This window comes from Platichthys flesus, chromosome 5 (genome assembly GCF_949316205.1).
Source record: "Platichthys flesus chromosome 5, fPlaFle2.1, whole genome shotgun sequence".
In the NCBI taxonomy this organism is placed as follows: Eukaryota; Metazoa; Chordata; class Actinopteri; order Pleuronectiformes; family Pleuronectidae; genus Platichthys; species Platichthys flesus.
In genome coordinates this window covers 20,285,986-20,411,075 of record NC_084949.1, presented here as the reverse complement: position 1 = coordinate 20,411,075, position 125,090 = coordinate 20,285,986, and the positions used below count along the sequence as shown (strand labels likewise).

General features: G+C 41.2%; 6 protein-coding genes across 9 annotated transcripts in view; 5 read left to right on the top strand and 1 right to left on the bottom strand.

Moving 5' to 3' along the window:
- The first annotated feature begins 4,528 nt into the window (after positions 1-4,528).
- gprin3b (GPRIN family member 3b) lies at positions 4,529-7,409 on the top strand. Its single transcript, XM_062387289.1, has one exon. The coding sequence runs from the start codon at positions 4,603-4,605 to the stop codon at positions 6,766-6,768; it is 2,166 nt and encodes a 721-aa protein (XP_062243273.1). The 5' UTR covers positions 4,529-4,602; the 3' UTR covers positions 6,769-7,409.
- A 7,085-nt stretch (positions 7,410-14,494) lies between these two features.
- zgc:154142 (uncharacterized protein LOC555481 homolog) lies at positions 14,495-32,215 on the top strand. Its single transcript, XM_062387288.1, has 25 exons — positions 14,495-14,652; positions 16,140-16,270; positions 17,303-17,396; positions 18,245-18,385; positions 18,625-18,722; positions 19,394-19,520; positions 20,378-20,614; positions 21,289-21,489; positions 22,074-22,214; positions 23,029-23,274; positions 23,428-23,613; positions 24,571-24,680; positions 24,835-24,935; positions 25,209-25,486; positions 25,731-25,894; positions 26,001-26,184; positions 26,296-26,514; positions 27,304-27,438; positions 27,530-27,751; positions 27,853-28,035; positions 28,731-28,843; positions 28,932-29,026; positions 29,463-29,752; positions 30,242-30,402; positions 31,572-32,215. Exons 1-25 carry the CDS (start codon positions 14,502-14,504, stop codon positions 31,761-31,763), a joined length of 4,200 nt encoding a protein of 1,399 aa, XP_062243272.1. The 5' UTR covers positions 14,495-14,501; the 3' UTR covers positions 31,764-32,215.
- Positions 32,216-32,751: 536 nt separating this feature from the next.
- Positions 32,752-80,719, top strand: fam13a (family with sequence similarity 13 member A). 4 transcript variants are annotated; one of them, XM_062388143.1, is made up of 26 exons: positions 32,752-32,813; positions 36,652-36,847; positions 39,994-40,203; positions 42,056-42,233; positions 44,815-44,962; positions 46,747-46,830; positions 47,398-47,487; positions 51,351-51,598; positions 57,414-57,455; positions 62,730-62,771; positions 62,905-63,087; positions 64,149-64,359; positions 66,588-66,646; positions 66,987-67,029; positions 70,987-71,140; positions 73,211-73,276; positions 74,713-74,929; positions 75,011-75,152; positions 75,471-75,552; positions 75,642-75,847; positions 76,248-76,331; positions 76,772-76,867; positions 77,726-77,809; positions 78,343-78,539; positions 79,196-79,297; positions 79,418-80,719. In XM_062388143.1, the coding sequence occupies exons 1-26, from the start codon at positions 32,787-32,789 to the stop codon at positions 79,539-79,541; spliced, it is 3,315 nt and encodes a 1,104-aa protein (XP_062244127.1). In that variant the 5' UTR covers positions 32,752-32,786; the 3' UTR covers positions 79,542-80,719. The 4 variants fall into 4 exon arrangements, with proteins under 4 accessions (XP_062244127.1, XP_062244128.1, XP_062244129.1 ...); XM_062388144.1 differs by lacking the exon at positions 73,211-73,276 and having other exon boundaries at positions 32,772-32,813; XM_062388145.1 differs by lacking the exon at positions 77,726-77,809 and having other exon boundaries at positions 32,772-32,813.
- A 2,118-nt stretch (positions 80,720-82,837) lies between these two features.
- herc3 (HECT and RLD domain containing E3 ubiquitin protein ligase 3) lies at positions 82,838-102,871 on the bottom strand. Its single transcript, XM_062388148.1, has 25 exons — positions 102,805-102,871; positions 101,009-101,359; positions 99,378-99,537; positions 98,938-99,014; positions 97,843-98,064; positions 97,373-97,464; positions 96,973-97,103; positions 96,588-96,739; positions 96,384-96,457; positions 95,554-95,678; positions 95,360-95,419; positions 93,048-93,159; positions 91,806-91,995; positions 90,767-90,930; positions 90,481-90,594; positions 90,250-90,273; positions 90,029-90,127; positions 89,722-89,892; positions 89,490-89,633; positions 88,870-89,036; positions 87,489-87,555; positions 86,885-86,967; positions 85,813-85,996; positions 85,270-85,372; positions 82,838-84,788 (listed from the first exon to the last, which is right to left on the bottom strand). Exons 2-25 carry the CDS (start codon positions 101,229-101,231, stop codon positions 84,580-84,582), a joined length of 3,147 nt encoding a protein of 1,048 aa, XP_062244132.1. The 5' UTR covers positions 101,232-101,359; positions 102,805-102,871; the 3' UTR covers positions 82,838-84,579.
- Positions 102,872-103,698: 827 nt separating this feature from the next.
- ppm1kb (protein phosphatase, Mg2+/Mn2+ dependent 1Kb) lies at positions 103,699-111,136 on the top strand. Its single transcript, XM_062387371.1, has 7 exons — positions 103,699-103,841; positions 104,967-105,466; positions 105,570-105,670; positions 107,602-107,767; positions 108,076-108,220; positions 108,642-108,776; positions 109,100-111,136. Exons 2-7 carry the CDS (start codon positions 104,997-104,999, stop codon positions 109,229-109,231), a joined length of 1,149 nt encoding a protein of 382 aa, XP_062243355.1. The 5' UTR covers positions 103,699-103,841; positions 104,967-104,996; the 3' UTR covers positions 109,232-111,136.
- Positions 111,137-113,334: 2,198 nt separating this feature from the next.
- Positions 113,335-125,090, top strand: part of abcg2d (ATP binding cassette subfamily G member 2 (JR blood group)) — a 14,127-nt gene continuing 2,371 nt past the window's right edge. Inside the window, exons 1-12 of the mRNA XM_062387027.1 lie at positions 113,335-113,445; positions 116,533-116,772; positions 117,924-117,983; positions 118,064-118,178; positions 118,395-118,547; positions 118,692-118,849; positions 119,423-119,574; positions 119,734-119,832; positions 120,281-120,537; positions 122,802-122,884; positions 124,553-124,642; positions 124,864-124,985. Coding sequence (XP_062243011.1) covers positions 116,564-116,772; positions 117,924-117,983; positions 118,064-118,178; positions 118,395-118,547; positions 118,692-118,849; positions 119,423-119,574; positions 119,734-119,832; positions 120,281-120,537; positions 122,802-122,884; positions 124,553-124,642; positions 124,864-124,985 — 1,498 coding nt within the window. The 5' untranslated portion in view covers positions 113,335-113,445; positions 116,533-116,563. The remainder of the gene's footprint in view (positions 113,446-116,532; positions 116,773-117,923; positions 117,984-118,063; positions 118,179-118,394; positions 118,548-118,691; positions 118,850-119,422; positions 119,575-119,733; positions 119,833-120,280; positions 120,538-122,801; positions 122,885-124,552; positions 124,643-124,863; positions 124,986-125,090) is intronic.

Below are 125,090 nucleotides of genomic sequence, written 5' to 3'. Positions count from 1 at the left end.
GAAGCTCTGCTCTGGGATATCAGCGATGCATGAGACTCGTGCTGGAGTCACTCTCCACCGGTGCACTCCTCTGTAATTAAGACGCGGTCTGCCTTCTCCACTAATCAGTCCCTCTGGGCTTTTAGAGGCAGGAGGTCTACCCCATACAATCCCTGCATTCCTCAGACACACTCTCTATTTTAAAACTCCCTGAAGTAACCCCTTAGATTATCATAAGCGTCGGAGAGATCATCTCAGGATGAGAAGGGGGTTGGCTACAGCGGTGCTATTAAATTAGATGAGAACAGCACTGACACAAAATCTATTTTATAGCACTGCAGCAAAGTCATAAAACCTGATCACTGGGTTTTCATACAGATACTGGACGTTGTGTTGTTGTCACTTTTCCAGCTTTTCAACCTACAGGGGCTTGTCCATGGGGTGGCCATGAGTTGGTAAGGCCAGATAGGACCAATGAAGCCAACATATAATACAATATTTATATATATTTTTGACCAAATAATCAAAACCAAATACAATACAAATATCTCAGGATGAAAAAGAGCTTCCATACATGTAGAAGACGACGATAACAGAGCCAAGGTTTTTCAATAGAGGGCCATCGGATGTATACATCATGTCCCGCCTCCTGCTGCTCCAACCAGACTCCACACTCACCTGAATCTTCTGGACAAGTTGCTGTTGTTGTGAACACGTCTGACCTGGACTTTCTCCTCCTGTGTTCCTCATATGTGAAAGTAAAAAGTATTTCATCAAACTTATTTTCACCTCATACGAAGGCGATTCATGCTTTTTCTAATCAACCACACTTGTTAGCTGCATATCACCATGGAAGGAAGTTATCCGTCCAAAATATCTATTGTTTTATAAGTTATAAATACTGTTGACTGAGGTTAGACTACACAAATCTGTTAAGGTTAAGATCATGCGTCAGAAAACTATGGTGACTGTTGATAGGAACCAAGATACACATCACGGACGCACACTGGGTTGACCATATCATTCTCCACCTTCGGCCTGGGAGGTTTCAACTTCTACGTAAAACCAAGAATACTCTGTCCTACTTATTATATTTCGTGGTATGATGAGATACTGTTATTACATCCTTCCTTGAGTTTATGCTGGTTTGGCTCCTGACTCCAGAACAGCTTATGTCACCAGATCCAAACATTTTTGGGTTTATGACTTCAGCAGAATATATTCAAAGATGTTAGATTTTCCTCTGCAGTATTTCAGAGGGCTGTTGAGGTAATTATCAATATTTCACGAGTAAAAACAAGGATAAGAGGTAAATTATATATTTCTACTCCACTCACATCCTATTAACTTTATTCCTTTTTATGGCAACTTCTCTGGGATCCTAAAAGAAAAACATGTTGGTGAGTCTTCGGTGCATCAGTCAGGTATCAAGTGAAAGTCAGCTGGAACCTCTGGGAGACCTGGGTCCTTCTAATGACACCAAATGTGCTGCTGCTAATGTCCGGATCATAAAGGGAATTTGTCCACTGCACACATTTTAGACTCATATAATAAAGAAACCTGATATAATGATATATAATATATAATATAAGTCATCTGAAAAAAACACACATCACAGAACAAATTGAGTGATTTAAAAACAATGCATCTTTCTTCATGGATTATTCCAGTAAAGACAGTGGGATAAAGAGTCTGTGGTGTGACCCTCCTCTCCCTCCTCTCTCTTCCTGCGTTCACTCATCTTCTCCTTCACTCTGCTGCACCACCACCACGCTGCTTCCTGCCTGGACCAAGGTCCATTTTGTGAAAGGTGCACTTTTTGATTCTAACCATGACGCATCGCTGACAGAGCCCCAGCAGCAGCACCAGCAGCAGCAGCGGCAGCAGCGGCAGCATGCTGAGATGAGTCATTGCGCACGGTCAGTCCGTCGCTGCGCTTCCTTTTTACGCGCTGTGCTGTGCAGGGATCGATACCCCTGATATTGTGGCACAAGGCGTGGCTTCTTGGTGTCACCCGCACAGGGCTCATTCTCCCTTATTCATTCCCAGGGTCCAGCCTCGTCTCTCGCTGACACGGACGCGCACACCCGTGCAACTCGCGGTTTACACCGGACATCAGAACGCCTCTGAAGGTAAGACCCCCCCCCCCCCCTTCCTCTTCTCTTTGCACCCCTGCTCTCCATCCCTCCTTCGTGTCAGATCGGTTCGCAAGGTCAAATCAAACCAGCAAACACCAGTGGCGTCTCACGGGGTGTCGGGTTGGGACAGGAGCTGCAAGTAGAAGCTGCAATCCACGACAAAGACCTCATAACAGGTCGCGTGTGCACCACTCGGGTTTATGCATTCACTCTGCATCCACTGCTCCGTGTTATTTACCTCAAAGTGCTGCAGGCACACAAGCCCAGGCAGCAGCATCCGAACTGTAGAATATCTCATCATGGCCAGGACCTGCTTCCCATGAATATTTGCACTTTGCCAACAGACAGGCAGATGCACAGAGCACACGCAAATAGCCTACACCTGTTCAAGAACCTAACCAGGAGCCTGCTGTTGTGTTTTCCTCCTGTCACATTAGAAAGATATCTGTATTTTTCTCATTTTCTTCATCGTTATCCACATGTAAATATGGCCTTATTCATATACAATCTATATTGTGCTTGTTGTTTCTCTCCCCAAAAACATGCAGTATGTATGTTTGTGTTGTTGTATGAAAAGGATTTAACTCACAACACAAGGCTGGATCGTTTTTCCCAGCCAGGATCATTATGCAGAATGGATAATCATCAATTGACATGCTGTTGGCCATTTCTTTCTCTCAGTGTGCATCGCCGTCTCTGCCTCCTCTCCGTTTGAGTATCAGCTGCTGTGTGTGATCAGAGTCACTGAGCAATTCATTTGTCTGACGCTATCAGATATTTCAGACATTGGCTGAGTGCCGGCACATTAGACTGGCAGAATTGGCCTTGTGCAGGTGACACATTACAAAGAACAGAAAGTTCAACTTTAATGATTTATGGATGTTTTTAGGGTTCACTTTCATTTCATCTTCTTTTAATACCTGTGTCTTGGATTAGCTTTTTTTAGCCATTCAATCAAAATTAAGGGATTTTCTGATTAACTTGGGACACATGAAGCTCTAACGGCAACACTCATTATTCTTTATTTAAGAAAACTTCCGCAGAGATTTGGAAGATAACGAAGGATAAAATAGGATAAGGTAAGGTAAGTTAAGATAAGATAAGATAAGTTAAGATAACATAGGATAAAGGGAAAAAAGATAAGATAAGATGAAATATAGTTTATTGATCTCACGCTGAGGAAATTCCCTTCATACAACAGCAGATAGTCAGTTAAAGAGAACACACAAAAGTAAATTACAAATAAAAAAGATAATTACAATAGTTGAGTTAAATAGAAAATGTAAAAAATAAAAACAGTGAATTTATCAAATAAACATGATGATATACTGTTAAGCCAACATACATTAAGCAGGAGTGTTTCAAGGGACCTTGGGGGCCCCAGGCAAAAGGGGCCGAGTAGCACAGATGATTCCAAACCACATCATAACAATCTTCAAACATTGTTTTAATACACAGACCTGAATAATAGTAAAGTACAGTTGGAGTGCAAACCTCCACCTCCGTCCCAGGCACATTATACACACACATTTAGACATTCTAGTCTTCAACATATATATCCAATCATGGAGGTTCTCACAGAATTCTGATTGCTGTACACAAACATAATTATAATAATAATAAAGTTATTTTGGGGGGCGGCAATCCATCACCTCGGAGCCCCAGGCAATTTCCGGAGTCACCTGCTCTGTTGCAACGCCCCTGGCATTAGCTGTTCCGGCACCATTAGACAGGTCTGATGAAATGCTGGTTAATAGGGAACACCTGTGGCTTTTAATCAAAAATGACCAATATCTGTAACCACTTTCAACCTTCATATGTCAAAGTCTTAATTCTGGGCTTGTGTGTAAAAGCAGATTATGCTTGTTAGAATATTTTGTAAGTCTCCAATGTTTCTAAAGAATATCGAACGACTTCACAACATTTAAAATCCTGTGCTGACTCTAGGTTTATTTATTTCTGTGGATTTGTATCACAAGTACCTTTCATAGAGCTCTATATAGACAACACATTAAAAGGAAACATGGCTTATTGAAAAGACGCTGTTCCATACACTCCACTTTATTTTGATTTTGACATACTGCATCGTTATTAAGATCATATGTTATGATTAAAAGGTTAATTAGACGTGGAATCTCATATATTATCCTCAAAGCATAGATCAGATTAGGCCAATACAAATCATTGTTGTTCTGGTGCTTGGCCCTTTATTCCAACAATGATTATTCACATGCATGTTGGAAACTATGTGAGATACATTATACATAATGATCATCTAGTCCTTTGGTAACCTACCTAGTCTTGTCTGATTGTTTTAAGCTAAATTAAGATGTAAATGTAATGAAAAGTGAAGCTCAATCCTTTAAAACCAACTAATCTATTTCTATTCTCCTCTTCTAGGAACTCACGCAAAGCGACTGGTTGCACAGTTGGTTTTCCAGTTTGGATTAAGACAATATTTAAAGACTTTGACAGTGATTCCATCATGGGAACTAATCCAAAAAGGACGGCGGAGGTCCAGATGGTGCCTCCGCTGGCTGTGGTGGACACGCTGGGCAACCAGGAGGCAAATGCCAACTGGACAAAAGAGACCAACCTGAACTTCTCTCAGGTTTTTCCAAAGCCCATCGTCACGTCTCCCGCCCACAAACAGGATAACTCATCTGTGACTGCGGCTCCCGCGAACGCCATCCCACATCCCCAGAAAACAGCTGTCACAGAACAAGTCCGCAGCAAACCAGCTCCTCCAGCCAATGGAAACCAGACAGAATGTGATCATGTGACGGGCGCGGACCAACAGATGCCGGACCTGTCTCTACCTGGCCGAGGTGTGGGTGAGGCAAGAGGCGGCCGGAGGGACTCTAACGCTAATATGAAAACGTTAAGCCCGGGTGATGAAAAGGATATCTGTGAGGCCGCTGTGCCATCTGCTGCTACAGCGTCAACGCTCGACACACAGGCCGCTGACTGCAGAATAAAAGGGACGAGTGCAGCAAAGGAGGAGCACATGAAACCGACATCCACAGCACAAGAGGAAAGTAATAAACATGTTTCTACAAATAATACAAATCTTAACAATGCCTGTAAGTTAGGGCAAACGGCATCTGTGCGCCAACGGGATAATAAAAGTATTTCAGCTCCACAGAGCAAGGACACTGCTGCAGCACAGACATCTAACGATCATATACAGAGTTTCTCACAAAGCTCTGTCCGTCTGCAGGAGACCCCCGGATCTATGAGAAGCATGGAAACCACAACTACACTCTGCTGTGCGACACCTTTGTGTCAGAGCAGAGAGGCAGAGGCCGGGTCTGCAAGAATGGATTTAAACTCAACACCTCCAGAGAGGGATTTGCAACCAGAGAAGAAACCGCAAGTCTCCTCAGATAAACATCAGCCAGCGTCCTCTCAGGCGGCCGCCTCCACTCTGCCCCAGGCAACACAAAACACAGTGGCATACGGGCTGGTGACAGAGGAAGCCAGCCAGGCTAACACAGCTGTCTTTGAAGGGCACCAGCAGCCGCCCTGCAAACTCTACAGGGAGGCTTCAACTATGACCTCATCCCTGTCGTCCACTCCAGTCAAGCAGTGTCGTGATATGGAGGTTCAGGCGGTGGCAAACACGTGCAGCAAGGCTGTGGCCACAAGTCCGAGCCTGCTGCCTTTCGCTGCGACTCGCCGGCAGAGCGGTGGTGCAGTCCCCAGGGAGGAGGCGCAGAGCCTGGCTGTGGCCTATCAGGGGGATGGGTGTGTGGGTCTCCATCACATGAACATGACCCCTCTATCCGCCTCCACTGATCCAAGGTCAGAGAAGCTGACGGTAGAGGCGGAGATGTGCCACAACCACAATGGAGGCATGTTTAACTCCTCGTCCCAGCAGGCAGAGGGAGGGCCGGGGGCGAAGCCTAAGGAACCGGCTTCATGCAACATCCAGCCAGTTTATCAAATCAACATCGAGCACAGCAGGCACAAGGAGCAGGGAGAGCCGGGAAACTCCCAGTGTAAACCTGCAGCTCAGACACCTGCAGCGAAAACAACCAGCGCTGAGGCTCCCCCTCTTAGATCAGGAACATCCCCGGAGAGAGCCGGCGCTTCCAAGTCTGGATCTGCTGACAGTAACAAAACTGCAGCGTCTCCGGCTGCTGTCACAACCAAGCCTGACCAAGCCCCGCCCACAGCAAAAACAGCAGCAAAAATCACATCCAAGGCAGAGCCGGCTAAAAACAAAGCTGAGAGCTCCAAAGAAAAGAGCAAAGGCGTTGGAGGCAAAGTTATGACAACGTTCGGCAAAAAGAAGACAGAACAGGCGAAGAAGAAAGAAGATGATGCCGAGTCAGCAAAGCAGAAGGACAAGGGCGTCCATGATGTGGTGTGGGACGAGCAGGGGATGACCTGGGAGGTTTACGGGGCCTCGGTGGACCCCGAGTCGCTCGGTTTTGCCATCCAGAGCCACTTGCAGTGCAAAATCAAGGAGCAAGAGAAGAAACTGGTAACCCAGACCTCCATCCGAAAGTCTTTCTCGGGCGCCGCCTCGCCGGTGCACGCCAGGAAGAACAAACGGAGGCAGAAGAACATTTTCAGGTCAATGCTGCAAAATGTCAGGCGGCCCAATTGCTGCGCGCGTCCCCCTCCCTCCGCCGTCCTCGAGTAGCACGCCACGGAGACCGGCCAATGTCAGACTCCGCCTCCCTTTTTCAAGAGGTCAAAATGTGTGTCCTCCCCCCCCCCACCCCACCAGCCCACCCTCCCCCGTCATCATGACTGCGATGCCAAGTGAAACATTAAAGGGGTGACGATCCCTGTGCGTAAGTAAGTGAGTATACTGGAACGTTGTAGCATAAAAAAAGAGTCAAACTGTCTGTGATGCTTGTGATCAAAGAAAGTAGGAAAATAGAAATTTAAATGAACAACTCAAGACTTATTTTCTAGGGATAGATATTGTAAAAAACAAAAAGAAAAGAGCGAGAACTTCGAACCATTTTTAAATAACAAAGGCAATAATAGTGAAACGCATGTATATTAGTGACAATGGCAGTTGTACGACCTAAAATGAAGTGCACACCTTACATAGCACTGATCATGGAATTTACCTTATTACTTACTATCAGAATATCTGTGCAGATATATGAAACCGACATCTCATCACATTTGGTGCATTTGGTATATGTTTTTGAGGTGTTTTAGGGCCCTATATTTATAAGATTGCTGTATTTTCTTTTCATGCAAATTTATTTTTTAGTATGTGATTACGCTGTACAAAATAAAATGAAAGAAGAAGGGGCCGAATGCATACATGCGCTGTTTAATCTCTGTTCTTTGGTTTTCTATTAAAATAACAAATAACTAAGTGGACATGCTTCATTTCTGACGTCTCGGCAGACACTTGAAACAAGAACAGAATCATGAGTTATTTGAAAAAAGGTTTGATTGCGTTGGGATTATACCGAAATTAAATGTCATGAAATTAAATTAAAGATGTTTATTTAGAGAGACAGATTAAACAGAAGTGTAGCTGAGGGAGAGATTGTGGATGTGTTTAAGCCAAGTGTACTAGTCGGGGGATGAGAGAGCATCAGCAGAAATCAGAGAGTGAACGTTCAGCAGACTGAGCTGAGAAATTAGAGCTTAGCTTAATGCAACGTTTTGTGATGTCTAACAAGACTTTTCTTCCAACTGTCCTTTGAACGTTTCTGGGCCTCGTCAGTGATGCATTGATGAATCCAGACCTTTTTTCAGACATGAACTCTGGAAAACCTCATGAACACTCTAAAGGAATCTCTTCAAATTTGGTACAAATATTTATTTGGACTTGGAGATATTTGCATTCCTCCAATTTCGCTTCCATTGCAAGTTGGAAACAATTGCTGCCAATTTTCCCTTCAACCTTCCAGGTTTTCTGGACATTTTATAGAAACTCAGAAGAATGTCTGACCTTCAGTCCATGTCTGAAAGCAGCTTAACAGTCAGAATGGATTCCCTGAATGTAAGATCTCCAGGATTGTGTTGAGCAGAGACAGAACAATCAATACATTCTCTTGTGAAATAGTTGTAGAGGTCAGTGAGGGGCAGGAAAGACCTGATGTGGGGGATATTTCCAAGAAACAAGATGTACAGTATCGGGGAATTGCTCTGCTTTAGTGTGGCGCTGAATTAAAGACATGATCTTGAACAGATCATTTGCAGGAAGTGCAGAGTCACTGGAGATAAGCTTAGAGCTTGAAACAGAGGAAACTCTTTATCCTGTATTGTAGTGTCTGATCCGTTTCAGCTACACACAATGGTGAGGTGTCATTGCCAGGATTTATTATTATATGAAAGTGTGCACCATGTGGATAAGAGACCAGGATAAGAGAGGGACAGGAGAAAAGGAAAGTCTCTAAACCTGAGGATGGCAAAAGATCTATAAAATTGTTATGGGTATGGGTCTGATGTCGTGTAGGCCAAATGATTCATTTGATAGATAATAACCATTAGATCAAGATCTATAGGCACATAACTGTATGTCATATGCAGGTATTTCAGTAAAACATCTGCATAAGATCATCTGCTCAGCTAATTCAACTGAAGTTTTGAGGTAACATTGTATCAGTGTAATCGTCCAGTGTAATAACGCGATCATAACTCATGTTTAAAATGTTTCACATTGACTAAACACCACACACCCGTATAAATCCTACTGCATGATGGTGAGTGCATCCTTTCAGTGTGAATTCACTGTCCTGGCTGGTGTAACTCTGATTCCACACGACTGCTGTTATTGTCTTAACAAGCTTGTCACTTTCTGTGAATGTCAGGAGGTGGGGGGGGGGGGGGGGGAGCAACATGTCCTCTGCACTCGTATGCTCTGTGCTGTGAAATGTCACAACCTGTAGAGAACAACACAGACTGGAAGGACTAATCTTTGAAACCTTATTGGATCCTCTGGGACCAGCACACACAGGTACTTCTTACTCACGTCTGATCCATAATACGCAGATTTGTGTCCGAACTAAGAGGCTGTGAATGTAGCTGGAGGTAGTCGAAGGTGCCCCCCCCCCCCCCCCCCACAAACACACACTGCCTCTTCTCATGACATTCTGCCTCAGGTACTGATGATTGACTCTGTTCATTTCTGGATGAGCCCCAGTCACAAACCTTGATTGTTACTCTTTCACCCTAATTAGCTGCATTTGATTTTTTAATAACCCCCCTACTCACTGGGCTGTTATGGCTGGTTCCCATTTGGTGGAGCTACATTTTATTTGACCACAGGCGGTGGTTCGCACAAAGGGAGATTTATTCCAACGACGAGAAACTCAGAGATGGAACTCCACGCCTTCCATGGGCAGTTTAATGAAGCCTCACTTTGTATTCTTAAGTTGAAAAAAAAATCTATCTCTTCTGACCCAGTGGTCTGAGACTCAGTGTATGAGAAGAGACAAACTGAGGAATTCTGGGATTGAATATAGCCTGGGACCTCAACAGTGTATCTCTGAAGTCAACTGACACAAAATTCAATATAAGGTTGGTGATATTCTATATTTCTCTGATTAGAAATATGAAATAATGCCATTGTCTCACAATACTTTCTGGCTTCCGTTTTCCTGTATGTGGCACTCACAATCAAATTAAACATGTATATCCTGTATAAGTATAATGCAACAAAAAACGTATTGCCACACCGAATCATGGTCTCTATTAACACAATGAGGAAACAATGATAATCTAATTTGAATCTGCATATTGAACGTGTGACCTAAACATTCACTGATTATTCATATATTTTTAGACACTCTGCACTATTTGAATAGTGCAAGAAAAAATATTGTGGTTTTGATTTAAAATTAAAAGTGTAAAAACTTCTTGAAGCTCGAGTCAAGCAGTTTTTATAGACTGACACTGAACTGCAGTTGCAATCATTACTTTAGTGCTGAACCAGTTCCTCAACTGCAGCAATTACATTTCCCTCACAACACATTCGACCAAACAAACCAGTAGCATATGCAATAAATATAATTTCTAGAAATATATATAGTTAAGTTCTATGTGACGCCTCAAAGCAGCTGTAACTGTAGTTTTTGAACAAACTTAATTAAGACAGTTGTAAATATTGCATTCAGTGGGAACTATGTTGCATAAATACACTTTTGCTTCACTCGTGAGTATCACAGCAGCAGGATGGTGGATGTTGTAGTGACTCAATAAACAGCAGTGCCCGTATTTATCATGTGCATCACTGAGACTCCCTGCTGTGTTTTCAATAGTTGTTGAGCATCAATGGTGCTTTGCTCCACTGAGGAAACAGGTAAAACCGGCTTGTAGGTGGAAGTGGATCAGTTCTACGTTAGGTTTGTTCTCAAATAGAGTTATCTCAAATAGAAAAACACAGAATCGCAAAACGTTTTATCTCTACACTCAATAAACCAAAACACAAACAAAATATACTTTTACTTTGCTAAGAATTCAATCCCATTTCTTTTAACCTCTATGATCCTGAAAGAAGTAATTATGCAAAGTTACCCTGTGTAATGTCACTTCACTGTTAATGATCGGTTGTGCAATTGTTATTGACGCTGTAAAGAATAATTGCATATTATTTGTCACTGCTTAAAACTAAGGGGAAGAGTTGAGATATAGAGTGTTTTGAAGAACAAAACGTATACCTTATGACACTGTGCTGTTTAAGAACACTGGTGATTAAACATCTCTGAAACAAAGTGGTGACAGCACAGCGCTGACACCTGGCTGGAGACCAAGATAATCATCCCGATTGTTACCACTAAACAAGGAAACTCCCAGACTGTGTTGGCAGCTAAAATTAAAGAGCATTGCCCCCCCCCTGCAGCCCGGGGGGCCGTCCCCCTGACTCACGCTGAGAGGCTGAAACTAATGGTGCTGCTACTCCAGTGAAATGTGTCAGGCTGTAGTAGATGTTGATAAAACATGGATTATAGTGCGGTGCGGAGTAGTTCCTGGATTTTGTTTTCTATAAGAAAGAGACATCAGGCATTCATGTTGCTTCTTTAGTCTGTGGACCTGTAGATCCAACTTTGAGTTTATGACAGGATATATACCTACATAGGTAATAATACAAATCTAAAATAACAACAACAAAACTTGAACACATGCTCCTTATGGGACCACATTCAAATTCACCAGATCCAGATACAGTAGGCTACACCAAGCGCCAAATTTCGCACATTAATAAATATCATTTTCCCTTAAAATGACGGTTTCTTTCAGCAAAATCCACAAATTGTTCTCAGGGAAATAAACACAAATTTTGAAACCCGATCTCAGAATCTCTCAATGTCAAAGAAAGGAGGAAAAAAATCCACAAAATGTCATTGTAATCAGTTGAGCAGTTTTGGGGTTAACCTGTGAACAAAGGAATAAAGAAACAGAAGAAAACAGAAGAATCTGAATGTTAGAAGATATTTTGAAATAACTAATTACGTGTTCTTGAGTGGAAAATATTAGTCATTCATTAGAGCGCATATGTTATTTCAAACCACTCTTATAATCTTCATCATATTTGGGGATTTGGGGCAGCAGCAGCAGCAGCAGCATTTCTGTTGCTCTCCTGGTATTGGGATTGGAGATGTGCTCGCAGTGACCCAGTTAGCGTCATGAACACGTTATGGCTGCTTCAGCTCGTACAGAAAACCCTTATAGAAAAGCCCATCAGGATCGATCCACTCACAGATCTTTTGTGCCAAGTCGGACCCACTTTCATCATGGGGCTGAGTGTTAATTACTATGTACTGATCATATTTTCAGATTGTGGAGTGGGGTAATTAGAGGCGGCCAGCGATCATAGCATTGCCGTTTCACTCCAACGTAAAGCAGCCTCTGAAGCATGCTCTGGAGGTTTGATATTTCTATACTCGAACCGTTTCTGGGCCGTTCTGTCACAATCGTCTGTTCTTCTATTGTGTCTGTGCCTCCTCCCTCAACCCCAGCTCCCCGTTTCCCCTCCAATAAGCCTCCGTTACTCTCTCTGTCCCGGTCGTTCCTTTTCTCTGCTCAATGATGATATCCTAATGAGGCATAAGCCAGCAGCAGTGAGGCTATTAGAGTCTTGTGCTGGCCTCAACCCTGCAGATATATTTCCCATGTACTTGTACGCAGCAGCACTTATCCTCGCATTGTATTAGCCCGATAGCTGGAAGTGAAGCTCGTCCTCTCGATGGTCGCCCCGCTCCCTGTGGATTATGTGGCCTACATTTGTTTGTGGTGCAGCGTGGGGCTGTGTGAGCGTGTTCCTTTGTATCAAACACTTCCAGGTTACTGCAACACAACGCTTTGGTTTCTTCTGATAATTATTACTTTGTGGCTAAGCACTTTTTAGTCTATGACCAACATTGATTGCTTAGATTTTAGCGCAGATGCATATGTCAGCTTTGTAAAAGTAAATATATGTGAACGGTGCACATTGGGGAAAAAGCACACACACACACACACACACACACACACACACACACACACACAGAGGTCACCTTCCCTGCCTTCATTAGAGACTGCTTTATTATGGCTGACAGATGAGCCTATAAATCATAGGTCCCCTGGTGGAGCGAGAAGATCCAAAACAAACTGAGCACCGATAAAGCCGAAGCACAGAGAAAGCAGGAAGAGGAGAGGGAGTGATAGAAAGACATACATCAATAAACTGTATTTATTAACAGTGTCTAACAATGGGATTCTTCCATCATACTGCATGAAGAATGATGTTTTTCCCTGTGGACAAGATGAGCAGCTTTTGTTAAATCTCAGCCTCTCCGCATCGTGACAGAAAAATGAAATGTTAAAGGAGACAGTGGGACAGATTAGAGCTTCAGATTTCTATTATGTCCAAAGTGTGTAGGAGTGGATTCTGAGAGAAAAACACAGCAATTCAGCCCCGGACGAAGAACCACCTTGTGAAACTCATTACCACTGACCTAAGAGGTTTAGTTACAACACAGTCTGTGTCAAGAAAAGGTCTCTTCTCACGTCTCGTGCATTTTACAGAGCAGAGATGTAAACCTCAGGAGTTGGAAGAAAACACAAACTTCAAATTAATGCAAAATGTTGCTCCATTAATGTTGGATTATCTCACCATAACAAATTGAAAAATGACGATATGTCTATATTACTCCTATAAAATGTTTTATTTCTCACCTGCGTTAGTCATGCATTGTTGTTTTTCTTTTTACATTCACACTGTCTGATTGTCAACCTGCCACTTATCTGTAATGAACTTTGAATCTTACTAAGAGGTCGTACCAATAAACCTTGATTTATTAATCGATTGATAAATAGTGTTTCTACACTGGCAGATTGTTCCACGCTGAAGGTTGTTTTGAAACTGTTTTTATATTTAATCATCTTATCCACTTTAAATCTAAACATCTAATTGAAAAATACTGCAATAATCTTTTGAAAAACCCACTCAGGGAAATGTAAACTCACTGTTGATGAAATCCACTAGTTCATGACATCCCCTCATTGTTCTCAATATTAGCTCAGAAACTGATATTCTCTGGTCATGGCCTCAAGCTGATTAAAGCCATTATCAGTGAATTTCATGCTGAGCATCGTTTATGACTCAGCTGTAAAAAGACACGTTGTGCTTACAGATGAGGAAACACTGCCTGTGCTCAGATGAGCAGCTCACAGATTCAGCACTTGATTTCCAATCTGCTCAAAGAGGAAAACAACCTACAGAAGAAAAACGAATTAAACCCTAACCCCACTTATAATATAGTGTATTGCACAATGTACTGTCCACCTTGACTATCCAAGATGGCTCCTGATAGACTATGGGTTACTTGCACATGTGGGTGTGTTTTACAATGGGCAGATTGGGACACTGGTCACTTGTAGGCAAAGCTAATGATGTTCTCTCAGTTGCAAAAAAGTGGTTTCCCTACATTTCAGTGGGGAATTAATGTCTCACATTTGTATGAGTTGTTTGCTTCTTAATAATTTACCCTCTGTTTTATTTCCTACACCGTCTCTTTGTAATAGAGTCAACCCCATAAATTATATTGGGTTATATTTTTGACGACGATATGAAACCTTTAATGCGGCGGTTGATAAGTAAAACAACCTGATCTGTATATGCCGGGTCCAGAGTTTTTTCCTTCCATATCAATCAGTTCCTCTAAACGATAATCCTTATGTCCCTTTTACTGTGACACCAGCGATATCGACACTCATTAACTTGATGATACTGTGTGATTTATGGCTCAGTCCCATCCATCTCCCTCAGGCTCGGTGTGCTGCTCTTCCACGATCAGAGCGAGCTCAAGGTTCACGTGTGGTTTTAAAGTTCAGATGGGACTGGCCCTCCATGTGTCAGTGATAAGCTGCTGAGTTGTTGGACGAGCCGCAGTCTGGAGCGTCTCCTCCACAGCGACAGACATGGATCTGGAGAAGGGCCGTGGTCGGTCCAAGGGTTTGAGCACCTTGGAAAAATGTTTGATATTTCTCTTTGTGGCCATGACCGGCGCCTGCATCGGCCTGGTGGTCGTCTACTTCACGGACAAAGCCGATTCTTCCACTGATATAGAAGGTGAGAGTGTGTACTCAACAATCAACAATACTGTCAATATTGTTGATTTGATATCTGTTCTGTTAAATTGTTCACTTTAACTGCATAATCCAACTCAGATCAGATCTTGAAATAATACATTAAACTCACTGAACAATAATCTTTAATATCCAAATTTAAAAAGACAATTCTTATACATGTACACAGTAAACAGTACAGACTATTGTAATTGTAAACAGTAGTTGTGGGAAAATACAACAAAACAAGACAGTGAGAAATGTTGATATAAAATCTGTTGAGCAACATTGAAATATTTGTTGTAACATTCAGTGTTACTATGAAAATGTCAGATGTCTGGAATACAGAAGGTGATTGGTTATAACTTTACTGTCAAATGATTACTGGTATATATTTACATATATATATATACAATAAATCTGACCTTGTAGGATTCTGCATCTGATTTGATGGGACTGACTACAGTCATGTTTTTCTCAGATTCAATTGTTGACCTTCCCACTTTCCCTCTAGCGCCTTCATCAGTTTATTGCCCAGTACTTCAAATAGGTGCAGAACTAATGATATTCCCAATCAGCCTCAGTTGTTATTTGTGCTTAGCGCTATGCTAGACTGCCTTAGCATTTAGCTCAAAGTACCGATTGGCAGTATAGTCTCACAGAGCCTCTAGCTGTTGACTCTTACTTTAGATTTTGGGGAACGGGAATACATTCACATATAATTGATTAACAAAAAAATGGAATCAAACTAAAATTGTGTGTTAACCTGGCAGGTCTACCTGTTACTGCCATCCGACCTTTGCAGCTCATCCAGAATGCAGCAGCTTGACTAAACCTAAATTCACTCACACTACTCCTCTCCTCCGCTCCCTTCACTGGTTACCAGTGGCTGCTCGCATCTGGTTCAAAACACTAGTACATGCGTACCATGCTGTGAACGGATCCGGTCCAGTCTACATCCAGGACATGGTCAAACGTTACACGCCACCCCGTTCACTCCGCTCTGCTTCGGCTAATCGGCTCGTTGCTCCTTCACTGCAAGCTAAACACTCATAAAAAACACGTCTGTTTGACGTCCTGGCTCCTAAATGGTGGAATGAGCTCCCCATTGACATCCGGACATCAGAAAGTTTACACATCTTCCGCCGAAAACTAAAAACATACCTCTTTCGACTTTACCTTGAATAATTTAAAATAAAATAATAACTTTTGAAACTAACACTGTAGTAGCACTTAAATGGCACTTACTTATAGCACTTTGTAGTTTTGCTTTATTTTGAAGAAATTGTACTTTCTTGATTCTTGTCGTCCTTGGTATGTACCCTCGGGTTTGAATGCACTTATTGTAAGCCGCTTTGGATAAAAGCGTCAGCTAAATGAATGTAATGTAATGTAATGTAATGTCCCGAGTACAAGCTGCTGTTAAAACAAGGTTTATGTCTCAATGATTCCTATAAAGTAATAATGTCGTCCATCGTCCTGCATTTCCAGAGCTGAAATCGGGTTGTGGAGGTTCCCAGGAGCTGTCCGGAGAGTCGGGCACCTTCACCAGCTGGAACTACCCCAACAGCTACGACAATGGCAAGAGCTGCACCTGGCAGATCACAGTGGACCCAGACAAGGTGACATGGACTAGCATTACGCTTCCTTTAAACCAGTGACCTCTTGCAATCGAACGTTACGAAACTGCTCAGAGGCTTTATTGTAAGAGCAGAAAGAATATTTATTGAGTGTAGAGTAGATGTTTCCGTGATTCAAGGAGTGGTAGCATATTTGGTTGATGACCACTAATAACATTTACTCACTGTATTCCGTGGACGAGCCCAAATATGCACTTCAATAGTGTATTTGTTCATCCAAGGTAATGAAACAAGGCCTGAGCATAATCCTATTTGTGAATAGGCGAACAAAAAACGTTCCACTTTCACCTGATTTACAGTTTTTGCCAAATAAAAAGAAAACAGGCAATCGATACACTTGAAGGCTTATTTGGGTTAAATCATTAATGGTAAAATAACAAATAACAACAGAAATTCTACATCTAACATAAACAATACCATGATCAAATTTAACACTTGTGTTTGCATCGTCCAAATAACTGTATTCTTCAAAGATGACCATCAATATATATATAACTAAATGGTAGAAGGGTATAAATATCAGAACGTAAAAACAGATTTAGTTATTTTTGAATATTAACAGTGTATTACAAAAGAAGAAAGTGACTGTCAAATTTATTTAATATTGATCTTGGGTAAATTTCTCATTAAAACCACATTGAAACACAGAGGTCTGCACAGATGAAAGAGTTCAGTCATGACTTTGTCTCAGACCTGATCCTTCACATTAGAGTTTACCAAGCCACAGTTGAGGACAGAGTCTGAGGCCAAAGCAGTGGAGGACAGCTGAATGCAGCAGCAGGGTTTGCAGACAGATGGCCACCTTGTCTCCTCCATTTTCCTCAGCTCTTCTCCCCGCACCGACAGGAGTCAAACAAAACCCTCTAAACCCTCAAACCCTTTTTTTTTGCACGATGGCCTTTCTGCTCCTCTCCCTCTGTCTCTGCAGGGGTCTGTCCATCCTTTGCCTTTCTCTGTCTGCAATGTATCTGTCTCAAATCTAAGAGAGAGAAATGAAACATGTATATGTTGCAGGTGATCCAATTGTGGTTTGAGGAGTTTGCTTTGGAGGAGACGATGCTCTGCACGGCCGACTTCGTCACACTGAGAGACTCTCTTGGAATCATTGGTAAAAATCTCACCTTCACTGAAGCCTTCAAACGGAGGAAAAGACATAGATTTAGATAGAAAGATAGATAGATAGATAGATAGATAGATAGAGTAGAAGCAAGTATAACATGCACATACCAGCTCCCTCCGCTAAGGGGATTGAACTTAGTTGTCATGCCCAAATCAGTCCATCCATCCACGGGCAGACTCCCGCTGGTCCACTGCACACTGCTCCACTTAACACACACCCCAACCAGACTGCAGGGCTTCCAGCAGTGTGCTCGCTTCACAAACATGCTGCTTTTCAACTTGTTTGGAGGATTTTTTAATAACGTGTCCAACATCTTGGGTTCTCTACTGCTGATTCTGAAAAGACTCGGACTAAAAGAAATGTAAAATGATTCTAAGTGACGCAGCCACATACATATTTTGCATCTCTTTCTAGTCTTCTTTGTGTCCCTTTGTGTTAATTTGATTGAGTTGACAACAAGAAATATTCTCATTCTACAACCAACTCACTTTCACCTTCTGGCTCCGGCTCAGGAGGTAGAGGGTCGGCCAATTACGGAAAGGTCGGTCGTTCGCTCTCTGGCAAAGTAGAAAAGTTTTCATTCCAAAGTGTCCTTGGGCAAGATACCGAGCCCCCAAGTGTGCCGTATAGCAGTGCTGTGTGAACGTGTGTGTGAGTGGATTAATGCGACTTCTACTGCACAGCGTTTGGAGTGGTCGATATAAACATAGCCCATCAGATCATGGCTCCACCTCTGTAATGAACGGCCTCTGTGTTTTCTCTAATTTTCAGTTTTAACAATTTCACTTCTTTTAATTTGCACCTCTCTTTGTGTACCATTCCTGTGGCCCTTGTAGGTAAATACTGTGGCTACACCAAACCGCAGCCGTCGGTGTCTCTGACAAACCGCCTCTCGGTCTACTTCGACACCAATGACAGAAAGACAGACCAAGGATTCAAGGCTCATTACAAAGCCGTGGCTCCAGGCGTCGCATCGGGTAAGATGATAACAGCAAATCTATTTGGGCAAGAAAATTGTGGTGGACTCCGACATAATGCCGGTGGTCTGTCTCAGAGTACATGATTGACCTAGAAAGGGAGAGCTGTGTGGGGACGGGTGCTGGATGAAGAGAGGGCTACAATAGGAGAAATGAAAATAGGGTGGGTGTGAGTGGAGGGTGAGGGGATATATTGCAGGTATCCTTGTGGAGCTGAAGTGTTTTTCCATCTCTGCCAGAAATAGCCGGAGCCGGTGGCTTTCTCCAAGGTGACCAAGGGGATCTGATGACCCCTCACTTCCCTGAGAAGAACTACCTGAACGGAGCTTTATACCAGGTACTGCATTACACATGAGCTGCTCACGTGTGGTTGCGACATCAAATGAAGCTTCACTGACCTTTATCTAAGGATGTTCGGTTGATCTACGCCATCTTTTACCATTATTTCCGTTAGAGCTGCTGAAATGTGTGCATTCATATCCCAGCAGATCACATGTATATATCTAGAAGGAGGAACCCAATGATATTTGTCACCTGACTTGAAAGTTCCCCTCAAATTTAATGAAGCATTTTTCTTTCTAGTCAGCTCTTTTCATCTGTTGTATCACCATGTTTTCTTTCTTGTTTTGTTAATTTTGTGCTAATAACGTTGATAAAAATATACGTTACCTGCCCAGCACCTAAAAACAGACAGACAGAACCCGTTTGCAATCAGCTTTTGCAGCTTAATAGACGCAGAGCTACAATAAAAAAGTACTGCCATTTTATTGTTTCGTTTTATTGTCATTATTAGCATAATTTCCAGACGCAGCAGAAAGCTCTTTTCATTGGTTTCATCGATGAGGTTCAGTAGTTTGATATTCCTCTCAGGATAATGTGTTCACAGTGGGTGTGGTCATTTGCCGTCTTTAACTGGGATTTAATGGGAATATTCTATGTGAAAATCGGTCGGGGCTGGTAGAATTCATTGGGATGAGTGTGTTTGTGCTGTGCTTGTGTGTTTATCAGTGGAAAATCACAGTGCCTGAGGGCGAAAAGGTCCGACTGACATTTACCACCTTCGACCTGGTCCCTGAGGCCTGTGCAGACTTCGTTCAGGTCTATGATGGCGACAAGGCTGGTTCCTCTTCAATGGGTAAGCAAGACAACTGCATCAGAGGAAGAGGGAAAATAAACTACTTCCAAATAGTCTTCATCCACTGTGCGTGATGAGGAAGAGTGTGTTTGAAACACTCCACCATATTTTTTGATCATCATTACAGTTTATTTTAAAACTGGATGTGTAATTATACAGCAAAGGAAAATGTGAGGATTCAGAGCAGACTGTGGGCTTTGTTCCACATTAACAATGTCAACTATGTGGGGCCATGAATAAAAGATGAGCTCAATTAAAAGTTTGAGGAGTTACTTAATAGACCGAGCTTCTGGAGTCTATTTTAAACTTAATTAATCTAGATCTGTCGGCAAAGACTGAATCTTTAAAGTGCCATGGGTGATCTATTGTGTTACTGTCAATTATCTAAACAAGGTTTTGTTTCATAAAAAAACTGATGATCACAGGACGTGCAAAAAATACCTAATACATTATATTATATCTCAAATACCGTCTTTATGACAAAGACCACACGTGTACATACCTGTGCTGCCTTATTTTTAAATAATATTCATTTAGCAAGAGTCATGTGTACAGCACATTTCATGTGTAATTCAAAGATTTATAGCTAATTGATAAGCTGTTTATAATTCAATAATAAACCCAACAATCATAACAGAAGAGTAAATGAAAGACTAAGTCATTGAACATAGATAATATGAGGTTGCAATACAGGAAATAGGAGCGTGATTCAGAAAGAGAGAGGGACATGTGTTGTCACTCCACCTTGAAATTACACCCCACTGTTTAAAAGTGAAATTACAGGATGAAGTTGTCATTGTGCAAACCCTCTGTGAATGCTTGTCACCGTTTAGCAAGAACTTTATCCTCCATTAAAGGTAAATTCTGTGGAGGAGAGATGCCGAAGCCGGTGTTGTCCAGCAGCAACACGATGGTGGTCCGCTTCAAATCCGACAACAGTTTGACTTCAAAAGGATTCAAAGCTACTTACACAAAGTCCAGTCTTCCACATGTTCCCACCACAACGAAACCCCCACCCACAGCCACACCCAAACCCACCACAGCACGACCCACCACCCTGAGACCCACCACACCACAACCTTCTACGTCCTCAGGTAAGTTTTCTCCACAAACCGACATTTCTCTTTCATCTTCCATTTAAAGGTTCAGTGTGTAGAATTTAGTGGTGAAGTTTCATGTTGCAGCTGAATACCCCTCAACTCACCCTTCAGTTGTTGTAAAAACTCAAAAGGTTTAGTTTGTCCCGTTTGGGCTACTGTAAAAATCTTGGCTGCCTCCATAGAGATGACCTGCTCCAGATGTAAATATTAAATATTAAAATATAAAGGGTTTATTTTTTATAAAGGGCATTCTAGGGGAAAAAACAACAAATTCAATTTAGATTACTAGCATTATTTGATATTCACTTTCTTCCAATAGATCCCATTCACCTAAATCTTAGACACTGAACCTTTAAGATTTTGTCTCAAAATTGACCATTTCATTATCAGTGTTCACACATTATCTTTGAGGTTTGTTACCTCAGCTTGTTTTTACACCTCACATCACAGTTCTGCCTCCAGCTGCAGGTCTCTGTGCAGAGACAGCTCTAATCAGGTGACAGCTATTGAGTATTAGCTACAGACTGGTTCTCTCCAGTGGTCAGTGAAGGTACAAACTACTGGACCTGTGCATGGGGCCGTTTTGTATAAAAGCAAACTGGTCCAAAATTAATATGATAAAAGAAGGACAGAATATATCTTGTTTTTTTTTTATTGTTATTGGGCAGGAGTAACCTCTGGGCGCAGGGGAGTGATCCAGTCCCCAGGTTTCCCAAATACATACCCTGCTCATCAGAACAGCTCGTGGAAGATATCCGTGTCCAAAGGATTGCTGGTCAAACTGCAGATCACTGAACTGGCCATCACAGGAGAGACTGGACAATGCAAAGAGGACAAACTGGTCATCTCAGACGAGTACAGTGTTCTGGGTGAGCCACAACCTAAACTTTCACTCTTGTACACTACTGTTTATTTTTGTTTGTTGTTATATACATTTAATTCAGATTTGTTCCAGTCTGATATTTTGACTGCACCTGTAACTTGCTGTGTGACTCCTGCACCGATTTTGAGATAATCTCAGAATAACATCCCTGTCTCTGCTCCATCAGTCAGGTCACATACAGTTCAGCTCAGAATCCACAGCCTGCTGTAAAACTGTAGGGCAGCTGATACAGATTTATCTATTGCTGAGTTCTCAAGGACCAGGCACTGAAGGGCTGAGATGCAGGTGCACGCTCACGGAGAAACAAATCAGACTGACATCCTTTTACAAATAAAAACTTTAATTCATGAGCAACTAGAAAAGCAAGGCCCAACCGTCCCATTATGAAACCCCATTTAAATTCAGTAGATCCAGATTTGTATTTGGATCTACACCAATGCACATTCATTAATATCAGTCCCCATCACCATGATCCATAAATTAATTTAGTTTTAGTGTTCAAATGCATCTTTGAATCTTCATCCCTCGCTCAACCCTCCTCATCCCTCCTCCCCCTATCCTCATTTCCAGGCACACACTGCGGCAACATCCTCCCCCCAGTGGTGGTCAGTGCCAGCGAAACACTGTCTGTCACCTTCCAGTCCGACAGTCGCCTCACAGACCGAGGATTCTCCGCCAAGTGGGAGGCTGTGTATCCTGAGGATATCACAGGTACAGAGGACTGACACACACACACACAAACACACACACACACACACACACACACACACACACACACACACACACCTGAGACACACGTTGCATGAAGCAGTTCAGCACCGTGTTCAGATAACCATAAAACATCTTGCTCCTGGTACATATAATTTCTAATAGCAGAAACATTGTTGCATAAGAAGTGTGAACTGTGCCTGAGCACAGATCAGAGTACAGTGTGAAGCATTAAGATAAAACTACCGTTATCTGTTTCTTTATCATCACTATCAGGCCAGAGGGGGACTTGAGCCAACATGTGAGAATAGCACTAGAACAAAGGAGAAATACTCTCTTACAAGTACAAGTCCTGCTTTGTACTTAGATTGAGATAATCAGCAAAAATCTAAAGACGAAAACAGAATAAAAAAGGAAAACTCAGCCCCCTCAAAAAAAGAGACACAGCACAGAATATATAGAAACACAATAGCCACAGTCCCAATCAACTAATTCTGTTCTAAATAGCCTTTCTTAAAAAAAAAACAAAGGTTCATAATGCATATTACAGAATTTTTTTTCACAAAAAAAGGAGAATGATAAACGTATAGCATTGGACTTAATAGATTTATGTTTATCCAGAAATAATTTTACTTTGCTACAGGGTCCTCCATCTTGTCAAACACACCTCATCTTATATTACAATTTTTATCATGGTGAGATTGTACATTTTACTCCTGAAGACTATCTCTTATCCAGTTCTGTAGCTTGTCCAAGCTTATCTGTTCCGACCGTGCATCTTGTGCAGCGTCTCGATCACTCCCTCTTCCTGTTCCAGAAATCCAGGGCTGTGGCGTCTCGTCCAAAGAGGAAACCGGTGTCATCAAGTCCCAGAACTGGCCTATGAACTACAAGGCCAACTCTGAGTGCATGTGGAACATCGCTCTGCCTCAGAGGAAAAACATCACTCTGAAGTTCACTGACTTTGACCTAGAAGCCAAAGATTTCATTTCGTCCAAATGCTTCGACAACATCGTGGTGTACGACCTGGATGGTTCCACCAATGAGCTGATTCAGAAGCACGGTGAGTTGGTTTGTGGGAATTAAATAATCAGTGGCAGATTTTGTCATGATGGTCAGTTCCCTCAAAATAAAAATGAAAAATCAAATAGATAAATTAAAGTTTATCGTTTCCGGTGTAACAGAGAAGTATAGATCCTCTGTATCTGTGTTCCAGGTCCTTTCTGTGGGACCAGAGTGCCTCAAACCATTCAGACAAGGGGCGGCAGGCTGGTGGTTCGATTCAACTCAGACCTGTTCACTGAGTCCAAAGGCTTCAGGGCGTACTGGAGTACAAACCCCAGTCTCCCTGCTCCCACTGAGCCACCTGCTCAGCCCAACCCCTGGGACACGATCACCATAGGTAAAGTATCAATCAATCAACTGGTTAGTTGAAAGACACAAAGTAGTTTTAGTAGAGAGAGTAGAGAAGATAAAAACAGGCTCACTGGCTGGTTTCAACTTCCTAAAACTTTTTACTCGACCTAAATATGACCATATTTCATTTATTCGCAATTTTCGATAGTACAGCTGACTATTCATGTTTTCCGCCTTGCAGTTTATGGGCCATAAGAGATATAAATATCAATAAGAGATATAAGCGATATATATTTTTATCACATGTTTGATGCAGCTTTTCATTTGGTATTTTGGATTCCCTGATTTACACATCGCTTCAGCTCATGTTAGCAGTGCAGTGTTGTCCTGTCACCCAACCAACAGTAGCTTTTCTCTTTGCAATTGATGCATCCTCTCTTCCTCACTCTTTCTTCACACTCACCTCCCCGATATCGTCCTTGCTCCTCCTCCCAGATATGCAGTTACACAAAGTGATTTGGTGTGCAGGGAATATAATGTATTCTCCCGGCTGTCACAGGATTCCCATTCTTCACCTCAGCGATGAGCCCCTGGTGGCTCAGGCCTCTGTCGAGCCAATTGCTGAAATAGAAATTTGCAGTGTCTGTTTTTTTTTCCTCACCCAGGCCAGAGGTGGAGAAGACATCATATAAGATAGTGTAGGATGCAGTTGTCTTATGTTGGATGACAGATAGAAATATATATATCTTTATTAATGTGATATCAAGTAGTTTGAGTCCAATTCAGGACCTATTGTGTGTGACAACCAAAAATCTGGCGTGATTAGAAAATGATGCTTAGAAAATATTGATGAGAGCAGAAGAGGCTACGAGATCTTTTTATCTGTTAGCTGCAGATTCATGTTGTATATTCAGGCTTTGTTTAATCAAACACTAACCGCCAACAAGTTTACACGTGATCCGACAACCAGCTGTTTGACAGTGGTCTCCATCTCATTTCCCAGACTGGCCCACGACATGTGGCAAACCGGCCATCCCTCCCACTGTTATGTCTCGCATCGTGAACGGAGAGCCAGCCAAAGCTCACTCGTGGCCCTGGCAGGTGTCCATGCAGGTGAGACTCTTCCCTCATAAAGACAATGAACAGTCACGTGAAGATAGAAGCCATTACATCCAAGGACTGAGGGGCAGGGGCAGCCTCAGTAGAGATCTGATTGGTGTGTCGCTCTCTCTCTGTGTGTGTGTGTGTGTGTGTGTCGGTGTTTCAGGTGTGGCCTGCCAGTCGTCCAGAACCTACTTTCTTCCACACCTGTGGTGGAACGCTCATCCATAAGAACTGGGTTCTCACAGCGGCCCACTGCTTCATAAAGTAAATGCTCCTTTTCACCATCTTCACATCGATGCATGTAGAGCTAAAGCTCGTACCTCTAGGACAGAGTTTCCTTATCAAACCACATTTCAATCCACTAGATCCAGATTTGTATCAGAATCTCCACTAAATTGTACACACTCATAAATATCAGTCCCCTAAATATTCCAGATTATTTTCCTATAAATGATAGAAAATCCCTGATTAATTATTATGCAGTTACTGTAAAGTGTGAGGCACTGAGACTGATTCCTCTGCTGATTCCCTGTCCAGCTACGCCGATGAGCTGCAGCGTTGGCGGATGTGCCTCGGCAAACACAACCTGACCTACACAGAGCCGAGCGAGCGCTGCTTCAACGTGTCGGGCATCTATCGCCACGAGGGCTTCAAGTATCCCACGGTGCCCACGGTGGAGTTTGACATCGCCCTGGTCCGGCTGGACGGGGAGGCGGTGGCCAGCAGTGAGATCTCGTTCGCTTGCCTTCCCTCCGAGGAAGAAGTCCTGACCAAGGACAAGATGTGCTACGCCACCGGCTGGGGAGATGAGACCGGTGAGGTTTGAGGTTTACATTTGTATGGTTACATTTCTAAATAAACAAAACTATCTTTTTTATTATTACTTTAATTATAACTTTAACCGTTTATATTTTATTCCTTGAGAATAAATACCCATCCCAGGAGACACCTGCCATGAAATAGTTTTACAGTTTGCACACCCTCTACGGGACTTACTGAAATGACCTCCAGTGGTTATGCTCTTCTGGAAATCAAACTTAAGTTCTTTCTCTTTTTCAGGCGATTCACTTAATGCTAAAGTTGCAGAGGCCCTTAACCAGGTGGCCTTGCCCGTCGTGCCGTACGACACCTGCAAGCGGATGGATTACTGGTGGTTCCAGGTCAAGACCTCCATGATCTGCTGCGGTTACACCCTGCCTGATGAGCTCAAGTCTGTCTGCCAGGTAACATAAGACAACACATAGATAACACTTGTTGTACAGCATTCAGATTTCACCTTGAAAAATGCTGATGGGGTTTTTGATGCCGTTTCTTGACTATGGCCTCCAGGGAGATTCCGGTGGTCCTCTCGTGTGCCAGGATAACGCTGGTGGCCCATGGGAAGTTCACGGTATCACCAGTTTCGGCCCAATTGGATGCATTATGGATAAGAAGCCCTCTGTGTTCACTCGCTCCTCCGCCTACCTCCCCTGGATCCAAAATGTCATCCGCAAAGACATGTACAATAAACACAGTACGAATCCAGCTGCTCTGAAGTGACCCACTTTGCTCAGAAACTAAATATGGCACAAGTCAGATGTTTTTTTTATCTCACTGGTTTTCACCCTCTGTCCTCTTTGTGTAGCATCTGGCTGTGGAGGGGCAAAGGACTTGACTGGGACAGGTGGCTCTATTTCCTCTATGGGTTACCCTGGCAGCTACAGCAACAAAGCCCAATGCCAGTGGAACATCCGGGCGCCTGTCGGCAAACTGGTCCACCTCCATTTCCACAATTTCTCCCTGGAGGAGAGTCAGCTGTGCTTGAATGACAAAGTCAGCCTCTCGGACCGATTAGGAACTCTCGGTATGTGACTGTTTTCTTTTTCTCCAGCTGATACAGATTTTTCTTATTTGATAAGATTTCTACTTTGTGTAAGTGTCATCTCACAATAAAGTGTCAGACTCCTAGCTCCAATGAGAGATGACAGGAGATGACTGTCACCAGACCTGACAGCCGTTTATAACAGATAGAGGTCAAGACAATTATCTCCAGAGGCAGGTCCAGAAAAACACGTCCACATATCAAGACACCAACAAGCATTAACTAGAAAAATATAAGATATGAGTAAGATAAGATAAGATAAAACGTCCTTTATTAGTCCCACAATGGGGAAATCTCCAGCGTTACAGCAGCAATAGTCAAAAGGATCAGCAAGTAATAAGTAACATGGAATACTTAAGGTCAGGGAATATAAGAAATATATAGAGAACAAAAACAGACAAAACAGATTAAGAAAGAATGAAAAAGGACAAAGGTAGAGAGAAAAGGGAGTGAGCGAAAGCTGCTACAACAGGCGGCCACTAGGGAGGCGCCATTTTACTTTCATAATTATAACTCTGCTAAGGATCCACAAAATACAAATGCTTATCTTCACATTTAATCACATCAACTCAATATTTAGGGTCAAATAATTAATTAAAAATGTATTTTTCATGATCTCTCTATTATGAATATGAAAACATGTATTACAAAATAATAATCGGCAAACATCTTAATAATACAAATATCTGTCAAGGTTATATGACGACCACAATGTGAAGATTCATTAAATATTAGTCAGACCAGGACTTGTTGATGTTCACCTCTCCTCAGGCACCTTCTGCAGCAATGTACCCCCCAAAGACCTGGTGAGCGATGGAGAAAGCCTTCACATCTCCTTCTCCTCCAACGACAAGGTGGTGGACACTGGCTTCATGGCCAGCTGGAAAGCAGTGGACCCAGCACTGGGTAAGACAGGGGGAAACAGTGCAGGACACTGAGGGAATAGGTTATTCCCTCAGGCAAAAAAAATGAACCTTTTGTTGTCTCCTACACACAGCTCCTTGTGGAGGAAGCTTCAGCAGTGCTCAGGGTGAAATCACCTCTCCTAACTGGCCCAGTCACTACCAGGCCCAGTCTGTGTGCACGTGGCGTATCACCATCCCTTCAGCGAAGAGCGTCCATGTAGCCTTCACTCACTTTGAGCTGCAGCCCGTAAACGCTTTAGGAAACTGTGTGGACTATGTGGAGGTCTTCAGTGGAGAGAGCATGGCATCATCAGGTTTGTGCTTAAACTTCTATTGTGTCCATTATGTTCTGTACAGGTCCGTGTAACAATTGTCTGAGATGTTGTTTTCAGTTTGAGTTTTCTCTGTTCTGAAGGACGGTTCTGTGGCTCCAGCCCTCCACCCGCCATGACCATCCCCGGCAACGTGGTGGCCATTCGCTTCCTCAGTAACGGAGCTAATCAGCAGAAGGGTTTCCGTGCTTACTGGACCACAGACCCCAGTGTTATCCCAACGTTACCTCCTCCACCTCCCAACCCATGGGACAACATCATTATCAGTAAGTGTTGGACTGGTCCATCGTACAGCAGCCCTGTGTCTCTGATGTGCGTTGTGTGTTGTCATGTGGAGGTTCACTGTTTCTAAACGTTCTTGTTTCAGATCACTTCATATAAAATAAACAGCTGCAGGATCTAGATCCACCAGGAACTATAACTGTATCTGTTATAGGACAACTGTTTTTATTTGACACTTCTGCTTTTATTATCCCCTATTCAAGAGCCCATCAGCCCCTTGCCCTCTTAAAACCCACTGGGCAGCATGAGATCATCAGGCAAACATTAAATCTTTCAGAAAGTGTTACCTTTATATTGATGCCAAGATATAAAAAATATTCTATTCCATTTGGTCATGTCATTTTTGAAGCTAGGGCCTAGCTGGTCAAATGAATGGTTTTAAGGAGTTAAGCCGCATCAAATTGCACAGACTAATAGATATCAGTTCCTTAATTGCTCAGATTTTTTTCATCAAGATCTATGAATTATTCACTGTGAAAAATGGTTAAAAATTTCAAAGAAGCCTCCATAACTTGCATTATTAAAGAACCCTTACCCATACCACATCCTTATACCAATTTTCCAGGTAATCCATCCAGGATTTCTTGCATAAACCTCTCGCACTGCACAAATAAAGTAACCATTATTTTATTTTATGTATTATGTATAGATAACTGAATGCTACATTTTCTCTTGCCAGGCTGGCCGAAAGACTGTGGAAACCCAGCGGTGAAACCCAGCACAGCGACAACCAGGGTGGTCAATGGGGTAGAGGCTGTCCCACACTCATGGCCCTGGCAAGTGTCCATGCAGGTACTGTTGACTCCTTTACCTCTGGGTGCCTGAAGAGCGATAAAGAAGATATTATATTTAATAAAAATGTATTTCTCTCTTTCCGTAGGCTACAATAGTGCCTCCCATACCTTACATGCACGGCTGTGGAGGCTCTCTGATCCACGAGGAGTGGGTCCTGACGGCTGCTCACTGTTTCATGCTGTACGATACAAACAGTACATTCCATTTTTAAAAAGCTACTGTTCTTTGAAGCAACTATAATCAATATTTTTTATGTAATAATGAATCAGGACAAAGCTTTGTTAAAAGTTGCAGCTCATTATTTAGCCTTCTGGTCGGTCTTTGCGCAGATATTTCCCTCAGCAGGAGGTAGAGACCAAAAACTGAGCAAAATAATGAACTTGCATTTTTCCGGTGATCAGATGTCTAAATAAGCATATTCTTACTAACAATTTAACATCAACATAAATGGGGATGTGTTAGGACTGGTTTCTGCTGCCCCCAACTGACAAAAACTGGTAATGAAGGTTTAAAAGCTGCAGCCCGGTGAAACACTTATTTTCATTCATTTTTGTACAGTAGCCAAATGTGAAAAAAGTCAAACAAGTTCAGATTTTCTCCTTCACCTTCGCTCCAGGCCACTGAATAAACCCGCCCAATGGCGCATGTGTCTCGGGAAGCACCACATGAACAACTCCATGGATGTTCCCTCAGCGCAGAAGTGCTACATGGTGGACAGCATCATCAAGCACGAGGGCTTTGTCTACGAGCAGGATAAAAGCGACATCACCAATGACATCGCCCTGGTGCATTTGGCTGAGCCTGTCAATATGACTAAGGAGATCAGCCCCGTCTGTCTGCCCGAACCTGGGGTTGTGATGCCCGCCGGAAGGTCCTGCATTGTCACCGGATGGGGAGACGAGAAAGGTAGACGCGATCGCACACATCTCCTTTTCTTGTAAAGGAGCTGTAGTTATAATGCAACTACAGTAATTAAAAATAATGGTAGAAGTAGTTGTTAAAGCAGCACTATTTAAGTTTTACTGAGCTACAGCGCCCTCTGCAGCCAAAGATGGTGATTACATTTGTTGGGCTCAGTGCACTGGTGGTTTTAATGTAGAGAAAAAACTTAATGTATCAATGTGTTGTCCAGAGCTCTGACCTCGTAGTCCCACTCCCTGAACTGAAACTGAAAAGTGAATATTACCCATGATCCCCCTGCTTCCTGAACCAGAAGAGCTGCCACTTCAACATGTACACCAAAGTCTATTTAGAATTTCCTTGTTTGAGTCTTTGTAACTTTTCTACACTTAAGCTTGGCTGTTTAATTAGCTGGGCCTGATTTGTTGTTGACAGGACGCAAATTGGATTGAGCTGTAAATGTCTGTTTTTTGGGGTTCTTCTCTTCTTTCTCAGGTTCACTGATTCCCCAAGTGGCTCAGAAGCTGAATCAAGCCCCACTTCCTATCGTTGACTTTGAAACCTGCAGTAAACCTGAGTACTGGTCGGACACCCTCAGACCTTCCATGATCTGTGCTGGGTACGAGTCTCCAGATGAGCTGAAGTCAGCCTGTCAGGTGAGAGGACACATTCAGAACAAAACTGCAGCACAAAAGACTTGTTTGCTGAAATTCCCATCAAGTTTTTCATTATATAAACGAGCTGGCCTCTAATGAGTATGTGGTCCGTTGTATAACTATACTGTTTTGTTTGTGACCAGTCAGCCTTGATTGCAAATGGCTCCCCAGCATTCAGACATAATTGGACAAGAGAACACAGGGACATTATTTGTTTGACATCATGAGCAGTCATGCAAGCAAGGACAAGGACACGAGGAGGATTAGGAATTTACAAAAACACGTCAGAAGAAGCACTGATGGAGTTTTCTGTAGAGCTTTAAGAAACACAACATTGACATTTGCCTTAGAATAAGTTGCCCTTCTGCAAATAATTACACAGACGATATGACAAATCAAATCTCTGTACTTTATGAAACCTAAGCATGGTCGTTCTCTGAAAGGACTTTCAGGTGACAACGTCATTTGAAAACGTATCAACTCTGCTACGGATTTTTCTGGAGGCCCCACTACTCTGGAGCTGTAGAGCCATTAAAACAGAGACGCTTTTCCAAACTTCTGACTCGTTTTAGTTGGAAAACTCTGGGGCTGCCTTTTCGTCTAGATGTGCACTAATGCAGAAGTTTGCAAAATATGAAACAGACACAACCAGTGTAGAACACGACATGGAGGATCAATTACAAGCATTGCTGACCCTGTTGTCTTTGTTAACAGCTGGTGTGCTATTTTTGCCGACACATGTGTAGGAACCCAGCAATAGCCCATAGCACACATACTGTATGTCCTTCCATTACACCTATTTGCACATGCCCAGTGTTGGCGAGGGCACGTGACATGCATTTTGAGGCATGACGTGGAATAAAACAAATCCAAAGCAATTGCCTGGACAGAGATCGTTTGAGTTTTGAAACGTTGTTTGGTGATTCATCAATACTTCTTCAGTCCATTGACTTTCATCAAACCACCCTCTCAGCATAAAATACAGGAAATCACGTAGGTATCACATCAATAAGTTAATTACTTAAATAATCTTCCATGCCCTCTAGAAATATCTGCCTTGATATTTTACCTCTACAAATCGCAAGGCAAGCGATGACTCCAGTGTTGGTCAGTTTCAAATGTCCTCCATCTTCTTACCTGTGCACTAAATCTTTGCTGTTTGCCTCCAGGGCGACTCTGGGGGTCCTTTCGTCTGCACGGCCGCTGGAGCCGACACCACGTGGGAGGTTCACGGCATCGTCAGCTTCGGACCACTGGGCTGTATCCAAGACAAGAAACCGTCTGTATTCACCCGCGTGTCTGCCTTCAGTGACTGGATCACCGACAACATCAAGAAGTTTATATATGACAGCAAAGTATAATATTATTGTTTAATAAAGATATAAACCTCTTTTACTTTTGTATGCTTCTAAAGACCATGCACCTCTTTCATTAGGTTCCACCTTTAAGTATTACTCTTTGCTGCACACTGTGAAGTATCAACTAATTAAGGTATCAAGGGGTTCAGTATAACTCGTTCTCTGAGGGGATGGTATCAGAAAAACTCAGGTTGAATATTATATCGGATATTTCTCATATTTTTTAAGTTTACAGGTAAAAGAAAGAAATAAATCATGAGAAATTCTACTTTTAGGCAAATATCGCATGTGGGTTTTGTGTGTAACCAACTGAAACTATACATTTCCGATGCGCTTCTTTTGTTCTATTCCTGTAATTTATAATGTTTATATGTTAATTGTTATGATGGTTATATGAGTTCAACTTATGAAGAATATGTGGGTAATTACATTGTAATAACCATTAAAATAACAACTAATAAAGTGAGAATCATTTTTCAGAAATTGTAATAATTCATGAGTTTGTGTTGCTTCAAGCCAACCTTCCAGCTCTCTGAGCCACACGCTCCCTCCTCCTCTCTTCCCTCATTTGCAGGCAGAGGAATCCTGCAGGCACAGTTTTTAAGTTTGGGGTTTTAACCACATGACCGGGCACCTCAGCCAATGGGAGAACAGGGATCAGATTTCAGCCCAGGAGGAGAGAGGGGGAACAGAGAGAGGGAGAAAGAGAAAGAGACTGGCAGGCTCTTTCAGTCTGTGCTCATGGGCTGGACAGTCTACTCTCAGCCGGTGGTGACATGACAGCGCTTCTTCTCCACAGGCTATCCTGTTGTGGATTATCTGTGTTGTGTTTTTTGGATTGTTTGGATGGCAAATTGTGAGGGGAAAAGGATTTCCACCTCTGGGGTAATTCCACAACTGTGTCCTGCCACAGAGTGAGGAGAGGAAGAGGAGGAGGAGGAGGAGGAGTAAGAAGAAGAGGGAAGACATCAGCAGCTTTTTCCCCTCATCTTTGCCTTTCGCAGGCGTTTTACTTTATATGGGAGGATGGGGGCTGGAGCTCTGACCATCTGTGTGAGTACAAGCTACAAAGCCTGAGTTGGCTGAGAGAGAACTTCCTATTCAAACCTGTGATTAAGGGCCAAAGAATGCATTACAGAACTGTTCAGTGTCAGTCGACTACACACTCTGTCTGGTTTGCGTGTTGTATGATCTTTAAAGACTCTGAAAAGCTTTTTAAACATGTCTTCTCTTCTCCCTGTTGTAAAACTAGCTTGTCCTCTTTACATTAAAGTAACACTTCCAAACAAATACATGAATTCCGGGGAGAGAACTACACAGAAAACTTTCCTCCTCAGCCTGTGCCACGTCTTGGTACAACAGTTCTACAGTAAAAGAGGGACTACACAGAACAGAAACCTTCTGTAGGCTTCACGTTTCTTGTCTGTACCTGTAATTCTTTCCATAAACCACGTTCCGGCTCCAGAGCGATGGACAGGAAGTGTCTTTACAAGGATTAAAACCACTCTACGTTTTATACATGTTTTAAAAAGTCTGTGTCTCTGTGAGCAGGGTCTGTGCAGCTGTTGCTTCTGGTGCCTGTGGTGCTTTTGCTACCAGTTGCTTCAATTGCCACCCACAGAGGTAGAGAGAGAGAGAGAGACTGGGAGGTGAGGGGGGTGCAGAGGATTGGGAGTAGAGGGCACATGCTTGGACTTGCCGTCCCCTTCTCCGGCAAGATAAAGACACATGTTAAAAAACACTTTGTTTGGCCACTCACAGGAGAACAAGTTCAAGAAAAGCATCTCGGCCTCACACTTGAAAAGATGGATTATTATAAGACACTTCTTATTATAAGAACAGGCTGGAGCTGGAGCTGCCATCAATAGCCTCCAGAGTATCTCAGTAGACCCTTGACAATAGGTTTCTTTCTCACTGACAGAGGTTGAAGTGTGAGAATGTTTTAGAGAGGGGGGAGGGGAGAGGAGGAGATGGGATTAGGATTATTAGGCTAATCACAGCAGCAGACTGTCCTGGTAGACAATAGCAGCAAATGGATTCTGCAAGTATGTGTTTCCCTTCTTTCCTGTCTGCCTTGCTCCACACTCTACACTGCAAGCTGTGTCACGCAAGCACAGACCCAGGTTGCATGGATTGTGTGCAAATGAGTCCTCCCATTTAATTTCTCCTTGTTTGCTCAATTGCAACTCACGTACTTGCAGAGTTGCTGCATCAGGAGACCAAACAAGGAGAAATGAATCCTTGACTGTGGAGACAGTCCCCGGCTGCACCATCTGCCACATCATGTCACAGCACCAGTCACTGAGGAAGCATCTACATACAAGTATAATATCATTGAGGGTTTAAGAGGAGATTCGTGGTTTGATTACTTCATCACATATAGGTAAGGTTTATCTTTGTTTGAGTTTTTTTTTTAATAATTTGTAGTGGATGTTCCCTAGATTGTTGACCCGTTTACCTTCATCTTTTCAACTAATATTTTGCTTTAAATTCTGCATTATTTCACGTTTTGTTTATTAAGGCTTATACAGTATATTAATGCAGTTTATGCATTTACCCCCTCACAGTTTCTCTGGTTGTTCTCAATGTGAAGCGTTGAGGCTGCTGGTCAAATTCCACTCCTGTTTCAATGATGTCGAGATAAATGTGGTTTGAACCCTTTTTAAATATCACATATCATTATACCGTATGTGTTTGTGTGTCTGTGTATGTGAATGTGTATGTGTGTGTGTGTGTGTGTGTGTGTGTGTGTGTGTGTGTGTGTGTGTGTGTGTGTATGTTTGTGTTTGTGTTTGTGTGTTCATGATAGTAAAGACAGATTTAAGGGACATCTGTTCATTAAGGCCCATCCCAGTGAAACAGACAAACCTAAAGTATAGCTCAGACCAGCTTAACTCTGTTATTGGAACAAGTTTACAGCCAAGAAAAGTGGACCCATCGCCTCTTAAACTGCGTGGTGACCTATTCATATTATTACTAAAAATGTTATGTTTGCACATATGCATGAAAAGCTGTATGATTTGGTAATTTAAAGGAAAATAAAACCTTTTTAACATCACAGAAGCTGTTTAGTAAGATCTGCTACATCATGAAAACATATCAGACTTCAAATTTTAGGACGATTTGTCTTCTATTATAAAAACAGCCCAAAATTCTAAACACCAAACCTTTTATTCATACTGACTGTTAATATCCTCTCAGGGGGATATAACCAGTCTACCCTATTAATATAATACATGTCAGTGCTGTTCAGCCCACTAAGTTGTGCTGCTCCTCAGGCAGCCATGGAAGCATGAAGCAGCCACAATCAAAACCCAAGTGTACATAATTATCTTCTTACTCTTTTGGGGGGGGTTCAACTGGCATATTTTTCATGCACCTGTCAGAGAGGAGTGGATTAGCGGGCACAATTAACACATATCTCACTGCCGGGGGAAAGCTCCTCCGATGCTCATATGAGGGAGGATGCACGCCGCATGAAAGCATCTGCCACGGCCCAGATCTTCTTAGCCATCTTAACGCCATCTGTGAGTTTTTTTTTTTTTTAATCAGCTGATCGGAGTGTGACACATGCTCTTTCCTATTCTGTCTTAACAATTGGCCACATAGGGAGCTCCGAGGCCCAATACTCCCTGGGAATTCAATCAAGCTGCACCAGATTTCACGCGCACGTCAGTTCCTTAAATGTGTTTGTTTTCCTCAAGGTTGTTCACTGGGGAATTGGTAAACATGTCAAATTATTCCCTTAAAGTAAGTGGAGAAAAATCCTGGATCTTTCTCTGATCCAAACCAAAATTCCTCCTATACTACATCCTCCTTTTGTTGGAATCTGCAAAGCTAAGTGACAAATAAACCCAGATGACAGCATAACCCCCTTGCCTTTGCGGCAGTAATAAACCTTGCTGCACTTCTTCTTCCCTACCACCCACTTCCTGACACAGTAAAACCAGTGCAGGCCGCTGATCATCATCAGGGCCTCTCATTCAGGCCAGTTCACTGAGTTGAAGTGGTGAACTCTGGAATGACAGGATGTCACATGGTGCATTTGTAGCCATGGTTACGGGAGTTAAACTTGCCCTGGGTCTGTGTTGGTTTAAAGAGCAGGAAGTTTATTTTTTCCTCTCTCTCCCCTCACGGTGTCCGAATGCTGCTTCTGGTTTGTGCGTCTTCTCTGCTTCTACTAGCACCAGACAAAAATACATTGTGCTGTAGGGAAACAAATCGGTAATTCATCTTTATCCGTCTAATATCGCCTCAGTGGATGTGGATGGTGTCTGTGTGGGCAGAGTGTGTGTACGCTCAGTGCTCACACCACGAGTGAGTGTGTTCTAGAGGTCGGGGCAACATGTGGCACTGTTTGCCTTACCAGTGGTTATCAGATCAGAAAACAGCCAGGTGAATTAACACCTTCATTTTGTGCTTGGACTTTGCTCTTGCCTGGCAAATAGAGCACATCCCAGGTGAAAGGACATTTACTCATCATTCAGTGATACATGTAATTTACTCCAGTATTTTTAATTTATTCTTCTGCGTCAGTGCTGATCGGGGACTGTGTGTTTGAGCAGGTGTCTGTGTCACTCTGGCGATACCTTGATCCAAAGGTGTTGCATGGTAACCTGATATTTGTCGTATCAACACATGCACGGCCAGCCCTCCTCTTGTTCTGCCTCCCAGCCTCTGTACCTCAAGTGGACTGGTAATGAGTAGAGACGCTTAACCCAGCATCCCCTCCATGCACACAAACCTTTCGTCCATGGAGCAGAGTGAGCCTCCCTCCTCCAGTGCAGGTGTCTCAGCAGGGTCTCCCCCAACCTGATGCCGGTTTCCATCACGGCCGCCTGTGGTCGGAGGGTCAGTGTCTGACGGCTGCTCTCTGCTCGTCTCTCTGCAGCACAACAAGACGGCGGTGCAGGTCAAAGAAGACATGAAGAAGATGGTGCAGATCCCCATGCTGAGACCCAGGATGCTGGCAGCGAAGCACAGCAAGCTGTTTGGAGCGTCCCTGTTTGAGCTGCGACAGAGGGGCCTGGTGGAGGACGGCGTGCCTCTGGTGGTGCAGAGGATGGTGGAGCACCTCAACAAACATGGTGAGGAGAAACTCATTTATAGTGTTCCAAGCTTTGTTTTTATGTGTTCATTTGAAAGTTCTAGACATTATATTATGCCGGTATAATATTACATTGTATTTGTAGACTAATTAAACTTGCCAGGTGTCCGTCAAAGTGAACGCCATATCTTCACTGTCAAAAATGACATTGGATTTTTTGTTGTGTAGTTATGATTTGCACTTTAACTACATCACCCCCCCAAAAACAATGTAGGATGAACAAAAAGTACACTTGTTTTTCAGTATGATCTAATACACAACCCCATACATTCTCAAGATTCGATTCATTGATTTTCATATTCTCCAGAAATCAGTAATTAAGTCAGTTGCTGACTAGACCCGTAGCTAAATATACGTAACAAATCTATACAAAACTACAGAGCATGCATTTCAGCACAATAATAATAATAATAAATGCAGATCAAATTGCTTTACAATAAAATCAAAGACATGAAATAAAATAGATAAATAAGAACACGTTAGCAATAACACAAAGACTAAAAACAGAAAACCACCAAAAGGCATAAAAAGATTAAAAATAAATACAATTAACTTTAATAAAATACAATCAACACCAATGTGAGGTATTGTTTGGAGAAAAAAAGCAAAAAATTGGAGACATGATATTATGACCTACTTTTTTTTACCCCTGTAGCTATTCGGTTTGACCACTAGATGTCAGCACATGAATGTAGAACTTGTTTTCCTCATGCTTACAGAAACTTCAGGCCCTTTATAATATAACACAATGGTATAGACATATTGGCTAAACATAGACACGTCCTCCATATTGGTGCGTGCACCACTGGCCCGTAAACCCATCCTAACAGGACATTTGGGTCTAAGATTAAAAGAGGTCAGAATTTCGGCCCTTTATTTCCTGTGAGTTAAATAGCTTAGGACACAGCACCTTAAGTATCAGACTATCCCCTGTTTAGTTGATCACAAGCAGAAGAAATTTAGATTTGGCTGCCATGGCTTGATGCTCTTCCAGTCTTTGAACACCTGGGTTCTGGAGGTTAAATGCTGCTCTATTAGTTGAAGACCTTGTGATTAACCAGACCAACCTTCCACTTATGAAGTCCTTTGTTTTGGGTCATTATTTTGCTGGATGATGTAACGACTCTAATAACATTTAGATGCATTTCTCAGAAGAATTGGCAGTCAAAAGCATTTCTGCAGCCATCATGAGTTACGTCAATATCAGTAAACATCAGAGATTTATTTGCTGCTGCACGACAACATGAGAAACACAGACAGGCCACCCTGATGTATGTGTATGGCCCAGTGCACGTGTCTATGGTATTTTTATTTTTCACGTCATCTGCCAGTGCTCTGTATTGCGTCCGGACTTATGTGGTAAATCGCTCTGGTGCCTCTAAAGCTCCAGGTTTACTCTGCTGTATTTCTGCCTGCATGATTCATCCTTGAAGATTTGCTATAGCTTTGCACCACAGAAGCTGAATATCAGTTTATGACCAGTCCTCCATCTGGTGAGCCTGGTCCTGAAAGTGTCTCTGTGTCCAAATGTCTTTTTAAGACCTAAATAGTTTTTACTTCATGTTGAACTTATTGGTTGTGATTTGTGTTATTGTGTCAATGTGTTAGTCAATGAGTTGAGTGGCATATTTAAATCACCTTGTTTTTTTTGACCGACAGAGAAAAATATTAGGCTGATAAAAAAAACGAAATTGAAAGACCAGACAGGTTGTTTTCTGGGATAATGATTCAGATCATGTACATTTTGTCCGGAGGCCTCTAGGAGGTTTTAAATGACATAGAATACACTAACTGACACATTCTACCATTGCTGACAAACATTGACACACCTCTCCATTATGTTACAGTTTATTCTGATCAATGTTGTAAATACTTTTATTTTGTTGATGTTGATGTTTTTGGTGGTAACACTTGTTGAGGGTTAAGCACAGAGGATGTTGCACCTTGTTAAGCCCTATGAGTGGGATTTGTGAATATTGGCTACACAAATAACATTTGGATTGATTGAAATGGTTTTAATTATTAAAACTATTTTAAAGATTAACAAATGCCTAGAGGCTTTGTGAAATAGCAGACATTAAAATAACTGATTTTATATTATATATAATATTATATATATGGGCAAAAAAAAACTAAATGTAAAAAAAATCTGAATGGGTTTATTTATTTACATTAAGACAAAAGCAAAGTGAGACGCTCCTCGTGAGAGTGAAGCGACCAATCACAAAGCACCGTCAGTCAAAACATGTCTCCCTGGCAGCCCCTAGTGGCCGCAGAGGGAACAACAGCCTCAGCTAACGTAGAAGGAAACCGTTATACTATTTTAACTTCGCATAGCTGAAGTCGAACGTCACAGCCTCTAAGCTAAAGGCTAACCGACGTCATCCAGGTCCTGGAGTCTGTGCCTCGTCTCTAGCTTCACTGACGCTGGTCGGTTTATTAGCAGCTCAAGGTAACATCATCCTCCATCCACCTGTTAGCTTAGCTGCTGCTTCAATTAGCAACTGTCGTGGTAGATTAGCATGTTCAGGCACGTTAGCCAAAAGGGTTGTTAGCCACATCATTAGCACCATCACCAGGCTAAGGCTAAGTGCCCTCTTCATACCTATGCTAATGAAACGGTTTCGTCATTGTTAGAAACTTTAGCTTTTGAACTGTTCAGGAAAAGACAATTTGAATCTAATCCAATGAGTTCTGAAAATACCATGTTGGACATTTCTTTTTTTAATATTTAATAAACTAAACTCGTCGTATTAAGTTGCAACATGATTAGACTTGACTTGTTATCTGGAGGAAAGGTCATGGGACAAAAGCAAAATCTTTACTTGTCAGATATAAATATCACATCAGATCAAATGGGCTGTGACCATAAAGTTTGTATTAATTGTGATTGAGATATTGCTCCAAATATGGACTGACATCACAGCCATAGACCTAGATTTTAAATAAGTATGAATACAGAATATAATACTTTTTAGCCTCAATCAAATCATAATTATAAAGCTACTTACTTAAGCTATCCTAAACTAGGATAGCTTAAGTCCTAGTGAATACTTGATAGCTCCTGATCCCAGAGGAGTGAACTGTAACTGAATAACGTTTTCTTTCTTTCTGACTCTCCTCCAGCCCTGCAGCAGGAAGGCCTGTTCCGGGTGAATGGGAACGTCCGGGCTGTGGAGAGCCTGAAGCAGCGGCTGGAGGGAGGCGAGGACGTGGACCTTCTCTCTGAATCCGACACGTGCACCGTGGCCAGTTTGCTGAAGCGGTATCTCAGGGAGCTGCCAGAGGCTCTGGTGGACTCAACAGTCCAGCAGGCTTTAATACAGCACTACCAAGGTAGGAGAACATTAGACTACATGATGTGCTACAGTAATTCCTTGCTTGTTCTCTTCTAGAGACAGCTGCCAGCTCGAATGGATCAGTTTCAGATTTTATATCCGTCATCTGATATTTATCATGAACGGCTTTCGAAATTCACTGTGAGATACTCAAACCCTCGGAAGTGTCGTGAATATCTGGGTCATGACTCTGATGGGACGATAAGCGATGCTATCTTTAGATGGGGAAGTTTTCTATTTGCTCTGCAGACTTCAGGCAGTTCACATAGAGGCACTGCTGCATCGTGTGTGTGTGTGTGTGTGTGTGTGTGTGTGTGTGTGTGTGTGTGTGTGTGTGTGTGTGTGTGTGTGTGTGTGTGTGTGTGTGTGTGTGTGTGTGTGTGTGTGTGTGTGTGTGTGTGTGTGTGTGTGTGTGTGTGTGTGTGTGTGTGTGTGTGTGTGTGTGTGTGTGAGTGAGATATTCAGGTATAGTCCATGTGATTATACCTGAGCGATGGAGCTCTTTTTTCCATCAATAATCTTGAAGGTTATAAAAGGTGGAGTGAATCTTTGGCAGGTGAAGCTGTGCACACTCCCGGCTCTCTTCCATCACAGGGTGATGTTTAATGGAAGAGAGGCGTGTACGTTTTGGCTGCTGTTATCGTGTTTTTCCTCATACTCCACATACTTTAAACATCAGCTGATTTATCAGGGCCTGTTGCCAAAGGCTGCATTAGAAAACCACTCATTGGTGCACGACCTGACCGCCATATTAAAAACATTATCTTTGTCTACTTTATGAATGACTTGGCGGCCCCAGGAAAAATAAGAACAATTTGACAAATGGGTGGATCTGCATCTTAACAAGCAGTCTGATGAGCACTATCCTCATTTACATACTAGTCTGACATCGCCAGACTAATTTAACTTTTAAGATTAGAAAAATACTAATTGATAAAGGAAATTTGTCAATATATATCTTATTCGCCAGGGAATTTTTTCTCCAATCTAAGTCCAAAACAAAAAAACAATATGTTTTTATGACAGGAGCCATTTTGACATAAAAGAGAAGTAAACACAGATGTTGATGATGAAATGAACAAAGGTCCTGCTCTATAACCACTGTGATTGGTAACACCTATATCTACATACCATGTACTCCACTTATTCAGGCAGATGTACACACACACACACCTGCGTACGTGCACACACTCCCACACGTTTGCGTCACTCTGTCATTCAGGATCAGCAGCCATATCCGTTTATACAACTCTGACCCAATTATGTATCCAGATTAATAGCATCAACATATTTTCCGGCTCTCTGCTCTAATGCTCACGTACTACTAGTCACCACAACTCAAGATTAGATATTACACAGAGCAGGTGGATGGAGAGATCACTGCCTGCTGGAGACTGGCTGGGAAACTACTTGCCAAACTAAGGATTTGAGTTCATTCATGCTTTGCGTAGTGTCTACTGTTCCCCAGGAAATCCGGTCAGTCGTGTCACTAATCACCGGTCATTTGATTTGAGTGTGAAGAGACTTGAGCGGAATGTGGGGCTTATGAAAAGGCTGCTTCAAGCACCAGAGCAGGTTTTAGCTCCTCTGCAAAAGTTTGACAGAAATTTCAGTGTTCCTGAACCAAAAGTGACTATGTTTTGCACAACAATACTGAGATATTAGACAGATTAATTCAATTCTCTGAACTAGAATAGAACTCAGTCCAGTATTTATAAGCAACTCATGTAAACATCATCATCAAAATATTGTCTTATTCAGAATAAGGTCAATAATTGGAATACTGCTATCCATGTAAACGTAGTCCGAACATTATACTCTCGTTCTGACATGTTGCTGTGTTTGTCTAGAGTGCGGTGAAGATGGCTCCTGGTCAGATATGAGAGACCTGCTCCAGCAGCTTCCAGATGTTCACCTCAGCCTCCTCCGCTACCTCTGCTACTTCCTTACACTTGTGGAGTGCAACCACAAGGACAACCGCATGACTGCCCTCAACCTCGCCACTGTGTTTGGACCCAGCGTCTTCCAGTAAGTTGACCTTTTTTTGTGTTTGTGGAGGACTCAAAAATGAATTCCAATGAAAACACCACTGCAGCTTTTCAAGAACAATTTTCAAGGGGGCATGACGTTGCAGGGGCAAAGGGCCACAACCACACAAACCTACTTGATTTTGGATCGCTTTGTCCTTGTTTCAGTCAATTCTATCCACTCTAAAACTAGCTACAAAAACGCTGGAATAATATTGAACTTTTAATCCAAACAAATAGGATAAGTTGGATAAACAGCGGCCAGTTGTTTCGTATATATATAAAGGTCAAGTTGCAGGGAAAGACCGGTCACTATAGCAGACCTCTTGCAAAATGAGTTTGAGAAAGTTATTGAGGAATCTAATACTTCAGAACCTCACAACAGTACATTTGTTTGTTCTTGAGCTTGCGTCCAACATTCACTCCCCTTTCATAGCTCTATTTTGGTCTGACCTAACTTTGATGGAACTGAGGGAAATATCTGGATCTTTAAGCAGCTAATCTCTTCACTAACGGCGGATTGCAGTGGCTGGGATTATGAGATGATCAGAGTCAATCAGAACAGCAAAGTTGCAGGTCAGAAACCGTAAAGAAGAGAATCTACTTGGACGTTTGATCTATTCCAAAAATATTCATTACTGCAGCTTTAAGGCTTATCTTTGGTGGATATGTTTATAGTAAAAAAACGGAGGAAATCTACTGTCATGGAACAAAGAGTAACAAAACAACTAATGGGGTCTTTCTTGGCCCATGTCCCATCCTTTCGAGAAGTTTCATTAATCCTTCTGACGAACAAACAGCAACCAACCAACAAATTGACATTGTCGAAAACAAAAACCTTTTAGTCGGAGGTCATCACTGGGTAAAGATAAAAACGAATGCCTCTGTCTGACATTGGTTTTAACGATTCACAGTCGATGGCATTGGAGGCGACCGGATTTTCTGTCTTATACGTAAACCTCCTTTATGTCCTTGAAGAACATAACTCACAGTCCTGAAGGTTTTGTGACTTGACCTTGAGAACAATGTTTTTCCAGTCTTAAGATAACTGTACCAGAGAGAGATAGCTTGGCTTCACCTGGAAAAAATAGGCTGGCCAGACAGTCTTGATAGCAGAGGCTGCGGGATTTAATCACGATCCAGATATTTCTGCCTAGTGAGTTAGATATTAAATATTGGTTTCAAATGCCAGATCACAATCATTTCTAGACGTAGAAAATGCAGAGAAAGATGCTAGCTTTGAAAGACAACAAGCTCAAAAGCTTTTGGTGATAAGGGCTGACGCCAGTGTTGATACTCTGTAAACAAAAATATATGATTTCCTTAGCGGAAATGATACATAATGTCCCGCCTCCTGCATGCTCTTCCCAGGCGCGGTCCCCCACCCAACATTTTTCTTTTGTTGTGAACGTATCTGACTCAGACAATCGCATCCTGCAAATTCCATAAAATGTCCGCACCCAATTTTCCAATAATTTTCCATAGTTCAGGTCTGAAAGCGGTTCAGAGGGTAGAATTTACAATTATTACTGAAAACAGAATATAAGTTGTGATCTTTGTTTCAAATGGAAACAGCTTTTTAATATCGAATTGCAGCCAAAACTGGTGAAACATCTAAGTTTGCTAAAAAAGAAAACAACAATTTAATAGAGAAATTTATCAGAAAAGTATAAAATGTCACCACATGGCTGATGTAATTTACATCAGCCCCCCCTTACTTTGTGTCTGGTAATATGTTTAGCCAGCAGATGGTGTTGTTGTTTATGTAGAAAAGCTTAAGTCATAATGTTTTACAGTGTACAATATCTTCAAGTGAAATGTCCCATTAATATGACTCTTTATACTTTGTCAGACGCCCTTGTTAAACTACTCTGACTGAGGTTTGTTTCTCCTGTTGTTCAAGGATTAAGGAAATATGTTGCTGCAGCTCTTGAACTGTAGTAATCTCTGAAGTCCGATGTGTAAATCCCATTAAGTGTAGTAAACTACTTTTTGAATTAAATATCAAATGACATCGAAAACTTCTGATGTTGTCAAATCTCTCCATTGTTTACATCTTCATACTCCTATCTTATGTGACCTACAGCTGCTCGGTTCTCCAGACGTTTGATTACCTCTCCAGTAATGTACATGGGTTTTCGAGCACTTCATAGAAAATAAATCAAGTCCCACTGGAGAAAGCCAAGAAGAAGACCCTGTACTAGATCCTGTATCATGTGTCCCCCTCATCACACTGTGTACTCTCTGGGTATTACATGTTATATAATTAGGCCTACAGTTTGGCCTGCAGCCGAGCGGTGTACATCTCACACAGCTGTTCAGAAACAACTCACACCTCATCAGAAGTTGCACTCACTTGGGCCCGCCGAGTTCTGCTGTGTTAATCAGGTCGACTGACGACCAACTTTCCATCTCAGTGTAACGACTGAATCAAAGTCTCTGAACGGTTTTTGTTCGATGCAGCACATTGTTTTAGAGTCAAATGTAGATCAGAAATCTGTTAACATGCCCTCTGCTTAGTTTCTACTCTGATGATATCTCATACATGAGATTTCTTTCTGTCCCTTCACTCTCTTTTCCAGTGTGGCTCCTGGGTTTGAAGCCATGAAGGACCAAAATATCTGTAACAAGCTCATGCTCAAGCTCATCCAGAACTACAACAGCATATTTGAGGGCGACAAAGAAAAAGACGGCTGCTCAGATGAACCATCGACCCTCATCATTGACAAGGTAGAGTATACTCATTGGAATATCGACCGCTCATTACCCCCGACAAGGAGTTTATGTTTCCATCTCTGTTTGCTTGTCTGTGTGTCTGTCAATTAATCAGTTAGCAGGATTATGAAAAAACTTCAGGAAGGATTACCATGAAAGTTTGTGGAAGGATGCGATTTGAATCAGGAAAGAATCGATTAAATTTTGGTGTGATTCCCGGTCGGGATTGTTTTTCCTCTTTCTTTATCATTGCGATTTGGGTTGTATTTGAAAATGTTGTGTGTCCCCAGAGAGAACTTCATGGATCTTAATGAAAAAATCGTACATGTTTAGGGGACTGATGTTTATGAGAGTGTGCAATTTGGTGCAGATCTAAATAAAAATTGCGATCTGTGGAATTTAGATGTGTTATCATAATGGGACTGTTGGGCCTTGGCGGAGGCATATGCTGTCTGAGTGCACTTCCAGTGTTAATATGGAATAGACCTGTGCTGGTGGTGAGTGAAGTAGATAAGAAAACCCACTGAGAGTCACATTTTGTGACCATGCACCTGAAAAAAATAAGAGTGCCTCCTCTCTGCCCTCAGTGCCCTATGATTGCACCATCTGCCTTTTCACTTGGAGGAGTGATGGTTTATAAATACCTGCTTAAATTGATTTGAGTATTGATCTTACATCACAGCCTTGCAGGAGCAACACCTCCACAGGTGGCTCTTTCGAGACTGCAGTTGTTGGTTTATATTTGCTGCTCGGATGGCTGATGTCTTTATTGATCGGCTGGTTTGTCTGGTCGGCTGGTTTCCTCTTTGCATCTTGTTGCTGCGTCTGTAGCTACCTGAGGAATTACACAACATCTATCTTTCAGATTTTTTCAGATTCTAGTAAAATTTCCAGAAAGTCCATGAAGAACATTAATATAATTCAATTTCAATACAATGTTAATTGTATAGTGCCTATTCATTATTGATACATTATCTCAAGGCATTTTACAATTTTGACAATGCATATCTCAGTCACAATCTAGATTTATATGAAAAATTCATATAAATCGTTTTACAGAATAATAAGTAAATTAGGATTAAACTATTTTTTGGGATAAGAAATAAAAAACAATAAGATAATAAAAATCAGTTTAATTAAATAAATTTACTGTGTGAAATAAATAATCTCCCCCCCAAAATTCCCAGTACAAAAATAAATTAAAAACATTGTAGGATAAAGTCACAACAAATCGAAATTTGTACTATTCGGTGAAATGGTAGGAATGTTTGTTTTATGTAGAAGTCAAATTAAATCTGTGAAGACACAGTCAAAGTCAAATTTTGTACTTATAACATTTCCAGTCACAAGTGTCTGTGATGTGTTGCGACGGCCTGTAAGGCACTGCCACATGAAACCCGCTGAGCTATGGGAAATCCCTCAGTCACATAAGATCATCTTGCACATAGGCATGCACACATGCACACATATATATGTGCACGCACGCAGCCTCTCGCCAGCTTCCTCTTGATGCCTTTGAATGCAGCACACATGATCACTGGTGTTGCCTTTAGGTTCATAAAAATTTCAACAGCAGGAGGTGAACATCAAAGTGTTTGTTTTGAGAATGCAAGTCACGATATTCAAATCTATTCTGAAGCCTGTTGTTGTGGCTCTCAGGAGAAAAGTGCACACACACCTGCAAACAAAGTTTGTTGTCGTTAAATATGATTTGTTCTCCTGTGTTATTCTACTTTTGGTAAAATATATATTACAAATACAAAGAATGACTTGTCGTCTTGTCCTCTTTCTGGTCCCAGGAGACTCACGTGACGGAGACAGACACAAAGAAGGCACCCAGCCACCTCAATGCAAAGACACCGACACCAGTTCCCAGGACAAAAGTGCGTTCTCTGCTTTTCTGTAGCATGCCTGCATGTGTGCGTCCTTGTTTATGCGTCCATGCTCTTCAGTGTAGCGGCTCTGGAAGCTTTTGTCCCAGTCTGTCTGCTGTGAAATGCACTGTTGTTGTTTATCCGTGACATTCCAAGGTCAAACTTGCATGAACCCTTCATATTCCCTTACATAGTCCTTTTTAACACTTACCATGTGATGAGTCGGACATGATTAACATAACATGGGCATGTTTTGGAAAACAGCTTTTCCAACACCAAAGCCAATTCCATGTAGGTTTCTGTGAGCTTTAAAGATGTTATCAGTGTCAGCTGACCTGTAGATACTGCCTGGAATGGTGTTGCACACACACACACACACACACACACACACACACACACAATGTATAACAGACACTGATACAGATTATTTCTTGCATATGCTGAAATTATCATAGAGGTTCGTCTTACCCCACTTTATGACAGATTTTGTTCATGCAGCAGTAAACATTAAAAACATTTACATAAATCTTTCTCCCATTTTTCTTACTCTCATTTTTATTCTATGAATTTTTCAAGGTTGGAAAAAAAGATGTACCAGAAAACGTACCGGGACCTTTGAGAAAATCCACCTCTAACACTTCAAAGCCAAGATCAAGGAGGAAGAAGGTACAGAAAACAGTCAGTGTGACTAATTGTTTTCCTTTTAAGAGGACTTATTTCATGGTTTACAACAGCCCAATTCTCACCCTTTCTAATAAATACTTAACTACTGCTTTCTTATCGGCTGTATTGCCTTGGTGCTGATTAGACTGAGGTCATCTCTCAGACGGCCGCTGATGCCTTTGGCCTAGCTGCCCAGCCACGTGATGTGATTTGATAAAGGCAATCTGCAGAAGGAAACAAACAACAACGCATATTTTGCAGTGAGAGTCAAACATTGCTCATGGTATGCTCCTCTGAATCTGTTGTGGTAGAATTACAGATGAATTCCATCACAATAACAACATTTGGCCTTAGATGTGAGTTGAATTAAAGCTCAGAGATTTCCTGTTTGTCTTCATGTTTTACAAACTGCTCTGGATTTGTTTACATCCTAGAGGCCAATAAGGGAGTTACATCTGATGAATTTGATTTTGTTGTTGTAAACTATGCCCGTTGGATCTCACATCAACTGTTAAATAAGATGCGCATTCCTTTGTTTGTGTTTGTGGTATAAATGAGAAGTAAAGTCTTTGAGGTTGGCTTTGAAAACAGTCTTTCTGTGGTTGCTTCCGAAGCAGTTTTTTTAAATCTGATGCCATAATGTGGTGAACATATCAAGACCAGTGTCACTGTGTAGATAAAAGAAATGCTGACCAACAGGAAGAGACTGTTATCTCAAGAGAGTAACAAAATATGTGGTGATGATGAGTATTTCCTTTCCTCCTTTTGTTTACAATCTTTCTGTGTGGAGTCTGTTCTCCCCACGTCTGCTTCCTCCCGCAGTCCAAAGACTTAGGTTGGTTGGCAACTCTAAATTCAATTCTCCTTTTCAAACCATTGGTTAGAATGAGTGTGTGAATGGTTGTTTGTCTCTATGTGACCTGTTCCTGGTGTAACTGGCTACCCTCCTTTGCTGGGATTGACTCCAGCCATCCCCTTAACCCCCGAAGGGATAAACGGTATAGCTAATGGATGGCAATGGAAAGGAGAGCTGGTACGAAGAGCTTAAGATTTTAAATGCCTGAAATTGTTTAACATTTTAAACCGGGAAGGTATATTGCAGCTATGCAGCGATCCACTCGAGGAACTCAACCAACAAGTGTGGAAGGCAGAGAATAATCCTTAAATGTTTTTTTGAGAATAGTTGTGAAACTGTGGTAACAAGTTATAGGTGTAGTAATTAATCTAACATCCACATGTAATTGAACAGATCAAATTACTTAAAATATCAAATTGTATGTTAGCTAGCTTGGACAGCAGTCGACTAATTATAGAAAATAGTTCACTATATTATCAATGCAAAATTGCCTATTCAGTAAATTGCAATAAATTTAATTATCATCATGGCCACTAGTTTTTATTCCTGTGTAATTTTTTATAGCACCAATAGTGCCGGAAGTTCTGATAAAATGGTAATACAGTAAATGTCTGGCATTGTATAATAAAGATAGGGAGATTCTGGACTTAACCTTAATTGTAATAAAAGCAGCAACTACAGTTCATGGTCAATAACAAACAGTTATGTAACAATACCAGTAAGGCATCAACTGCCGTAGAGCTGTGCCAGTAGGGGGTGCTAGAACAATACTGTTCAACTGAAACCATCAACATTAAACCAATATGAAGAGCCTTGTGTTAATGAGACTCTAAAGTTAATATTGAACAGCCAACTGCTGATTCTAATGACTCAAACTGAACTCAACAACCTCTTGAAGAACCCTCACTGCCAATGATTGTGAAACTGTAATTTACGGTAAATGGCTCAACATCATTTATGGTCTATGAAAGTGATTCATCATCACAGTGATTGTTATCTTATTGATTTCCCCAAACTTCTTCTGTAAAAACAGTGTCACCCTCGAGGCCTGATTCAACGCAGACTTGACCGTGATGCTGAGAGCATATGGTTGGTGCTGTGGCACTGGGACGTGTGTCATTAGTCTACATTTTATACAGTATCGATCTTCCTCTTGTTTGGTCTATTGGTGGTGAGAGAAACTCACAAACACACAAACACACTTCAGTGAGGGAGCCCTAAACATGTCAGTTTTATCTGTTTGATTTATTATGCACCTTTTATTAAGTAGGAGGACTTTCTGATCAAAGGGGAAGTTGTAAACACGTTTTGCATAGCTATTCATGTAAGAACACTTCATGCCCCAGGCTATCATTATCTTAACCACAATTTGAATCTTACCCGTAACCGTAACCAGGAGCTCAGAAAGGATATTTTTTTCCTCAATAGGACCCGGAGCTTTGTCCGTGTTTATGCTCCAAAAGTGATAACGACAATTATTGCACACAACACATGAGCGTAGGACTGTAAAAGGTAGACAGAAAATTATTGTTAGAATATTACTATATCCTTGTTCTTCAATTGATATTATTCATGACACAATTCTATTGCAATGTAAGGACCACAGAGAAAACAACCACAAAAACCGGCAAATGTCAGTTTTGCTAAATGTCTCTGTTTTAAAACCTCCAGTGAAAGGGTTTTTTGTGGTTGTGCCAGAGGAGAACAGGTATGGATCATATTGCAGACTCACTTCTGAAAAGCTCGACATCTCTCAGATGGGCTGTCACCAGTCTGAATAGGGATCAGTCAACAATGGTGCAGGTTGCTTTAAGGCCATTCAACACTGCCTTTTCAGTGCAGCAGATCACTGCAGAGAAAGAATATTAAGCACTGAATATTTTATTTAGTTTGCAGTCTTTTTTTGGTCACAAACCCTTAAATTATTAGTAAATCCATGTTTTGGAAACCAGGTCATATCATCATGTTTGTCTGCAGGGCTTCTGTACTATCTGACCTATTTAGTTCCAACATGTTGCTTTGTTTAAAATCTTTTTTATGGACATGCAGAAACTTAGAATCGGGAGAAGCAGCTAAATATCTGTATGAACATCACAATTATCTGTCAGATCTTTTTTTTTTAGAATCAAAATAAGACATAAGAGAAACAGACTTATATACCTGGATTGTAGAATTTGAGATTTGTCGGCGGTGTCTCCATTATATCTCCCTAGAGTTTGATGAAATGTGTCCACATTTTCCACCTCTGTGGATTTCCCTGAATGACAAATGTAGCTTAATCAATTACAAAGCCACAAGGGGCAAAATCCATACCTGTTCTAGCTAAAGAAGCTTGTAGAGCTAATTACGTTCCGAAAGATTTGCCCGTTAAGTGCTCCATTTAGACACATGTCTAAATGGAAGCCTATCCATGGATTTTAGAACAAGCCATTAGGTTAAACCCCAAATGGAAATGTTCCACCTATTATTGGTGTACAACAGCGAGGCTTTTAATTCAGCCAGCAGTTATTTATCTAAAGCCAAGCCTCCCTTTAGCATTGGTTGTTTCCTACAATTATCAATACTCTTTTTAGCACAGCCAGCCGGCTATTTGGCTTCATTGTGCACGGGCAAAGCTTCTTGACACATTCTCTAACATTTCTTTTAGGTTTCCTTGATTGAAACTCAGTAAAATGCAGAGGGGTGGTTTTCACAATGTGGCTGTAGTTAGGTTAAGGTTCTTCTCCTACACGACAGTTGGTGGTTCACGCCGATTATACCCACTCCGGGTCCGCACGGTAAGACGAGCATCAGTCTAACCTCATGGTTTTATAAGCTAATCTGTTGTCTCCCCTACTCTCTGATGTGGTTATTTTATTGCTCTCTGCCTCACGAAGATCCTCAAATGCATGTTTTATTGTACCCAAAGCAAAGGTTGAAAAGGTTTCTCTGTTTTGGTGGTGATACGAGTATGATTGTCACAAGACTTACCTGTTGTTAATCTCTCTTTCTCTTCCTCTCCATATCACAGGTGAAGAAAGGGAAGAGTGACAGCATGCCTGACGTTGTCCTTCAGCCCAGCCTATCTGCACGGTCGCCTCATGTGATACCTCGCTCCTTTCCAATAGTGTTGCCGCTAAGCTCTGAACTCAGAAGCCAGAGTCCAGAGGCGATGGACACAACTCTGATAACTCTGGCTCGCCGAGTCACCCCAGACCCTGCCTCGCGTCCCAGCCAGCTTGATGTCAGCCCCTCTGGTAGCATGGAGGCCCTCAGTAGGTCAGTGTATGATTAAAACACACGCACCTTTTTAAAAAAATATTTGAAATAGCAGCTACTGAACTTTAACCCGTTCTTGCACTTGGATATCTATTTTTGTAGAATTTATTTTATGACATAATTTATTTTAGAAATAGTTGCAAGAACATGTGGTTGTGATAAGTTGTGAGGTACAGTCCTGTCAATTTAAATTACAACATAATCTGAGATAAATATTCATGCATTATGTCTGTGGCATGATCATTCATGGCCGCACTAAAATTAAACCTAAGGCCGTATAATAAAAAACTTAATTGCTCCACAGCTAACATTAAATGTTGAAAAATTTCAGAGTTAACTTTCAGATGCTTTCTTTTGACGTTTACAGGGAACTCAGTGTGGGGACTCTCGCAGTCGTAAATAGGTTAGGACCACTGTTTGCTTAAGTGAGTTGCCCTCAGCTGAGGGTGGGTGAAGAGTCCGGAGTGTCTTACAGCGATCAGGGATCTTAAGCTGAGGCCCCGTGGCAATGTGCTTCTGGCATGCAAACAAGACTATTATAAGAAGTTGAAACTGGAACCACTTGGTGTCAAGTGTCCTCAGTCCTGGAATAGCCAGTCTACAGCTGTGTCTGTTGTTGGGGCTCTTGCTGCTTTAGCCCAGGAGTTGAGAGTAGCATTAACCTTGATGTTGATCACACCTGCACTGTTTAAAAATATCCATTGTTTATCTTCCCTAAAAATAGACTGTGAGAAGAACTTGTCTGATATAATCTGGGGCAAAGCAATAAATGTTGATTTCAATGCTGACGGGCCGAGGTGTGGAAGTGATGATGATGTTTTGGCCCCTGCTCCAACTTCTAGAGCACACCGTGACCTTAAGTGTGACATAAATCAAAGTTTTAAAACTCTGCACCAGATCCATTAACACGTTACATAGACGTTTAGTATGACACCACCGCAGTGGTTTGCACTGACAAACTTTAATACTGAATAATTACTCTCACTGCTGTAGCTCAACCATATAATCAAAAAAATAATATGAATGTAATATATTTTTATCACAAAACATACATTACTATATTTTTTATACTTTAAGTAGCTGTTACAATTATGTTAATAATCTTGAAAAATTCTGGTTTTATCCAGGGTAACATGTTTACGATAACTGCATCGAAAATCTAATATAATAAATATCAATTTATTTGTAAGCTCTGTGTTTATGAAAGTTGACCTCATCAGCGATAACGACCAGTATCTTTTGTGTCTGTTTAAATCAAGTGGCAAATGTAATACCTTCAAGGTGGCAGGAGTTTTCCTCACCATGTCAAGGTACCAGTAAATCTTCTTGCTAAATTTGATCCCCCCCGCATGCTAAAATTCTCCTCGTCAGGTCGTATTTTGTGACAGATGTACAGTCAGCATGACCGGGGATCCCAGCAATGTGCTTCATCAGTTCTGAACTCGGGCGTGTTTACGTATAAACACCTGAAAAAGAAAAAAAGAAAAAATTTGACCATCTTCAATATTAGATAGCTCTTTAGTAGTGTCTGAAAAATTACACTCTTACATCTTTTTGTTCAACGTTCAAAGACAAGACTTTTCTGTGGGGATTTCAAAAATCTGAGACGGTGTCTGTTTTATGAATTTGGTCTGGTGAAAAAAAAACGTTTCACTTTTAAGTAGCTGTGACTTTGACACATGAAGTCATAGCAAATATATGATAATTTTTCATCAGTGTAAATCTGTGTTTTCGAATGAGGACATATCTGCTCTCAAGAATCTTGTCAGCTTGCTCTCCCTTTCCATAGGTATGTGTCAGACCAATCTGTGTCGGTACAGTGAAGCACATACAGCGCCACTGCACAAAGAGAATAGGCCACAGCTGAGTTAAACGTATCCAGAATGACAGGAATCATGAAAACTGCTTCTGTGCAGCATTTTAATTAATATTATTTTTTTTATTTGATTTTTAAGCTTTGAATTAGGAAGTCAAGTCATTAAAGAATTTAGGCCACAGCTGAGTTAAACGTATCCAGAATGACAGGAATCATGAAAACTGCTTCTGTGCAGCATTTGAATTAATATTATTTTTTTGATTTGATTTTTAAGCTTTGAATTAGGAAGTCAAGTCATTAAAGAATTTAAATCAAGAATCTAATTAAAATAAAAGTCACATTTGTGCCAACGAAGAAGATTTTTTTTTATTTATGCTTTGACACGTGTATTGACACCTGCACCCTTCATTCCAGGAACTTCCCCTATCCCGAGTCACCCGGCTGACCCAGGTCATGTTAAGCACAAATTAAACATGCCTTCTCAGCATTTACTCCACTTGTAGACCTTCTCATGTGACCTCTGTGCTGTATTACAGATCCAGTCTTACATCTGAATGAAGTCAGTAATCGTGTACCCCACGGCGCTCTCACCTTTACCTGAAATATGACACCAACCTCATTCACTGCACACACCACATGAGCCAACATAGCAGCATCATGCGAACTATTTAGCTCTTAGCGTTGCGTAGTTGCACGTAGGGTATGCATGCTGGCTTTTGTGTGGAGTTGTCATGGTACACTGAATCTTGTGATGTAACTATTGGGTTTCTTAGAAGCCCATTTGAAATAGGTGGGAGTGAGGAACGTTGCAGTGTGGTGTGAGTGCAGGCTCCCTGTGGGTATAACAGTATTGTTGGCCGCCTGTCAGGAAGTCTCATCCGTTAGCCTCAAAGTCTGAAAGCATGTCAGCACATATTTACAGCGGGAACCGACTGGCTGGGGCAGACGGGATCTGCTGCACTTTTAATGTTACTGAAGAACCTCTTTTCCAGATCTCATACCAGTCTACGGCCCTTAACTTAACAAACATTTCAGTGAAGATGCTGATTCCAGTCATAGGATATCGACAAGTAGGAAGTTAAAGTCAACCAGATATCGTATTGCTAACGTATCCAAGAGGCTTCTTCAGTTTTCTTGAAGATTAAAGATTCGTTGGTTTCTGCTTCTCCACTGTGAGGAATTCTTGCTTCTATCTGAGCACATTCGTATTTTGAATTATTTATCAGATGATAAGTGAAGATAATTTGGAGTTTGGACCCAGATAAGAAGTTGCAATGGGCATTTTAGCCACCCAAATGAAGGCCAGTGTGCCACAACTCATAAGTGTATTTCATTTAATCTCTGTTGTCTTTGCCATGAATTAACCACACCAATAAAGGTTTTTAAACTTTTTCCACAGCAAGAGTGCCTTTGGTTAGGTCCTTTTTTGATTCATAAATAGATTAATTGGTATTGCCAAGAGAAGCTGTCCTAGTTTCAGTAAGTATGTTAAATTATTTCAGGCTCTTTTTTATGCAGCAATATTTAAGGACAGTTGACATCAGCTCTTGTATGAAGCGCACTGCTGTGTACTTTTACAGATGAGAGAATAGGTGTCTGAACTCTTCTCTTGTACCCAAAGCAATGGTCATGAAAATAAACTTGACACATTATAACAAGATGCATGTGTAACTTGCAATCATCTATAGGTTTCACTCATTTTAAAACTAAAATCATTAGGCTCTCTGTTGCTCTAACACCTTTGATGGTATGAGCATATACCAAGCTTAGCTTAGCCAGGCTTATCCAATACATACATTGGGTCTTGACCACCACACAGTTTTTGCTCTGAGGTATTCTAAGAATGTCCAGCCCCCTTTCAAAAGTCGATGATTTGGGTATCCTGAGAAAACTAGAGACTGAAATGACTCGTGCAAGGAAATTCTTTGCCTCTTGCAAAAACAACTCCACCTATGCGTTGATGAACTCTGGATCTTTCCTTGTTGGGGTCTTACTTAGCCAGACTGGTTTCTATTTAAGTCCTCTCACTGCTACTAGCCAAGCAGGAAGCATTTATGTTCCATGTGAAAAGGGATTTTGGAAAAGGTAAGGCAGAGTGGAGGTAGCCAGAAATTACTGAGGCCAACCTGTGGATTATTCAAGTGACTAGCATCTGCTAAACCAGACTACCCTTGTCTACACATTTTTATAAATGTTGAAAAAGTGAATCATGTCCAGATTAACAACTTTTCATTGGTAGTTTTCCATTCACCCTGGAGGGATCAGGCCTTTTCCGAGTATTTCTACAAAGCTTTTTGTTATCCCCTCAGTAAGGTAGTTGGTAAGCAGGATTTCCGCTTTTGCAATTCACAGCGGCTGTGACGGCACACATTATTTTAATACGCATGCCAGACTGTGTAACACCAGTTAAGAACGTGGGTGTTGGGGGGTAATAAAAAACACATTCCCCACTTGAAGAGAATTTGGAAGCGTTGCTCAGTAGACTACACCTGCACGTCAATCAAACCTGGAGGAAGGAAGAGCATTTCCTGTATATTGTGCCACTGGAAAAGACTTTTGAAGTTCAATGAACTTTGGCCCATTTTGGTTCCTGCCTGACTTGAAACCCAAATCCTTTGCTTTGAAGTTGTTGAGGTGCCGTGTGACCCCTCGATACGCCCGCCCCTTACAGTAAAATCCAAGGAGACGTGTCACGTACCAAAACACACAGTTCCAAAACATTCACTCCAAAACGACTGTTTGAGAACATATGAGACTCTACGTGTTTACAACCCACTATCCTGACTGACTGAGGGTTGAAAGTAATTTATTTATTGTTCCTCTTTTTAATATTGAACTAAATGAACAAGCCAGAATATTAGGTCCCTCCAATGAATGTCAGAGTTATTGTGTAGTTGCTCCCGAGCTGTGCACAAAGAAAAGGCAATATTACTTGTTAATCCTCACCCTTGCAGTGGAGACTGAAGTCACAAGTATAGCTGTGATCAGATCTTATTTCTTACTACTGTATAAGTTAAACAGCAAATCATTTTCTTGATAAATTATTGAATTAGTCAGTCAGCCGTTTATTCAATAAAACGTCCACTTTTCTTAAAGCCTACGAGGATGCCCTCAAATTGTTTTGTCTGACCAAAAAAAAAAGCCCAAAGATACTCAATTTACAATGATATGAAACAAAGAAATTTGAATTGATATTTGAATATTTTTATCCCAAACTTTTGTCCCAATCCTTTCTGCTGTCTATTTGAAAACTGAGAGACCTGTTTTGTTCCTGCTTGTCTATTTGACATCCATTAAAATTGAAAGCATTTAACAATGAATAATGCTTATGTATCAGGATTTTTATTACCTTCAGCAAGGAGGTTATGTTTTCACCAGAGGGCCGTTGGGCCTTGGCGGTAGTATGGACTTTACTGAATGTTACTCTAGTTGTGTCCGAAAACTTTGAAATAAAACTAACATTTACAAAGTCAGCTTTATTGAGCTCCTTCAACACTTATTTTTGGCTAACGTATAATGTTTCAATGATTTCCTTCTCACTTTGATTTTAGAGAAGATAATGCAGTGGTCAGCTCTGCTGAAGCAAACAACACTTGGTGATTATGACATTTTCAGCCTGTTGGTGCCAGGATATAAAATTGTTAAGCAATCTCAACATCAGGGCCAACTCTGAGTTCCCCTTATCGTTGTGTATTTCATCACATGTAGCTGGCAAACATTCTTGAGGAACAGCCAGCCTATACTCTCGAGCAGCAGCCAATTCTCTGTCGGTTCATAATAATTACCCGAGACAAGTTCCACAAAGGCACTGATGTGTAGCACTGCATGGCCATTATTCAACAGACAAAAGCCTGCCTTATGCTCCTATTCTCAGCCTCCTTAACATGTAGTGATGGTTGAGGGGGCTGGGGTGGAGGTGTTAATGTTTTTATACCAAAGCACTTAATATCCAGGTTGTGCAAGCTCATTAATAATCGGTTTTTGCTTTCATTTTTTCAGTTCCCAAGAAGAAGAGAGGCCAATATCTCCCTTCTACATGAGGTAGGCTTCCTGTCTCTCCACTGGCAAAATTGGGTGAGAGTATGTTGTTTTGGACAGGGGGTGTGGTCAAGTGGCTGCGTGCTGCCTCAGTGCATTATCATCGGAAACAATGGAACCACCAGTTAGAGAGAAAGCAGGGCAGTATGCACATGCAACAGTTCTGCTCACCACTGTTTGGGTTATTGTGGCAGAGGAAACCACATCACGTGTTTCAGACACTGCAGCAAAAGCATAAGACGCGTCTGGGTGAAGACGCTGTTTAAGAATGATGTCATAGTAAAGGTCATCGAACAGTTCAGGTATTATATGTGGAATGGAAATAATTAGTTTATTAATTAAGTAGTTGACAGAATAACAATCCAAAAAAAACATTTTAATAATCAAATGATTTTTTTTACCATGATGTTAAAAAAAATGCAGGTCATGGTTGTTGTTTTTCAGTTCCAGGATTTTCTGTTTTTCTCTGTATTATTTTGAACTACATATATTTTGGTTTGCATTGTTAGTCAAAATAACCTAGATGTCACCTCAGGCTTATTGAAGTTTTGATTCATAGCATTTTTTACATTTTATGTGCCAAGAGTTAAATAATCACACTCAAAAAGTTAACAGTCATTTAAATCAATAATGAAAGTACATGGTCGTTTCAGACCTAATAGTAACTGATGTAAAATCAATTTAACAAAATCTAATACATTTCCTTGTCGCTATGAAACATAGAATAAAACCCTCTGAATAACATTCCAATACAGGTGGAGAGAAGGACCTCAACAGCCTTTTTCGCACACGAGTAATAACATTTCATTTCTGCCTGGCCACACCTCATTGATAATCACCTGTTAATCATCAGTTACCCAACTGTCATCGTTTCTCAGATAGCACTCAGTCTACGTTGACTTTAAGCCTTCGATACACAGCAGCTCGTCCAGCCCGTGCTAATGGCTCGTTCTTCGTTCTTCAGTCATTTACAGTTGGCACAGTTTGAGTGTTATTTGATTATGTGACCTTAGACCTGATCGAGGGCGACTGTTTGTGTGAGTAAATGTTATTATTGCTCTCAGGGTGACTAGATTACAGCCGTTTATATTTTTTATACTTTTTATAGTCTGATTAAATCTAACTGTTGTACAATCCCAGGTAGCAACAGCGTCGTTGCACATACATATCTTCCATGATCAAAATGCTGTTTACATTTTTTGTATCAGCAGTAACCCTGGACACAATAAAAAACAAAAACTGATTGTAACGTAATAAAATACAAATCCTTATATGAATGATAGATGGTAAAAGGTCCAAATGCGTACACTGATCCATGGACTGGACATGTGGTCAGTCCCAGAGTCAGCTATGTACGGTATGCGTAGTATAATACATAATAACTCTGGTATAGAATACATAATCTCTTTGTGTGTATTGCATAATCTCTATACTCCGCTTGCTTAGTAAACTGGTGATAATTTTTTTCAAAATGAATTACAATGGGCAGTTTGTTAATTTTCTCAGACGTGTTAATTCATTGTGGTACTGGACTGCTTAGTACTATAATTTGCTTTTAATATCCCTGCCTCTTCAAATTATAGCCCTCAATATAATCTATATCATATGATCCAACACTACTGCAAACATTCCTCAATGATCTAATAGTCAGAGGAGAGATATTCGATTGGCCACATTGTCAATGTTGGACTAAATGTTATTCCTTTATCCTACCTCTTCCTCTGTCACCTCTCTTGCTCACGTTCATCATTGACTTATTCTGTAGCCAACTTGTACTTTGTCACAAACTGTATCCACACACACGCACACACACGCCATACAGATTGTCTACACATGAGTTTAACTTGGATTATAGATCAACTTAATTTTCCTCAGGTCCTGAAGGTGTAATAATGAATTACCCGAATGGAACACTGTGAGCATTGGATTTACTGTGACTGGTTTAAGCATATAATAATAAACCTTAATTGTATAGAACTTTTCAAAAACATGTGACGTACAAACATTTAATGCCTTTAAGACCACTTGACCTACAATACATACGCTTATGACAGACTCATTATTTTGTTCTTTCCTATATTTTCAAAGCAATTTTCTAGTTAGTGGGTCAGGTATAAAAGCAGTTATGCTAAGCTAACTATAAGCCCCTGTTAAACAAAGCTTTGCTTTTGCTTTTAATTTAAGTAATTATAAACCAGACTTAAAAGTCAGCAAATTTTACAGACATGAACAAAATAAAAACAGTTGGACTGCTGACTTGTCAGACGTCGGTCAGATAAATTCTAAAATTGTGTTTTCAGGCAAACCAGAACCATTCATTATATTTAAGTCCGCCAAGGAGGTTGTGTTTTCCCCTTCTGTTTGTTGGTTAGTTGGTTTTTAAATAAATAAGAGTGCACAAAAACAATAATTTCCATTAAACTTGGTTGAGTGAGGTGGTATGACTCAAGGAAGAGCCCATTGAATTTAGCCCCAGGATAATTTTTTGACTTTATTAACATTGCCAGATCCCCTCTCTCCGAATTAGTCTATTTCTCAAAATGTCAAACCATTTCATGAAAAACAGTACGACTGTCATTCGTCCCTGAATCAGCCTAAATCAAAGTTCACATTTGCTCTTTGGCAAATAACTGGAGCAGACCAGACAACTGTTACTCTTAAGCATTGTTCTTTTTTTTTTATTTCCTCTTCATCAATAACATTTTCACAGTAGCAAGTTGGTTTGAAGATCAAACATTCATGTCGTAGTTAAACAACTACAATAGACCGCAAGAAGTGCATCTTAGATTTATAGTTTTTACAGCAGTGGAATAAAATGACACAATCGTCTTGTTGCAACCAGCTGATCTGTTCCCGCTAAAGCACTGGATGGGAACTGGTGGCCTCATTTCATATTTTTAGAATATGTCTGTTTAAGAAGGGATTGGAGGCTAGACTCACTCGCATTCTTCCGGGGATAGTTCCGTTATGTTTCTGATACAGTGACTCATTCTTATTCCAGATCGTCCTTTTTGTCAGTAGTTCATGAGTCAGACACCATTGCACACCATCCAACTCTGTCTCATACCAGGGTGCTTTCACATGACTGCATCTTTAGTTACAACTAAATCAGCGGTACAAAGTTCCTTCTAGGCAGTGATATCATTGCGTTGGTTATTTACCAATCTGCCACACTTCTGCTGCACAGGGCCAACCCGAAGATTATTTGAGACGACGATTGCTGCCAGGAGATATTTTATTACCAAATATTTTACACTTGACACTTTCAGTCAGCCAGGCCCAGCTGTTTATATCATCGGCAGCCTAAATGTGGCATAGGCAGACATGAAATAAAGCTGATTAAACATTACGGGCCAAGATATGCACAAGTACAGTCTGTGTATTTCAGGAAGTCGTGGAAATGAACTTACACCATATAAGGAGTTTCTGTTCGAAAGTTATTTCATACAATTTTATTTGCTACATAACCGTTTATGAACAGTTTACAGACTTAGTCGTCAGTAGTGTCAGTAATGTTTACAAACTAACTAGACTGGACAAATGCATCCGCCAATGCCGAACAGTCTCCATAGATTCAACCAAGCTGCACCAAATTTAACACACTCATAGATGTCAGTCCCCTAAATGTGCCTGTTTTTATCAAATTCCATGAATTGTTCTCTGAGAAATCAATCAAAATGAAAAACTGACAATGTTTAAGAAACTAAAACACCTTTCCATTACAAGATAATTAAAGGCATAACTTAATGTTTTTCCTCATCAATAATTTCTTTTTTTTATGTCGGTAATTTCTGTCTTCTTCTAAATGAGACTGAATGCTAAAAATCACTTTTCAGCTCAACACAACAGGCCATAGTTTGGGATAAGGCATCACAAGTCCATAGACTTCAGTCATATTTCACACCTCATTGTGTCCACTTCACTAAACAAATACCTGACTGTGACATTTGCAAGCATCAAGGTCAAAGGTTAGGTCAGCATTAGTGAGCTGTTAAACTGTTAGCTGTTGCTTTAACCTCCTACTGTCAAAGCCAGGTCTAATTTTGGGTAGTGGGCTAGTGGATATATTATATATATATAAATATATATATATATTTGGTTAATTGTAGTCATGATAAATCAAAGCCCTGGACATTTACAGCTCCACATTTATTTTCTGATTTGTTTATAGTCATCAAAGTGACCTTCTAGTCATTACACAACAGGGCGTGTTCTCTTTGCATGTGATTCACTATCTTTACTTAGAGTTTTGATGGTGTCAAAACATGTCAGTGTCATTTTACACTGGTTCACCACAGTCACCTTCACAGTGTACCATCATTACGTCATAACTTGTCTCTTTATCAGACCTCTGCGGCTCTGCTATTACTGTCAACACCACTGAAGATTTCGCAGGTGACCCTTTCACTTGTTGACGTGGCTGTGCTCCAGGCGGTGAAGCTGTAGAGACTTTTTTTGAAGAGTAAAAAACGTTTTATTTTATAACCTAATCCTTTATTATTGTTTAAAATGTAAACAGTATTTTTCTTTGGCTTGCTTGTTGAATCATTTTCTTTTTCAGTAAAAGCAATAAGTTGAAGATTGTTGAAAATGAGCGTCAACATTTCTAATGAAATATATATATATTTAATTTCTGGTCATATATATCAGATGCATGTCGTCAATCTTCAAATTTGCGATGACATCACAGAACATTGAAATTATTAATCACTTGTCAAAATTGCTACGTCTCCATCACATGAAAACATTGAAATTATTTCACTTCTTGTCAACGGCTAATTGTCACATTTAAGAAATTGGAACCAAATTATGATTTTTGATTGAATAATGTCTAAAATAATACATTTTTGTAAGTGTTAATGATTTATTGACTAAATATAAATATTGAATAAATATTCAACAAGTACTCTTTCAATGAATTTCCTTGGAGGATGCGGTTGATAGAGTACTTACATAAACCCAACAGAACAGATTCAAGCTTTATAGTAAGTACAATGAAGTAATAGCCTCTGAAACAAAGTAAACTTGAGAAAGTAAACAACTACTGTACTACAGCAGGGTTTACTGGTTGTCATGGAAGCCGATCCCTTTGCTCTCAGAGGACGTTCTCATGCTCTAAACACAGCTGAAGTTAACACACACTCACACACACTAGATGCCTCGATCACCTAGGGCCAGAATCAGAGCCTGGGGGATTGTCAGCGTTGCTCAGTGACCTGTTGTGACCACCTGTTTCTGTAGCATTCACTCACCTTCCCCCTCGTGTTTTTCTTTCAGTAACCACCTCTCCCCTGTCCACTGCAGACCAGATGTGGTGAAGTAAGTGGACTCTCCTACCATCATTTCAAAACCAGCGCTCCTGTAATCAGTCACATTCTATTTCGAGAAAAGTCTGATATTGTATCTCATGTGATACTGTCATTTATGGTTATTGTTATGTTTTTATTTGTAGTTTTCTGGACAAGACCATACGATCAGCAGTAGAGCAGCACCTCTTTGACGTGGCCCCTGTGAGGGATCAAAGTTCAAAGGAGTGTGAATTAACATCTCCAAAGGTGACGCCAACTGCGCGACAGAGACGGCGACACCAGAGAGAGCAGCAGGAGGAAGGACTCAGACAACGAGAGAGGAACGGGTAGGATGATGGCAACGACACAAAGTTAGCAGTTGATAGTACCTGTCTTAAAAGTATACTGCCAAAAAAACATGTTCACATTGGTTTATTTTACATACCCGATTCTTTGGCCAAATGTCAGTAGATCAAGCATTGTGGGTTATATATCCATCAAGGTTTTGGCAAGGATTCAAAATGTGTGTAAAAGGGCTTGACTGCAATTCTACTCTTTTAAACGTGTGATGATGTTTACTGTCAAACTTTTATCTATGCGTGTAGCTGTACTATTATGTTTTAATTTGGAGGAGTCCAAGTGGCATTACTGCTTCCTGTGTTTTAGACAGCAGTTCAAAGGGCTTGTTACAAAGAAGAAGAAAAGCAAGAGATTAAAGAGGCAGATTTCTGTGTTATAAGAAAACTCGGCATAAGCAATAACAGCCTACAGAAGTTATCAGGGGATGTACAGTATTTATGCATTAGGTTATTTGAGGTAGGACATCAGAGCCAAGCCAAAAGATAGCTACTTAAAATTGTATTTTTTTTCCCACAATTTATTTGCTTATTATATAAAATTCGATTTTTAGGGTTGAGCAAAATTACATAAGATTAATTTATAACTTCTGACCTCAGTGCAATGGTTCAACTTCCAGTTGGCGTGTGGCTAAGAGTAAACATTTATAAGGCTTCATCCTGCATGGGAAGCTCGTCCACTGGGAGATAGTACACTCACAACAACTGGAGTCATTGCAATAAGAAGCTAATCCTTGTTGATGGAGAGATCTTGTGCAGTATGAGAGATCAGTGACTCGTGGATTAGAGGAGGACATCAGTCCAAAGACGGCAGAAAATGTCAACAGGAGCATGGACAGTAAATAGAATTAGCACAAAAACTAAACAGCACATGAGTCACTGGAAAAGGGGGATAAGTAAATTAGGTGCTGCATGACCTTGGCATTTAGTTCCCTGAAGCATTTCACCCGATGTCCAGCCAGTAAAGACAATACCAAAGTGTGCAGCAGAGAGAGGAAGGTGGAAGGCAGAGGTTTCATCTCCTTACCCTTTTCTGTCCTGACTGACCACAGAGCTGCGTCCATCAAGGCAGACACCAACAAAGAGAACATCCCGTCGAGCTGTAGTAGCAGCTCGGGCAGCGTGGGGAAGGACGCAGGCAGCGGCAGCAGCAGCGTGGACTCGCAGGGTGACCAGGCCGCTCGCACTGAGCGAACCCCCAAACCCAGGAAGTCACACAGTCCCACGCTGCTGCTGCTCAAAGACCATCGGGATGCACACACAGTGAGTCATGACACCTTCTCTCCTCATCTCCTTTTATTGTTACTGCTTTCTTCCTCCGTTGTTTTAGTCTGTAGCGTCACTCACCGTATTTGTAGCAAATTCTGAAATTGATTATAGATTTAGATTGTCAAAGGATTCAGCTCAAACCCCTACCGCCATTGTCTCTGGCTCCGTGCAAATAACAGTGTGTTGCAGTTAACAAGAATCACTAAATGGAGACAAGTTGGAAGATGGGAAGCCGTGCAGCAGCCTAATGGCTCCCTGCTCGCCTCATTGTACAGGGGGATGTAATATGCAGCCTGCCATACTGATTGTTAACCACTTTTTCCAGGAGCAGTGCAGATGTAGGGGCTTTCAATGAGTGAGCAACTAAATGCAGCTTTTATCCAGTTATTAAGATCCACAAGACAGCAACCTCTCAGCTCCTTGTGGCGATGGTACTCGAGACCACATGTTGCAAAGTGCTGGTTTTGTTAAGCAATCAGCATTTGTATCTTGTCAAGGATACAGTTAAATATTTCTTTCATGTAGAGTATTACTTAAATCGTTTATTTTACTTCTTTTCTGAATTCTTAGTTGTTTTATTTATGAAAACAGATCCTGCCAGGGTTGGGCCGCATGAGGATATATGTATTTATTTTAAATGAACACCACCTGCTAGACAACAGGTGGACATTTTTAGGTCCATTTCTTTTAAGGTACCTCTTAATTACCTTTGGCTGCAAGGTTTTCACGTTTTTGGTAATTCCAGGGTTTTTGTGTCAATCAAATATTTTGAAAATTGCCATATGTTCAAGTAACGTTTATCCACATTGTGATATGAAGATTTCAATTCCGACAGAAATTTATTCATAGCACCAAATAAGTGAAAAGCTAGAGCAATTCGAGAGGGTATCAGATACTCAGATTTGTACTTCTGTATTTGTCTGTTTACTTTTTGATCAGAACGTTTGAGACTGTTTGAGATTAACCATAAAAACGTCATGATATAATACTAGGTTTCGCATCACTTTCCCCACTTTGTACAAGCACACATAATAAAATCCCCGGTTTAAATGAGTCATAGCTACAGTGCTGTGGTACAGAGAGAGTTATTTACAAGGAGTGTGAGAGAACTGTGAAAGTCGCGACGAGGAAATGGTGTGAAGCCTGGAGCTGTAGTAACAGGATCCATCTCCACACTCTCCTCTTCCACTATAGCTGCGTGTTAGCAAGCTGGAATCTGATGTCTGTTAATGTGAAGATCAGCTGCGTGGCGAGCTGCTCTCCACCACCCCAATGATGGAAATAGACTTCCTCAGTTCACTCTCACACTCACAGAAGTGGATCTCAGAGCTCGCCGGTGTTTTTTTTGTGTTTGTGCTGCCTTTACCAACCCTGTTGTATAACAGTCCATATGACACCAATGCCTTGACACACATAGGGGGGTATACAGGGTATGCGATAGCTGGCACTGCATAGCAGACTGGCTGGTTGACCATTGTGCTGAGTGGCTGACAGCAGTGCTTTGACGGGAGTGAGCGTCTGTCGGTGTGAACAGCCGTCTCTGTAAATGGGAGCTTGTTATGTCAAGAGCCATCGAAGGTCATCAGGGGCTCTGAAAGCCTGTTTTTGTCGTGGTGCTTTTCATTGTAAACAAAGCAGTGAGTTTCCATATGAACATTATAAAAACAAGGTGGTTGATTCTGTGTGACCTTTTTGACCAACTTCAGCCATTAGACCCCATCCATGTGTGATACTGTTTCAGGGTTTCCCTTTAAGATCTGAAGTTTAGGCCTTAATAAATCTTATATATATTAAGGTAAGTCTTACTTATGTTAACCTTCATTTAGTTACATTTTTAGCATGGAAAAATGGGGCATGGATTGTTGGGATGCTGCATACAGTTATGGTGTCATCCCCTTCACATCTGATTTATTCTTTAAGTTAAACTTTATAAGATTTATTAAGCATTTTATGGGTCCATGCCATGTTAATTCTGCTATTTGTGTCTACTGATCATTTAAAAGGTGTAGCTGTTCCACACTTCATACTCATAACACTAACACAGAACAAATTTTTTTCCAAGCCAAAGAAATCCAGTCTGACAACTGCCCCCACACACTTGTGGCAACAGAGGCAGCTGCCAAATAGCGTGGCATCGAAGGCAGTTATTGGCATCACCTTCGTGCATCCCTACTAATGTGTGATATCTGTCTACAAACACCTCAGTATTTGTCTTTTTCCAGGTAAAGGAGCGCGTTGATGAGAGACCTGGACCAAAGCACATGGATACATCTCAGACTGGGTAACGTTCTTAACTTGATTTCTGAGTAATTAAAAAATAAATAATCATAACACGTAATGAATCTCTTCTTCTCACCACTTTGACCCTTTCATGTAAACACACAAACTGTAGCTACTGTTTACTAAAAGTTTGTATAACACTGGCTACTCTGTGTTGATGCCCAACTGATAAAGAAAGGCAGCAGAGATATACTGTTTATATAAGTACACAAATAAGCTGCGCATGGATTCCTGAAGCTTCTGGAAGATAAAACTCTAACATGAGTTTGGTTTGATAGAAGCTGGTGTGTTATCAGTTAAAGACTATTTACTGAACTGGTAAAACTCTCTGTCTTTTTCAGGTATGGCATTTCAAGAAAAGATGGTCTTCCTTCTTCTCCACAGGTAAGACCAAGTTTACAGTTTCTTACATAGAGTCTTTCTCCAACAATTTCCCTTCTCCTTCTTCTTATAAAGTGGATCTGCTTTGAAATTCATCTTCTACTAATACCCGCGCTCGGGCTCAGAGGATACGGTGTGTCGTCCGCTAACCTGGGAGGTCAGATGTTCGATCTCAGGCTCCTCCTGCTAACATGCAAGATAATGAAACCCAAATTGCCACTGACAGCTGTACCAGCAGTTTGTGATAGCAGAGCATGCAGTAGCGCTACATGACAGGATAGGAAACTAGAAGAGTTTTGGTCAGTACGATTATTTGTCAGGGTTTAGTGACCCTACTACGTAAACAGAACAGAGACTCCTCTTCCCACTATTAGTCACATACAGTTGTTTTTAAATCAGCTGCTCAAGACATTGTTGGAAGGATTTATTATTCATTTGGAATAAGAGTTACTATGGATGTAGACCCTAGTAAACAAGTCACCTTCTCCATCTGCTCGTCTCCACTTTGTATCTGGACAGACAGCTGAACAAAATCTGCTCCACTGAACAGAATCTGCTCCACTGAACAGAATCTCACAGAACAGAACTGACGTGGTGAATCTATGACGAAGCATTTGTTAAAGTCCAGATGGATTTAAGCAGCAGCTCAGGCGGCAGCTCTGCCACCACAACACTGTGCCACTGAGCGGCCATCTGGAGCCGCCATGGCGCCGTTCTGGGTGCAGCAGCTTCTCAATGGTCATTACTGCCCAGGGTGCAACATGAGCACCACGCAGACATGATCGTTACCATCAGGCCCTCTCTGTCTTCCTCTTCCTGATCAGCAGTTAGTTGGATTAATTAATAAACTGATCCTGTCGGTATCGTGACCTCATCCACTGCAGCAGACTTTTAGAATATTGATTTATTCAGTGTTAGCTGGTCTATATACCTGCTGCTAGTTTGGTGTATGTATTCATGGTATTTCAGTGATCTTTGACCTGTATGCACTGCTAATGTTCATGTATTTAAAAATGTATATTTTCTTCTCATTTGAATGTTTGGCTGCTTCTCTTGCTTTAGTGGTAGTGCATGTTGCATATACAAGTATTTGGGATTTGGTCAGACAAAATAGATCTTTTCTGAAACTTTGTTTGACCTGGGATTCACAAGATTTGTAAACACACAGCTTTAATGCTTAAGTCTTAGAGTGTTGGTGTAGTTTGTGTCACAATATATTTAAGATGACTGCAACCCTGGAAGGCAGTTATAGTGGAATTGGTTGTAGCACTTTCATTTCTCTTTTTGTTGTGACACTGACCATCTGAGAAAAAAAAACATTGTCGTTGTTTGTGGAATCTGGAAACGCAGTGACACGGCTTGTTGGTGTTAGTGGTGATGGTGTTCTTGTATCATTGAGTTTTCACATGCACTTTATATGTGCATGTGTTTTGAAAGAGATTTTGAGAGCCCTTCTGCATGTAAATATTGTGGAGAGCAATAATACACCAAGTTATAGGACAGGGAGCATTTGTTTGTACACTGTGTGTTAGCGGCCAAAACACAGCTTAATCATTGTCTAATGCATCCACACACACACACACGCAGAGCAACAGCTGGACATCTCATGATGATGTAATCGCGGCTCAAGTCAGTGAGTGAATACAATGGATGATGTACCAGGGAACAGTGGGTAGCATGCGTGTGTGTGTGTGTTTCAGTCAGTGGGTGCGTGTACCTACAGTGTTTGAATTATATTTGAACCCAGCAGGAAGCACGGTGAGCTTAACATCTGTCCTCCTGTTAATCCACCGTGCTTCTCCTCAGAGCATCTTGAACTCACGTCACATTGTGCTCTGACAAACTTAATGAGTTGACATGATGCTGCCAGTGAGCAGTTTGATTGATCTGCTAAAAGGTGTTTGATGACCTCATCGTGAACTCCAAGTGAGGAAGACATAACAACAGGCTCTAATTGATTCACAAGTGCAGCCTGATGAAGAAACATTTCCACATATTAACAGTCTATTACGTGATTAGATGTTGCTCTTCTCTCAACATCTCTTTCCTCTGAGACTCATTACATTGCACAACATTCACCCTGTAGACTGTTTCTTGTCAAAGCCCAGAGGATCCATTTTTTATAATTGTGTGATGAAAGATGACTGAAGTCTTAATCTGGGAATCTGCACACTTAATTTAAATGCATTACTCTTGATTAACTCTGAATGAGGTGCTAATTGTCATGATACCAACAACTAGTCACGCTATCTATCAAAACTATTAGTACTTAAGCTAAGTGTGAACGTTTGTACTTCACCCTAACTACTTCTTAAAATCCCTCTTTAGTACCTTTAGATGTGCTTGTGTAAATGATTAAATTAACAATGGCCGAATTCCATTTAGCTGCATCAGTGTCCTGTGATCGTGAATAATACTGACACATGAATATAACAGCGCCTCCATTAATGATGATGATGATTAAATGTCATATAAGCAATGCAGGAATTGAAAGGAAACCTATAGTGGAGAAATATTAAAGATAGACATTATGTGCATCTCATTAAGTTAATCATCCCATTGAATTGTGTGAATACAGAGTCTAATGTTCATATCTAGAGAACATGATCCAACCTTCACATTAGGGCTGCAGATTCTCTCCTGTTATCTGTGTGTGTGTGTGTGGGGGGGGTTCTTCTGGACTTGTTGAAAGGATTATGTATTTGTGCGTGTGTGTAGATCTGTGGTAAGGGGCTCTTGATTGTTTACCGAGTGAGCTGGTGCGGTATGTACGTGTTCGTGGGGGGGGGGGGTTCAGTGATGGTAAGTGCTACTTAGAGGAAATTTCTGTTATTAGTTGGCCACTGTTCGCACAATCTCTCTCTGGCCACTAATCCCACTTTGTATCCTCTGTTATTCACATCAGAGTTATTTCCCGAGAAACAGCTGAGGAGATGTGATAACTCCTTGTTTTTGTCCTTGTCCCCTACAAGAACCGACACAAACACACACACACACACACCTGAGACTCATTTACGTAAACCTGCCAACAACAACAACTTAGCGTCATGAACAAAAACAGCAGATTCGACTGCACGCCTTCCTGTAAGTCATCGGTGGCATTTACAAACTCACGTAACAGTGGGTCTTGATCTGTTTTCCCCTAAAAATAGCTTGGTCCCACGCCCAGACAGAGGAAACAGGACCCTATGGGCTTAGCGCTTAGTGATGCGTGGACATACAGGAAACGTGGAGTATTTGATTCCCCCAAATTATTTACATTAAACCATAATTCAACAGCTTAGCCCTGATCATGGATAATCAAAATGTATATGAGGGGAAGTTTGAGGTTGGAAGAAAGTGGTGGATGATTGGTAAACATTGGAGAAGTGATGTTGTGCTGGACGTGGAGGTTTGCATGTAGTGTTTCTGCTCTGAGCTGTAAGTCTGCAGAGAGAGGGAGAGACAGATAAGGGGAGAAACAAATCACTCAGTCAGCCTACGTGTGCTGGCTCACAATCTGTCTGCTATTTTTTTTGTCCTTGCTCACCCTCCCTCCTTTCTTAACCCCCCTCCACCCCTCCCCTCTGCTCTCTCCGCTGTGGAACAAACAAGTCAAGAGCAGCGCTCGGCTGGGGAATATATGCATGTCAGGCAAGGGCGAGGAGAAAGCCAGGCGGGCTACTGTAGGGAGAGGAGAAATAAAGAGAGGGAGGGAGGGAGGGAGGAGGGGGTGGGCTGAGGGACTCCAGTGGGCAAGAGAGAGGAGGCAGAACCAATCTCCTCCTGCTCTCTCACAAACAGCCAAAGACAGATGGGCGGATGTTTTGGCCAGCCGTGGCAGCCAATGGTGAGTGGGGACCAGCCCCCTCTGCTAGGGCAGGGCCAGTGTGAGGGAGTGTGGGGCTCAACTTAAAGAGTGTGTTCACAGGCTGGTCGTCGTTGTTGAGAGCTCTTCTCTTTTCTCTCATGGTTGTGCAGACGTTAAGGATGAAGATCCAGGAGACGCCTGTCTCTTGTGACACAGGGAGGGTCAGCAGCGGAGAGGTGCGGGACTCGGACTGCGAGAGGACGAGTCGCGAGGATGTCCCCCGGCTGGACCTGACAGCACTGACCGAGGACGACAACTGGGGAGGTAAGGGCTGTCTCACTGTTGTTTTGTTTTTCTAGCATTCACTGCCTCATTTAAAAATAGGTCTTAAAAATACCTGGAATCCACACCTATTTTATACAAACACAACCCACACACTCCTCCCTCCAGCTCTGCACATGGGTTTCTAGGAAGCAGCTGCACACATTCTGCTGCCTCCTCCTCCTCCTCCCCTCCTCCTGATGCAGCTCCTTCTGCGTCTTCTGCAGAATTTAATTGTAAAAGATCCTCTTAAGTTGTCTAGCCACCTATATCTGGAGGGGAAACACTCCGTGGCGATGTGCTTGTTTGCTCTGTGGGCGAGATAAGGCAGCGCTGCACACGGTTTGTTTTGTTGGCGACCACATGGGAACCGTGTGTCCTATAGACATCGAAGTTTATGGCTCCGCCTGTGGTTTTATTTAAGGAGTAAACAGTGGGTTTTTACCAGGATTTATCACCTACTTGGCAATGTGTGTGTCAGAACTGTTTACAGACTCGGCTGCTGCTGTAATTCCCAGTCAAAATCAATCATTAAAGGGGAGGTGGAGTGGTGATATCAGTGTAGCTGTAGAAACTTGGCTTTCACTGAGCCTGAGTTGAAATGTTCAGTCTTCTGCCCTTTTGAAAAAGTGGGGTTGCATTTTCTGAGCAGCTCGTGTTTTCTCCGTGACTCCAGGAATAGTGAAGGTGATTTCCCTACTCGTGCACTCGATAGCAGCTTTGCACAAGATCAAGTTTAAATGTAACTAATGAAGTATGCCCATTTAATTTATTGATGCAGCTTCATCAAGTGTCATTACTAATGCAGAGTTTGCAGAAAAAGCCACGAGCAATGCATTATTCATACCTTGCTCTGTTTTGCTGTTTGACCTCTTTTTGACTTTGTTATTAATGTTTGTTTATGCAGCGTTGGCATTTGTGCAGAAAGGAAACTGTGCGCAATCGAGACTCTGATTGTTTTGTTTGGACGTTGCGACACAGAGGAGGAACGTGGAGGTTTACAAAATGCTTGGCTTTCACCAGGCATTTTACAGAACTGCGCTGGAATGATAACCAACAGGTTTACGGCTACAGCCAGAGACAGTTTAAAGACATGTTGCAGCAAGCGTCGGTCCTCTCTCTCACCCCCGCCGCTGTTTCCTGTTTGATGTGGCCCACAGAGCAAAATAGTTCCATGCAATAAATCTCTCAACTTCCACAGCCTCGTGTTTGGAGCTTTTACAAGAGAATGAATGCTTTGTGGAGCTCTCTAGTGGCCAGATACGATACGTAAACACATGCAGAGTCTGTGATAGGGTTGTTAACTTTGTTGCTTTGCTGCATGTGAGACGTTGTCGGGCACTGAAATGTTGCATCTGGATTACAAAACTCCTTTAGTGTGCATAAAGGTGGGTGGTGGTGTTGTCGCTCCGACACTAGATTGTGTCTCTGTGTTTGTGTGCTCTTGTTATTAAAAGATCATTTGCTCTGAGGGAGGACAAGGAGGAGGTGACCTGTTTGTTCAGGAAACCTACAGCTCAGTCACCCGCTGATATGAAGACATTTGGCTTCTTGTTATTTTCAGGCCTTCCTGTACATTCTCTCCTGCATATATAGCATTACACCCAGCGAGGACGCCACAGGGAGCCTGCATCCCTGGCTGAGACGGAGCCGCTCAGACATTCAGCATCTCCTCATGAGGACAAACAGTCTCGCCATAGCACGAACTGCAGCTGTGATCATGCATCGTGCAAAGTTGAACTCTGAAGTTGATTCATCTGAAGGAAGTGGGTTTTCTGGTTAACAGTTAAGGGATGTGCGCCCACTGTACACACTGTGTAACTGGGCATCAGGCAGTGGTGTGAGACCTTTGTCCCAGTACACTCTGCGCCAATGTCTGTCATGGTGACCTGATATTGCTCTGACAGCGATGTTGGAAACACATTAATGGACATTTGAACGGGAAGAGTTATTCAGGGACATGCATGTTGTTTTGATGCATGCTGGTCCTTTGTTTTACTTCATTGTATTGTTCATTCCTTCATTCCTTCATCTTCTTTTCCTTTTCTTTCGCTTTTTGTTCTGTTCCTGCAGAGTCTTCATTCTTTAACGTCCCTTTCCTCGATTTCAAAAGCATTTTCCATCAAAGTTGTTGTGATGGTAAGTGTTGTGTTACATCGCCACTTTGCAAATAACATAAGAGCAAGAAAGCAAGAAAGGCTTTTGTGAATGACCTTTTCCTCTGCATGGCATCATGCTTCAATGATCTGGAACACTGGCTGAGCGTTACACACACACATACACACACACACACAGACACACACACACAACAACCCTTAGTGAGAAGACAAACTGGCATGTTTTCTGTTTCATTAGTCCAGTTAATCCGGAACCATCAGCGGGCAGTTGATTTAAAGGATTAATTTCAGATGCCATGGAGCCGGACTGTCCGACTACACTGGACTGAACTCTGAGCTCAGATAATAAACCAGAAAGAAGTTTCACCCGCCGCTGTGAGCGAGCTCTAACACGCCGGACAGCGACTACTTGATAAACTGCACGTACCTTGAGGTGCAGGAGGACCCCCGGGACTCCGAAGCTGGAATTTGATCTAAGTCGCTCCATCACACCACAGCTAAGACAAACATGCACTTGCTGTTTTAGACTGGGTGTGCATATTATCTAATACCGTAACTGTTTACACTGATGGTTGGTTTCCTTCAGAGCGTGTTTTCACGTCCTCCATCCTTTTCTACTCTGCGGTATATTTCTAGAGTCCACCAACACCTGATACTACACCTCTCTCGTTTTCCATGAGATCTACCTCTTTTCTCCTGCTGAGTTTCATGACTTGGCAGTTTCTTTGGAGTTTTCTCTTCTTATTATAACAGCGAACGCTCTCATGCACACGTGCTTGAACAGACACATCTTGGTGGGTTAACCTTGTCACCACGCTGAGTGGAAACTAAATCACAAACTCATTACTGTGCCTCTCAACATGGGTCGCGCCCTGACATTATCCCACAGAGAGCAAGACTTTATTAATAGCCCGAGGACTGTCAGGGGGATCTGCAGGACTACATTCATGAGACATAATTATTGCCAGAGTGGAGACTGTAACCAGGGCTGTACAGCGGGGAGGGGGGGGGGGGTCCAACCCACCCACAGCTTCAGCTCATCAGAAACTGTTGAGCCCAAGAAGAAGTTTTTAGGTTTTAGAGAAAGAGCCCAGTGACTTTCACACAGTCGGAGAGGATCCACGATGAGAATCGAGCATAATGTTAGATGTGGCTGAAATTCTGCTGCCCAGCTTTTGTGTATCTTACTCTGAACTTTTTCAAAACAAACCAACAATAGAGTAAACAGGAAAGTGAAGGGTCTGGTTTGGATTTGCTCCCAAAATAACCAAGTTTTGTAAATTAACCTATTTCAACCTATTCAGTAGATTTGTTCATTTGCAGAAAATATAGACGGAAAAAAAGGATGATTGACGAAGATAACACATTAATGAGTAATATGTAAAAAGTTGTCAGATGTGCCCATTTTAAATGAATCCATCAATGTTCTTCAGTTGCATGTATGTTTGTGTTTGTCAGAACCCGTCCCAGCGTACTCATCAATGCAAAGGGAGAGCATGGACCGTGAGGAAGCTCGATCCTCCCCTCACGCGGGGGGGCGACTGATCCGCCAGCTGCTGGAGGAAAACAGCGACCCCATGCTGTCCCCTCGCTTCTACACGTACGGACACAGCCAGCAGTACCTGGACGACACTGAGGTGCCTCCCTCACCGCCCAACGCACACTCGTTTGTCAGGTAGGACGCGTGTCTGGGTTTTGTATGTGGGGGAGGCAAATAGGAAAGGGTCAGTGACATTAACGTCATTTATCTCTTCAGTCGCAGACGGAGTTCATCGCTCGGCTCCTGTGACGACGAGAAAGAGGAGATGACAGTGGCTCAGCTCACAAAGAGGGTTCACATCCTGAAGAAGAAGATCCACAGATTTGAGGAGAAGTTTGAAGATGAGCGAAAGTACAGGGTGAGTAATCAAAAAACAAGCGGTTTGTCATCACCAGAAGAAACAACAAAGTGATGCTCACTGAGACGCAATGTGACTCAAATTAATTCCAGACCATAAACAAGGTTATCCACTGCCTGAGTAGAGAGTGATGACTCATTGGAATGAATTGAAAATAGAGAGTAGAGCTCTGAGCTTGTTTGTTTACAAGACCGATTTCTTGTGAAGGGGCTGATTATCCCACACACAGCTCAGATTTAACTCAGTTATGTTCATTGCTGTTTTATTTTGAAAGAAGAATCTGTTTTCATGTGTTTCGTTTCTTTTTTCCCCTTCCAGCCCTCCCACAGTGACAAAGCTGCAAACCCTGAAGTGCTGAGGTGGCAAACTGAACTGGCTAAAGTTCGCAGAGAGCTCAAAGGTAAGACACAAAAGTCTTCAAAGCTCTTATCTTTCACGAGACCATTGAAAAAAATGAACGAAGCTCATTTGCAGTTTGTTCCCCGACAGAGAGCAAGTTGATGAAGTCTGAGGAGGACCTGCCGCCCATGACCCGTCAACGCAGCAACACTTTGCCCAAAAGCTTCGGCTCTCAGCTGGAGAAGAAGCCGCAGCAGGAGAAAGTGCCGAAGCCGCCGGTGGAGAGCACGCTGGAGACGATTCTAAAGAAGCTGCAGGAGAAGAGGGAGGAGGTGAACCGCCCCGAGGACATCAAGGTAAAACCAAGTCCACGTCAGACACTCGCACGCATGAATGAAAAGCATGTCTCTAGGGCAGAAGGGGTTGGATTTATGATGGTGCTGAAATGTTAATGTGTGTGGGCGAGGACCAGTGAGTACTAGTTGGAGTTTTAGACGGCAGGAGTCAGGAGTAAGGTTAAGATGAGATGAGATGAGATACGATAGGTTATGATGCAACTTTGCCATTTAACTGCAGCAAAGGTGAAAGTGAAAATAGAAACATCAGTAAAAGTAATAAATAAGGAAATTTAAAACACAGATGTCATATATACGATATGAGATGTTAGGGAATGAATGTACAAGTACAAAGCAACTGAGAATGAACTCAAGTCATTTCTAAAAATGTGCTGACTCACCTCCTGCCCGCTGCCAACAGGATATGACCCGGGAGCAGATCGGTGCAGAGAAAGTCGCCCTGCAGAAAGCGCTCCTCCACTACGAGAGCATACATGGACGACCAGTAAGTCCACCTCCACCTCCACCTCCACCTCCACCTCCACCTGCAGCTCCACTCACAAACACACAGCACGCTCCATAATCCTGATCTCCTCCTGGCATCGGAGGCCAAAACAGAGAGAGAGAGAGAGAAAAAACGCACGATCGTGACCCAGAACTGAACCAGAGTGACACGCTCTTTGTTTGATGTCAGACCCGAGCCAATTGTAATAATTGTGTTGTCAAATCCCGACGAGCATTGTTGTATATCAGGAAGTGCAGCTGACCTTTCTGTCACCTCTGCCCCCCCTCACGCCCCGAGCCCCACTGGTTTGTATTCGATGACCTTCACGCTCTGAAGAACATTTGCAGCGTTGTGGTTGGCCGATTTGGGTTAGCTGTCATTTTGTCTCATGTTAGCGCCGCAGCTAGTTAGCTAACAAGTTGTGTTTGTTTCTGCCTCAGGTCACCAAAAGTGAGAGGCAAATCATGAAGCCGCTCTATGACAGATATCGCCTGGTCAAGCAGATCCTGTGCAGAGCCTCCACCATCCCTGTCATTGTAAGTATCCCATCTTCACCCCCCCCCCCCCCCCCCCCTCCCCCACAGCTGCCTGTTTGTCCTGCCGCTCTTCGACAAGCGAACAGCAAATCATTGCACCGCTGCCCACACACCGGCAGACACGTAATCCCAGCTCCCATCGGCTTTCAAAGGCAGCCGTGCCACACTCCGGTCTCTAAAATCCAGCTTTCGTTTTTTTCAGTGGATCATCCGTTGGTAAAGGAGCTCATAGGGGGCAGAGCCAGTTCACAGGAAGTGAACAGAACCATGCAGGAGAGGGTCAAAAAATTAAAAACTGGATCAGACTACATTCAGGATTATTCATGAGGCTTACAATATTTATTTCAAGTTACAATAAATAATTCTGCCAGTGAGAGAGGAGTGTAACTGCTTTCTTTTCACTGTTCATACGTAACGCTTTAATAACCATTTTTATTACGTAAGCTATGATCTGCGTTATGGACCAACAGTATTATATAAAGCACTGGCTCTAATCCTCATCGTGCAAATTGGGACCGAGGTCATAGATTATTCTGAAAAGGTTATGGTGCAGTGTTTTTATTATCAAGTCAGGTGCAGTCAGTCAAAGGCACAATCATCAATCTTTTTTCCTGCCTTTATTTTTACTATTTAATTAAATATTTGCTTTAAATTCTCTTTTTTTATGCTGCATTCGAAGTTGTAACGTCAGCCTCTACGTTGTCGCCAACCTTTAAAATCCTCTGTGGAAAAAAAGCTGAAGCATAGAAAGTAAATGAGGAAAACAGCGGTTTAGCCGCAGAGGTCGGTGGTGTGAGGCGTTTTCTGGTTGTGGGCGTCTCAGCGTGGTTAACTCCTCCTTCTTGACGCTCACCACAGGGCTCCCCCTCCAGCAAGCGCAGAGGGCTGCTGCTTCAGCCCATTATCGAGGGCGAAACCGCGCTCTTCTTCGATGACATCAAGGTGAAGGGCTGCCGTTGCTTCAATAATCAGTCGTCAGCAACCCCCTTCCTCGCCCCCACCCTCCCCACCTCCCCTCCTACCCTACTACCCTCCAACTCCACCTCCCCGTTGAAACCCCTCTAATGAACCTGATTGCTGCCTGTTGATTGGACGGTTGCCTGTTTCCTGCCACAGTAGAGAGGCATCTGTAGAAATGTGGAATCAGTAGCTGGACTGACATGATGTTTGAATCACGATGAAAACATAGAAATAGAAAATGCTAGAAAATCAGCTTGGGTCTTATTTTTAACATTTGTGTGGAAGGACCGTGTCTAATATATACAGAGGTATATCAATCAAGGGTTTAGTTTGAAAAGGACAAGCAGTCACTATCTGACTATCAGTTTTAGACAAATCATGACTTGACAGTTTGATGATTGATGACTAACAATGCACGCCCATCATGCACTGGGAGCGTTTGAGCCCGGGAGAGGTGCGGCCATCAGCTCGCGTTCCCAGCACCACGTCTAACCTGCGTGTGTCTGTCCCTGCAGGAGGAGGAGGACGGCTCCGAGGACGACGGGGACTCGAGGACTCAGTTCGCCGTGACCGTGCAGCCCGACGTCAGCACGCTGGGCTTCCTCGACCACATGGAGGAGGAGGCGGACGGCTTCATCTCTCCAGTGGACGAGCTCTCGCCGTCTCAGAACACAACGGACATGAGGCTGTCCAACCTTCACTCCGCCACCATGTGAGTCACTGAAGACAGAGAGGAGGCACAATGACAGAAACTTACACTTGTTTTATTTGCTTATTTTTCCATTTAATGCCACCTCATTCTTATACTTCTTCTATTTCAGCAGCAAATATAGTTGCAGAACAACATTTATTGGATGGTTGAAGATAATATTTAATTTTTAGATTAATATTTAACACATAAAACACATTTTAAGCTTAACATTTGATGGATTATTTAGGATTAAATCAGTAATCTACTAAAGTTTTGGTTTGGGACCATCTAAAAAAAGGCATATAAACTTTTTTATTATTTTTCTATTAAAGTAACTGTTGAACAGTCAATTTCTCTGATATTTCACCCAAAAATCTAAAATGATAGAAAAGGCTGTAAATATTAGATTCTTCTTTTCTCTTCCATTAATCATCTCACGACAAATTCAACTGGCTAATCAATATTTATACTCTGATGCATCTTTATTCATACTCTAATATTGTTTTGAACAATAACACATTTTAAAGGAAGTTTCTGCTCAAATAATATTTCTTATTTTTGACATTAAAAGTACATTTTTGCTTAAAATACTAGTACTGCAGTACTTGTTCTCTGGCAATGTCTGGCAACGTTTTAATTTGAGATATTTAACTATGTCCTCTCGCTCTGTCTCACAGGCCGGAGCTGGTGGAGCAGCTCCAGGAGACCAGAGAGGAGAAGAAGAGGATCCGCAAAAACCTGAAAGAGTTCGAGGACCAGTTCTTCAGACAGAACGGAAGGTGAGAGAGAGGAGAAGAAGAGTTTGTTCAGATTCGGTAACTTAAAGACTGCTGGCTTATCCACAGCAGAACCCGTTTTCTCAATGTTTGTTGTCTCCCGCCCACGACTTGTTCCCATAGAAATGTGCAGAAGGAGGACCGCTCCCCGTTGGCAGTGGAGTACAACGAATACAAGCACGTCAAAGCCAAACTGCGGCTGCTGGAAGTCCTCATCAGCAAAAGAGAGTCGTTCAAGCTCATCTGAGGAAAAAATAAAAAATAAAAAAAAATGACGGACCGTTGCTAAGTCTCACACACACACACACAGACACACACACACACACATCTCACCGCTGCAGGAGGTTTTCCTTCTCTGCCGCCATCTGCGCTGCTCGTGTCTCTGGACGCAGCCTGTTAGTCCGTTCTGTCGAGCACAGCTGGCTTCTTCCTCCTGACGCACGCAAACTGATCCAGAGCCGCCCAGACGTCGCCTGCTTCACCTGAGAACTTCTTTCACCTTCACCAGAGACTTCAGCAGCACATACACATACACACACACTCACACAGACACACGTCACCTGAGTCAGACCTGTACTGCTAATAATTTATTTCTATTCTTTTGAATATTTTTATCTGAACAGAAGTAATTTTCCGCGCGCTTTACTGTAGAAGTCTTAAGATAAATAACTTGTAAGTCAAATTAAATAGAAAATTCCTACTATTTTTAAAAGAAGGATTTTTGCGATCAAGAGTTGTGTATTATTTTTGTAAGGGAGACATTACTATATACTTGTATAAACTTCATTCGGCTGACCAGTTTGCTCTGAGCCGATCGCTTCCTTAATTTCCGTTCAGACTGTTATATGATGATGTCTGAAATAATCTACTGTTGCTTCTCTGGAAGTTAAATTGAGTCTTTGCTCACTAAAATACGTGGTTTCTAATTTCCCCACGACCCAAAGACACTCAGAGAACAAACTGAACCAAACTGGTTCATTATATTCGATAAAAATTGTATTTTTCTTGGTCATTGGTACAGAACTAAAGATTTGACTGTATATTTATCTATTGACAAGCTATTTCCGCCCATTTCCTTTGTGTCAAATAAGCTATTATGTCTTCTTGAATCACTAGTATGTTTGAGCTCCGAACTGAGGCTGTTCTGAGACGAGGACAGAGGTGGTCGCTCCTGCGTCTCCTCCTCGTCCTCTCCAGAGCTCCTTCTCTTCTTCTGTAAATACTGATCACTGTATATGTTTACATTTCTGTGAGCGAGTACTTATTTCTTTTCTTTCTCCAAAATGGATGATTATCGGTGTGAATTTGGTTTTTGCTGAATTCAAACACTGGCAAGGCTTAATGAGTTTTGAGTGTGTACATTTTAGTACATAAATTGTATTTGTATTTTGTACATATTATGAATGAAATCATATTTTTACTGAACTCTCGGCTGTGTGCATTTCTTTGTGTGAGTGTTGGTGGGAAAACTGGCTTTGGGGCTGAAGCTGTTCATCACTGATTGATTTAACAATTATTTTCTTAAATGACTGATATGAGTTTAGTAGAAAGCAGAAAGAGTTTAAGAGAAAACTGAGGGAAGCAGGAGGAAAAAACCCATGGGGGGGTTGATTACAAATTGTTTGTTCAGGAAAAGTCGTAAAAAGATAAAAACAAATCAAATGATATTAAAATAATGAGCATAAAACCAAACTAAGCATTAATCACAGTTTACAACCAAGTGTAGGAATGTAGGAAACATCCCAAAATTTTTCTTACACTTTTATTGTTTTATTGAAAAAAATTGGCTGAAACAGAAGAGCTTTGTGTGGATTGTGAACAAATGAAATTATCCATAGCATATGAGGAAGTGTTATATTCAACGGCTGCACAAACAGTTGCATAGGATTAAAAAATCATCAGGTTTAAATATACAAATATTCACTGAAGGTGAAGAACGTGCAGAAGATGTAGAACAGAGTCAAAGCAACCACATGAGCTGCTGAAGAGCTTCACAGGAAAGTACCCGAGTCACTACACGACCGGGCTGATTCAGGTTGTTATTGCTAAACGGATCCATCGTCACATCAAGTCATTTATGAAATATATATATTCAAAAATATATAGGCTATATGCAAGACCATTTCACACACAAATTTAGGTTTGAGATAAATACAGCATCAGGGCGTTTTTGAATAATTGTATATGTTCATTATATCTGATATATTTATTAGGTTACCTGCCCACACTGCTAACTACTGTAGGGGTCCTCCTAACACTAATGTCAAAAATTCCATTACCTTCAACTTGGAAACAGCTAATTACAATATAGTTCATTTTGATATATATTTAGTTTTTACGACGAGTATTGGGCAAAAAATTCGAGAATCAAGTCTCAATATTATGAGAATGAATTTGAACTTGAGAAGAAAGGCATATTATCACAAGTTGTAATATTACAAGAATAAAGATGAATCAATAGATGAAGCAAACAAGGACCAAACCAAAGATAAATATGAATATAATGAGAAAAATCCCAATTAATGATAATACAAAATATGTATGAAATAATAATATAATAGAACCTCCAATATTAAGATGAATGAAATAAGAAAATGTAAATAAACAAAGTAATAAAGAATAAAAAATCATAATATTTACAGCGAAATCTGAAGAAAGAAGGAAACTGTTTTGAACACAGATGTAAGCAATGAAATCCACACCATACACCCCCCCACACTAAACTGACATGTGACCTAAGATCACACAAAACATCATGAAGGTTTTTTCTTCATAATATTGACTTTTATTCTCGTAATATTTTGTCTCTACTCCTCTTTGTTTCCTTTAAATGGACCAAACACTAATTTTCTAAAGACATTTTTAGGAAATGCACTTTTTAACTTTCTGGTGGAGAGCGCTGAGATTGACAGGAAGTAGCCAGTTAGCTTAGCTTAGCAGAAACTCTGTCTCTGTCTAAAGTAACTAGATCCACGACCAGCACCTCTGAGCTCCTCTAACTAATATTTATGTCTCCTTTATTTTATTCCGACAAACAAACCAAGAGTAAAAAAATAACAATTTTGGTCTTTGAGCTCAGCGTTTGACAGGCTACCATCAGACACACCAGGAAGTACCGCACTGTTAAAGTAATCCATTACAAGTACTGCATACTCAAGGATAAGCAGGAAAATGTAGTGAAGGTATCAGAGGGAAAACAAGTTGATGATATTTTTTTCATTAGTTGACTGTAGAACATAAATGATCAAATATGATCAACATTACAAATCTTAAAATTGTGAAATAATGCCAAAACAAACTTGAGAAGCTGGAAGATTTTTTACTTAAAATAAAATACTATTATTAAAATATTTCCAATTAATCTTCAACTCAAATCAGGTCAATTCTATAGTTGTGAATCTGTTTGGCAGTTTAACAGACAACCAAGAAAGTATTTTAACAGTTTTTCATCTTTTGTTTCAAAAACTCTAAATTTGTAAATTAACAAGTTAACAAAAGCAGGCAAATAAATGTAGTAAATTAAAGTGAAAAGTTACTAAAATAACAAATTTAAAGTGAAATAACAATGTTTTTTATTGGCAGCACAGAAAGTCATTTCCTCACAGTCTCTTTAACATGTTTTATTTTATGATTAAGAAAACAAATGTTAATTTTTTAGCTTTAGCTCTACTGGTGTTGGTTTCCCCTTTTCCAGAGTTTGTGCTAAGCTAAGTGCTAATTATGCTCTCATGCTGCGTTCATGACTAATCGTTCAAAAAGCAGCTGAGCGGGAAAAAAATCTGCTTTCTACTTGTAATTCTAACACTGTCCATATAAAGCTCCACTTGTCAGAGGAACACACACGTAGGGTAAAGTATAATCTGATATTCACACCGACACAATCCATTCATCTCATTTAATAGAAGCTGAACTCAGTTTGAATCTAGTACAAATATTTAACACATGAACGTCATACGGTTCATGAACGCAGCGTTGGGTCTCTCCATGTTAATAAGCGTAATTCTCAATAACGACCAGATTTTCTTTTGTCTTTAGCTCAACATCATGCACACACACGACATCCAGTAAAAAATAACCTGTAGAAAGTCGACTCGTCTCACGTCCTTATAGACGGTTTGGATAGAGAAGGCAACTGTTGAATGCGAAGACAAAGTCAGCTGCTCTGTGATCCGCAGCTCAGAGGGAAGGAAATCATATTGTCCAGGTTTCATCCTGCAGCCGCTCGTCCAACCCAGAAACATGACACTTAACCTTTGAATCAGGCAGAGACCACGTTTAAAATAGAGCCGGAGCAATTCATCTGAGGGCCGGTGGAGATCCACCGATACAAGCATTTCAACATTTATCAGTGCTTATATTTTAATAAAAGGAAATTTGAAAAGTTAGATTTTCCAGAAAAATAATTTCTGTTTACATTTAACAAAAGAAAAAGTAGATTTTCTTAGTTCAAGGTCTATTTATTTTGTTGTATTTGTGGTTTTTATGTTTAAAGGGTTAAATATCAAGCTTTAATTTCATTTCTTTGTCAAGGGGGTTGAGAATAAAATTTTAATAATCATGTATTTGCCGAATATCAGTGTTGACATTGTTTACTTCCAATGTCGGCATCTGCCTCAAACAATCCTTATCGGCCAGGCTCTAATTTAAAAGATCAATTTGTTGAGAATTTCTACAAAAGTCAGGGGTAGATATTATATTCAAACTGCAATATACACACACACACACACACACACACACTTGTGTATATACACATACATATTTACTTTGTCAAAAAATAACCGTTCTATTTAATAAATTAACAGAAACAAAAAGGAAGATTAAAGCGTCTTGTCTGAAGTTAACAACGTTAACAAGGTGAAAAATAGATTTAATCAGTTGAATATAAAATACACAGCTTTGCAAAATCAAAAAGACAAAAAAATGAACAAAGTCACAGTTTCTCAACCTTCACTGGCCTTTGATTTAGGCTCCGAAACTTTTTATCATCCCACGTTCAATCCGTACTTTTACGTACCGAGATATTTTACAAACGATCCTGAGAGGTTGAGAATCTTTGTTCAAAGCAATAAAAACCAAAAAATATTTTGCATGTACATATATAGACCTTTCATATTTTGAAGATGCTCCACAATCTTATAAGCGCACGTTAAGAGAGTGACCTTCCTGTGTCCTGATGACCCCCCCCTCCCCCTCCCCCTCCTCTGACATGCGTGGCGTATATTGCTGTTAAAGTGCGTTCAAACTGCTGCACCCCCCCCCCCCACTCCTCCTCCTCCTCTTCCTCGTCAGACCAGGCTGAAGCCCTCGTACTGCTCCACGGCCTGAGTGAGACGGCGGCACAGGACCTCTTTGGTGTGGTAGCGGGGCATGTCCAGCAGGTTGTAGCAGGTGTGGGCCACCGGCAGGTAGTGCTCCTCGGCCATGGTGGACTGGATGATGATGCGCAGGCTCTCCATGCCGTGGATGGGGATGCGGTCGCTGCCGGTCAGGAACACTGCGGGCGACAGACGCAGCGGCGGGGGTGAGGGGGGGGGGGGGGGGGGGTGGAGTTAAGATCAGACATGTACGAGAACACTGTGAGAATGTTTCTGAGCTCCAGATAGAGCTGCTGCTTTTCTGTATAATCCTTCACCAAACTGCACAGATTTCCACAAAGCTTGGTTGGAGGATGTGGTTTGGGTAATTTTTTCAAGCTGGATCTGAATCAGGAATCTTTTCCCCACATTCTTTAAATTGTGGAATTTGACGGTTTTTCAACATGTTCGTGGTTTTCTCCAAACTGCATTCTTGGATCTTAATGAAAAACAAATCTGGCACAATTCTAGGAACTGATACTTACGTGTAAAAGTTGGTGCAGCTGGCAGAATTAAAGCCACTCTTCTGCCTCACCAGTGTTTTCTCCTGCAGGAGCAACCTGCTCACTATTACTGTGTCTGTGAGACGTCTGCAGATTTAGAGGGCCGTTTGACACTTACACAAGAACTGCTTCTTCTTCTCCAGAGGGAACTCGTGGAAAACCTCCCAGAACAATCTGACTGTGGGATGAGTGGCTGTGTATTCCCCTTTGTAAGCAGCATTCTGCGAAAACAGAGAGAAGGAAACCGGACCATTAAATGATTGTCCGCATTGTCACAGCGATCAGTGAAACTCAAAGACATGCAGCAGTTAAATAATAATCAGACTTTTCTCTCATGTGTCTCTCTCTCTTTCCTGGAAAAACTTATTGTCTGTGCTCTTCACACTCGTGTTGCAACACAAGAGCTGACATCAGCAGCAAAATATGTGAACCCAAGTGTCGACAAATCCCAACTCAGTTCAGATCCCCAGCTTCAAAATAAACAAAGAATCAGAGTCTCAACTAGTTGTTATGTCGGTTTTGTCATTTCAGCCTTTCTACATTCAGTGGTTAATTAATACATATTATATTGAGTGTGTTTTAAGTGTTGTTCAGACATTTCGTGAGCAGTTTGTAGAAATAAAGAAACACAACGTGCACAGGTCTTAAGTCCCGTACTGACCTTCTCCATTTCCTCCCAGTTGTAGTTGTTGTTGCCGACCACCATGGCCATCAGCTCCGACGGCTGGAACAGCGCCAGGATCTCGCCTCCACACACTTTCAGGAAACCCGAGGAGAAGGCGGAGTACTGCTCGCTCACCGAGTCCGAGAACACGTAGCGCAGGTAGGCCTCCACAAACTCCTTCCTGAAACACACACACAGCAAAACATTGGGATCATCTGCCTGCTCTGCAATCGCAACACAAATCCACACGTTTTCATGGAAATCTGAGGAGTCGTTTTTGCTTGAACCTGTTAACAAACAACCCAACAAAGTAACACTAATGAAAACATAACCTCCACCACGTCCTGCAGAATGAAACGCAAAGAAAGGATGACTGTGCGTTTTAGTTCCTGTGTTTTCATTTCCATCAAATTAAGGAAACCTGACGCTCGATATGAAAACAGTTTCATTGAGTTTAAACACGTGACCTGAGCAGCAGGGAACAGAGAAGACAAACCCGCCCTTCATCTAAAAACAAGTTCTGCCCCAAACCGCCCTATGAAGCTCACAAACACAGAAGCAAACCACATCTTTGTCAAACAACACGGATCACACCCGGAGTTCTCACAACCCTGCACACACAAACACGGCGTGCAGCCTTCATCCTGAATCAACGCCTCTCTGTGTGACACCAAGCTTTCTCTATTATTTCTGGTGGTACAGTTTTTGACACCGGCCGCCGCACACAACTCCTCCACACGGCGCGGTAATCAATGCCAAAGGCACAAGGACGAGCTTAAGACACAGGGCGGGGACCCTGGAGAATATAAAAACCCAAATGTGACGCTTCAGATACCAAAATCTGCCCGACACAAAACATGACCTTCAGCTGGAACAATGGGATGCGAGTGTTGTAATAATAATCTCAGTGTTGTTGGGGGGTGGGGGGGGATATGTTTTTATCTTTCAGAGAGAACACAGTGTGTGGGGCGTAGTAATATTCATAAAGTCAAATCAACACCGAGTGAGGGAGGGGTTGGTGAATTTATTCCTACACAAGCGGACATGTTGATCCGTGGAGCTGCCACACCTGTTGTTTTTGTCCACGCTGATGCTCTCTCCTCCGGGGATCAGCTCCTTCACCTCCGTCATGCCGTAGTTCTCCCTGGTGATCTGAGATTCAGAGTCTCACGTCAGATGTTTGCAGGTTTTGATGAGGAAGGAGTGAAGAGTGGATCTTACAATGCAGCATTATTCAGCTAGTGTTTGACCAATGCCTTTCAGTGCAAAAGTGCTTCAGGTCATTAAATTGGATTTTTCAGAACTTAAATTATACATTTATGACCTGTTTTTAAACATTTACATTTTCTAAACTGGCAGATTTGAGTCTGGTTTCGGTATTTTTCCTGGGCTCTGTTCAGGGTAAATAATAATAATATATAACATAATAATACATTTGATTTTTACAGCACCTTTCAAACATAAAAGGCCGCTCAAAATGCTTTACAATAAAATCCACAGAAACCTAGAATAAAAGCATAAAACTAGCAAAAGGTATAAAAAGAATTACAAAATAAAGTCAATGGTGTTGAGTTGTTTCTTAGAACTCTCAACAGAAGTAGCTTGTCTGATGTCTGGTGGGATTCTGTATCAAACCGTTTGAATCAGGGTAACAGGGGAAAAGTTATGCTCACGGCAAAGTTGAGAAGAAACGTCTCCTCCACGTCACCTCCCTCATAGTCTAGAAGTTGTTGTAGACTCCTGTGGAGAAGGAACAGAATAAATGAATGTCCAAAACCATCCATCACCTGTCCCGCTCCTCCTCTGAGGATCCCCAGGCTGCATTGGGGTTCTCTCTGCTCATCAGTCCATCGCAGGGAAGACAAACAGAGTCACACCTCTACATGACCACATTCACTTCTACCAGCGTCGAGAAAGACACACTAATGATTGTGACATTTGGGAAATATACGATGTGGTAATATTATAAGTGAGGGGTGAAAAAAGGAATACACGGTGAAGGTCAGATGGATATTTAGACGAGAAACAGTTCCTTCCCCGCTCACACATGCACAGAGAGGAACTATGTTGATAGCTGCAACAACACAATCGTCACTGCAGTAATACATGTGGAGTCATGTGACTGGTGTTTCCACCCTGTCAGACAGTTTACTGCGTTCACCTGCCACCACAGGTTTAAATCTGCCCCGTGTGACTTTTCAAATTAAAACCAAGGGATCAAATAGATGCAGAGCAGCAAGAGAGTCGATAAGATCGAGGTTTAATGGTCACGTATGAGCTATTAAAAGGGAAATGACTCACAGGGAGGGCTGTGTTGGTTTTCCTGCAGAGAGCCTGCTGGATGTTTTATTAAAACCCAGGAAACATGGAAAGAGGACAAACGTGCTGCCAAAGGAATCGCTAATTATACGAGGACAAAGTATTGTTGAACTAGAACTGAGCCACAGTTACCGGGCTGGTGTCACTTTGCAGGATTCGAAAATAAAGAAGAGACCATACAAATGAAATGAACCTCAAACAAACAAGCTCTCTGCAGTTTACACTTTAAACAACGTGCTATCTCTCTGTTGAAAGTGGGACTTGTCCTTAAGTCTGTTGGACTCGAACTGTTTGTACTTTTGAGACAGTCAAAATAAAAGTGCATACTGTATAAATGTTCTCTGAGATGATGTCATTAGAGGTTGTATTGTCTCTTGTAGCAACATAATACGACTAATCGCAAAATCAATGGTCAACTGGAGACAATGAGGCTCGGAGGAAACACTGACCCTTCCTGCTGCAAATTCAATTAAAGGGCATTTTCCAGGGGAAGCGAAATTCACTGCTGCTCCAACACCACTGGTTAAAGTAAGGGAGGGACTCATGTTGCACCCTGGTCCCAAACATAAAGAGCCATCTTTAATGATTGAGGTCTGTTGCATTACCGTTTCACACTTTCACACTTTGTTTAGGTTAGCACGAGAAACACTAATGCTTACAAATAATATAATCACGAGGCAAATAAAGCTCCTCTGTGTTTGGATCCTGTCTGTGAAGGTCTCACAGCCCAGTTACCTGGCCTCGGTCGGGGAGAGCTCCTTGAAGTCCTCCAGCAGCGGTGACACGTCCAGCAGCTTCTTGTAGAGAACCAGGGGGAAGTGCAGGTCCACCACAGTGGAGTTGTAGATGGCCAGACCGCAGATGATCCCGATCAGATGAAACCAGTTGTCTTCTACGAAACACTGGGAGGCACGGAAAGGAAACTCAATTATTCTAATGTCTGTGGTGCGTATCTGAGATCAAACATGTGGAGACGTCTCCTATTCCATAAGATTATACAAGAAATAAAGCACAACAGTACAAACAGTTCTTTTATTGTGTTATAATATGTCATTTATATTTATATTAGATTATTATTCTTAATTTTCATGTCATTATTGATGTATGAACGTTTTAGCATAGTTTTAACGCCGTAACTTGTCAAGACCGTAACTAATTGATATGTTAATCTACAAGAGTGTAATCTGCAGGTTACAATAGTAACTACAGTCGTCAGATAAATGTAGTGGAGTTCAAGTAGCTCAAAACTGCCTTTAAATATCACTGTTGAGTTCATGTACATTAGTTTTACTTTCTAAGACGGAAATACAAAAAGTTATTTCAATTTTCTTTTCCAGTTTTATACGGTTACTCACTTTGTCTGAGAACCACAGCAGGTTGGACTCTTTGTAGGAAGTGAACATCCCATAAACAGGATCCATCAGTTCCTTTAACAGCAGCAGGAAGAACTCCTTGGTTACTCCGCCTGCGTCCACGGCCTCCTCTCCATCGAAGATCACCTGCAGGACGGAGGAAGAAGATGAGAAGAGGTTTGACGTGAGCAGGAAGTTATCTTGTTCTCTGATCTTCTGATCTTCAGAGTCATACCTTAAGTGGCTTCTTCAGGTCCACGTCAGAGTACATGGTGAGCTCACGCAGGGTGTCGCTCACTAAATGGTTCCTGCGCACGTGTATCACCAGGTAAGGGTTCCGGGCGAGGTGGGGTTCCAGCGTGAGCAGCATGAAGACGTTGTGAAGGTTTGCACCGCTCACTGCCATCTTGGTGACAGAACGAGGAAAGAGACACACACAGTGAGAACAACTCAATAAACTCAACTCTCCAGTTTATACTAATGTCTTCAGGTTCATTTAATTCAAACAAAATCATTGCTACAATACTTGTGTATAAGCAGACCTGCATCTGGAGTTCAGCATCTGTTTGCAGCATGGTTGTCTTGGCTCGGGCGTTCAGTATGAACGGGTAGGCACATAGGTTCACTGAGGGACAGTCAGTCTGCAGATCAAATGAGACGTGGCAAAAAAAAAATATTTTTATTACAACACTAACGTCGCAAGAAACTAAATTAATCTTGTATTTAATTTTTGATGTTTATGGTAATTTTCAAATCCCAGTACCTGCGAAGGGGATGATCCCATTTTCTAGAAAACAAAATGAGAAAGACAAAGGTCAAGTGCAGCTCATGTATAAGATGGAAACTTGCTCAAATATCACAGTCATAGTCTCTTCTCTGAATTTAGACCCTCACTGGATAACAGGAACTGACAGGCAGATATTCACCCACAAGCAGTCCAGCTGTAAGTGCTATGAGCGTGTGTGCAGTAACAAGGACGTGTGAGAGTACTCACAATCTCAGCTTTACTCAGAAACCACTTGAGGTAGTCTTCCTGGATGTCCACCAGGCTGGTGATGTCAGGGATATAAAAGCGGTTGTACTCCACATGCTGGGCCTTTAGGTTCACCTGCAGAACACGAAAACAAAGACCTCAGCCTCGACTCCGGGAAAGATCACAGTGTGATGTGAGACACAGGTCAGCTCAGCAGGAGGAACGCACGTCCTCCTCAGGCTGTACTGAGGAACAATGCGGAGCTGGTGACTTGTTTACAGGAGCAGGATGTGAACTCTCTGGATACCTTGTGGAGTTTTTCCAGCAGCCTTAGCGCGGCAAGAAAGTAGTTCTCGTAGAACATCGGCACGAGCAGCTTCTTTCCTCCCGTCAGCATGAACACCACGATGCTCTTGTACATGTCGACCATTCTGGTGAACACGCTGTCGTCCACAAAGCACCACCAGTTGTCTACGTGATCAGAGAAGTTGGTTTGAATTTACATAACATTGGTTAACATAACCTGCTTCCTCACTTTGTATACTCCAATCAGGCCAAGTTTTTATATTCATCAATATGTCATCATGACATTATATATACCACACGAATTATGTTGTTGTTCCTTTTTTACCTTTGACCAGTCAGCTCCAGAAATGAATCCTCAAAAGTAATATTCCCATCAGCTTTGGTGAAAATCTGTCCATGCCTTGTTGAGTTATTTTGTACACACAGACACACAAACCAGCAAGCAGGGTAAATAGGTAATAATGGGTAGATAGGTTTTTAGGACTCCCTGGAAGAAGATATGTTGGTATCAATGAGTGCGAAAAAGTGAAGATTTGAGGAGTGAATGGTATTAAACCAGTATCCAAATTTTACATTTGGATACCTTTCCAAATATCTCAACAATTAAGAAAGTATTTGCCACACATCGAAAATGCAATATTTGAAAGTTGTATTCTTCTTTACCGAGAAGCGTGAGGTTAGCTGGAGTGAAGTTTCCTGTGACGAGTTACTAACTGAACTTCATCTCTGTGACCTCCCATTTATCCAGATATCAATAATAACATCATTAATCAATGATCAGTTACTATTTGTTGATGTTCTGTGCATTTCTGTAAATAGTCTCAGTGTTGTAATTGTATCCGTGGGATAAACAGCTAAGCACAGGTAACATGGATAGAGATGAGGGTGCTGACTCAACATATTGTGTGTCCTAACTTAAGAGCGATGTCATGTGATGCCACAGGGTGCACAGGTGTTACATGACAGGATGTCACATGTTCTGTGTCGTTGGCTTGACAAGGTGTAAAAACACATCTAGTGCGTGCATCCACATGTGATACCCAATACTTTGCTGGGGTTGGCCTCGAGCCGGAGGATGGCCATTGCCAAGGGGATAGTGAGGCGGATGTAGTTGTTGGAGTCCTGCAGCGCTGGACACTCAGACAAGATGAGGTAGATCCTCATGGCCTCTACGTCCGGAGGAGAGTGCGGCAGCTGAGGGATCAGCAGACTCTCAAAACTCTTGGTGGCCTGAAGGGATTGGAGACTTCTACTTTTAATTACACATCAAGAAACAATATTTGATGTTAAATAGATACAAGTATTTGCAATTCAAAGTTCTATGATGTGTTTGAATTGAACAAATAAACCACAAACATCTATGGGACATTTTCCTGTTCCAACAACTTGGATCCAAAAAGCAGCTTAAGTAAAATATGACTCAATTACATAACCGGTTCTTAGTGGTTTGGAAAGTCATCTCCGTGTTGGGCTGAGATAGAAGAATCCTCAGCCTCACATGACTGAGCTAATGTTAGAGATTATGAATCAGTCGTACGTTTTGTGCCATGGATCTGTGGCAGAACTTGATGTACTTTAGAAAACCAGCACAATATTCACAAATGCAGGATTCTTCTTCGACATCCCAATGCTCCTGATTTAATATACTCCCAAAATAGGAAGGTCAAAAAAACTCTCAGTCTGAGTCATGTCTTAGGTGTTTGGACATTTTGGTTCAGAGGACCTGATATTTATGGGTATTTTGAGAGCCCAGAGTGAAGCCAAAATATCCCAGATACAAACGCTGCCATCTTGGACCAATGAATTTGGAGCAAGACTCAATCAGTGTGTAGAGCTGTGGTGTCGAGGTCCTGCTAATATATACAATCATGAGATTTTAATCCAAATATACTGGAAATCTTAACACTTGAACAACCCCAGTGTGACAAGAACTTCAGAAAGAATATTTGACGTCGTTCACATTGACTTTTTAGTTTAGTCAATGTTCCATCCACTAACATAGAGGAGGAATAGTGTATGACCTAAACTGAAGCCAGACACCAGGGGGTGCTTGGGATGATTTGGCTTTACTTTTGGGGAGGCAGTCACTTCGTCCATCTTACAGTCTATGCTTTGAACAGTAAATGTAGTAGACATTAAATTCACATAAAGATTCTAAACTTGTATTTTTCTGTCTTTTCTCTCAAGTCTTAGATCAAATATGATGTCCTTGTAAAACAGGAAAGCCGGTTTGGAAGAAAAGGGTAAATTAAAAACCTAGAAAACACACAGTGGGCCAGTACCTGCTCCAGAAGCCCGGAGAAGGCCGGTTTGCTGAGTGCCTCAAACAGAAGTCTGACCGAGTTGAGATCGATGCCTGGGATCTTTGGGTTGGTTTTGAAGTGGATGTCATCACTATAAAAAGCAAACAAACATATGATTATCTGGACCATCAACGGAATCTCAGTGATCAGCAACAGGATAAAAATAGGTCAGAGCTCACATTCAGGGACTTTATGTTAAAGCCCCGATTGAATGCCAAGTCTATTATAGCGTCATGCAGCGGGGCACAATGGTAAATGTTCTAATTCTCAAAGCAACATGATCCACGTTGAGGTGAACATGCAGCCTGAAGGTATTTACATCAATCCCTAAGCAGATCTTCTCCTCAGCCTGGTGAGCACTGACTGATAAACACACACACACACACACACACTAATAATCACATCCACAAAAACCAACAAAACCCTGAGCTTCAGGGACAGCAACTGTTCACAGTGGGAGCCTTCACCTACAAGTTTTATTTAGTCAAAACACAAATACATGAGATATGATCTGCTGGAGACTGTTTGCCAAACAAGACACAGTGATGCAGAGAGAATCTCCCGGTGAACCGTGCATATAGGAACCATGACGCACTTCAATTTGAACCATAAGAACAACTCTGATCCCTTAATGTAACTCTAATGCAATGACCCCAAATACTGTGCATGCTTGTGCTATAAACAACTTCAGAACATGCATCAGCTGCTTCTCTCCGGGGGAAATATAAATCCAGAGATCACGTTTATGGATCAGCAGTAAAGGACGAGTTAAATGAGGTAAAGGAGGTATATGTCATGATCGGAGGAAATCGATCCGCATCTAAATTGGGTTTCACCTTGCTATTCTAAGACTGTCGCTCGCCCATGAAAACAGATTTTGAATTGTTTTCGTGACCAAGTTGTCTTTTTTCATAAAGGAAAACAACCCTTCAGTTTATATGAAAATTATCAAATGTGAAGATACATTGTTTGAGAAGTAATCAAGTTGATAAGTATCATCGCACACTGGTTTGTTCATATGTTATAAAGACATAAACATCCATCCATCATCATACTGCTTATTCTGTGATCACAGGAGAGCCAGAGCCGATGCCTGCTGACATTGAGCAAGAGGCACAACCTGGATAGGTCGCCACGTAACACAGGACCAACATACAGAGAAAAACAACCAATGGGAAGAAGCCTGAGTAATCAGAGAAAACCCTGACAAACAGACGGGGGAACATGCAAACTGGTTAATTGTTTAAATGATTCTTTTTTACTTTTGGTCTTTTCTGCAGAGAGCGCAGAATTAACTACTTCTGTTGTCCCCAGATGAATGTTTTTTCCACCCTGATGTTCTCAGGACACGATAAGTATCTGCCGACAAGTTTGAACTGAAACCAACTGATGGTCAGAGAAATGTGAAGTGACCAAACAGACAGCTGCGTTCCCAGCCCTGAGGATCAGCAAGTGATGTTGGATAAGATGAGGGTTATTATATAAGTGTGAGGCATGAAAAGTAAGTTGACTCTGTGACGTCCCTGCTGGATTAGTTCCCAGGAGTCTTGCTCACATTTGAGTCTGTCATTGTAGCTGCCTTTTAATTGCATCATATCTGCTTTAATCCGTCGCTTTGCCCGTTTCTGCTTTAACCTCCAGGACAAATGACGTATGACGGAAAAACACACAGCTAACGAGTCGACTGCACAGGGGAACCAAGCAAACCAACAGGATTATGGGAAAGAAATGGTGATGAGGACAACAACTCCCATGATACAATGAGGTTTTTGTTATTATTTGATTGTGAGACCCATAAAGGCCGAAGTTATATATTGTCTGTTTAATAAAAATTCAATTTTGTCAGCATTTGCTTATTCTAAAGTGAAATGACTTTTTTCCCCATCAACAGTTGGATGCTGTAGTGACAGTGAGCCAAAGTGCCAGAGGAGGTTTACTGAGACAATCCAGCAGCACATTACTGCAGGTGGCCCTCTGTCACCTGCCTGGATCAAGTCCATAGATCCTGTATGTGCTCAGAGCAAAGAGGAGATAGAGTCCAGGTTCACATTCACTGTCAGAGCCCAGTTATATACATGAGATTCATTGTAATTACCTTGATTTAATATTGCATAATCACCTTAGGGCAAAGTCGATTGTTTTTGCTTTAACCATATTCATACAGTGAAGGACAGTTTTCATGGGTCCCTTTGCCTCCTCATCCGCACTTGAACCTTTGTTGCATTAACGCCTGCAATCTTGCCGAGATGTGACACAAAGCTTGGCAGCAGCTCCCGCGTACATGACCTTACCTTTGGTCCAAGAAGCTGGCATTCCAACAAGCCGTGGAGGAGAGTTGAATAATGATGTCGCTGGGCACAAAAACAGAGCACAAGAAGGGGTCACTCTTCAATAACAGACATCTACAACCAATTTAGAAAAATACGCGACTGAAAATAATAGTAATAATTTATTTAAAATAATAAATTAGTTTTTCCTGACTTACTTGGTGACACTGGAATCTGTGTCGAACTTCAGTTTTAACCTCCATGAATTTAACCGTTCATAGTTGATTGCGGTAAGGCTTTTACTGATGTTGATCACCCTGAAGTCTTCTGGGGGGACGACACTCTACAGAGACAAACAGACATAATAGCATTGGAGATTGTTTGCTGTGGCATTTCCTCTGTGTGTGGCACAGTTCAGGACAGAGACAGTCTGGGTTGTGTCTCTTTCCTCCGTGAAGATAGAATAAATAAGAAATGCCTGAGGTCTAAATATCTGTCTGTAAAGGCTGAGTGTGTTGTGTCTTTATCGGTGCAGGTCCCTGGCAACTTGTAGCAGATGGCTGCACCATATTCTGTAGCTCTGACAAAGGTTTGGACATGACTGCCATCCTGTGGTGAATCATGGTGATGAGCTAAAACAGTCAACTATTGTCTTATGATTAAATTGAAAGATTTAGGGGTTTTGCATTTTATGCGGTTGCTTGTGTAAACCGATTTGGGAAACTGTTGTATGTTTATTAAATGCAAACTGAAATCTTAACTACAGAATTAAAGCATGTCATCTTCTTGTGACACAAGATTCTCTGCATTAATCTTTACTGGGTGTTTTGGATGAGACTTGTACCGTATATATATGCAATAACATTTTAATAAAAACATTTTAAAAAATGGGGAAGCAAAACATTTAGCATTTTGATAAACACAGTTTCAGTTCTGTCACTGAAGAACCATACAAATTAAGGGAAGTGACGAGAATCAGCAGGACTATAAACAAAGCACTGGACATCAACTGAGGCGGATAAAGCAAGACGCTGAAGAACACACATACCTGTTCATTGGAGTATAATAAGAAACTATGGTCTCCTCCACACATGATTTTGGTCACTATATAATGTATTGATTCTAATGGGGAAAGAAAAGATTGAACATGTCAGCTGTGCAGCATCTGATCACAGATTTCCTTTCTTGGATCCCTGTGAGTAGCTTGGCATTTTTAGTCACCATCTAACTAGACAACATCTCTTCTGCTTACCTGCTCTATGGAAATGACCAGTCAACAAACTGGTCTTCACAGGAAATGGACTTCTACCATCCCCGAGTATCCCTGTGCCAAGCTGCCCATGGCTGTTACAACCGAATGCATACACCAGTCCAGAGGACGGCACAAACGCCAACGTGTGTTGCCTGATGATAGGAACAAGATTTAGGAAGATAAGGTCAATCAGAGTATATTCGCTGTAATGCAATACAAACCAACAGGCAATAAATAATAACCCTAATAATTGTATTTCTTTAAATGCACAAAAATAAATAAATAGCTCTCTGCAACAGTCTGCAAAGTGAAAGATTCAATAGGACAGACTTTGCTGTTGGTTTATTGTCAGTAAACAAATACTCAGAGAAGGTTTACAACGGACCTGCCACAGGTGATCTGGGACACCTCAGTCCCCATGAGCTCCAGCACTCGTCTGGGTAAAAGTTCATTGTTGCTGGAGCCGTGACCCAGCTGACCCCACGAGCCATCGCCAAACGTAAACAAGCCACCGTCCTGCCACACCAGAAAAAACAGGGCTCAGAATATAGTTTGTATCAAAGGACCACAGTTAAAGTCACAGTGGTGGATAAAGATCTGTTAGGGTTAGTCTGGCTGGAATATTTTTTTTATTTTATGCACGTAATAAAGTTCATTGATTTACAAGGAGCAAGTACTGAGTCATAAAACCATCACTGAAAGTGCTAACCAAGCAGCCACCGACCAAACTGAACTCCGAATTCAGTTCATTCGGTTCAAGTGAACTGGTAATGATTTATCCGTACCTTTGTGAGTGCTGCTGTATGTTCATCTCCACAACTGATGTAAACAACTTTTTGAGATCTCAAAAATTTGATGTGGCAGGGGACGGCACGATCTGAGGACGAGAACATCAACAAGTCAGCAAGGTCACACTGTTCTTCCTTTCTGGTCTAATGTGTTTACTCAAATGAGACTCAGGGGATCATGGGGAGTTCTGCATTTCATTCTAGAGTCATGGAAGAAATCGAAAACAGTGAGTTTACACTTTTAAATCCTTCTCTAAAATGGCTCTTTTTTTCTACACTCAGACGTTGCCTCTGAGAAACATCAATTCTAAAGCAGTGATACACTGGTACAGACAATTTAGTGTAAAAACAAACAACAACGATTACTTCTTTCGCCACAACCATCTTGTGACCTCTAGATATCGTGACCCCCAAGGTTATGAATCACATATTTAGAAACCCAACTAACTCATCCAGCTAATTATTACCTTGTTTATCATTGAGACCCAGTTGTCCCGCTCTGTTTTTGCCCCAACCAAACACAGCTCCGGACAAGGAGAGAGCAAAGCTGTGGTCTCCCCCAGCGATGATCTGAGCCAGAGGGATTCCAGCCAGAGACTTCAGGGGATGAGGGAACAGTTTACTGGGTTCTCCTTTTCCCAGGCCGAGCTGACCGCTGGCGTTCTGGCCCCACGTGAATATCTGGCCATCTGAGAGGCAGAGGACACATTAAAAACTTGACTGTAACTAACTACATGATATGTAGCGGGGTGTCATAGAATTTTCACTATAGTCAAGCACAAGTCATTGCAATTGTTCTTTCTGGTAGTTTAATTCAGCATCTGCAGATGGGCATCAGTGTACAAGACCATGGCAAAGATTTCATACAATGAGCAATGACATACAGAACACACATCCCTCTTATACAGTTACAAGCTCCTCCTGGAGAGGAACACATGTTATCAATTAACCTCTTTGATCCTTAGAAATAGGTAATCAGTATCCTGTCTTCTACTTGGTCTCACGCCCCTCGAGTCAAACATCTGTTTTCAAGGATCGCTTATCAGTGTTTTACAACCCCCTTACATCCCCCTTCCTGTGAAGTGTTTGTTAAGTGACCCTGTAAGTTAGGAAGTAATATAACCATCAATTGCTTAAGCAAAACACCCTGATTCCTAAGGGACTGCATTTGCTCATCTTTCTATACATCAAAGTAGTTCCTTCCATCAATCAATGCCCAAATGGTAAAATTCCCGTCACAGGGGTTAAGTGATATAGCAAATGTATGGATGATATATGGTTTTCTCAGATACATTAGACACTTCAAAATAAACAAAATATTTCTAAGGCTGATCAATTTCTTCTTTTTGTGTATTTTTGCAGTGGTTTATAAAATTGCTCGATTTAAAAAAAAAAAAACGTCTCAGATAATTATCAATTATTCAGGGAACAAAAACTCGCCCAAGATGAATTGGAGAGGTTCATCCCAAGTCAGATACACAGTTTGGATATGAGTTGTATGGATGCAGGATTCTAGGTGTGATGAGTGTTGGTGTGTGACGAGGACCCTGTGACTTTCACACCTCGAGAAAGTGCGATGCAATGCTGATTTCCACACATTACTTGGGAGATGTGATGGTCACACAGTCTTTTGACCAGCCTAGACAAAGCAAGACAAAAAAAATTGTTAATCAACACAAAAGTAAACATTAGGAAAGATTTCTATATAAGTTGCAGTAACACAACAACATGATTCATTAATTCTGCAAGATTCTTAGTAAACACAAATTACAGTTGAGCTATTTATCTGTGGAAATCCTATTAATTGCATCTGAAAATCATTGAGTAATAATTGTGTTATTACGGATTCAAGGTATTGTATTGTTGCTGTTCTGTTTGCTTGATTACTGCTTCTTACGTGCAATGCTCCCATCACCACCTTTCAAACATCCTTTTCACACAGTGCCTTTCTTCCATCTAAATATAAACACATCAGTGCTCCTAAGTTGTGCTACACATTCACCTCGGGATGCGAACAGCCACCTCTGCAGTCCCCAGGCCGAGCTGACCCCCTTCACCAGCTCCCCAGGCGAACACTTGACCCTTCTCATTCACCGCCATGGAATGGGCTCGACCACTCGACACATTTGTTATCTTCTGAGTATCCAGAGCTCCAACTAGCTCTGTGGAGGGGAGGGAGATAATGTCAGACTTTATTATTGTAATAACATAATAATAATGTAAGAATATTAATACAGCTTTGATTTGAAAGTTCAGATAAGACAGGCAGATTGTATTTGTATTTTAACTGTGCTGTTGCAGTTAGCAAGCTGCAAACTCAAAATTGCATTTAATTATGTTATATATGTTCTGTAGAAGTGTGTTGATAATGTGGTCATGGACCAAACCCACACACGGCATTTCAACACTGGTATTCTATCTCATAAACAATCTTTTCAACAGAACCAGAAATACTTGAAATGACCTGCAAACAAAACAAACATGTGTTGTGTAAAATATACAAATTGTTGTCATTCCTCTGTGTATTTTCAACTGCAATGGAAGGTGGGACTGTCTCCAAACAATGCTTCATATTTCATATCACATGATAGAAACTAGAGAAGTGCATGAGAACTTGTGAGGCAGGTGGTGTAAGTTTCCTACATGGTTTCCTGCTGTGGAGGAGGTTAAACAAGGAAAGCTGACTGAGTTAAACGTGCTACAGTTACACTTTAAATTAATGAATTGACATGGAAATTTTGATTTTTGTTTCAATAAAACATATACCATGATTTAAATCAAGTGCACTTATGTGTTTAAAGCCTAGTGACTGTGTGTTTAAGTTCTTACACAACGTGTGGGATATCATGAAGGTACTTTCCCCTCTGCACACTGAGACTCTTTAGGTATTTTGTTGTTCAAGGTCCAGTGATTCTTGGCATTTATTCAATGTTGTTCCAGCTTCACCCACATGCCAATACAAAGTATCACACGACACAGCGTTCCACCCACATGAAACCAGCACAACCCTACCACTGTCTGCATTTACTTCACAAGCTCTGAGGGTTTCAAGTCTCACGTTCCCAACAGAAACGGTTCTGCCTAAAAATGTGTAAAGTACGAAGAAAGAAATACTTTAAGTTCATGTCATGGAACTAACTTTTCTGTCAGTGTCCTTTCAAATTGTTTTTAAATGTTCCTTGTAATAGAGCTAAATAAAGTAAGTAAAGCTCAGTGTTGCTGAGCTTTACTTACTTTATTTAGTACCTTAGTCTATTTTTCTTAGTACCTTAGTCTATATACAGTAACTGGACTGGCTAAGATATTTCACTGCACAGTTGGAAAGCTTCTTCCTTTATCATGAGGGTGCAGCTCCACCAAAGCAACTCTAGGTTTAAAACTGCTGTAATATAATAGGTAATGAAGTTAATTGATTCAGGCAATTATTGATTCAGGCAATTATTGAGAAATTAAGCTAAAATCACCATCATCACTACTGACATAAGCCATCATATCATGATCCAAAACATTCTCACATCGTGTTTGGTAACTTTCCAAAACCACATCTTCGGGAATCACTGCCGCAGGGTGGTGAAACAATCTGTGATGATTTACCATGAGTCACTTAATGCAGTGGTGACACTTAAAGCTTACCTGGGAAAGTCCCTGGCTTGTCGTGGCCCAGCTGTCCACAGCTGTTAGAGCCAGATGTGTACACGCTGCCATCATACAACAGGAACATTGAGTATTGACCTCCACACGCGACCTCCTTCAGTCCCCGGCCAATGAACACGTGACAGTTCCTTGGCTCAAACAAGGGGTTCCTCTCCAGGCCAATACCCAGCTGTCCCTCCTTTGAGTTCCCCCAACACAGCATGTTGGGAAGGGGAGAGGGGCTGAGCTCCAATCTGAAGAGGCAGAGGGAGTAACGGCCAGAAGGATGAGGACTGTAACGATCAGGCTTGAGAGCAGCCCCGCTTCCTCCTCTTCATGTAAATTCCAACCCTGGAGATAAGACAGAACAGAATGAGGGTGACACTCTGACACTGATCACTGGGCTCCATGGATGGTTCCTGGTGATGTTTTTTAAGAATGGAGCGAGGGTGGGTTCAGAGGTGAGGATGGCTCTGTGTGAGAATGGTGTAAGTGCTATGACAGAAGAACATGCAGTGTGTTTAAATAAACCCTGTCAGTGTAATCCTGGCTTAAGCAGCTCCAAGCGGCCCGGCCTTCTTGTCAATCCACTTGCAATACGGGCATGCCCCTGTTCGAGTCGGCCACGGATAATAAACACAGAGAGTATTTACAGAATGAGACAAAAAATAATGATATAAATCAGGAGATAGAAAGAAAAGGTAATGGCAACCTCATCTGACCCTGTTTGAAAGTCGCTTGTCTGTCTCCCCTGTGCATAACATTACCTGCACTCAACTGCCAGATTATTAGGTACGCCTATCTACAACGGATGCAATTGATCCACCGGCCTGTGAATAAATCCTACATCCATAAAGGTTATAATAGGAGCTGATGCATGACAGGAAAAAATGTATTTGTATGTCCACATTAAAACAAATACTGCATAAAACATTGTAGCTCATATTTTAAAATAAAGATGGTGAATATCCCCTAAATATAACATATCCCTGCTGTAACTTTCTAGATCAGATATCAGCCATTAATAGCATCTGGGTTGCCAAGACACTAATGAGCAAGAAATTTCACTTGATTTTATCGATAGTTTCTCTTAAAGACCAGGACTACAAGCATACATCTTTGTTGATACTACAATTTCAATAAATGAACTAATCTGTATTTGCAGACCCATGTGAAATTGGATACACATGGGGTCTTTGGGCCCATAGACAGTCATTAGTGGGTGGCAATCCAGTTTGTTTTTGGGGTGGGGGTGGGGGGTCTCAGTGATGGATTAAAGAGCTCCTTTGAAGGCTGAAGAGGGACTTCCCACAACATGTCAGCAGAAAACACAGTCATTAGTAATGGATACTATCTGATCAGGATATAATTCTAACATTACTTACAGAAACAAATAGTGCTTTGTCAGAGAGTGAGACTGAAACTGCATTCCAGATAGGAGAAGCTGAGTCGTCCTGTGTAAAGGATGCAGATCTGTAACAACATGTTTATAACGACACGTTGAGCAGCTGTTCAGGACAAAGACTGAGTCCGCATCGAGTGTTCAGACCAGATCAACCCAAACTCAACACGTCCACTGACATTCCCTGTTTAACGTGTTTATTAACGAACCCACAGCCAAAGAGCTGCTGAAAGCAGTGGGGCTAACTAAGCCTAGCAAGCAGCAGATCTGCCTGTCAGGCTGGAGGCTGCACACCCGGAAACCCTCCTCTCCCATCTCCACATTATAGATGAACGTATGTTGTCATGAGTGACTCGTCAAAAATATAAACGAAAAATAAAAAGGGCGTGTTTACCTGCACAGATGCATCCTGTGGTGTAGCGTCTGGTTTCGCTTTAGCTCTCAGAATACAAACGCGGAAGTGCAACCTCTAGCTACGTCACTGTGCTTCACGGGATGTGATTGGTCCGCTTTTGGTCCTGTGTAGTCTTGACAGGTACGTGTACACAGGGGGACCGCACACTCCCCCCAGGGGGGCCCAAGAACCCCAGGTTTACCCCGTACCTGTTGGGTTTACACCATTTTATTCATATACAGAGAATAAGTTGTAGCATGACAAGTCCCCCATCATCCAGCTTCTGGAGCGACTCTCCAGATGCTTTACATTGACTGTGTTCTCACTGATCTATCTATCTATCTATCTATCTATCTATCTATCTATCTATCTATCTATCTATCTATCTATCTACCTATCTATCTATCTATCTATCTATATATCTATCTATCTATCTATCTATCTATCTATATATATATCTATCTATCTATCTATCATCTATCAATTGATCTATCTTTCTATATATATATATATGTAATTCTATAATTAGAGGTTTAGTTTGATATCAACCAAAAATTGAAGAAACATGTGTGCTTTGTTGCTATATATCTGTCTATCTACAGTCTGTATTCACATTGTTGAAGTGTTATCAATTGTATTTTCTGCAAGTTTTATTTTATTTATTTATTATTTAGTTTCCTTCTTCTATGTTTACTGGGAAATAGGATAACGGGTGGGTCAACCCTACGTCATCGTCCAACGCTCCTCTGATTGGCTGCAGTATGCCTAAATAACCGCTTAATGGACTGGTGCAAACGGCTGTCATTCAACGTCTCCCCAACCAATCCCCTGCGCGGTACGCGGGGCGGCTGAGGAGGCGTCCATTTCCAGCTCTGTGATTGGTGCGGTCACGTCACCGGCCTTGTTTGATAACATTGAGAATTCGACACACTGAGAGAGAGAGAACGGGACGGAGGCGTTTGTTTGATTCATTTCCCAGCGACACTCCAGGAGCCAGAAGAGGATTAAAGCACATTTACACACATCACCGACTAAAGGTACCGTGTCTACCAACACTTCACAGTCCAGAGGCCGAGCTGCGTTCCTGCCAAGGCTCGACACACAGGTCGCTAATCAGCCAAGTGGAGCAGTTGTCGACAAGCTAGCTAGCTAAAGCTAAAATAAAACCGCCTAAAGGTGAACGCACGGACTTCAACGCTTGTCCCGTTGATTTTCCACTAGTGCTGTTAATATGTTGTCCAGGACAGTCGAGGCGCTGTTACTGAGACGTGGGCGCGGCCCATGTGTGTTTCCACCGAGGCAGCGCGTTATTGTTAGCAGCTAGCCTGATGACGGCCGAGAGTTGCATCAGTCGTAGCATACAGACAGGAATGCAGCATCCAAATATGAAGTTATGATCAGCAGAATGCCTCCAAATCTCCATAATCAAGACCGATTCCTCAGTTGTTTTATTAAGGGAAAGCATGAAGATGTGTCATGGACTTCACCTCCTGTTTTTAACATTTGGGTTTATTTCGGGTAATGTTTGAAAGACCTAATGGGCTGCAAATATAATCCTCACGTTTGATTAATCTGCAGATAATTTTCTCATTTATCTTTTTTGTCAATGGTTAAAAAACTAAATTATCTCTTGCAATTTCCCAGGGCCAGAAGTGAAAGTGTTTAAATGTTTTCTTTATTTAAGTAACTATCCCAAGCCCAAAGGTTATGTTTGTGGTTAAGAGATAAGGGTCAAATCCTAACATTGTAGGGGCAAGAATAAGTGAATATTCTGTATTTTCTGCCTGATATATCACTGGAACAGGTTTTATTAGCAAAACATTTATTGAATATTTTCCTGTTTATCAATAACGGTTTCCACTCTACTGGAGAAGTCTAACTTGGAATACTCTGCATTCCTTTATTGCATTAAGTAAAAAAAAGTAAAGGGATTGCATCATCATAACCTGCTTTGAGAAACAAAGGAAACAAAAGTGTCTTGTTTAATGATTGGTCATAGTTCAGCGCGGTTGTCAGCAGTAAAACCACTTAGACAACATGGTACTGTTTGTCCGACCGTAATAAGACAAAGAAGATGGTATTATGTTTGTTTATATTCTGCATCCAGTCTAACTAAATGATTTTTCTTCTGGGTTGGAACATCCCTCTCCCTCTGCGTTTAGGTCCTCTGCAGTGGTAGCGCTGTCAAGGGGATGTCAGCAGCCTGTCTCGCGCGCCTGGCAAGGTGCAGTGGTCCTCGCGTGGGTCGCAATGGTCTTTTTCAGATGTCCGTAGTCCCAGTCCTATCGCAGCAGGACAGCCACCTCCAGTACACAGTCAGTCGTAGACAGCTTTACAGCCCTTCAGAACAAAGACACAGCAACACACGCTTTGACGCCGACGGCAGTGGCCGCCCCACTACTTGGGATTCATTTGGCATCTGGGACAATCGTATCGACGAGCCCATCCTGCTGCCCTCCAGCATTCGCTATGGCAAGCCCATTCCCAAAGTCAGCCTATCCAAAGTGGGCTGTGCCTCTCTCATTGGTGGACGCAAGGAGAACGAGGACCGCTACCAGGTCTCCCAAATGACTGACAACATCCTGTACTTTGCGGTTTTTGATGGGCATGGGGGACCAGAAGCAGCTGACTTCTGTGAAAAATACATGGAAAAATTCATAAAGTAAGGACAACAATTAAATGTGTTATATCAAATATCTATACCAGTCACTGTCACATGATCTTGAGTAACAAAACAAAAATGAACATGTTTGCTGTTGCTTTAGGGACCTGCTGTCAGAGGAATCTAATCTGGAATCAGTTTTAACGAAGGCCTTCCTCGAAGTGGACAAAGCTCTTACAAAGCACTTGCACTTCTCTCCAACTGGTAGGTTCTTTCATCTTACCTGTCCATAGACAAACTGTGTATATATACAGTGTATACAAACGTGTATATAAATGTAATAGCCCTTTTTCCCCTCCCCTTTAAAACCTAACTAACTTATTCTACTTAGGCTTTTGAAGCCTTGGATTTCTCAACTGACATGACATGAGCACTTTTGGTTAGAGGTTTGTCATTTAACCCGAAGTTACTAAATTACTGTTGAACAATGAACATAAGCTACGTGTAGAGCAAACACTAAAGCTTGACTGCTTCCAGTTCTGCAGCTACATGCACAGAAAGGTGACAAATTAAAGGTAAATCCCAAGTATGCTGTGTGTTTAAAAAAAATCTTTCCATAGGGGGCATGGGTGGTCACTACATTTTTATTAAGTATTGTATCACATTATTTTATCTTTATAGTCATTAAATCCCACCCCGGTTATAGACCTGTGGGTGAGGGTTCTCAACCAACATCAGATTGGGTCCAGTCAACGTCTAGAGACGCAAAGTGTCTATACCAACAACAACTCGCACTATGAGGAAAGTGGTGGCCAAACACCCTACAACACCCGCACTTGGTGTTGTGATTTCCTATAATTGTCACCCATCTGTTGATATGTTATCAGTCTTACGCATAGGCATTGAAATTGTTACCAGGGTTCCTTTGAGTATCCCTCAAACAAATGAATGCAAAACACTTCTCTCAGTAAATCATGTGGTCTACATGTTTTCCCTAGTCATGTAGAGACTAGTTGGTTACCTTGTCTTTTTTCTCAAGTGGCATTATGTCTGATTAAGATTATCTAATGATGTCAAAGCTAGTAGACCTGTTTCGTGGCCATACACCGGCCACGCTGTGTGAAATGTCCCAATATGCCTGTGTGTGTGTGTGCATGTTATCTACGGCAGCTGCGGACCCAGCTCAGAGCTGGAGGCCCTTGGCACCAATGTGGATGACGAGAGACTAGATATTGAAGGAGAGTCCAGCGGGTCCAACTCCTGGACTACTGGAAGGTTCCCTATCTTTCTCTCACTCCTCTCTCTCTCTTTCTTTCTTTCTCATCTTCTTTTCTTCTCTCACCAAGTGTATGCAAAGCTTCTTGTGAGACAGTGCTTCAGTTTGACGAGTTATATGAGATATATGTTGTTAATTATTGATCTAATAAATGATACATCCCATTTCTTATGCAGTTGGGATTAAGAAACACTGTTTAAAATGTCCTATAAGTAGTACTTTATTAATTTGAGAAAGGACTGGCGCAGGCCTTTAGATATCTGCAGATAAATCCACTTAATCACACTTGATGCTGTAGAATTTATTACATATAGATTCACCATTTAGTCAATATCCTGTCTTTGCCACTGATAAAACTGACTGAAAGCATATTCACTGAGTCCAGTGATTTAATTGCTTCTAACTGTTTTCCTGCTTAAATAAGAACTGTTACAAATTACCATTACCATATATCAATCAATTTGATATCAATTCAGATTAGCAATGATTTTTACATTTGAGTCTAGATAGATAACCTAACCTCAGTTAGTTGTAGCTTTCTATAAAATCTTAGGGAATCTATTCGTATGGACTTTTGCAAATCGGGCCCAATGTTGGACACATGTATTGTGCCACTTGTTTATCATTCTTTATAAGTTTTTAGGTTCAGCCTTAGTCTTCACTCTGCTGTTAAAATTTGCTTGGGAGCGCAACCCTGTTAGACCTGCATGTGTGACTATTGTTTACTGTATAATCTTTAGTTCTCTGTATATGTCAAGTCCACTATATAACTTCCCACCCATGTCTTCATGCTTTACTGCGTGACTGTGAGCGTGTGAGAATACAACATGTGGTTGCTGTGAACAATGTGAACAGTCATGTTTTGTGTGGACCTTCATGGTTCCTTCCACCTCTGATGTTTCTTGTTATGTCTTTGTAGTGCTGGGGATAAATGCAGGAACCACTGCCACTGTGGCCCTGCTGAGGGACGGCATTGAGCTAGTGGTGGGCAGTGTGGGGGACAGCCGCGCCATGCTGTGCCGCAAGGGCAAAGCCCTCAAACTCACTGTCGACCACACTCCGGACAGGAAGGATGAAAAAGAGAGGTAAGTGGATGTAATCAGTTTATACAAGGTTAATCGGCTTGTCGCAAAAAAGACCCTGAATGCCTTGTAGTAGGGGAAGACACTGATTTGTGATGAAGGATTGCAGACCTTTTCAATGTTATTATCCACAGCAGTCTTTAGTTTGATAGGTCGCCGTTGTTCCTGTAACACAGCTTCAAAAGACAAATAAGTTAGATGCACTGATGAAGCTTAATTAGCAATGATTAGCCTGAGAAAGATATTGTTAATGATATTGTCAAGATTTAGTCATTGGTTGTTTTCCTCTCTCCCTGTGCATTGGCCTCAAGGATCAAAAAGAGTGGGGGTTTTATTACCTGGAATAGTCTGGGACAACCAAATGTCAACGGCCGGCTGGCGATGACACGCAGCATTGGAGACTTTGACCTGAAGAAAATGGGGGTCATTGCTGAGCCTGAGACCAAGAGAGTGACGGTAGGTTAACAAAAAGATGGGAGGTTTTTTCGACTTCAGATAAATATTTCACAATATTAATAAATGCAAGAATTCAAACCCCAAAAATGATTTACCAGGATATACAGGGACAATTTACCTTATTAACAGAACGTGCATTATATGTTTTATTGTTAAAATGTTAATTCTGCACATATGTTTTTATAAATATTCTCCTATCTGTCCACATAGTGATCTAAATGGCCAATAATTAATGTTTTCACATTTCCTTTAACCTGCATTTATGTCTACAAATGTATTGTATCATTATGAATTTAGTTGTTTTCATCTGACCTCCTTCTAACTTTTCATCTAAAAATTCAGTGATGCTTTGTGAAATAATAATTATTAATTTGAATGATAGAAATATTCTAATTCAATATTGGTTATCTTTTCCCTTCAGGTTCACCCTGTCCACGACTCATTCCTGGCTCTGACCACAGACGGCGTTAACTTCATTATGAATAGCCAGGAAATCTGCAACGTAATCCACCAGTGCCACGACCCCAAAGAAGCAGCTCAGAGAATATCTGACCAGGTACTTTTAAGCTTTAATTTATGTCTCTGGATTTAAGCCTCACGTAGAGAGTTAGTACTTTAGTATTGAACTAAAATTAATATTGTACCAATTGAACTTTTAGAAATACATTTTCATTATCTTTTGTTAATCCTACACCGAAGCAGAATGGTGTAGAAGCACTTGTAATGTATCCCCTGCTCTGGAGCTATGCATCATGGTCCTGAAGCATAAAGGCATCAAAAGCCCAAAACCTGAGCTCCTCTAGCGAAAAATCATTCAACTTTACAAATACACTTGGCTACGTTAATGTTTTTGAATGTTGTCAATTTCTTCTCTCCCAGGCTCTTCAGTACGGATCAGAGGACAACAGCACGATTATTGTTGTCCCCTTTGGTGCTTGGGGAAAGCACGACAAATCGGACACAAGTTTTTCCTTCAGCAGGAATTTCGTGCCCAGCAGTCGCTGGGCGTAGTCAGCAGGACTTCGGACGAAACGCTTTGGTCTGCGGACCTTATTATTCTGTGCAATAGAATTGGTGCCCTTGAGAAAAAAGATGAGTTTGGTTTGCCCAACATGATACCTATGGGTTAAAACATTTTATTTTGGGTAACATTATTGTTTTTAGCCTCTGTGATGTAAGAGGTGGTGAATTAATGTGCACTAAATTAAAAACATCCTCTTTTACAAGTTTTATCCACTAGCAAGCCAATGACCTTATAGGTGCTAAAAGTTGAGAAGCGTTTGAATGGCAGACAGGAATTAATGGTGACACTTAGCAAATATGTAGCCTGTCTACATTAGCTAAGATTTTAAGACGTTTTCTTGTGTGTTTGCCATTCAGATATATATTTTGTGTATTTCGGTTTTCATAATTCTCAAGTTTGCACTTTTTGTCTTCAACTTAATATCTTAAGGATAACTTAACTTGGAAAAGTTACATTTTTTAAGACAGTGGTGCATTTGGATTTCACCATTTTTTTTAAAGCCTTTAATTCTGGTACATTTGTCAGTGTTAACATAGGAGTACAAGAGAATAGGAAAAGGCATTTTCAGAACCCTTGCACGAGAATACCAAATTTACCTTAAAATCTGCAGCAACTGAAATATAAAAACACACAAAATAGTGAGTAGTTCTTAATGAGTCATGATTCTGGAGCTTCGTTTCCATGCAATGGGTCAAATCATCTAAATCAGACTAAACAGAAATAACTACTCAATTCACTTATGCTCTTTTAACGTTTGACCCATTTAAGAGTACTTTCCCACTAAAAAGATTTAACACTTATTGTATTTTGTGTACTTATAGTACTTCCTCCATGAGCAGTGATGCTCATTTGCTCAGTTGTGAAGGTTTTAGCAAAACCCTTAATGTATTAAAGGACAAATTAATCTGGTGAGCTAGTGGGCTGTGTGAATGGAGTTGCTTAAGGCTCAGTGACAGAACCTGGCATTTAATAATAAGACTGTAATGTTTGTTGGAATTCAAACATTGCTCAGGCTTGTATATGTTTTACTATCGGTAGTGATTTGAAACCGGTCTTGTTAGGGCACTGTTGAGTGTGAAGGGTACAGAAATGTAGAGATTATGTTTTGTAAATAATTATATTTATGTATATCTGGAAAACTGATAGTCCTCTGTTACATTTATGTGATATCTTGGCTAAATCTCATATCAGAATATCTTGACACGCACATGATCTCTGCTTCAGTGCTTGTGTAAAGCGGCATTATTTAAATTGTAACTTGGTTACGATCAGTAATTCACCATTTACACCACTTCTCACTCACCAAGAGTAAAGCACACTTAATGCAACGCTATATAACTGTTCAGCTGAGAGCCATGTATGACAATTTGAATGTTTAGCTTAAATGCCATCCATGAGTGAAAAACACAATCAGATACGGGAGTAATTGAGCTGTATACGTTGTCCTGGTTAGACTAAAACCATTAGATTCAATGTGGAGCTTTGGTTTGTTGCTTTGTGTTGTGGTTGTTACAGCTTGACAAATGAAAGCAAATCAGTATTTATCACTAACTTGTTCTGACTGTGAGATTTACAAATGTTGTGTGGCTTTTCCTCAAATAACACTTATAAACGTTGTGTAAATACCCTCCTCCTCCCCGTTCACACATCGAGTGAAATCTTGATTGAAGTCTGAGAAGCCTCCTCATCTGTTGAAGCTTTCTTTCACAGTGTGTTCATCATTTATTTTACTGTGTTTTGTTTCATTGCCTTTTAGACACAATCATTGTCGCTGCGGACCTGTATGTGGGACTAAATGTGATGGTTTCAAAAGCACTGTTACTGTATTTTTGATCTAAATGGCTCGTGACATCTCAATTAAAAACAACAAATAAAATTTAAAGTGTCCCACACTGTGATTCACTGTGATTCTTGTAAGGTGTCAGAAGCCAAGGTTGGAAACTACTTGGTTATTCTCTAACCAAGCATGTTAAATCATCCAGGATCTAAAATCCAAAAATATAAAAGTAACTTTTAAATAAGGCTGTCAAATATATGTAGTAAAGAAGAAAATACAATGGTTTTCTCTGAAATGTGTATCAAAGCAGCATAGAATGACACAGACACACACACACAATAATGTGTCCATCTTCTTCCTGTGCTTATTCGCTCATGGGAAAGAAAAGGTAATCCAATACTTAATGTTAATATAACTGCTTAAGTTTGGCAGGACTTCAACCATCTATTCATTGCACAATATCTTACACTATGTAAATTTAAATATATATATATATAAATTCTGTGCGATATGAGTAGGTTTTTATACCTCTCCTTGTATGCATCATGTTGCTATGAGGAACTGTTGTGGAGTGAAATGAAACTCCTTTCTTTTTTTCTGTTCATGCTAAAAAAAAGTGGATTCACTTGGTCTGACGTTTTCGATCACATCTTTATAAAACACCTCATGAGCTCCACACTACAAACCCTATGGGGGGGAATGTTTTTTGAGAGAGGATTCCAGATTCATTCACTAGACTGGCACTCAGTAGAGCTCAACAGAGCCGTATAGGTTCATCTCTGATCCATGCAGCTCCCTTCTACCAAGTTGTGTGGTTATTGGTTCAGTAGTTTATTACATTAACCTGTTGACTGAAAAATCAGAGATGAAAACATAACCTCCTTAGCAGAGGTAATAAAACTTCCACCCTTTTATCAAGGAGATGTCAGCAACATTAATAATTATTAGAAACCCAACAGGAAATATAAAAGTAGAATGAAATGTTTCGAGAATATCTAAATAGTTGACGGGTGATTTTCTGTTGGTCGACTTATCAATTCATTTATTAAAAGCTATTTTTCCCTGCTACTTAGTCTATAGGGTTTTTATATTGTGTTGTATTTACATTGTATATAGTGGTTTATTTTTGTCGTGCACTGATTGCTGGTTGTACAGAAGGATAATAAAGATTTTCTTTTATGGACAACTTTAATTAATCACAAGCTGCACAAACCAAAATAGAGCAGCAGAGGAACCCAGCAGCCAGCAGGGGGAAGCCTCAGGACTTCACAGCAGACTGTGATTCTTGTAAGGCGTCCGAACTCGGTTATTCTTAATAATAGGTTTTTGTAGTATGTTAAATCATCCAGTAACTAAAAGCTGTCAAATATATGCAGTTAAGAAGAAAATATTTTTTCTGAAGTGCTGCATAAAATGAAAGGGACACATTCACGGCAATCGTCATGCGTTGTGGCCTAGTCGGTAATGCGTCTGTTCTGTAACAAGAAGGTCCTGGGTTCGAATCCCACCCTTTCCTGTACTAAAGCTTGCAATATACTGGATTATTATAATTGGCAGGATTCCTCCTATTAATTGCAAATTATATAACACTATGGAAATTAAAATGAATTAAATAGGAAAAAAGTAAATAAAAAAAAAATTAAATTAAATTAAATAAAAAAAAAAAAAAATCTGCGCGCGCAATTCCTGCGCATTGGGCTTCTGCACAGGATGTGCGCAATGGGTTTCTGCGTAGGATGTGCGCAGTAGACTTCTGCGCCGGATATGCGCGCGCAGTTTTTTTTTTTTAATTTAATTTAATTTAACTAAATTTAATTTAATCTTTTTTATATTAAATTTTATATAAAAGTTTTTATATTAAATTTTGTTTTCATCATCGTAAATGATGCTGGTCTTCACAGGTGACTGACCTACGCAAGCCTGTAGCCTGTATGAACTAGTTCAGAATTGAAATGGTGAACTATGCACGTGAACTATTCAGTGTACCTTCTGTATAAACAGATATGGTTCATACAACAGAAACATCTTCAAAACTTTATTCTAGAGTTCTTCTACGCTGAATGCTCAGTCTTCAAGTGGGAAGAGCACGACACAGCGCCACTCTATCAGCTGTCTTCCACATCAAATCAGTGGTGAGCTATGGAACTGCAGCTACACAGATGCCACAGTAAAGTCTCTCTACTTTAATTGCAGTGTTTGTGGCGGAGTTTCTTAACACAATCGAGCTACTGTAAACTACCACAAAGAAGCAGTTGGACCCAGTGATTTATCATTTACGCTCCTTTAGGCCATTATTATCCTTTAGCCCCCCCCCCCCCTTACATATTATGTCTTCCTGTTGCAGGAAGAGCAACAGATGCTAAAGTTAGCTCACTAAGCTGCAGGTTGGCTTTCATGGACACCAACTTTCCCGTGACACCTGTGGTAAGTCGCCTGTGTTTATCTCTACGGTTTATTGATCTCTTCTTCTGGTGTACTGCCGAGTTCCGTCTGCCCTCCGAAAACTGCGTGCACCTCTCGGGAGCGCGCACAGCTGCAGCTGATAAACGCCGCCAGTCGTGAACATCTCTCTGACAAAGAACTTTTTAAAATCTATATCATCAGGTTTGTTGTGTGTGTGTGTGTGTGTGTGTGTGTGTGTGTGGGCGTGTGCGTGTGCGTGTGCGTGTGCGTGTGCGTGCGTGTGTGTGTCAACATCCTTCACAAATTGATGCTAGAAAATTAAGAGGAATGGAGATGCCAGTTAAATACACTTGTGTGTGTGCATGAAATATATATATTTAGAGAGCTGAGCACAAATCAATACACTTTCACTTTACATTATCAACACCCATGCTGATGTGTTAATAATTTGTCCTTAGCCGGTCAACCATTGATTTCCATGTATTTTCAGCTCACAAACAAAATTCATAGACGACTTAATCTTATTATACTATATATACTCTGTTTGCATTTTTGATTTAGTTTAATTTGACTGCATTTTAGTTTCATTTTGTGGTTTTTCAAACTAAAACTTGTTGCTGCAAGATTCATTCTTTACTTATCATAAAACCTGCTGCTGTGTTCTCCTTTGTTTTTCAGCAGACAGCCATTGATTTCCATGCATTCAGCACAAAAACTAAACATTCATAGATTTCTGAAACTTTCCTAACCTGTAAACCTATACTCCATCACATTTTACGTGTTAATCCTTTAAGTATGTTTCGGTATTATTTTGAGGTTTAATTGACTTTTAATGTACAGTTTTATTCACGACTAAAACTTTCTTAACATTTAAGCCCAAACTCCATCAAAGTTTGCGTTAGGATATTTGTCCCTTTTAATGGTATTTTATTCCATGTTAAGGTCTTAACGATTTTAAATGTCTTGTGCTTTATTCACTTTTTAGTCAATATCTTCACAAAACATGAAGCTGTGTTTGAATTGTGTCCTTAACCAGGCAGCTGTTTATTTCAATGCATTTTCAGCACAAAAACTCTAAATTTGCAAACCTCTGAAACTTTCTTAATTTGTAGGCCAAAAGTTGACCTTCAAATGTTTGGCGCCTTTAATTCCATTTTTGTCTGGTGTTGAGGTTTAAAGTTCTCATTGAATTTAAGTATCAGCTGCTCTTCCATGTAAGACCGATTCAAAGTGATGTCCTCGTTGACACGATGTGTGCTGGAGAGGTGAGGGTTAAAACCATGTGGGTTGGGTGGGATCCCAGTGAGTAGCGAGGCACCTGTCCCTGCTGTCAGGAGCTGATGTTAGTCCGCCTGTTCAGGCTGCAGCAGCAGGACTTCCCACAGTCTCACTGCTCGGTGAGTCACTGCAACTATTTGCATTCATCTGTTATTTATTAATTTTATTCTCAGAGACCTGTTGCTGCTCATCGTTTGTAAAGGAGGTCTTCATTTCAGTAGCTCTTTCTCTCGTGTCACTCTCTGCTGTCACTCTCTGCTGTCTGAGGCTGGAGCATCTGATTTTACACACAGTTGCAACCTCGCTTCTTGTTGCATTGAATCCACTGCAACTGAAAAAAAATGTATTAGGGTTAGAAAACATTTTGTTGCCAGAATTTGCTAAAGTATTATGGATCAGATCTTTGTAAGGTTTAGTAGAAAAATGACAACATATTAGTTTAACATTGACTTTATACAATTTGTCCGACAAAGTTTGTAAATGTAAAGAAAGGACCCATCTTGAAAATGTATGTATGATGAGTTCAATTTTCAATATTAGTGAATATGTGCTCTGTTTATTTCTTTTTTAAGAATTTTTTACCATTTTAACGGTATTTCTCTGGACTCAAAAAATGTAACTGACGTGGTAACAGGTTCCTAAAACCACCAAATCCACACTTAACATGGACAAGACCTCAGTGTACACAACAAACCTGAGGAGAACCATGTAGGTTGTATGGAAATTGCAACTTACTTTTTCCGAAATTTTTTATTTATTACCGTTATTTATTCACATATATTTTTATTTTGCAATAAGAGATCACGGAAATATCTTTGAAGGCTTATTTAAATATGACCTCTTGTTTTTAAAACTATGGTATGAATACAGATTTATTGTATTTTATTTGTATATAATGAGTTTGCTGTCTTTGGGTTTTATGGTCGCACTGTTTGTGTTAAATGCCAACATAAACCTATTTGTAAATGAGATGATGACTTTAAATGGAAGCTGTTGAATTCCTGCCACAAAAGTATTACTTCTCCTCTCAGGCTGTCATTTTTTTCCCCCCTCAGATGTTGATGTGGTTGTTTAAGATTATTTAAATTATTGTTATTCATACAAATTATGAATTAAATATGATACAATTCAGATTTATCAATCTGGACTTTACTTCACAGCTAATATGTGTCTCTATTAAAGACTGGTTAATGATATAAAAGAAACAGCCAGCGGTGCGGCGGCGAGCATCTGGTGAAGTTCACTCGCCATCACATTCTGCAGATGAAGTGTTTCTTATTTGTTCTCAGGTGATACAATAATCCACGTAGATCCTTATGCATTAAATATTTTTCTCAGTTTACAACTGCTTCTCTCGTACTTTGCTTAAGGAAAGTTTTGAATCCGACTGTTGTACGTATTAGTTGTGTTGGGAGCCAGGCTTCACAGAAACCACCTACACCAATAAAATACTACTGCATCATTATTAACAATCTAATAATATTGTATAAATATAAAATAATACTAATATATCACTACAAGGCTATTCATTTTTACATTTATACCTTTGCATTTTTTCCTAGGTAGGAATTTGAAAGTAGGACTTATTTGTAACAGAGGGTTTTTAACAGATACTGTTATTTTATTACTTGAGTAAATAATCAGAATCCTTATTCCACCACTGCCACACACAGAGAAGACACTTTCCTGTGGGGTCGATGTTTTATTTCATACGTTTTTTAATAATCAGGGATTCATTGATTTATTGTCACACTTTCTTTACCTACATCTGTATCATTTTGCATCGTCACAGTGTTTATTAAATCCATAAAAAGACACGTGTCTCTCCAGTTATTCGACAGGGTGCTCGCCGCAGAGGACGATGGAGAGATCCAATCACATCAACGTCGCAATGCTGGAAGACCTCAGCACCAACGGGACGGCCACTTCAAAGGGGGTCACGTTCTCGGAGCAGAGCAAGCCACCGTGTGGGTCCACCGTGAGCTTCCACAACGTCCAGTACAAAGTGCAGCTGAGGAGCGGCTTCTGCAAGAGGAAAAGCAGCCCCAAGGAAATCCTGGTGGACCTCAAGTCAGTCGTTAAACTCGTTTGCTTGTTCTTCCTCTTCATGCACCTGTCTTTCTCTGTTTTCCCATCACTCCCATTCTTAAAGTCAGACAACCACAGAAATCCTGCAACTGTGGAAGAAAAGCAGAAGAATCCTTAGTACAGCTTGACGTACGTTTATATAGCAATCCATTTGTGTTTGGACTCCGATACATTGATCAGTTGTTAATTTTCTCGACTCATTTAGTCCAAGAGCTTGGTAGGAAAACTATTAAATTATTTACAACTATAGTATTTCAGATTATTGCTAATATTTATGGACCTGTCACAACAAGACAAAATGTTTAATGAATGTGTTGACTTGTGGTTTATTTACTTCCAGAAACAAAAACAGAAACGGTTAGTGTAAAGTTTATTAAAAAATATTTACTCCTAATATTAAGGGACTATGTTACAGTAAAACTTCTATATGTCAGTTCAATACGACTCATTGTATCCTTATCCAAAGAGGAACAATGGTGAATAGACTCTTACATTGGCCTCTGTCTGATGGTATTAAATACAGCCGACATTTCCCATGGAAGAATGAATTTCACACAAGTTTTTTGGGCCTTCTCCTGCCTCAGTGTTAATTATATGATATTAAGCATGGTTTATTGCATATAATCTCTCTGATGCAGTAAAGAACAGTCTGCCAGGGAAACGAATTAAACGCTGTCACGTGATCCACCACCAGGCTTTTATTCAGTCCTTTAATTCCATTTTATATCACTGACTCTTAGGCTCCCTTGTGCCTTTGGGTCACTGTTCTGAAGTCAAACAATTTGCTTTTGAATTACTTTCAATGGTCTCACACATTATAGACTTTTATAATCCGCAGCTTTCAAGAAATGCTAAGTATGTCGGAACGATTGCAAAATACCTCTCACGAACATGATTCTATTTATTATAGAGGCGGAAAAGGAGTTAAGATGAAAATTATCTAAGTGCTTCCAAATTTGATCACATTAATCCAATTTGGGTCACAATATACATAATTGTATCATAAAAGTGATTATGTGAAGCAAAAATCTGAGATTACACGTTACAAAAATGTATGCAGACCAATTAAATATGCCCCAATATTTTATCCATGTTAAACTGGTGGCACACAGTTAAGTATTATTGTCTTGCAGTGGGATAATGAGACCCGGCCTGAACGCAATTCTCGGACCTACTGGAAGTGGAAAATCTTCGTAAGTACTGCACCAACCTCTAAGAAAAGAAAAAAAAAAAATTAAATGTAGATTTATTAGACTTTTTTGTTTTTTCATAGATTCTTGGATATTCTGGCTGCGAGGAAGGATCCTTCGGGCCTCTCAGGAGAAGTTCTCATCGACGGAGCTCCTCAGCCTCCAAACTTCAAGTGCCTCTCAGGCTACGTGGTTCAGGTGCATCTGAGTTACTTATTATTTCACCTTTTTTTACAGATTTTTAACTGGTGGTGGTATTAGAGGTGACACATCCATTGGATATGGAGAAACATTAGCTTAGAGAAGTTCTCTGCTTCACACGCCTGAAATGGGATTAATTCAGAAAAAAACGCATCAGAGCAGGAAAGTAGAAATCGACACCTCCGACCTTTGACCCTCTTGTGTCCCTCTTAGGACGATGTGGTCATGGGGACCCTGACTGTGAGGGAGAACCTGCGTTTCTCCGCTGCTCTGCGGCTGCCCAGCTCCGTGCCGCAGAGTGAGAAGGAGGCTCGAGTCAATCACCTCATCACAGAACTGGGTCTCACCAAAGTGGCCGACTCCAAGGTTAATGAACACGCATGTCCATCTAAATACATGTCACCTCTTACCTGGCAGACTGAGTCAACCTTCAATAAACCAGCTGACAGTCAGGACAGACAGACTGATCCCTGCTGTGTTGTTCTCGTGCTGTATGGGCGCTGTCTCCAGGTTGGCACACAGATGCTCCGGGGAATCTCAGGAGGAGAGAGGAAGAGGACGAACATTGGTATGGAGCTCATTATCGATCCCTCAGTTCTCTTCCTGGATGAACCAACCACTGGACTGGATGCTAGCACCGCCAACTCCGTGTTACTGTTGCTGAAAAGGTAAAAACTGATCAGAGGTCCTTCAAGTCTTTGTTTTTTCTGTGATTTCGACACAGATTGTTTTTTAGAGAGGAATCCTCAGCCATGCCCATGCCGTGTTGAGCCTTTTAAAGAGATGTGTATTCAGATCTGAATCAATCTGATATGCATCATATGGATGAAAATGAAGCAAAAACATTGAACGTTTTGAAGAAGCTTGCATTAAACCTTTTTATTATTTTTCTAGTAAAAAGCAAGGTTCCTTGGATTGATCCTTGTGGGATCCCTCAGAAAATGGAACAAACTGAATATATTATTCTTTAATTCAAACTATTCATAATTCAATAGATTTGTTTTGATTATTACAGTGACACACTCCGGCCTCCATGACAGAGAGCTCCAATTTTGCAAAAATATCAGAAAGCTGTGTCAAAGGGTTTATGTGTGTCTGGACAACACAAAGAATTGTGTATCTTTGAATCTGAAAATTTACAATTTTTTATCCATTTAATTCTGCTTAATTTGTATCAGAACATTACTGTTGAATTCAAAACTGTATTTCCTTGTATTTTTAAAAACTAAATCTGTTTTCAGAATGGCCAATCGCGGAAGAACCATTATTATGTCGATCCACCAACCTCGCTACTCCATCTACAGACTGTTTGACACTCTGACTCTGCTGGTTAGTGGTAAAATGGTTTATCATGGACCAGCTCCGAATGCTTTGGACTACTTCGCCAACATTGGTAAATTCAATGTTAAAGCTTCATAATCTCCTCTGTTCAGGAATTTTCATTTAATTTAATTCATAAATACATGTAGATGATTGTGCAGTTACTATATTTAATGAGTCAATAGCAAAAGTTATTGTTATTAAACACTGATCTTTGTGACATGTGTTTCAGGTTATCCATGTGAGCCCCACAACAACCCAGCTGACTTCTTTCTAGATGTTATTAATGGAGACTCTACAGCAACCATGACCAAAGTGAACGGCTCTGAAGGTTAAGAGACATATAAACCAAACCACGATTAAATGTTGTCTCTTGCTTTCAATAATAGAATCAATTTAGGAACTTTTGGAAAAACTCAATGTGTGCATCACATTGAACATTTAACTTTATATGAGTAATAAGATCAATGATCTTTTTTCATAATGTTCCTTGTGTGGTTAATTCTAGGCAGAGTAGTGCTTAGAAAATATTAGTTGATTAACAGTGATGATTTGATCTTATTTTCAAATTTATTGTGACAATCAGTCATTTAAGACAGTGATCAGTCAACAAGAGGAAACTTTTCTTCATAATAGATATGTCAAGGCCCAATGGAGCATCTGATATTAACTCATGTAAACTTAAAGAAATCCCAGAAAATGACATGGATCCTCTGTATTCATTTTGAAGTCCACACATGAAATCCTTCAACCCAACGCTCTGTCTGTTGTGTGTGCAGGGTCAGATTTGGAGTTTGAGGAGCTCAGCAGCTCCACGCAGAGCATCGAGAAGCACCTGATAGAGGAGTACAGGAACTGCAGCTACGCCAGTGACACACGAGCCGAGCTGGAACGCATCGTCCAGGACAAGGAGTTCATCTTACGTCCGAAGGCTCGCACCATCACCTACAACAGCTCCTTCTTCCACCAGTTAAGATGGGTGCTAAAGAGGACCTTCCAGAACCTCATGTTGAACCCACAAACATCTGTTGCACAGGTAACCATCGCTATTACTCACTGTGAAGTCAAATCTTAGCATATACTTGGACATAATGCATACAGTTGTACAATAAATATGTGGCCGAGGCAAGAACCTGTGAACGTACCATGGCATAAATAATGGAAACAGTGGGTAACAGCAGCAAAGATGTTACTCTTGAAGTCTGAGGAGGCCTTTGAGAGAACTTTTCTGTTCTTTGGGTCTTTGGTTCGGTTTTGGTCACTCGTTCATCAGTCGGTTGAAAACAATCCTCAAGCCAAAATTATTGCAAATGTCAACTGCCTCTCTGCAAAGTAGATCTAGCAGACCGGGGTCTTGACTCACTGTGCAAGCAGTGGACTCTTTGGCAAGAGCAATCACCTGTACATGTTATATTTAGACAAACTCTGTTTCAAAAAAGAACCGCCGTGTCCAATTTCACACCCACAACCACTGACAACATGAGGGACACAGAGGGAAGACAGGAAGACTGACAGCCGTCATGCAAAATTACAAAACACTTAATTGTTACAAGGTCAAATCAGGAAATAATGAACTGGATTACCCTTAATTACTACATCGTAATAATGATTATCATTTGCATATATACCTTGCCTAAAGTAATAACTAATAATGCAATACTTTAGATTTAATTATATTTCAATAATGATACTCTAGCTTGTCAAAATGTTAAACTAAGCTACTTGGTTATGTATTGGTCAATTCATTTGGAGTAGTTCAGAGTTTCGAGTTTTAACATTGCCAGCACTTTTACATTTGTCTTGATTATTCTCCTGTTTGGCAGAGACCCGGAAGCTTTTTGGGTTTCTCAAGTGAGTCTCATCTCAGGGAAGGTGCACACATGTTCAGTCCGAGTCCTCACATCACATCTGGAGTGTGACTCAAATCCATGTTTCATGTCTACAGCTCTTACTGAGGAGTCCATAATTAACGTGTTATTTTCTTATCTTCTTTTAGGTCAAATGTTTCAACATGATATTAAACAGCCTTCAGCTTTTGACTCCTTCAAACACTCCAAAAGAGAGCAGAGCTTAAGTGGTGTTATCCTCATGAACAGGATGCACAGACAGCACTTTGTTAGGATCAGCACTTAAAACTCTCATTAGTTACCCCAGTGTGGCGAAATGCCATCAGAGGTCTCGTCACTCTAAGAATTGTTAACAGCTAATTGGCCCTAAATAAGTCAAAATAATCCCACAAGAGGGGCTATGTGGCGTGGGCGCCATAATCGGCTTTGGTGACTGTTGTGACCCCACTCTTGCCTCTTTGGGCCAGCATCTGAACTGATATCATATCTGGCCCCTTGGCCCCGCTCCGGTTCTCATCACATGATGGCGTCATGCCCTGTCCCTCCACTGCCCTGCTTTCACATGAGGGAATGAGGGGAATGAGGTGAAAAAGGCTCAACCTTATTAGCTTATCCCCTCACCCTGGGAACCGCTTAGCCCTGTCATAATCTGTAAATTGTTGGGATTAAAGCTGGTGTCGTGATCACTTTTCTCACTCTTTCTGTCATCTCCCCCCCGTCAGCAGGTCTGCTTGTTGTCTCGGAGAGGTCAGTGAGGAGGAGGAGCGCGGTGTCCACTTCACACCTGATCCTCCAAATCACTGGCCTGCCTGTCACTGCGGATTTTACACAAGATTTATTTTCAATCTTCAAAAAGAATTCATAACAGCGCTGGTTTAGCAAAACTGTATCACTGAATCTGAGGGTCTGGTTTATTATTATTATTATTATTATTATTGTTACTATTATTATTATTATTTCACACTCTTCACTCATTTGCCTTTTTCTCCTAAAGTCATTAAACTGCCCAAGTTGTGAAGCTGTTGTTTTCCGACTTTGATGTGTTCATGTGCGTTAAAGTCAGAATGTGTGACCAACATGCGCACTGCAAACAAAATGTGTTGTATTTATGTGTTAAGAGCAGTTATACAGCAACACATGAAGGCCCAGTTGTGCAGCAGTGAATAGTGTCTGGGCCCAACAAAAAGGAGGGTTTCTGACACCTTCGTTGTTTGAACCATGTGTTTTGGCTTGTGGCTTTAATGAGGATCATCATGCAGCACTTTACGAAGAACATTTAAATGAGATGAGTATCTATGAAAAAAAACAGTGAACCCTTTTAAAGCCCATTTGTTCCTAGAAGCATTTTGAGTTTTGACCCTGTGCAGGATAATATTTGCTAATTTTGCAAACAGGACAGATTTTTTCTGTGTTTCTTCTTAGGTCTAAATGTCTCATGTCTTTGTCCGTGCAGCTGGGAGTCAACATTTTCCTCGCCCTCATCGTCGGGGCCATTTTCTTTGGGATCAAAGACGATCAGAGCGGACTCCAGAACAGGTGAGATAACTCAAGAAACAAACAGTGAACACAGATCTGAGCTTTGATCAGCTGAAAGCTAGGGACTCATCCTAAGGTTATATATGTTATATGTTTTTAAACCTCTGCCAGACGTCAAAGACAATAAAAATGTATTATCATGTTAATCTTGCGGGGAAATTACAGTGTTCCGAGCTGAATGCATATTTTGATATACATAATGAAATAAAAACAATATTTAAATCAACAAATACACCAAAACACTGAACTTTATTAACTTGTTTCTGTTGGTTGTTTTTCTGATGTCAGTGATTAAGGTGCATTTATTAAGATTATAAGATTAAGATTAAGATTAGGGTGTGTGTGTGTCAGTGTCTTTGTCAGTGTGTGTTAAAGTACATACAGTATGACATCTGAAGTTTACTTAGTTGCTCTCGTCAGCGTCTTTAAACACACATATCCGCGTGTTGTTACCTAAGAAGAAAAAAGTGTTTTATTTGTAATGATGGAGGTTCAAAAATCCATTTAGTTGAAGCATTAATAATTGACAATTTTACAATATCACAAAGTCTTAAAGCTTACAAAGCACAATGCAAAAGCTGTTCTCGATATTACAGTCTGTACATTATGTGCACACCCACTAAAGTATTTAGGTCGCTTTCATTGATATAATATAATCTATATGTGTATTCATGCATCAGGCTTTAAAGTCAGGGGCTGCTTTTGGTAGAGAAGTGTGAAAAGTGAGAGCAGGTCCAGCAGAGCTAATCCTCTTACCATATTTTATTGGGCACAACCTGGTACTCACAAGCCCTGCGGCGGAGTCCATCACAAATCTCAATGGGCTCTCTCTTTTCTCTCTGTGCAAGCTTCAGTGGACTAGAAGGACCTAAGGTCATTACATTCATGGTCAATGCATAGGCAGTATGGCAGACACCAGTCTACGCGGCTTAAGTGTCTCAAGTTATCCCCCCCCCCCTCCCCTCCCGTCTTCTCGCTGGATGCAGGGTCGGATATTAGGACCACAATGGAGTCAGTTCACTTTGAAGTCTATGTGGTGTTACAGGGACCACACCACAGTCGGGACTATAATCTGTTCAGCTGCCTCTCCTGCAGAATCACCTCTTTGTCAGACAACCAGAAGTGTTTCAGGGAACTGTGGGGGCCTCAGGCATCGAGCCTAATCCCTAAACTTCAGTTGGGTTAACCGATACTGAACTGACCTCAATGTTAACAGCATGTTTAAAAATACATATATCTCTATTTGTTCTCTTGCTGGTTTTGATCTTATTTTAGAATATGATGTTTATATTAAATCTGGTTCACCCAGTCACAGACACGTCAATACAGTACAATCTATGTGCAGCTCTCCTTCTATCATACATCGCAGTGTCAGGTGCAATTTGGAGTTCAGTGTCTTGTCCAAGGACACTTCAGCAGGCAGGATGGAGGAGCCAGGGATCCCCCATTTCCCTGGCTCCAAAAAACTCCCCCATAAAAATATAAAGAAATAGACCTTACGTGTTTAAACACCATATTCTACTTTAAAAACCTGATACAAGTGCACATGTGAAGCTCATGTTTTATTCTTGTGTGTTTTCATGTGCTCTGAATTCCCATTGAGGACTGGCCTTGTTTTCAAGTTCAGGTTTATATGTTTATATAACCAGACAGTTCTGTTTCTTACAGGATGGGCGCCCTCTTCTTCATCACCACTAACCAGTGTTTCAGCACCGTGTCTGCAGCTGAGCTCTTCATCACTGAGAGGAAACTGTTTGTGTACGTATCCTGTCCTTCGTCATTCTTTCCACTTAAATGTCAGGGACACGCCTGTTGACACGACTGCAGTTCATAATACTAATAATAATATTAAAGTGTCTGTGATGCATAAATCCATGAGGGAGACGTTAAACTATCCACGACACCCGTGTGCACAATTCTTCATGGATTTGAGTCTTCAGAGTGGTTTCATGGTCCGTGTTTGATTTCCCTCCTGACAGACACGAGTACATCAGTGGTTACTACAGAGTGTCTGTCTACTTCCTGTCAAAGATCCTGTCGGACATCACCCTGCGCACCTTCACCTCTGTTGTCTTCAGCTGTATCGTTTATTTTATGATCGGTAAGAATAACAGATTGATTTGTGGAACTCTTTCGGGTTTAAATCTTTGATCTCTATTTAAATGCACATATCAGTCTCTAATAGTGTGTGTGTGTGTGTGTGTGT

Coding starts and splice junctions, on each gene's coding strand:
- gprin3b (XM_062387289.1), top strand. CDS start 4,603: ATGGGAACTAATCCAAAAAGGACGGCGGAGGTCCAGATGGTGCCTCCG.
- zgc:154142 (XM_062387288.1), top strand. CDS start 14,502: ATGGATCTGGAGAAGGGCCGTGGTCGGTCCAAGGGTTTGAGCACCTTG. Junction 18,723..19,393: donor TGAACGGAGCTTTATACCAG/GTACTGCATTAC, acceptor TGTGTTTATCAG/TGGAAAATCACAGTGCCTGA. Junction 24,681..24,834: donor CCTGGCAGGTGTCCATGCAG/GTGAGACTCTTC, acceptor TCGGTGTTTCAG/GTGTGGCCTGCCAGTCGTCC.
- fam13a (XM_062388143.1), top strand. CDS start 32,787: ATGGGGGCTGGAGCTCTGACCATCTGT. Junction 42,234..44,814: donor TTTGGACCCAGCGTCTTCCA/GTAAGTTGACCT, acceptor TCTCTTTTCCAG/TGTGGCTCCTGGGTTTGAAG. Junction 66,647..66,986: donor ATGGATACATCTCAGACTGG/GTAACGTTCTTA, acceptor TGTCTTTTTCAG/GTATGGCATTTCAAGAAAAG.
- herc3 (XM_062388148.1), bottom strand. CDS start 101,231: ATGCTGTGTTGGGGGAACTCAAAGGAGGGACAGCTGGGTATTGGCCTG. Junction 89,037..89,489: donor TGCTGTGGTTCTCAGACAAA/GTGAGTAACCGT, acceptor CGTGCCTCCCAG/TGTTTCGTAGAAGACAACTG. Junction 86,968..87,488: donor CGTTTCTTCTCAACTTTGCC/GTGAGCATAACT, acceptor TCTGAATCTCAG/ATCACCAGGGAGAACTACGG.
- ppm1kb (XM_062387371.1), top strand. CDS start 104,997: ATGTCAGCAGCCTGTCTCGCGCGCCTGGCAAGGTGCAGTGGTCCTCGC. Junction 105,671..107,601: donor CTTGCACTTCTCTCCAACTG/GTAGGTTCTTTC, acceptor ATGTCTTTGTAG/TGCTGGGGATAAATGCAGGA. Junction 108,777..109,099: donor CTCAGAGAATATCTGACCAG/GTACTTTTAAGC, acceptor CTTCTCTCCCAG/GCTCTTCAGTACGGATCAGA.